The sequence below is a fragment of the Balaenoptera acutorostrata genome, chromosome 15, assembly GCF_949987535.1.
Source record: "Balaenoptera acutorostrata chromosome 15, mBalAcu1.1, whole genome shotgun sequence".
NCBI lineage: Eukaryota > Metazoa > Chordata > Mammalia > Artiodactyla > Balaenopteridae > Balaenoptera > Balaenoptera acutorostrata.
Window position 1 is genome coordinate 74,713,743 of NC_080078.1, and position 127,841 is coordinate 74,841,583.

At 48.3% G+C, this 127,841-nt stretch overlaps 7 protein-coding genes across 11 annotated transcripts; 3 read left to right on the forward strand and 4 right to left on the reverse strand.

Annotated features, from left to right (window-relative positions):
* Positions 1-4,711: 4,711 nt before the first annotated feature.
* SDC4 (syndecan 4) lies at positions 4,712-24,011 on the reverse strand. Its single transcript, XM_007193077.2, has 5 exons — positions 23,909-24,011; positions 11,282-11,420; positions 10,109-10,155; positions 9,088-9,286; positions 4,712-6,779 (listed from the first exon to the last, which is right to left on the reverse strand). The coding sequence occupies exons 1-5, from the start codon at positions 23,975-23,977 to the stop codon at positions 6,628-6,630; spliced, it is 606 nt and encodes a 201-aa protein (XP_007193139.1). The 5' UTR covers positions 23,978-24,011; the 3' UTR covers positions 4,712-6,627.
* Positions 24,012-36,473: 12,462 nt separating this feature from the next.
* Positions 36,474-71,325, forward strand: SYS1 (SYS1 golgi trafficking protein). Of its 3 annotated transcripts, none has more exons than XM_007193075.3 (4): positions 36,474-36,611; positions 36,829-37,070; positions 38,410-38,477; positions 71,187-71,325. In XM_007193075.3, exons 2-4 carry the CDS (start codon positions 36,909-36,911, stop codon positions 71,191-71,193), a joined length of 237 nt encoding a protein of 78 aa, XP_007193137.1. In that variant the 5' UTR covers positions 36,474-36,611; positions 36,829-36,908; the 3' UTR covers positions 71,194-71,325. The 3 variants fall into 3 exon arrangements, with proteins under 3 accessions (XP_007193137.1, XP_007193135.1, XP_028025113.1); XM_007193073.2 differs by lacking the exon at positions 71,187-71,325 and adding an exon at positions 39,631-40,865; XM_028169312.2 differs by lacking the exon at positions 71,187-71,325 and adding an exon at positions 39,631-40,865 and having other exon boundaries at positions 36,478-36,611; positions 36,808-37,070.
* TP53TG5 (TP53 target 5) lies at positions 45,882-49,466 on the reverse strand. Its single transcript, XM_007193355.1, has 4 exons — positions 49,392-49,466; positions 49,059-49,189; positions 46,695-47,190; positions 45,882-45,971 (listed from the first exon to the last, which is right to left on the reverse strand). Exons 1-4 carry the CDS (start codon positions 49,464-49,466, stop codon positions 45,882-45,884), a joined length of 792 nt encoding a protein of 263 aa, XP_007193417.1.
* On the forward strand, positions 71,195-73,469 carry DBNDD2 (dysbindin domain containing 2). The gene is made up of 3 exons (XM_028169311.2): positions 71,195-71,333; positions 71,525-71,662; positions 72,798-73,469. Exons 1-3 carry the CDS (start codon positions 71,195-71,197, stop codon positions 73,001-73,003), a joined length of 483 nt encoding a protein of 160 aa, XP_028025112.1. The 3' UTR covers positions 73,004-73,469.
* Positions 73,470-79,224: 5,755 nt separating this feature from the next.
* On the forward strand, positions 79,225-91,192 carry PIGT (phosphatidylinositol glycan anchor biosynthesis class T). Of its 2 annotated transcripts, none has more exons than XM_007193071.3 (12): positions 79,225-79,449; positions 80,002-80,179; positions 81,966-82,093; positions 82,394-82,494; positions 82,649-82,735; positions 83,263-83,350; positions 83,459-83,556; positions 83,659-83,824; positions 84,504-84,704; positions 89,330-89,495; positions 89,612-89,695; positions 90,371-91,192. In XM_007193071.3, exons 1-12 carry the CDS (start codon positions 79,263-79,265, stop codon positions 90,621-90,623), a joined length of 1,737 nt encoding a protein of 578 aa, XP_007193133.2. In that variant the 5' UTR covers positions 79,225-79,262; the 3' UTR covers positions 90,624-91,192. The 2 variants fall into 2 exon arrangements, with proteins under 2 accessions (XP_007193133.2, XP_007193134.2); XM_007193072.2 differs by having other exon boundaries at positions 90,389-91,192.
* Positions 91,193-94,929: 3,737 nt separating this feature from the next.
* On the reverse strand, positions 94,930-97,083 carry LOC103003268 (colostrum trypsin inhibitor-like). The gene is made up of 3 exons (XM_007193070.2): positions 96,920-97,083; positions 95,496-95,711; positions 94,930-94,993 (listed from the first exon to the last, which is right to left on the reverse strand). Exons 1-3 carry the CDS (start codon positions 96,993-96,995, stop codon positions 94,971-94,973), a joined length of 315 nt encoding a protein of 104 aa, XP_007193132.1. The 5' UTR covers positions 96,996-97,083; the 3' UTR covers positions 94,930-94,970.
* A 16,160-nt stretch (positions 97,084-113,243) lies between these two features.
* On the reverse strand, positions 113,244-118,644 carry LOC102997139 (serum basic protease inhibitor-like). Of its 2 annotated transcripts, none has more exons than XM_057529464.1 (3): positions 118,502-118,644; positions 114,138-114,330; positions 113,244-113,675 (listed from the first exon to the last, which is right to left on the reverse strand). In XM_057529464.1, exons 1-3 carry the CDS (start codon positions 118,593-118,595, stop codon positions 113,642-113,644), a joined length of 321 nt encoding a protein of 106 aa, XP_057385447.1. In that variant the 5' UTR covers positions 118,596-118,644; the 3' UTR covers positions 113,244-113,641. The 2 variants fall into 2 exon arrangements, with proteins under 2 accessions (XP_057385447.1, XP_057385446.1); XM_057529463.1 differs by having other exon boundaries at positions 114,138-114,333.
* Between the last annotated feature and the right edge of the window lie 9,197 nt (positions 118,645-127,841).

Below are 127,841 nucleotides of genomic sequence, written 5' to 3' on the forward strand. Positions count from 1 at the left end.
GGATCAAAGGGCTTTATATATGCGTCAATTGTCCCCTCTAGACTGTGACCTTCATGTGGAAAGGAGCTCATTCTGGTGTGTCTTAGGAGGTGCATTACAACGCCTTGAACACTGAGTCAGCGCTCAATAAATACCAAATTGCATGGCATTGCATTGGCAGGTATTTGGATTTTGCAAGTGCAAAGTGAAACCAGCAGATGGCACTGTTCTCCTCTCAAGAATTGAGTTTTCATTTATAGTTTGAAGAACTGTTAGGGTCCTTAAAGATAATCTTAACTCTTCCATGCTCTCAGGATTAGAACCCCACAGGGTTGAGAGTCATTGCTGTGGTCCATATTTCCTCCTCATTTTACACCTGGGGAAACTGAGGCTCTGAGAGAGAAAGTCCATGAAACTGAGATCAGCTTGATGGCAGCACCTGATTTGAATTCTATACTTTTAATGCTAAGTCTGGGGCTCTGAGATTCTTTTAGCTTTCTACTTAATACTCTTTAATACTCTTAATTCCCTGCTACGTGTAGGTAGAATGTGTGTGTTACAAGGGGTGGGGGGTGGGGGGATGGGGTAGGGCACATAGTGTACTCTCACCATGAATAAGGTCAAAATCTCCGTTCCAAAAATCTCCCAATTTACCAGCTCTCATGCTGCCTGAGACCCCACTGGGAAAAAGCTAATCTTCCGGTTTAAGCATTGACCTTTGGGTTTCTCTCTCTGTTCTGTTTCTTTTCAGTTGTTTCCTCAAGTAGAAAGTCATTATAACCAGTGTGGGTACAATTCTCAGACCCCTACTCCCTGAGGAGGATTCTGACAGCTGTGGGCACAGACCGTGAAGATGGCAAGGGAGAGAGGAATTAGCTTTAAGGGGAACAAAACCAGTAAGATGATATATACTAAGTTTTGCAACGTCAGCCCTGACCATATTCACCCAAAAAGGCCCCCCAGGCAGACCTGGCTCTGTTCCAGACTCCAAGGGACAAAGGCAGGCCGGGCAGCGGTGCTACAATAATGATTTCTGTGGTTAAGTGGTAAACACCTGTTTCGGCTGGCTGTCCGCCTCCTGGGGGGACGGGAGGGGCAGGTAAAGTTCAGGGATGGGGGCGGGGGGTAAGGCAGAGCCTTGTGACCAAGTTCTCTATGGACTCACTCTGGTTATAGGGCACTGAAGTGGGCCCCACTCTGCCAAGCTCATCCCCAAGCCCCCATCTGGTTCTAAGCACCCTCCTCCCAACCCTGGCTGGGGTCCGGAAGTACACCAAGAGCCCCTCATCCAGGGTGGGAGTATCCTGGGCTCGGCTGGTTGTGTCCTGGTATAGACGTATACAGATGGTCCCCAACTTACCATGGTTCAAATTACGATCTTTTCACTTTGCGACGGTGCAAAAGCAATACGCATTCAGTAGAAACCGTACTTTGAATTTGGATCTTTTTCCGGGCTGGCGTGATGCAGTCAGATTTTCTCTCCTGATGCTGGGCAGCGGCAATGAACCTCAGTTCCCAGTCAGCCACGTGATCGTGAGGGTGAACAGCTGATACACTGACAACCATTCTGTTTCTCACTTTCAGTACAGTATCAATAAATTACATGAGAGATTCAACACTTTATTATAAAATAGACTTCGTGTTAGATGATTTTGCCCAACTGTAGGCTAATAGAAGTGTTCTGAGTACATTTAAGTTGGGCTAGGCTAAGCTAGGATGTTTGGTAGGTTAGGTGGATTAAATGCATTTTCAACTTATGATATTTCAACTTAAAATATTTTCAACTTACGATGGGTTTATCGGGACATAGCCCCATTGTAAGTCGAGAAAGATCTGTATATACGTACACTATATGTATATATATACATTGCCTTCTCCTCACACTAGTGACTTGTATGTATTTTCAGAGAAGTCACCTTAAAATGAAGGAATGCAGAGCTAACAGTGACATTTCAGACGATAGCCAAGCTGTATGTACTAGGTGGGTGAGTTTGTCTAGTTCAAGGCACTTAACCTCTCTGTGCCTCAGCTTCTGCGTCTGTAAATGGGGAAAATAGGATTGGTTTCGTAAGATGTCATGAAGAATAAGATAATACATGGAAAGTACGTTCAACAGTGGCCCAGAGTTAACCACTTTATATGGGCTAGTTGCTGCCATTGTTACTCCAGAGGCACTTTTAGAGACGATCCAAACACTGCAATTTTCCTCCAACATACAGATGAGGAATTTGATGGTCCAGAGGAGGCAAGTGACCTTCCTGCATTCATGTTCCATGTTCCATAACTAATTACCGCAAACATAGCAGGTTGAAACAACATGGCTTACTGTCCCACAGTTTCCATGGGTCAGGAGTCCACACACAGCTTGGCTGGGTCTTCTGATGAGGGGCTCCTAAGGCTGTCATCAAGGTGTCAGCCAGGGCTGCAGTCTCTCCGAGGCACAGGGCCCTCTTCCAAGCTCACATGGTTGTTGGCAAAATCCACGTCCTTGTAGGTGCAGAACTCAACGGCAGCTTGCTTCCTCAGGGCCAACAGGAGGGCATCACTCTCATCAGGAAGGTCCCAGACCCTCTTATACATATCTTCAACTGATTAAGCCTGGCCCACCCAGGATAATCTCCCCTTTTACTAACTCAAAAACCAACTAATTCAGGACCTTAATGACATCTGCAAAATCCTTTCACCTGTGCTACCCAATGTGCCCTTACCATGGGGGTGACATCCATATTTAGAGGTCCTGCCCATACTCAAGGGGAGGGAATAGACAGGTTGTGTACTCCAGGGGGCAGAAATCTTGGGCGCCATCTTGGAATTCTGACCATCCCACTCCCCAAAACCACATAGCAAATTATTGGCAAGGGGGAATCTATTTGGCCTGTAGGCCTCCCTCTGCCCCAGGAAGGAACTGCCCCATACAGGGGTCAGTGCTTCTGCTGCTTCAGAAGATTGGCAGGCTCATGAATAAAACTGGCCCAATATTGTCCAAAACCACATTGCATCCCCTGCCCAATTCTCAGAAATAATATTATACCAAGCTCCACTCAGAGTTAGCATTCCACATAAATTAACCCCTGTCCAGAGTTGACCAGCAGTGGTGCTATAAGAACCAGCCTTTAAGATGGCTTCTGATGAGTCTCGCCTCCTGGTATTCCTGCCCTTCTGTAGTCCCCTCTCACAATGAATAGGGCTGACCCCTTTGATCAATGGGATTTAGTAGAAAAGACAGTGTGTGACTTCTGAGGTTTGGCCATAAAAGGTATAATAGCTTCCACCTGTCTCTCTTAGATCACTCTTTGGGAAGAGCCAGCTGCTGTGTCATGAGGACGCTCAAATCAGCCCCATGGGGATCCGCATGGCAAGGAACTGAGGACTCCTGCCAACAGCCAGCACCAACTTGCCATGTACATGCGCCATCTTGGAAGTGGATCCTCCAGCCCAGTCAAGCTTTCAGATGACTGCAGCTCTGGCCAACATTTTGACTACAATCCCATGAGACTCCAGAACAACCTAGCTAACTCCTGACCCATGGAAACTATGTGAGATATTTACATTGCGATAAATCCCTAAGTTTGGGGGTAATTTTACATGGCAATAAAAGATACAGGGCCTTCTGGAACTAATACCTCACCCAAAAGATGTGTTTATGATGAGAATAAAGTGCCACTTATGGAACACTTCCTATGGACCAAGTTCTGACCTACCTCCCTGGAGCCCATTGGAGCCCAAAGTAACAGCTAATGAAGCTGAAATCCAAATCCTGGGATCCTGACCTAATCTCACACCATCCAACCTAGCCCTACCACAGTCAATATGTTCTATATCTGTTCTATCCAACAGAATAGCCATCAGCCACATGTGGCTATTGAGTACTTGAAATGTGGCTAGTGCCACTAAGGAACTGAATTTTAATTTTTTGAAGTTTAATTAATTTTAATTTAAATACTCACATGTAACTAGTGGCCACTGGATTGGATAATGCAGATCGAACAGATGGGAGGGACTGGGACTTCCCTGGTGGTCCAGCGGGTAAGACTCTGCGCTCTCAATGCAGGGGACCCGGGTTCCATCCCTAGTCGGGGAACTAGATCCTGCATGTGTGCTGCAACTAAGAGTCTGCATGCCACAGCTAAGAAGTCCGCATGCTGCAACGAAGATCCCGCATGACACAACCAAGACCCAGCACAGCCAAAATAAATAAATAGATAAATTAAATTAAAATTTTTAAAAAAAGGATCTTACCCACCTCAGAGGGTTGTTATGAGGATCGAGAGGCATCAATGGTGTCTGACCAGAGCCCACCAGCTTCGATGCCCAGAGGCCAAGCAGGTGGACAGACCGTGGCAGAGAACCTGCATCTAAAGGGGCACCTGCCCATCAGCAACTCCCAGTGGTGGCCATGCAGCCTCAGAGTTGCCAAATCTTGATTTTTTTTTCCCCTGAAGAGAAGTAGGGAATCAGTCTGGATTTTTATGGGAAACATCCTCACTTCCATAGTTGGCAACTAATTCAAGGATTTCTGTGTTTGTTTTTTAAACACGGTGCCTCCTAAACAAAAGTCCGAGGTAGGCAAGACATGGCCCACAGGCCAGTGTGCACCTTCTGACTTTCCTCCCTCCTTTCCGGCGTCTTACATCTCTGCCTCTGGTGTCTGGCAGCAATTATCTCAGGCTCCACTGAGATCAAGGGAAAGGATGACGACTGATGAACTTAAAAATGATAGAGGCAGGCGATCTAGAAAGTACCAGGTTTTATTATCTTTTTATCAAAAACTCAGTAACAGACAACAGTGTGAGGTGCTCACTCCCAACATGGCCAGAGGAAAAGGACACCAGGGGAGGAAGAGGACCCAGCCAGCTGGGACCCTGGGGTTATGGTGATGAAAGGCGAGGGAAGCAAGGGTAATCCCCCCCCCCCACAACCCCAGCCAATGGGGTCAGGAGATGTGGCCTGCCCTGGCTAAGCCACTAGGCCTCTCCTCTCTGGAGAGGAAGGGTCACAGATAACAGGGCCCAGAGCCAGAGCCTGATCAGCCCTCCCCCATCCCCCTTTGCCTAGGGAGACAAAGGTCATCCCAGCAAAACTGGGGCTGTGACTTGTTAAACCAGTTTAGTTCTCAAGCTGTGCTGTCCAACAGATGCCAGTGGGCTCTGCCTACATGTTTGGTACACCAGCCACCAGCCACATGTGGCTGCTGAGCACTTGAAATGTGGTTACTATAACTGAGGAACGAACGTTTAACTTGGTGCAGTTTTAATTGATTTCTATGTGGTTAGTGGCTGCCATATTGGATAGCACTGCTCTCCAATTTTCTCTTAAATTAGGAGACAGCAAATGAAGGAGCCCTAGCTAGGCTCAAAGTAAAAGCTAGAGAGAAGGTTTCCAGCCCAATCAGGAGAAGGCACCGAGGAACAGGACCAGAGAAAGAGGCAAAAATCCACTCAGCCACACAAAAATTCACGCACTCAACCACCCAGCCAACTTCACATGGGAATATCATATCACGCTATTTCCTGAAAAAATATATTTATCTATTTTGCTAGAACCAAGGAAGAAGAATAATATATTACATGAAAAAGAGACACAAATATCCCACCATCCCCTAAGTTATGTTTTGGGATCTGCTAGAAAACTATATTTCAGCAAAAGCTTCTTAGAGGAAGCAGCTTTAGAAAGGGCCAAGGTCATGAGCAGGGAAGTATGAAGAATTAAAAAAACAAAAAACATGGGGAGGGGATTTAAAGAAAAAGAGAGGCAAGAGGAAAGAAGAGGCCCTGTCTGAAGCTATAAATAGTAAAAAAAAAAAAAAAAAAATTAATAAAAATTATATCTCCGACTCTTCTCTCATTTTCGAGTAACAAAAACAAAAAAACATTAAATACAAACTTAGCAGGTACTGTGGAAAGGTGCAAGAGGGAGGAGAATGCCTCGGCTTCTGTGTACTCTTGCCCAGGTAGAGAGGCTCTGTACAAAGGAATGAACCATTAAAAATAAAAATCCCACTAAAAATAGACTTATGAATATTCTACAAGTCCATTTCACAATGAACTTTCAGCTCTTCTCCCCACCCTCCCCAAATAAAAAAGGTTGATTTCCAAAAGTCACTTGGAAGAGCCTAGAATGGCCCAAGGTGTACCACAGACTCCCATAGTGTGGTTGCAGGTGCCCTTTGAGGGACACATCTCCAGGTGCAGATAGATGGTTCTGGTTCCTTCTCCCAGCTCCTGGCAGAGGGGTCAGGCTGTGGAAGGAAGGGAGGGAGGGAAGAAGGCCGGGGGTGGGGGCCGACCTCCAGCAGGATTCACACAATAGCTTAGAAAGGCTCTGGATGAGGCCTGTTCAGTACAGGCTCTCAGCTGGGCCTCGATTCTAAACCAGAAGATGAAGAAAGGATCCAATCCCAGACTTGGCCTTGAGAAAGGCCAAGTTTAACCCTGTTTTTCTGCTGGGACAATGGAGGCCCAGAGAATCAAGAAGAGGCAGGCAGGAACAGTAGCAGATGATGTCTCTTCTGACACTGAAACCCTAATCGGAGCTGGAGATGCTGATAGATCAGGACTGGATTGCCCTCCCCCTCCCCTAATGTCCACCCTTCAAAATCCTTCAGCGGCCCTCCCCCGTAAAGTCCAAGCAGGTGCTCGGGAGGAAGCTTCAGGCGTAGAACTCGTTGGTGGGGGCTTTTTTGTAGATAGGTTTCTTGCCCAGGTCGTAGCTGCCTTCATCCTTCTTCTTCATGCGGTACACCAGCAGCAGGACCAGGAAAATGGCAAAGAGGATGCCCACGCCACCGCCCACAATCAGAGCTGGAGAGGAGAGAGGGGAGCGGCGAGGTGAGAGCTGGCTGCCTGTCGCGACCTCGGGTACACTGGCCACTTCTGCCTGGTCGGTTCTCCTACACTAGACATCCTCGTCATCACTCCCCTGGGTGTGCTCTGCTGATGCCTTACTGAATTTGATTCTCACAACCTCATTAATGAGAAGGGGGTCACTGTAAGTCACCGAAAAAACCATAGAACCAGAGTGACAAAGGCACCATTCCAACCCACATCTGCTTGAGTCCAAAGCCAGGTTCTTTCTCAACACCAGGCCAACTCCCAGCTCAGCCGTGAGCCAGGAAGAAGAGAAACTGCAGGCTGTGGAAATCCCCCTTAAACCTACTTACCCCACGGTCCTTAGCACAGCGAGCTCTCTAGCTGACCCCGGGTGCATGCATCCCTGTGCAGACCTACATTTCTATAGACTGGTATATACATTCTGTACACACGCAGGTATATGCTACCATACACAGTTACCACCTGCGAATGTGTCCACACTCCTACGTTATAGATAATTATATATGTGGTTTGGGACTTCCCTGGCGGTCCAGTGGTTAAGACTCCATGCTTCCACTGCAGGGGGCACGGGTTTGATCCCTGGTATGGGAACTAAGATCCCACATGCCACATGGTGCGGCCAAAAAAAAAAAATTATACATGTGGTTTATGTCCCTACGTGCGAACTCAGTGCTTAAGGCCTACGTTCCATTCCCATCTCTGCCACTTAACTGGCTGCGGGATCTAAATAATAAAATTCCTTCATCTCTCTCATTGCAAAATGGACACAATAGTACCTTCCTCATAGGTTTGTCCCCAGGATTAAATAAACTAATCCACTTAGAGAGCTCAGAACAGTGCATAGCATATGCTCAATACTCATTAATGATGAACCTTCGTGGTTTATATCTGTGTCCCTAGCAACCCGAATCATTCTGGCACAACAGTAGGTGCTTAATAAATGACACAGTTTGGCTCAGAGAGGAGCATTGGCCGAGGGCACCTGGTTAGTGTCAGGCAGATGTGGGCTTTTCCGGGGAACGTTATGTTCTCTGTGTGACACCAGGCTTCCCGGAGGGCTCACTCCTGTTTGTTGAGCGGGCAGGGATAGCTCCCAGAATCCTTTCTGTAGCAGATTGAGTCCCCTAATTCAGTCTTAACCTAAGAAGATTAGTTTTCTGCCCCTGCACACACTCCAAATCCATGCACAGAATGGGGACAGAGTGGCAGAGAACCAAATCAGGCTCTTTCTTGACTAAAATGACAAAAAAGCAGCAGCAAAGTACCCCCAGGAAATACCAGAAAAAGGACGTGGACTATCGGGTATCAAACCCCTTCCTGTTTCTATCGCCTTTCCCTCTGATGACTCCTCTGTTAGACCCTTGGTCTGTGCTGGGATTCCCCACAAGGTCAAGGCTCAAGGACAGTCTCAGAAGTGCCTGTGGTCCTAGGTTCCAATGCCAGGTCTACCACCGTCTGGTCTCGTGCCTTTGGACAAGTGACTAGGCTTCAGTTTCCTTATCTGTAAGAGTATAGAAAACCATACCCGTCGGATATGGTTGTTATATGGATTATATGGATATGTTATATCCGTTATCTGGATAACCATACGTCAGATACGAGGACTCAATGAGGCAGGAGCATGAATCACATGGCACATGACAAGCACTTGATAAACTCCCAGGTGCTGTTTAAAAGCTACTGGAATGGAGGGTCCCACCTCAGCTAGCTCAACAATATAACTTTTCAAGTGAAGATCTCACACTTGTGTAATTCTCCACTGGAAGTATTAAGAGATGACCCGGTTCTCTCTTGCTATGTGACCCAAAGCCAGCGGTTTGCTTTCTCTGGGTCTGAGTCTCTCTATGTATAAGAAACAGTTGTTTGGACTAGATCAGTGGTTTTTACGTTTTTCTTTAAAAGCAGTAGAACGCTTAGTTGGTAAAAGCCAGAACCTTATGCTTATCCCACATCCACCAGCTAAAAGTGAAACTCTGTGGGTGAAGAAAGATGGGGCAGGCTTTACCTCTGAACTTCCACCTAATAGTTTGAAACTTACAAAGACTAAAAGGTCTCTAAGGGCCCCTCTAGTTTCGACAGCAGCCCTCACTCCACAGGCTGCACACAGAGTCCGAGGGGACGTGTCATCCTTCAAGGCCCCAGGGCACCCAGGGGTTGTAAGGAAGGGGTACCAAGTTGCCTAATGGGCTAGAGGCATGCTTGCCTGCAGCTCTATTCCGCCCCCACCCGAAGCCCTCCCCCAACTTCGGGGTATCTTGTGGGACGCATGGGACCTTACCTGCCAGAACCTCTGTCCTCTCAAAGATGTTGCTGCCCTGGGCTGTGCTGGACATGGACACCTTGTTGGATACATCCTCCTCCCCATCAAAGGGTGACATCCTCTTGGGGATGACCTCATTCTCCTCCAGTTCCTTGGGTTCGGTGGGGACCCAGCTCCCAAGCCCTGTCTTCTCAGGGATGTGGTTATCTAGAGGCACCTGGATAGAGGGAAGGAAAAGAGACCAACACTCAGCGTGGTTTGGGGAGGGACCCAGGGCAGGGGACAGGGACATTCAGCCAGGTGAGGAATCTGCTTCTGCATCTCGCTGGCCAAACCACGTGGTCCTAGAAATCAGCAACAACCTCTCAACAATTATGCTGTCAACTTTTCTAGTAAATCTATCCCAAAAGGGGAATGAATAATGTGACCAAGGGCACAGGGAAGCAGGTGTTCTAGAATATTCTAGAGTAATAGAATATTACTATTCTATTCTGGAGGGTGGTTTGGCAAAACTGCAGAAATAGCTTCTCCATTAAGGCAGCAATTTTGCCTCTGGGACTCTGTCCTAAGGGGCTAATCAGAGATTTGTGTAAAAGACGCTTGCTGTAGTGTTGTCATCGAAGGATATCAAAAAATCATAAACCTCTTTTCCATCAATAAAGGAAACTGGGTGAACTCTGATTATGCAGGCCATAAAAATGAAGAGGAAAAACATTTAATTACGTGGGGAAATACTCGTGATCACTTTAAGTGAAAAACGAAGTACGTAGAACTGTATGTGTAATTCGATATTAACATTGGGAAATACCTAGAAACGCACACCAAAAAAGAGGCTGGAAACACATCTAAGTGTTTATCACTTAGTGATTACCCCTGCGGAGAGGATGGCCCGCCCATGACCCACAGTTGTGCCTGTCCCAAGAGTCCAGGGCCACAGATAGCAGCCTTCTTGCAGAGTGAGGTCAGACCCCCACTTCCTCTGTCTGCTCCCCTCAAGAGGTACTAAGAGCAGGAAAAGCAAAAGTGTGTAGCTGCTTACCAAGGGATGGATCACTTCCGGGAAGATCGGGGTGTCCTCCGAGTCATCTGTAAGGACAGAAAGGCCGTGTGAGTGTGAGGTTGGTTACCCCCAGGTCAATGACCCAGGGCTGGTGGGAGTTCGAATTCACAATCGGCCCCCCCAAATGTTCAGTGTCCAGCAAGTGATCATTCCCACCCCAGCCGCGGTCATCTCATCTGTAAAATGGGGCTCCTGAGACCTGCCTCCCTGGCTCTTTCACAGGAATGTTGAGCTGGTAGCTGGGCAGATTTTGTCAGCTCCAGACTCTTGCTCCATATAGATCCCAGGACCAACAGCATCACCCGGTAGCTGGTTAGAAATGCAGAATTTCAGGGTCCACTAAATCAAAATCTGTATTTTAACAAGATCTCCAGGGGGTTCATTTGAGAAGAATCTAGATTGCAATAGTAAATATTAGAAATTGCAATATCCATGTATTTCCTGAGTGTGTGGTAAATGCCGAGGGCTTTCACTCAGTCCCAACTCCACAACGCAGACAGCAATGCACTGTCATTTCTACGCCCATCTTACAGATGAGGAAACCAAGGCTTAGAGGTCACCGAGTGGCAGTTTGAACTCGGGACTACGTGTCTCCAAAGCTCAAACTTCAAATTATTGCAGCACCTCACACATAGGAGGGATGCTTCTTGCAGTTCTGTCTAGCCCGGCAGCCAGAGCCAGGAAGTCACAGAAGACCAGGAGAGATACTGGTTCCTGGGTCCGGCCCCAAGCAGCCTGGGCCCCTTCACTACTCCCACCCTCTCTGAAGCAGGGGGTTTGTTCTCGGTTCCCACCCACACCTCTCGTCACCTTGCCCCCAGGCTTCTGAGCTGCTCCCTTTCCTTTTCAAAGGAAGAAAAACACTCAACAGTCCTCCTCCCCACGCCCACCCCACCCAACCCTGTCCGAAGGTGGACAGGTTCGGGCTGGCGCAAAGAAAACTTAGAACTAAAATTGAACTCAAAGCAACAAACAATTTGCCCAGAGAGGGTCTCAGGGATGGGTTGATCCGGCAACTTTTGTTTCCCCCCTTTTTAGGGGGAGGGGCACGATAGGAAAATCCAAGCTTCAAGGAGGGGTCACCCTTGTGGGAGGAAGAGGATGGGGTCCCTCCAGCCCTGGGCCCCGGCCTGCCCACCACACCCTCCATACCCAGATCTCCAGAGCCAGACAGCTCAAAGTCATGGGGTTCCTGCTCAGGTACCCCAACATCCTCGTCGTCCGGTAAGTCTCCGGAAAAGTGTCGGCCTTCTAGGAGGTCTCGAGGGTCGATGACCTCAGTTTCTCGGATCTAGGGGGAAAACAGGAGACACATCAGCCAGTCGCCCCCCAGTGCTCTCTAGCAGCCCCTGAACCCCGGAGAGGCAGTGAAGTGGGCGTTCAGGAAGGTGAGCTGGGGTGCTGGAAGAGGATCAGGCCAGAGCCTGGAGACCTGGGTCCTGGCCCCCTCCTGGCCCCTAACTTGCTGTGTGACCTTAGACAAATCCCATTCCCATTCTGGGCTAATAAAAATAATAAAGATGGTCATAATCAGAATATAAATATCTGAGGTGCCCTGTACTGAGCACTTGCTATATGCCAGGCTCTGTTCTTAATAACTCTAAAGGCCAGTCTTTAACTCCATTTTATAACTGAGGAAGCTGGGTATCAAAGACATTAAATCATTTTCTCTTGGTGACTGGAGTATCAGATGGAGACGTGAGGACTCCACATAAGGCTGCCTGCCTTCAGAGCCAGCGTTCCCCGTCCACACTCCAGGGCGCTATGAGGCTATCACAGCTGATTCACCCACGGCAGGGAGAGGGCCACTGGTCCAGGACAACTTTCCCAGATGAGTCGGACTGGGCTGGGACAGGCAGGGCTGGCTCACCCACACCCCCGGACAGCTTCGGGTCAGGGCTCTGCCCGGAGCTAGAGACTCAAGAGTACATGAGCACACTCATGTATTCAGCCTTCCAAACATCTCCCACAGAGTCATTCTGCGGTGTGCTAAGTAAGCCCTGCCGCTGCCCTCACGGACCATCCACTCCAGGACCCATATGTATCACTCAGCTGCCACCTATTGGGGCCCTAGCTGTTCACAGCAGAATCTTAGGTCCATCCCCACCAGGAAGCTTTCAAAAGGAAAGTATGAAAGATCCAGGAAGGCAAAGAACTTTCCCCAGATCCTACAGAATATCAGCTACCCTGCTCCCATCCCCTCAAGTTCAGCTGAGTGGAAAACAAAGCTCCTTCAAGAGAGTCTGGAAATATTTGGGATGTGCACCACCCTTCCCCCTAGCTTCTGGGCTAAGCCTTCCTCTGCCCACAGAACAGCAGCCCTGGGCAAAGTTCATTCTTCACTAATGAATTCAAATATTAAAGTGCCTACTATTTCCCAGAAGAGTCAGGGTTTCTAATACGTTCAGTACACACCCCTGCCCAAGACATTCTCCTTTCCCCAGCCCCCTAACTGCAGGAGGTGGAAGGTCTCCTCAGAACTGGGGAACACCAGCTGGAGACCAGGGAGGTCCTGTCCTCCCATTTCACAGAATTTGCAAGATGAGCCCCGACACAGCAGTGACTTGCCCAAGGTCACACAGTGAGTTAGCTACATAGCTCAGAGAGGAAAGAGGCCAGGGCTCTGTTTCTGACTGCCCCACGCTGTCCTTCACCCAGCGGAGACTTGCCAGTGACACAGGGGGGTGCCTGAGAAGGAACATCCGTTCCTAAGACAAGGTTACCATCTGTGGGAGAGGCCCAGGCTTCCGGGGAGAGGTGGGCGGAACCGGACTATCATATCAGGTCCCCTTCCACCCTGTCAAGGGCAGCTGGATTCCCGGAAGGGAGCAGGGTCAGGTCAGGAGGAAGGCAGTGGGCAGGCAACCCCCTCCCACCGCCAAGGCGAGAATCTCTGCTGAACGCTTGGTACACGTGGGGGTGGGGAGCCAGAAGGGGTTAAGCCCTGGTGAGGGATGACTTCATGACTCCGGAATCAGGAGCTGTGGGGTTGCCGGCGCTGGAATTCCAGCCCCCGCACAGCCCCATGCCTGTGGCTTCAGTTTGGCAGTACTGGAGGAAGGCTCCTCCGTGGTTGCGCAAGCTGCCTGTACCTAGGGTGGGGTCCCTGTGCTCTACCCCCAACGCCTGCTGCAAATTCCCCTGGGGCCCAGAATCAGAAACAGCAGGACCCCGGCGGCTTACCAGACTAAGCACTTAGCGTGAATGAGCTCCTCCTCATAGCCCTTATTCGCAGAAGTATTAAGAGGCAGGGGGCGGGGAGATGCTCAGAAAATTAGTCACTTGCCCAAGATCACCCAGGCAAGAAAGTGCCCACACTGGACCAGAACCCAGGCATGGGCCACCTGAGCCTTTAGCCACATACGGATAAACACGTGCATGAACACATGTGTACACAGAATGCCTACCTACCTCGGTTAGGAGGGAGCCCTGTCAAGCGGAGGTCAAACCCAGCCCAGGAGGGAAAGAAGGTACTTTGGCCACTTGCTTATCTGGCCTGGAGACCAGTCAGAGCTCAAAGTCCTCAAGATGGGGGCTGGGGTCCCAACACTGTGCTGTTTCAGGCTGAGACCTTCCCCTACCTTCTCATTCCCAGGAGCCACGACTGGTTATTTATGAATCCTGCCTTTCTTTTAGTGGGTGAAAGTGCTGAGGAGTGTTTCAAAACAACGCACGGGATCAGCACACTCATTGGTTGGTAGCGGCTCTGTTTCACATCAGGAAACGAAGACCAAGTGTGCAGCAAAACCCAGGCTGAAAACTAGATTGATTCCCAGTTCAGCCATCTTGGGGGTCACCGGGTCATCCCTAACCCTTCATTTTTATACCAGGTTCCTTGAGAGCATAAATGACTTTTCTTAAGGTCAGGAATGGCCAGAATTAGCCAGGATTAGATCCCATCAGATACCTATCTCGGCTCTAAAAGGACAGGGATTGGGAATTCCCTGGCGGTCCAGTGGTTAGGACTCCGAGCTTCCACTGCAGGGGGCACGGGTTCGATCCCTGGTCGGGGAACTAAGATCCTGCGTGCCGCGTGGTGCGCCAGAAATAAATAAATAAATAAATAAATAAATAAATAAGCGGACAGGGATCCCTAAAGGAACCTGCATGGCGTGTGGTGCACCATAAGCAAACAAACAAACAAATAAATGGGCAGGGATCCCTAAAGACTGCATTAGATGAGCCCAGGTGCCCTCCCACAGCAAGTTAAAGGGCTTAGGAGGAGCTCTGTGAGGCGTACTGATGGAGGACACAGGACATTAAATCCTCTCCAACTCCAGAAGTGGCCCCTTCTCTGCCCAAGACCCCTGACAAGAGGGAAATTCCTAAGTGGGCAGAATCCCTAAGACTAGGCCAGCAAGACTCAACCAGGCTCCCTGGGATCGTGGGCAAGTATCCCTTTGTGTGTGTGTGTGTGGATGGGGGGATGCCAACAGCCCTCCCTTCCCCCACCCTCTTTTCAGACAAGGCCCATTCAGTCTGAGGTGGCTTTGAAGAACCAGGCCACCCAGCAGCCAGGCCGAGCCCTGACCAGAGAGGGGCTCCACCCTGCTTCTGGCTCACCCCATCCCTGCCCGGGGAGCGTGTGTTCACACGTGTGTGCACGCACAGGCACCCTCTCTGGGCCCTCAGGTCTCTCTATATCTTTGTCCTACTCATAGACACACAACAGAAATCAGCAGCTGAATAAGCAGACCCTGGTGGGCACCTGGGGTTGCTGCCTGGAGGTTTAGAGATTCTGGATGCTTCCCCAGACTCTCCATAGAAAAGAAGAGGGGTAGGCGCTATTTTGTGCTGTAAAGACTAATGCCTACCTACAGAAGGTGTCTGAGGCCCAACCATCTCATTTTATTACCCAGATTAAAAGATAAGGGCCTTTGCCAAGGTCGCCCAAGCAGAACTGGACTTAGAACCTAGGTCCCTAAAAGAAAAAAAAGAACCTAGGGCAGAAATAGAGACACAGATGCAGAGAACAAACGTATGGACACCAAGGGGGGAAAGTGGCGGGGGGTGGCGGTGGTGGGATGAATTGGGAGATTGGGATTGACATATATACACTAATATGTATAAAACGGATAACTAGTAAGAACCTGCTGTATAAAAAATAAATAAAAATTCAAAAATTCAAAAAAAAAAAAAGAACCTAGGTCTCTGGGCTCCTGGGCTGGACTTGTCTTCCTTTCTCACTTCTAGGTTCTGGGCTGCCCCTAAAGGTCTCAGCAAATCCACGGGCAGCAGCTGTCACTCCAGATATAACCCACATCCGGTCCTTAGGCGATTGGCATGAAGCTAGGAAAAGTCACCAACCCTACTGCAAAGTCCTACAGCTTCAGTCACCCAGGAAAATCATGGGGCCAGGCACTAGTATCCACGACATGCTGGGCACCACGCTGGGTTCTTCTCCGTATGAGCTCTTTTTATTCGCACAACAGCCTTGTAAGGTGCTCTACCCATGTTGCCGGAAAGAGAGCTTCAGTTCAGTCATTCATGTAAAGTCACAGAGCTAGAAAGCGACAGAGCTGGGATTCAAACCTAGATCTTTCTCAAGACCATATCTTAGCCACAACCAGACTTCTCACTGCCACCCACAATTTACCTCTCCACCCCAGTGCCACAGCGCAGAGCATACAACTTCCAGGCCAGGGCTCCAGGGCACCCCTTCCCCTGGTCAGGGAGTAAACAAAGGTAAAAGTGATATTGCTTAAACAAAAGAACAGAAACTTGGCTGGGACACCGGGGAGAAGTTCAGGGTCAGAGCTTGCTTAACTGTGAACTGGTGGGAGGAAAAGAGAGGCGAGTCTTCCCCCACCTGACCCTTCCACAGGGGAGGAAGCCACCCCCAGGGGTCAGGGACACACTCGACCCTTCTTTCGGGGGTGAGACCAGAAGGTCAATTAGGCAAGCCAAATTTTGGGGGAAGCGGGGACGCTGAGTACCTGGGGACCTAACGGCTGAACCCAGCACAGTTGTCCTGGCAAGAGATCCCCAGAAGCGGCCATTGATACAGGCATGGTCCTCCCCCATCCTCCTTCTGAAGGGTCAGATACCCCCCAGAATGAGCAAAACCTGGGTACCACAATCAGGACTCTACATGTTGGCAGAAATGGAAGGATCCACCACCAGAGTGGTGACCTGTAAAGGCAGTTTCACCAGCAAACCACAGTCCTATCACTCCCTACCTATACGAGCCTGGGCATTTATTTCACATCTTAAAGCCTCAGTTTCCTCTTTTTGTAACCAGGGCTAGTAGCACCTTGCTGAAGGATGAGAATTAAGTGAAACGCATTGGGGTGTGCAAGGGACCCAGCACGTAGCCTGGTACACAGCAGGTGCTCAATGAGTAGCAGCTATTATTAATCCCCATCTGCCTTCCTTCTGGCTAAGGGGATTTTAGTGCTCAAAGGGTCAGAGAGACCTGAGAAAAGTTGTAGAAGCAGTTGCATTGCTAGAAAAGTGGTTGGTGGGTGGGGAGGTGCTTTGCAAACTGCGCAGGGACATACCCTATAACTTGTATTTATTTTGCTTCCGAGACCAGAGACTCTTCAACAACCAATCAGGCCCCCTGATAGAAGAGAGAAAGGCCCAGAGATGGGCAGAGATCTGCGCAAGGTCACACAGCTTGGAGCACATGTCCTAAGCAGATAGAGGCAGAGGAGAGACCAACTGCATTTTTCCAAAAAGAGCAAACGGCAGTGACCAGAGACACTTGAAACTCTACTTGGGGACCTGTATCCTCAGAGTATTTCCTGACCTGCCTTGGGGATGAAAAAAATATCTAGAAGGCCAGAAGAAACCCCACACCAATCCAGGACCTGGTGTGCTGGTATGGGAAGGGTTAAGCCAGGTCTGGGGATGGGGGTTCGAATGTCGGCCCTGCCCACTCCAAGGTCGGGTTACTAGGAACACAATCGCTCAGGAGAGAAGCCAGGCCTGGCATTGCCAGCAGCTTTTCACCAATTCCCCCCTGCCCATCCAGGGCAGCCCCAGGACCCAGGGGTGCCAGCGGCCGAAGCTGATGTGGCATCCTTGTCACTAACACCCCGGATGACGGTGGGAGATTCTCTCTCTGGGCCTCGGTTTCCCCACCTCTGAAAGGCGATTCTCAAAGAGACAAGCCTTCCTCTGTCTGGAGGCCTGGTAACAAAGCTGGGGACTGCTCCGATTACCGATTACCGATTACCGGTGGAGACAGCCGGGAGGGGGCTGGTTCCCTCAGGGCCGCAGAGACAGAGGTTCATTGAAGCTGGGCTGGTAATCTAGGCAGCGGATCCGAGGTCCCTGCTGGATCTGAGGGCGGGGTATAAACAAGCCTCCCGTGTTCTCTAGAGCAGAGTTGATATAGCCTTGTCTCGGCCGATTAGATCAGCCCTGGGTGCTGGCTTCCTGCCCCTTCCCAGCCTCCCCCGCCGCTCGGGGAAGCCACAGCTCCAGATCGGGTCAGTCTGTCCCACAGACGTCTCTTGGCCGGGCTTCCCCAGGGCAAGGAGTGTCCCAGCCGTTGGTCACCACTGCCCCCATGCCCCGAGGTTGGACAGTACAGCCAGTCCCCGCAGGCCTGGCCACGACCGGCCGGGCCCCACCAAGTCACTGTTTCCACACATACCAGCCTCTCCCTGCCTCCCCTTTCCATTACCCCAGGTGTCACCTGACTAGCAGCCTCTGCTACTGTGCCAGAGAAAACTGGGGCAGCCGAGCTCCAAGCCTGAAGGAGGGGGAGGGGGGATGCAGAGTAAAGCAGGGGGGAGGGGGCTGAGTAGGAGGGCCTGGGGGTGGGGTGGGAGTTAGGGAGTTACAGGGGTGGGTAGGGGGGACCACAGAAGGCTGAAGCTGGAAAGAGCTGTTAAGATCACAGTGAGCTTTTTGGGGACTCCTGGAGCCCTGTGAGAGGGATAAAAAGTTCTGAACCCCAAGAACCATAACTGCTGGTTTACGTTTCTCAGCGCGCACACAGACAGCAACCTCCCCACGCCAACCTCTGGCCAGGTTAAGAACTCTTGTCTAGCCACTAATAATAAACTAAACTTAAACCAGAACTTCACAAGTTTGCCAAACACTGATGACGACCCCGGAGTGACACAGGTGTTTTATAGAGGATACTGGGGCTCACACCGGCCAAATGACTTATGAACTAACTGCGCGTCCCTGGCTGAGCAGCAGAGCTGAGACGGGAACTCAGGTTTTTCTGACTGTGAAACGTACCCATTTTCCAGTCACCCAGCCTCCCGGGGACAGGGCCAGAGGGGACCACGCCCAGAGATCACCAGTGAGTTAATAACAAACCCGCCCAAGTCAGGTTGCTTGAACTCTTAGGGTTAAATCAGGCCCCAACTGTTGACACAAGCCTTCTCCTCTCTCCCCAGGCATCACACGATGAAAACATCTGAAAACTGGCATTCCAGAACACTGTACCTTTTCTGTTCACCATCACACTCCCTCCCCCAGAGCCCAGGGCGTTTTTTTTTTGCAATTCCCTCGGCCTCTGGACTGGAAACACCGGCCCTCCCCCTACTGCACAAGGCTCCTCCAGCATGGGAGGCCAACCCCTGAGGCCTGGGCAGTGTCCTGGCTGTCCGATTCCCCTGCCCTGTCTCTCTCCAGGCTGAAAATTGCTCAGCAGGGGGATTCCTACCAATCCCCCGCCAGAGGGGTGGGGCTGCCAGGAACTGGTTCTTGTTTAAATATCAACCCATCCGATAATTAACAAACTTCTAAGACAAACAAATAGGAGATTTGGGCTCTGTCAGCCCTACCCTAGACTCCTCCCTTCCCACCTCGCAGCTGTTGGGGGGAGGGGAGAGAGCTCTCCTGGGGCCGCTGAGGGTGGGATCCTCAAAAGGAAAGGACCACCTGGCATCAAGGCAGCCTGGGCAAAGCTGGGAACCTTCACTAAGAAGGCCTCCTGCCTACCAGGCGGGATCCTAAGAGCTTCACTTGAGGCCTTGTCATCTCCTACAAGCCTCCCCACAATCCCCATCTTCTTATAGACCAGAAAGCAGAGGCTTGGAGCGGTCCAGTGGCCTGTCCCAAGCCATGGAGCTAGTAAGAGGGGGGCTTCACATCTCTGGAGTCAGGTCTGCCTAAGTCCAAATCAATGTTCCAATCCCAAGAAGCAAGAGAGAGCGTCAGAAAAATCAGAATTCTGGGATCAAATCTGGACTGTACCAGCTTTGCTCTGTAAACTCAGACCAATTGCAGCCTCAGTTTTGCTTTAAGGGAGGTGGGGGGAAAGCGCTACCTGCACTGCAGAGGTCAATTATTTTTTTCTCTTTTGCTCTAAGTAATCTTTTTTTTAAATTGAAGTACAGTTGATTTACAATGTTGTGTTAATTTCTGCTGTACAGCAAAGTGATTCAGTTATACATATATATACAATCTTTTTTATACTCTTTTCCATTATGGTTTATCAGAGGATATTGACTATAGTTCCCTGTGCTATAGAGTAGGACCTTGTTGTTTATCCATTCTATGTGTAATAGTTTGCATCTGCTAACCCCAAACTCCCACTCCATCCCTTCCCAACCCCCTTTCCCCCTTGGCAACCACAAGTCAGTTGCAGAGGTCAGTTTTGAGGACTGGCTGAACTCTATTCCGTCAAAGGCCACACACAGGCAAGGCACTGGGAAGGTCTGGGGCCTAGTACTAGTATTTCCTGTATGTCCCTTCAAGGCCCTGGACACTAGTTGACTATCCCTAATAGGCCCCCAAAGGACAAGATAAAACTCTGGAGCCCATGCCAACATGCCCACTGCAGAGCCATCCTATTAGCCAAGAGGTTGAAAGGAAATGGGTGACTCAGGCAGGCCAGCTACCACTCTCCTCCAGTGACTCACAGAGCCCTGTCCAGCCCCTTCCCCCAATTTTAGGTCATCACTTGGAAATCACACCCACCAGTCTAGGAGGCTGAGGACAGCTAGGAGCCAATTCCTCCCAAGAGGGACCTGGGGCGGGAGAGCCAGGCCAGGCTTCCCGCCCCCTCATTCAGGCCAGCTCAGCACTCCAAGTACTTGGAAAAGCTCTGTTTCCAGGAGCTGGGGATGGCAGGATCTGAATGTCTCCACCACCCGCCTCCCCAGTGTTGCTTCTTGCGTAGGCTCTTAACCAAGGATGCCAAGAAAGCTCCTCTCCCCCCGCCAGAAAGGACCCTTTAGAGGGCTTTGGTCCAACCTTCTCATTTCAGAGTTGGGGACACTGAGACCCAGAGGGCATGTTTGCTCAAGGTCACCCAGCGATTCAGAAGGAGGACCCAAGGCATCTACTATCAAACCCAGCCAACTTCCTCATCTGGAATGTTCTCCGAGGACCTGCAAATCAGACAGACACCTTGTGTTACCTGACAGATCTGGTTCTGACCTTGGCAAGCCCTTACATTCCTCTGAGTGTCACTTTCCTGTAAAAATGGAGATAATAATACCTACCTCACAGTATCACCGGGAGGCAATCATGTTAGTAATAAATAACCTCAGTGCACCTTTTAGAATGAAGTTACATGCATACATTTATTTGTTCATTCATACAAACATTTCCTGAGTACTAACTACGGGCCAGGTATTTCACTGAAAGTGAATAGAGCAGAGTTCCGGGCCTGGGTGTGTCGGGGTGGAAGAGGGGTGGAGGAGGAAGGGCTCAGAATTTGATGGGGTATGTTAATGCCCTCATGAACCATAAGTTTCTTCAAGGGAGGGAATGCCTTAGATGTCTTTATGGTTTCCACAACCCTTTCAAAGAGTGGTTACTTAATTATTAATAGAATATCCGAGCTGGAAGGGGCTCTCTATTGAGTTCAAACTCCATTTTACAGATGGGGGATGTCAACCCAGAGAGAGAAAGGGACCCAACCTCACAGAGCCCTCCAAAGCATGGCCCAAATATTTTCCTTTGGTAGCTCTCTGGGCTTCTAAGAATTCCAAAGAGCTCTCTCTGGCCACTCAAGGGTCCTAGACCCCCTGGGCTTCCGTCCCCACCGCTACTTCTGTGCAATCAAGGAGAGAATTCTCAAGAAGACCAGAAACATCTCTTAGCTAAAGTACACGGGGTGCGTGGGGGACACTTCCCCAGAACTGACTGGGCCTGGTGCCACGTCTGTGCCCCTGGGCAGCAATACCACGGGGCGGGGGTCCAGCTCCCAAAACAAGGCTGCCTTTAATAGGCCAGGGAGGGAGTGGCAGGAAGGCAGATCAGGGGAATGCTTCCAGCTGGGCAGGAAGAACTGGTTTGGGACGGCAAGCCCCACCAAACAGAGAAGAGTCTGGCTCAGCCTGGGTTCCCTCCCCAAAACCTGTGGCACTGAGGGGGCAGAAAGGAGGGCACTACCCACGGGGAGGACAGGCCTTTGGCTTAAACCTAAAATCTGGGGAGTGGCCCCAATAGCATTATTGGAGGGGGACTACAGGACAGAGATTCTGATGGCCTGGGAGCTCTCTGCTACCCCAAGATGGTACCATTTTACCTCATCTGTAAAGTGGGCATAATATAATCCCCCCATGCTAGGGTTTTTATGAGAATAAAATGCACCAGACCTGGTATATGGAAAGCCCTCCATAAATGACAACTGTTATTACCAAAACCCTTCTCTCTGGGCCTCAATTTTCTCCACCTGCAAAAAGAAAAGGGTCAACCAGATCATCTCTGTGGTCTAATCCAACTGTGACTAGGTCTGATTTTTCCGGCCACAACCTTGGGAGGGAAAGTGCTGGGAGCAGGGTGCGGGGGAAAGGGGGGAAGCCCTGTGACCCAGTTCAAGGTGGAAGATCTCGTAACATTAGCCAGGAAGGGAGCACTGAGGTCAGGATGAGAGAGACGGACACCTCTCTCAGGAAGCAGCTGCCTAGGGCTCACTTCTCCAGCTGATGGGTCACCACCTACCCTCCCCCAAACCACATCCTTCTGACTGCCCCCAGGCACAGCTGCCTGCTCCTCCCCCGCCCCCCCAAGCACCTGCAGTCTTGGCAGCCCCTGAACCAAGACTGGCATGTTACCTCTCAACCACCGGGCTCTTTCCCCTTTTCCCCACACCACCCAGGCCGATGGGACAATGCCATGCCATTCCTTCGGATGCCTCCACAACTGTGACGCCAACACATCCTTCAGGGACCTAGTTTAGAGCACTGCACGGGGAGCAGCTGGCTTGGGTTTGAGTCCTAACTCAGCCACTCACCTTTTGGCAAGGTTGCCCTTCTTAGTTTGGGGAAGCCATCACCTCACTCTGGGCCTCGGTTTCCTTCTACTCCAGAATTCCTTGTGGCCGGCCCACCCCAAATCTTTTATGGATTCTAAAGAGTGACCCAGGGATGAGACATCACAGCAGCCCCTCAGAGTAGCATCAGACTACACGTCAAGATACATGCGAAAGAGAAAAAAAAGGGACCTGGAAGCCTGTCTGCTTCATTTGCATCTGACTCAGCCTCTTATCAGCGGTGTGACCTTGGGCAGGTTAGTCGACCTCTGTAGCCTCAGGACCAGTTTAAAACAGTAAACAGAAGGGCTGAATTAAACTAGTCGATAGAGCCATTACAATGGCTATTAGAAAGCTATTAGAACAGTACCATAAGCACTAAATGTTTGCTGTCATCACTCAGGGCTGCAGTTGTATGTGGGGGCGGGGAGGAAGCGGGGCTGGGGTCGGGGGTGGGTATAGCTCGGGGTCTCACCCATACCTCAGATGAAGCCTGCCAGGCAGAAACGAGCTCCCCTAAGTAATCCCAGAGGAATAGGAGCCCCATAAAGAATTGACATTAATGATTAAACGCCACTGGACTTACTCTCCCCAAAACCGAGGTTTAAGCGCACCAAGGAAGCACAAAGCCCAGGCTTTTTTGGCGGGCGGGGGTCAGATTGCGTCTCAGCAATTCCTGCACCCCAACTTCCCAGATGTGATTGGCTCACTCCTTCCCAGCTGGCTGCTGGGACGAATGGAGCTTCTGGTGGGCCCCAGGCTTTGTAAACTACAGCAGGGACCAGTAAGCGGTGAGACGGAGGCTCCTGGGGGCTCACTGAGACCTTCTCTTCCCCCAGCCCCCCTTCACCCCACCCCAAAGTGGGAGCTTTAGGTTTCCCCAGCGCTAAACGCTCTTCTGGCGGAGAGCAGAGGCTTGACTCCTGGCGAAGTGCTGAGCCTAAACCGTCCCCTCCAGTCCGCCCTTGAAAAATCAGAGTCCCAACTTTGTAGCGACCCTAAAGAAGCACTGGTCACCTCCTGTCCCGGTCTCCCACACGCTTTGTGCCGATGGGAAAATCGAGACTCAGAAGGGGCAGGGCCTTGCCCGGAGCTACAGGCCAGCGGCAGGACTGCGGCCAGAACTGAGGTCAGGGCTCACTCCTTGCCCCGGTGTGTGAAACAAGGCCCTGCAGAACCCTAAACCCCTCCCCATTCCTAGTACAGGCAGCCCCCTTCACTCCCAGGCCATCTCGGATTCTAGAGGGCGAGAAGGGGCGTCAGGGCTCCGAGCCTGCCCCAGGATCACCAGGGAAGGGGCGAGAGGGTGAGGGGAAACGAGGTGACACCAGCTTAGTCACGTCCGAGCCTTGAGCCCGCGGCGGGGCTGAGGCCAGAGGGAGGCGGGAAGCGCAACAGGCTGGGGGCGCACGGCGCGCGGGGGGGCCACCCACCCCCCTCTCCCCGGAGCCTCCCTGGGACCCTGGAGCCAAGTTTCCAACAAAGTGTCCCTGGCCTCTGCGTCTAGCTGGGGGCGGCGCATCCCCCTCCCCATTGCCCCCGCATCGCAGGATCCCAGGAACAAAGGAGGCACCAGTCCGCCCCCCCGGGGATCTCCCAGGACCCACCGACTCGGCGGCGACGGCAAGGGCGCCCACGAGGGGCCACAGTAGCGCGAGCAGGCGGGCGGGGGCCATCGTACCACTGTCCGGAGAGAGCGCGAAGGCTGGTGGCCAGGGCTGGCGCGCGTTCCCTCTTATAGGCGGTGATCGGTCCCGCCCCGGCCCCGCCCCGGCCCCGCCCCGGCCCGCCCCCGTCGCCGGCACCCCGCCCGGAATTCCCCAGCGAAAGCTGGGCCTCCGGGGCGCTACGCCTGCCGGCCCAGCTGGAAACCCGAGGGACCCGCCCCGTGGACCGGGCCGCGCAGTCCACCCGAATCCCTGGCCTCCAGCAACCCGGATCCCCGATCCCCTGCTAGGCAGGTGACCGGAGATCACTGTGCCTAACCCCATTTTACAGCTGGGCAGCTGGGGAAACTGAGGCCCACGGACAGGAAGGACTTGTCCAGGGTCGTGAATTTACATCAGCGCCCTTCCAACCGGGTACGCTGCCCTCTGAGGGACAGAAGACTTTCCAAATCGGCAGTGACTGCGGGTTGTTTTAAGACAGGGGTCAGCAATCATTTTCTGTAAAGAGTGAAATATTTTAGGCTTTGCGAGCCAGATGGTCTCTGTCACGATTATTCAAACTCTAGCGCTGCAGCTCAAAGGCAGCCTTAAATATTAATACTTAAAAGAAGGACAGTGGCTGTGTCCTGATAAAACACTATTATGGACTCTGAAATTTGAATTTCATATAATTTTCACGTGTCACGAGATAGCATTCTTCTTTTGATTTTTTTTTTTTCCCCAACCATTTAAAGATGTAAAACTATTCTTAGTGGGCTGAACACAAACAAGCTGCAGAGCAGACTTTTTGGTCTTAGGGTGGCCGACCTCTGTTTTAAGGGATTTGTTTTCCAGATTTTGAACTTCTTAAAAAGTTTGATCTCTTTGAGAACTGGTGGACAAGTTTATCTTAATTCTGAGATCTGCTCCCACCCTTTGTAAAAGATAGTTTCATGTTCTCCTATCCCCTGAATATCCTCCTTACAGCGTGTATGTGTGTGTGGGTGGGGGAGAGGTTTGGTAAAATTCTCTGAGGCCCCAAGTACAAGTACTGTTGGAATTATTAGGGGGGAGTATCCTATGACAATCAATCAAAGTGCCCAAAGCCCTCTTCCATCCCTTAATTATTATCAAAGGATGAAAATCTTTTGAGGCAGAGAGCCTTGACAGTAAAGCAAGCTTCCAACCCAGATCATGTTTTTCCCTACGGGTTTAAAGGTGAGCAATTATTTTCAGCTCTTCTCAATACTCTTCCTTAGGATTTGGAAATAAACTGAGAAAATAAATGAATTTCAGGTCAGAATAAGAAATCCTTTTGCAAGTCAGATGGTTTTTGCAATCCTTGATTTCCACAAAATGGAAGGCGGGTCTAATCGAGTTGTCAGTAGATAGATCATTAAAAATAATTTTTGATGATAGGTCACTATGCAATTTCAGTTATCTGTCCCCACATCCTGTAACAACACTCCTTTTGTTCCCATCAACTTCATTAACTGAAGAAGGTTTCTCAGCACTTACAGCCAGCCCTGTGCTGGTAAATGTGTAACAATAGGTTGGGGGAGGCGGGTAGTGCTAATTTGTACCATTTGCCAATTTCTGTGGTGTAAATACTCCCCCAGGGCTGATTTCAAGCTACCAATGTGATGTCACTGAATGCAGAATTGGTTAGAGATGAGCAGTATTTCTACCACACAGACACAGTAGTTGCAGATAATATCAAGAGCATAGATAACAGTAAAATGTAGGGAAATAATTAGTAAGTGATGAGTTTTGAGTACTTATTTCCGTTGTTTTAAATACAGTTCATTTAACTGTAAGTTTATATAATTTAATTTTTAGTAATCATTATGTGTTACAACTACCCACAAAATTTCCCCAAATTGAACCAGTACAAGCTGGCTTTGGCACACCACTGTTTGACAGCAAGAAAAAAAGAAAAATGGGCATAAAATTATTGCTAAAAACCTATCTCATTCTAGCACAAGCAATATTCATTCACGGATATGTGACTCATGGAGGGGGGGACCTTACTTTTTCTGCTTAATAATTATCTAAGTTTGTAGGACAGGTTTCACAAGTGTATACATATGTCAAACGGTATGCTTTAAATACATGTCGTTTATTTTATGTCAGTTATATCTCTATAAACAGTTAAAATTTTTGTAAAACGTTTTTTTGAATTTTATTTTATTTATTTTTTATACAGCAGGTTCTTATTAGTTATCCATTTTATACATATTAGTGTATACATGTCAATCCCAATCTCCCAATTCATCACACCACCACCACCACCACCCCCCGCCACTTTCCCCCCTTGGTGTCCATACGTTTGTTCTCTACATCTGTGTCTCAATTTCTGCCCTGCAAACCAGTTCATCTGTACCATTTTTCTAGGTTCCACATATATGCGTTAATATACAATATTTGTTTTTCTCTTTCTGACTTACTTCACTCTGTATGACAGTCTCTAGATCCATCCACGTCTCTACAAATGACCCAATTTCGTTCCTTTTTATGGCTGAGTAATATTCCATTGTATATACGTACCACACCTTCTTTATCCATTCGTCTGTCGATGGACATTTAGGTTGCTTCCATGACCTGGCTATTGTAAATAGTGCTGCAGTGAACATTGGGGTGCCTGTGTCTTTTTGAATTATGGTTTTCTCTGGGTATATGCCCAGTAGTGGGATTGCTGGGTTGTATGGTAGTTCTATTTTTAGTTTTTTAAGGAACCTCCATACTATTCTCCATAGTGGCTGTATCAATTTACATTCCCACCAACAGTGCAAGAGGGTTCCCTTTTCTCCACATCCTCTCCAGCATTTGTTGTTTGTACATTTTCTGATGATGCCCATTCTACATAGTTTTTCAATAATCATTAGCGAGTAACTAGCAGAAAGGATTGAGGAGTGCTAAGTTGAGACTGTTAGTGGAAGCTCTTCTATAAATCTATCCTAACCTTCTGAAATTAAGAAATTAATCTCAGCTAACCATCAAAAAAAAAAAAAAGAAGAAAGAAATTAATCTCTGCTTGTCCAAGTTCTGAGAATCTCTCTGAAGGCATCCAACATGTTTGAATGTAGTTATTTGTGAATTTGTGGGATTTTAAACTGTGCTCCTTGAATTGGGGATAAAAGTACATGGATGGTCCCTACTTCTGTTCGGTATGTGTCTCTATGTAAAGTTTTCTGGGGCATAAAATTTGAGTCTCTCTTCAGATCCACAAAGAAGTCCTGACTCCCGAAGAGTTAAAAACAACTTGATCGGACCCTGGGCCCCTTTAAAAAGTTCTAATAGGTTTTTTCTTGGCTCTCACAAAACAAAGTGCAGTAGTCCAAGGTTTGTAGAACTGAACTGAAGTCTCCAATTCCCTGCACCAGACTGAGACGCCAAGCTCAAGAAGCTACGACCAGTCCTGTCCTTAATGACCCACCTCCAAGGCCTCCTCCTCCAGGAAGCCTTTGCAAATCCCTCATTCTTTCCTTCTACCTCTCATCTCTCCTTCCCCTGAGATATCTTGTATTTCATCTATCCCTCTCCTTTGGCAGACATCCCTTTCTCACTCGTGTTAGAGTTAGAAATTAAGATCCCAGGCTTCAGGGTCAGAAAGATCTGGGCTGTAATCCTGGATGTGTGACCTGGGGCAGGATACTTTGCCTCTCTGTGTCACAGTTTCCTCATTTGTAACTTGGGAGTTGTTATACTTCCCATATCATGAGTGTTGAGAGTATGGTTCTTAGCACATACCTTGCACATAGATGTTACCCGTTGTAACAGAGGCTGTGGGATGTCCAGCCACTGCCTTGCATAACCACAGAAACTGGGAACACTGGGCTCAGAAGGATTCTCCCAGTCCATTCAATCCAACAGCACTCCCATTGTGAGACAGGCAAACCAAGGCCCACACAGTGAGTCAGCATCCACAAGGTATTTTAAAGAATTCTCAAAACAGCCCTCCCCTCTTTCAGTCACTCTTTTTTCCTTGCTTTTCTTTACTTTTTTTGTCATAACACTTCTCTTACTTGACGTCATATTTTGATCCTTTTTCTTGTTTATCATCCACTTCAACTCCAGACATAAGCTTCACAAGAGCAGGGATATTGTCTTGTCCACGGAGAGATCCCTAGCACCTTGCCCAAGATCTGGCACAAGTGGATATTCGGTGACTCTTTGTTCTTTGCTAGTGGATAAATGCCATTTGAATGTTTTTCCGTAGGGGCTCAGACATAGAAATTCATTCATTTGGTCATTTATGTAATAAACGTTTTTTTTCTTTTCTTTTTTTTTTTTGGCTGCATTGGGTCTTCGTTGCTGCGCGCAGGCTTTCTCTAGTTGTGGCGAGCAGAGGCTATTCTTTGTTGCGGTGCGTGGCCTTCTCATTGCGGTGGCTTCTCTTGTTGCAGAGCACGGGCTCTAGGCGCGCTGGCTTCAGTAGTTGTGGCACGCGGGCTTAGTTGCTCCGTGGCATGTGGGATCTTCCCGGACCAGGGCTCGAACCCGTGTCCCCTGCATTGGCAGGCAGATTCTTTACCACTGCGCTACCAGGGAAGTCCTGTAATAAACATTTGATGAACATCTATGTGAGAGGCCTTTTGAAAAACCATGGTGGATGAGACCCCATCCCTGCTCTTAAGCAGCTCCCTGATTAGTTAACAGTAGCTATCAGGGGCCAAGAACATACTATATGCCAAGCTCAGGGCTGGCAACTTTATATGCATCTTCTCTGTGTTAGTGCAATGCTTCCAAGTGCAGGGAGCAACGTCTCACTCAGGACTCCTTAAGAAAAAAGGGCTTGGGGGTTATTAGAGGGATATAGGTGGGCTAAAGACTGAAACTGAGGGCTTCCCTCAGGCCGCGATAGTGAGAGGCCCGCGCACCGCCATGAAGAGAGGCCCCCACTTGCCGCAACTAGAGAAAGCCCTCGCACAGAAACAAAGACCCAACACAGCCATAAATAAATAAATAAATAAATAAAATTAAAAAAAAAAAAAAGACAAACTGAAAGGAAGATATCAATAGCTGAGGTGATTCCGGGGGTTGGCAGACTTATCTTCAGCTCTTGAAGCCTGCCTGATCTTTATTTGAGGGTATCTCCTCTTCCTGGATGTGTGCCTCTGTCTCTTTTACTGACTTACTGGCTCTCTATTCTAGTCTGAATTTGGGGGACAGCCAGTCTGATTGGCTTGGCCAGTAGCCTTCATTGTCTCCTAGAGTGAGAGCTTTCAGGTCAGACCACTTCTTGGATTACTAGTGGGCCTAGAGGGTGAACATCATCTAGCTTCTAACATATCCTGAACAGAGGGTTTGTTTAGTTAAAAGGGAAGGTTGAATATCATCCTCACTCTGACTCTGTAAAGTAGTATTACTTCTATTTTACAGATGAGAAAACAGGCTCAGAGAGGAGAAATGACAACAAAGTTGTAACAAAGCTGCCCTTGCTGACCTACAAACCCACCATTGAGAAATACATGCTGATTGCCCCTGAGATTTGGGAGTTGTTACGCAGCAACAGCTGACTAATACAGGATTGAAATCAGGTTTCATTGATTCTGTCTCACTGTGTTGTCCCACTGAGTTTGCAGCTCTCATTCCTGCTCTCCCCGCAAAAACGTTTTTGAAGTATACTGTCCCCAAGGGAGCAGAGAGGAAGATACTAGAAAAGAGGTTGAGAGATTGGTCCCTGAGAACCTCCTGCATACTGCTTCCCCTGCAGTCCCCTACTCTGACAGCTAGAGAAAGGCACAGATATTAATAATTCCAACCATTCACAGAGTGCTATGTAGTTCTTCAAAGAGATTTCATCTAGGTTATTGCATCTATACACCCCAAACAGTCCTAGAGGGTAGCCAGGGCTGGTGTTATTATAACCATTTAAAAACGAAAGCTCGGAGAGATGAAGTGAGTTTCCCAGGTTACGAAGATTTCATCTAAACCCAGATCCCTTGGTTTCTAGCCCTGGGCTCTTTCCACAACACCCTATTGCTTCTGAGTCCTTGATAGAGAGCATCCTCTGAGCACTTAGATGTGGTTGGCTTAGTGCCATGTGATTCACACCCGGCAGCGCCAAGGCCAAGGGCTGGAGTGCAGCGCACAGAGCAGGGCACTTCCATCCTCAGCCCAACACCTCCCTTCACCAATCATTCAGCTCAGCTTTCCATTTTCTCCCATCTTTCCTTGTTCCCTTGAGGTCTTTTTCCCCAGGCTCTAGCCACATCTGGTCAAGGCAGAGATAGCACAATTATTTTCTAGATGCCACAGCAATCAGAATCTGCTCTTCGCAAACAGCAAAAGCTATTGGTGCAACAGAAGGTAACAGGGCAGGGAGGTAAAGAACCTCGGTGGAAGCCTGGCTTGGCCATTTGATTTATCACATGGGCGATTTACATCCCATGTCTCGAGTCTGTTTTCTCCTTTAATAAACGAGAATCATTGTGTGATGACATAGGGACTGGTATAAATGCGCTGACACATCCTTGTCCTGGCTAACTCCACTCATCTTTCAGGGCTACTCCTTTCATAATACTTCCTCAAACAGACCTTCCCCTGAGGCCAAATTATGTTCCTGCCCAAATTCTTTTACATGGCTTCCTTTATCACATTCACTGCAATTTATCTTTATTCAATTATTTCTTGATTTTCCTGCTTTATTGTGTATCTCCCCCGCTAGATCAGAAGATCCCTGAAAGGAGGAACTACGTCTGTTTTGGATACCCATAGGCTAACACAGTGCTTGCTACATAGTAAGCACTCAATAAATATTTGTGGGGACTTCCCTGGCAGTCCAATAGTTAGGACTTCCACTGCAGGGGGCCTGGGTTTGATCCCTGGTCAGCAAACTAAGATCCCGCAAGCTGTGTGGCATGGCCCACCCCCCAATTTTTTTGTTATTAGAAGAATAATGAATAAATAAATATTTGTGAATGAGTGAATCTGCCCTCCTCTTCCCATCCCTCCCACCTACCCCCACCCGGCCACCCCACTCACCTCCCAGGGGTGTTGTAAGTTGAAAATAAACTGTAAGCCGTCAATTCTTGGTCAAGGGTGATGGTGTAACCTCCGTTCCTCCCCCTGTTCACTCAGATCCTGCCATACTGGCCTCCTTGCTCTCCCGTGAATATGCCAATCTCATTCCTGCCTGAGGGCTTTGCACTTGAGTTCCCTCTATCTGGAATATTCTCCCCAGATATCCAGTTGGCTTCATCCTTTGCTTTAGTCAGATCTCTGCTTAAATGCCACCTCTTCTGGGAAGGCTTTGCTGACTGCCATTTCTGAAGTGACAGCTCTCACCCTCCATCCTCTACTGCCCCTGTCCCCTGACCCCCATTTCTGTTCATAGTGTTTCTCACTGCTTGATGTTCAATGTTACATTGTTGGTTGACTTGTTTATTGTCTCTCTCCTCCATGAGAAAATAAATTCTAAGAGGGCAGAGATTTTCTCTTTATTCTTTTTTGGCTGTGCCGCACGGCTTGCGAGATCTTAGTTCCCCAACCAGGGATTGAACACACACCCTCAGCAGGGAAATGGCAGAGTCCTAACTGCTGGACTGCCAGGGAATTCCCCATTTTATTCATTTCTATCTGTATACTCAGACCGGTGCTTGGCACATAGTAAATGCTGAATGAATATTTATTAAATGAATGATTGAATGACTGACTGAATGAATGAAGACGAAAAGGAAAGTGAAGAAAACATCTTTTCTTCTTAAAATAAAGCCCTGAATCCTTCAAGGTCAGAGTAAGGAGCAATTTCTAGGGAGGGGCAGATAGTATAGTACACAGTGGGGTCAGAAAACCTGAAGGGCTGGGGTAACTGTTTCAGAAAATCTCATTTCTCTCCAGAGTGTCTTTGGCCTGGGTAACCAATCCCTGGAAAAGAGTTCTTGATTCAAGAGAAACAACACCCTCTGCTCGGAGGCCCAGCCACCCACTGGAATGCTTGGCATCGTCCATCCTCCACAGAGAGGTGATTTGTAGAAACCACTGACCACTGAGCACAGAACACAGAAAACCAGTTCCTCGACCCCCTCTGGTGTAAAGAAGTGGGAGGCTGGAGTGGAAAGATTAAAGCTCCAGAGGCTTCTTAACTCTGATCATTCCAACTGACAAGACCAACCACACCTCAGCTGTGTACTGAGCTGAGTCACTTCTTTCTCTGAGCCTCAGTTTCTTCATCTGTAAAATGGGGAAAATGTATATATACCCACCTCCCCAGGGCTGTTGGGATGATAAGATCATGTAGTTGAAAGCTCTATGTAAACTGTAAACTCCAGTGCACTTTCTACTGTGCGCTGGGAAGAGGTTTGTGTGGAGTCAGGCTGACCTGGGTTGGAGTTCAAGCTCTACCACTCACTGGCAGTGTGGTCTTGGGTAAACTGTCCTTTTCCTCAGCCTCAGGCTCTTCATCTGTTAAGTAGCACCATTCATTGTACCTACAATTCACAGGCTCGTTTTGGAAATTAAATAAAGATTAAATGGGGGGGCTTCCCTGGTGGTGCAGTGGTTGAGAATCAGCCTGCCAATGCAGGGGACACGGGTTCAGGCCCTGGTCTGGGAAGATCCTACGTGCCGCGGAGCAACTAGGCCCGTGAGCCACAACTACTGAGCCTGCACGTCTGGAGCCTGTGCCCCGCAACAAGAGAGGCTGCGACAGTGAGAGGCCCGCGCACCGCGATGAAGAGTGGCCCCCGCTCGCCACAACTAGAGAAAGCCCTCGCACAGAAACAAAGACCCAACACAGCCAAAAATAAATAAATAAAAATTAAAAAAAAAAAAAAAGATTAAATGGGGACTTCCCTGGCGGTCCAGTGGTTAAGACGCCAGCTCCCAATGCAGGGGGCATGGGTTCCACCCCTGGTTGGGCTGCGCAGCGTGGCCAAAAAAAAAAAAAGAAAAGATTCAATGAGATAATATGTGTCTGGCACACAGTAGGTGCTCAACAAATATCCTTCCCTGGAAACAGAGGCACATGCAGCCCTTAAAACAGTGAAGGTAACAAAGGGTTCTCAGTCCAGAGGAAACAACAAGCAAGCAATGAATGAACTCTCTCTGGTTTCCCTTCTAAGAGAGTGATTCACTGGCCAGAGCCCAGGATGATCACCAATGCAGAGGACAGGCAGCCAAACGCTAGCCTCCCACGTGGAGTTTCCAAAAAATGTAAGCACAGAGTTGCATAACCTGAGACACGTGTCTCCCTTAAGTGTTTTCTTGCAAACCTTCCCTGAAAAAGATCACGGAGCGGAGGCTGTAGGGCAGCCTTGAGGAGGAAGAAGGGAGAAAGGTGGGGGGGGGGGTGGGGGTTGGAGAACTCAGGGGTGGGATGGGATTAGGAAGAGAAGGTACCACATTTACTGAGCTCCTATTACATGCCAGGTAATAGGAGCTCACTCTGTCTGTTATCTACTTAGATCCTTGCCATAAATCTGAGAGAACAGCTATTACCACTCCCACATTCCAAGGAAAGAAATAATAACAGTAATTAATATTGCTAATGTTTACATAACGCTGACTACATATCCGGCAGTGGGACACTGCCCGACACACATTTGATTCTCAGGAAAGCCCAGGACATGGGTAATATTCTGACCCCATTTCATAGAGGAGGAGACTCAGAGAGATAAAGTAACTTCCCTAAGATCACCCAGTAAGACAGTAGTAGAGCCAGTGTTCAAAGACAAGAAGGGTTCCAAAGTCCATAGACCTCTAAGAGGGCATTTCCCAAGGGATTTACGGGGATGGATCTAGAAAGTGACCCCAGCAGGAGTTGTCTTTAAGTGCTCACAGTGGGAGCCCAGTGTGAGAGTGACGTCAATGACCAAGTGACCAGAGGCAGTCTCTTCCTCTGCGCCCAGAGGACAGTTTGTCCCAGCTTGTGGCTTTTTGTCATTCTGCCTCTGACCCAAAGTTTAAAATTTCATTCATAAGTTTGAAAACTACAAACTTGGCAGCGTGGGAAAGGCCCTTGGAGATCAGCTATTTTAGTCCAACCCACTCATATTACAGACAGGGGAAGAAAACCCTGAGGCCCAAAGAGAGCCGTGGACATGGCAAGGTCACAGCGCAATTTTCTGTTAGCAGGAGAGTTAGTTTGAGGTCAATTACAGATCATCTTGTTCTGTAATTATCAAATGCGGATGTACCTCTGAATCACTTGGGGAGCTCTTTACAGATTTCTGTACTCTGCTTCTGGAGATTCAGACTTCGGTTTGCAGCAAGGCTTGGGAATCTGACTGTATATGTTCCTCAGGTGACTCAGATGGCTCAGGGCCATGGACTGCATTTGGAAGTTGGAGTCCAACGAACCTCTTTGATTTTATAGTTTGGGATACTAAGATCCAGCGTGGGACTTGCCCAAGGTCACATGGCAAATCGGCGGGGCCCTAGCACAGGCTTTGTGGTCTGAACCCAAAGCTCATTTTCCTTTTCCAGGCCACCTGTAGTCAAATTCTCAAAATGGGTCACGAAGACTGGCCAAGAGTATTACCGTGGTTTTCCCCAGCTTAGTTTCCTTCTCGTAGCCAAATTAAGACTTGGGACACTGCCCATTTCCGGGGCTTGGAAAGGTAGGAATTCAAGAGCTGAAATTCTACAGGGAAAAGGAAACTGCTGTCTGGCAGGCCCTTGGGGGTTTCCCAAAGGCGAGCTCCAGGTTCCAGGGATGACTCAGACACCAGCTATCCACCAGCCCCAACGCCTCAGGGCTACCTGCATTTTCCATTTCAGGAGAAAGAGGAGGGAACGCCTTCCTTATGTGGGAGGAGATGGGGTGGAGAAGGCCCAGATGTGACTTGAGGGGGCCCAACTCAGGAAGAGACACACCATCTAGCACCTGGAAGAAAGAGGAAGCTGCCTGCCGAAACTAAGTTGAACCTCTCAAGCACTTTTCTTGAGCCTCTCTTCCAACATCTCCTTAATCCCTCACCCTGAACCACTTAAGCCTAGGGATTCACTGCTCCTTTCCCCCTTCCCACTATCCCACACATATTTCACTTCTTCCTTTCTTTCTTTTTTCTTTTTTAGAATTCTGGAATGGTATCTTGGTGTTTGGAGTCAGGTGTCCTGGGTTTGAATCCCAGCTCAGCTTCCTATGAGCTCTCTGACCTAGGTAGAGTCAGGCCCCACTCTCAGAGCCTCAGTTTCCTAACCTTTAAAGTGGGGGATAATATCTGCCTTCTCTGATGATGATGATGATGATGATGATTTTGGCCATTGTGGGATCTTAGTTCCCCGACCAGGGATCGAACCCAGGCCCTCGGCAGTGAAAGTGCAGAGTCCTAACCATTGGACTGCCAGGGAGCTCCCATACCTTCTCTGATTATGAAGATGAAACAAGATCACATAGATACTTAATAAACAGAAGATGTTTTCTCAGAAGCACTAGATCATGTGAGTCATTAATACACCAGAGAGATTTGGTGAGCTGAAATGAGATGCCTAAAAGAACAGTTGAACTGGAAATCACCTCAGAAATCTTGTCTAACTCCTCATTTCATAAACAGGGAAGCTGAGGTTTAAAGAAGAAAGTGGCTTGCTAATCACACAGCTAGTAGAGCAGGCTAGAAAACCTGGACTCTTTTCCTGGAACCAGTTACTTCCCTTCTTTCCATTCCGGAGAAGGGGAACCTAGGATCAAGGAAATCGATGGGTTTTGGTCTGCTGAGGCAGGAGTGAAATGACTCATCAATTTGCTGTGGCCCTTTCTCTATTCTTGACTCATTCAGCAAATATTTACTGACTGTCCACACTATTTGGACTCAGAAGAGAAGGCAGAGAGAAACAGCTATGGTGGCAGGCAGCGTTGGGATCTGCTTCCAGGTATGACTTCAGAACCTGGGCTTTTTCCCCCCATTTTAAATACGTATAGATATATAAATATAAATGGATATCCACATGATAAAACACCCACTATTCTGCCTTCTAATACAGTTAGGTTGTGTCTGAGGGCAGGGGCTGTCTCATTCGAACGTGTGCAAATTTTCCTGGCACTCAGTAGGGCACGAAATCAGTGCTGTGGTATTGGAAACACCTGAACTCTAATTCTGACTGCCACTAATTCTATGTCTTCGAGACAGTATATTCCTTTCCTTCTCGGGCCCTTAGTTTTACCATCTGTAACCCGGAAACAGTGGCAAAATCATGTGTGGAATTGCTGGCAAGTTCATTTCAAGTTATCCCAGGATTTAACCAGGAGAAAGAAAACGTTGGGAATCTAGGCTGAAAACAGAGTCGACATTATCACCTCGTTAATTCCCAAACATCTTTCCCTCGCCCTTGACCACTCCTCTACCTTCTACCCTAGCCGTCCTCCTTTTCTTGAAGATTTCCCTCTAGAGGGCACGCAAGCTCTACCGTTCTGGTGCCCCACTTCCGTTCGCCTTCATTATTTCTTGTGCGCATGTGCACACTTCGCTTCCGTGCTTCCCTACCCTCATTTAGGTGGCTCAGCCGAAGACCGCACCCGCTACGCCTGCGCAATATCAGGCCCGCCCCTCCACCGCTGTCCCCGGAAACGCTTCCTTCCTACGCAGCCGCTACAGTCGCAGCAGCAGTTGGAGCTTTGCCTCTCTAGGCCGGTAGGGCCTCTCCTCCATGGTCCTGCCTGTCAGCACCGTTTCGGGGGCCAGTCGGTGAGGCTGGAAGCTTCGATCCTCGAGTCCGTCACCCGGTGAGTGAACCCCACAGGAGCTCGAGTACGAGCGGGGCCCGAGCAGCTGCTGGAACGGGCAGGATTTCCCCTCACTCCGGGAATGGGTCTGTCCGCCCCGGCCTCCCCCCCACTCCCGGAATGGGCTCGCCCCCTCGGTCCCAGTCCCTCCTCCCGGACGGGGCGACGTTGCCATGGTGATGGCCGTCGGGCTGAGGCCCGGCGTGTGTCCTCTCAGGTGCCGGGGCGGCCCGGGGCCCATGGCGCGGCGGTGGCGCTGACCCAGGCCCGGGCGGCGGTCGGGCCCCGCGGGCCGGCATGGCGGGCCAGTTCCGCAGCTACGTGTGGGACCCGTTGCTGATCCTGTCGCAGATCGTCCTCATGCAGACCGTGTATTACGGCTCGCTGGGCCTGTGGCTGGCGCTGGTGGACGGGCTGGTGCGCAGCAGCCCTTCGCTGGACCAGATGTTCGACGCCGAGGTATGGTCCCCGGGCCGGCGCGGGCGGCGTCTCGGCCTCACCGGGGGGTCTGACACTACTGGGCTCTAGACCTGGCTGGGCCACCTTCTCGCTTTGTGGCCCTGGGAAAGGGATATCACCTTTCTGAGTCTCGGCTGCCCTATCCATAAAATGGAATGACAGGGAGGCAGATTAGTACAAAGGAAGGGGCCTGCGTTCCAGGCAACCTGATACATCTCCTTTCTGACACTGAAAAAGTGACTTCACTTCTCTGAGCCCCAGATTCTCGGGTGCCAAATTGGGGACGGTGGGATGGATAAAAGAGCATTCACGGAGTATAATGGGAACTTCCTGGACTTTGGAGTCAGGCCTCTAAGTTCCATGTACTAGTTGTGTGACCTGGGGCGAGTGTTGTCATCTCTCTGAACCTCAGTTTTCCTGTCTGCAAAATCATGAGACCGCTGGCATAGAGGTCGTGGACTGCAGTACAAAGAGCCTGGCTTTGGATTCAGAAATGCTTAGTGTCCAATGTAGGCTGAAACATACCAGCTGTGGGATTTTGGGCAAGTTGCTTTATCTTTCTGAGCCTGTTTCCTCTTCTGGAATAGAGTAATCCTCAGCAAAATGTTATGAGGGCCAGAGGGGCCTAGGAGTAAGAAAGTGCCTTATAAAGTGTAATGGGAGGGTGGAGAGGTGTTTTGCTTCAGAGAGGCAGCTGTGGTATATGGTAATAAGCACAGTTCTTGGAGCCAGGAGATCTGGGATGGAATCTTTCCTCCTACTGCTTATTCTTTATGTAGCCCTTGGGCAAGTTATTATCCAAAAAGAGGTAATAATAAGCAAGTTATTATGCAAACAGAGGTAACAACAACAATAACAACTTTATGAGATTGTTGTGAGGATAATATGAGATAATGAATGTCAAGGTCTTTGAAAGCTGAAAGTGTGCAGATGTTTGGTATTGGATAGTACCGTATGGACAGTGGTGGAGGTCGCTCACCCACCAGGTGCCTAGTAGTACCTTCTTAGGAGCCTTGCTGAACCCCGTTCTAACTCTTTTGCTGTTTATTTACCCTGTCACTTTGGGCAAGTGACTTAACTTCTTTGAATTTTTATTCCTCCTTTGTAAAATGAAGATAATGATCCCTTCCCGGCTGCTGTGAGGGGTCAGATGAGATACAGTGGTGGATGTCTGTAAAAGCAGCTTGGTGGAAATAGGCTGCCATACAGATGAAGAGGCCTATTGGCTTCTGTGGTCCTGGAATGATGTTTGTTCCTGAGGGGGGCTGCTGGGGTCCTGGAGCCTGGGGCTCTGCCAGGTCACTTCTCTAGCATATTTCCATTTGTGATTCCCCCTCAGATCCTGGGCTTTTCCACCCCTCCAGGCCGGCTCTCCACGATGTCCTTCGTCCTCAACGCCCTCACCTGGTGAGTATCACCAGTTTTGCTATCCAGCTTTTGGGGTCTTTGCACTGGAACTAACTTACTAAATTCGGACATGAAACAGGCTGGCACTTGTTCCTGGGCAGTGGTGGATTAAAATGGGTGGCAGAGGCCAGTTCTGGGACTGGCTCCACTATGGGGTCTCTTTGATCGCTGTTTTGACTTAGCTGGAAAGCTCTTATGTCACTCTGTGCATGCTGCCTTGGGACAGCTTTCATCTCAGATCACTTCCCTGATGTGGAATCAGATGAGGAAAGGATTGGACTGGGAGTCAGTCTATTCTTGGTCCATGTGCCATTGGCCAAGTTCCTTCCCTTCTCTCTAGGCCTTGGGTCCTCATCTGTACTCTGAGGGCTTTGACTGAGAGGTGGTTTAGGGAAGTGATTAAGAGCTTAGGCTCTGGAAGCCGACTCACTTGGCTTTGACTCTCAGCTTTACCACTAGTCTAGTGGCTGTGAACAAGTTAATCTGTCTAAGCCCCAGTTTCCTCATCAGTAAAATCAGGCTAATAATATTACCCACCTCATAGTGGTAAGGGTTACATGAGTTAATTCACAGGACGTACTTAGAACGATGCCTTTCATATTACTGTTCTTGACCTTACACTGGAGGTTGAAAACTGGTGGGGTGACTTTGACCTGAATTTGGCTCCCAGATATGTTCTTTTTGGCTTACACACTTGTCAACCCATGCAGGGTGTTTAAGACTTTTTTCACTTAGTTGAAAATCAGGATATTTTACGTTAAAAATACAGATTTCTGGCTTCTCCTAAAAAATGGAATGATCGATTGATTCCAGGCCAACATTCTAGCATGATGACTTGCCTAGCTGCAGGCCCCACTTTAGATGAAACGTGTATGCTTCATGCTGCCACAATCCCCACCAATCTCTAGGATCCCTTTGAGTGGCAGCTGCATTGATCATCAAGCTCGTACTTTTTCCTTCTCCCCAGCCTGATTCACTCTCAGCATCACCTGCCAGGTTCCTCTGGGCATCTGATAATGTAACCCCTGCCTCCCACTTCTCTCGCTTGCTTCTGACCACTATGCTGTCATCCTGATTGTCCTTGCTCCCCCAAATAACCTAATCTAAGGCCAGGACAACCCAGTGACAACTCACTGCTGTCCTCTCCCCACAGTGCCCTGGGCTTGCTGTACTTCATCCGGCGAGGGAAGCAGTGTCTGGATTTCACTGTCACTGTCCATTTCTTTCACCTCCTGGGCTGCTGGTTCTACAGCTCCCGTTTCCCCTCGGCGCTGACCTGGTGGCTGGTCCAGGCCGTGTGCATTGCACTCATGGCTGTCATCGGGGAGTACCTGTGCATGCGGTCGGAGCTCAAGGAGATCCCCCTCAACTCAGCCCCGAAGTCCAGTGTCTAGAGTCGGGTCCTTTGGACACCCAGCTGGGCACTTGACACCTTGGGTTGCTCCAACTGTCCAGATGAGGTCCAGCCCAGGCCTGAGAGGAACCCGGGAAATGTGAAGTCTCTGTTGGTGTGGGAGAGAGAGTGAGGCCCCATCAAGAAGGCAGGTAGCAGGCAGGATCACAGCTGCAAGAGCGGCCTCTGTCCACTGAAGCCTTGGTATCTGGGAGGTCGGCAAGGGGGACCTCTTTCAGGGTAATAACAGAATCAGAACCATGTCACTCTTGAGCCACCATACCTGTCACCAGCCTGTTATTTTAAAAAGGAAAAAATAATAATAATCAAGGATATCTGATCACAGTGAACCACTCTTCTAGCCATCTGTCTTACCTCCCTGGGACAGCTGTTAGCTTTGCCATGCTGCTGAACTGCAGCTATTCTGTTTGGAGCAACACTTGGTTTCTGGATCCAGAGCCACAGAAAGAGACGTAGGCACAAAGTAGCAGGCTGCTGTCAGGGAGAGGACGGCAGGTGGAGGCATCAAGCAGAAAGAAAACGCACAACCTGTGTCCTGCAACACACATGTGTGTGTACACCAGTGAACCCGTGACTGACTTTCTTCCGGTTCTCTCTACTGGGTCTCCACCCTGCTGCCAGCTTTCAACATAGCAGGCCATAGGACCCAGAGAAGGATCTTAGCGTCACTCCCCATCTAACCCTCGAACTAGAGTCACTGCCTGTTCTCTAGGAATGACCGGGCATCCCAGCTCCCACTGGACCTCCGTTCTGGCAATAGTTCCCTTTTCCTGCCTTGTTTGGAATTACACAGTGGGAAGGGTACAGTGGGCGCCCAGACACAGGAAGCCCAGCCTTCCAGCTTGAGGTGCACTTGATAGTGCCGAGGGAGATAGGAATGTGCTACTAAGATTTTTCTTTGGGATGGAGTGTCCTCCGTGAGGGGCTTACAGCTGCCCTTCCTGTGTACATAAATACAGTATTTTCCACGGTTCTGCCTGTGCTTATTTTGTAATGCTGTGCTCAGGACTGGGAGAGATCAGCATAGCCAAACATTCTTTATAGCCAGGAGCTATAAAGAATGATTAGGCCACCTTCTTTTTTTCCTGAACCCGAGTATTCCTCCAACTGGTTAAAACACTTAAGTGCCGGGGGCACCTGTGTCCCACCCCCGCCTGCGGCCTTCTCCGCCACACCTTGGGTGAACTGCCATGACCCTCAGGGTACCTTTCCCATTTGCCAGGGACTTCTGAACGTGCCCAGTGGAATGCACTGGTCTAGACCCATTTCTGCCTGGAAACCATTGCTGCTCCCCTTTGGGTCCTCCAGAGCCTGCCTGAGAGGGCTGGCAGTGTTCGGCTTTCAGTGTTAGGGCTACACACTTGCGGACTTCTGCCGTCTCCCCAGGAAGCCTTTCTAGCCTCCTGGCTCCCAGCCCTGCAGAATAGGAAGTTGAGGCCGACAGGATGAAGGTTTAAGAGTGAACGTGCCTGGGCAGAGGCTGGGAAAATGCTTGGGTGAGGCACCTCAGTAACTCAGGGCACTCTAGCCAAGCTTGGAGGAAGGTTGTTAATGGGATTCTAATCCTGGCTGTGGGGTCCAGGAGGTATGACCAGCTGAAACGGCTTCCCCTGGGTGGATGGATTTCCCCCCAGACACCCCAGACTCTAAAGGCAGGTGACTAACTTTATTTTGAGGAAAGCCTCAGAGCGCTCACATCATGTGGCCGCAGCCTCCCGTGGCCAGCTCTGGCGGTGGTAGCTCCAGCTGTGTTGGCACACCTCTTTGGGAGTTTCCCACAAAGCCTGGTGCCGTCCTTCTGCACATCTTCGATGACGGATCTCTGCCCCTTGAGTGTCAGTTGGATTTATGAAAACTGCCAAAGGTCAGGGGAGCCGAGGTGGGGTTTTTTTGTTTTTTAATAATATCATGACTAAGCTGAATGACAGTTGGGGGTCAAAAATATGTGAGTTTCCTGAGATTTTTATGAATTCTAAAGTGACAAAGCAGTGTCTGGAGGCAAGTTCCAGAGAGGACTGGGCAACGGAAGTAATAAATAACATCCACCGAGTGCTTCATAAAGCGATGTCCAGCAGTAGACTAAGTGCTCTACATCTCCTTGCTCACTTAATCTTCACAACAACCCTCTGAAGTAGGAAACAGCATCATCTGTATCTTACAGATGAGGAAACTGTAAGGAACTTGCCCAAGGTTACACGTTAGGAGCTGGCAGGCAGAGCCAGGATTTGGGTTCCGGTAGTGACGTTAATAAACTCATTCTTAAGACATTAATAGTTAAAGATGTTTAAGTTCTTATTGGTTAAACAATCTGCACCTTATAATCATACTTTCTCATCCTACTGTATTGTTTTAAATACTAAGGATGTAAAAAGCTTTATAAATATTACTTGCTTTCCAAGAAAAACTGATAGGCAGTACATTAAATATGGCCACAGATTTCCAAGTGAACATAGGAATGTTGGAAATATTTTTATTTCCAAAGGATAAAGGAAAGTACCTAGATCAGAAAATTACCTCCACCCTACCACTGAGTTGGTATAGCTCTTGACTTTCTAGGGGTCTGACCTCTAGACCCCCCTGCCCCATCCCGTCCACTACCTGAACTCGGGCCATTTGGAGAGACAAGTGGAGACTAGTGCATAGCCGGTGCTCAGAATGGTTTATAACCCGCAAGATGGACGGGAAAGGAGAAAGGGATATCTAGCTCAGAGGGTGCCTCTAACCCCTAGTTCTAGGCAGGCCTGTCCACATCAGAGCCAACTGGGGGCCAGAATGGCAGCCAGCAGGCACCAGTGAGGCGGGAAGCTCCAGGTCCCCGTGAGTCTTACGTGAGGCACAGCTCAAACAGGTTAGGTTCCCCTGGAAGCAGAGCCTTAGACTCTCTTCAGCAACTCCCAGATCAGGGTAGCTTCCTTTTCGCAGTCCCTGGGGGCAGTCAGCCTGTAGCCCAGGGATTACAGCCTCAGGGGCAGGGGGAGGAGAGGCCAGTTCCGGGCACAAGAGAGGTTCTTTGTGGAGAGGGAATTAAAAGCTACTGCCTGCTTGAGGTTTTCTGTAGGAAAGCAGCAAAGGATGGTGGAACAACATTGAAACAAGGGGAGAAGAGGGAGCTGAGAGTTTTAATCCCTGACCTGCCTACCTGGCCAAGCCAGGGAGAGTTCTAGGGGCCCAATGTTAGAAGGCTTCAGAGAGCTGCAATGGAGTGCAAGGTTAAGTCCTGGAGTCCCATTACCAGCTGTGAGACCATGGATAAGCTACTTAACCTTCCCTGGGTTGAACTCCCCTGAGTTTTTGTGAGGATTCAGTGAGATGTCATAATGTAAAGCACTTAGTGCTGTGCCTGACGTATAAGAAAGTGATCCATGAATCTAAGCAGTTAGAATTATGGGAACACCGCCCCCTTCCCATTTTACAGAGGAGATATCTTTTTTCAAAGCCTCAGCTGTTAGATGGGGGACAGGCTTGCCCATGACCTAGGTACACCCACCAAGTATTGAGCTCCTATGTGCCATGCACTGTAAAGTGATTTATGTTTCTAACTTAATCCAATGAGATAGGCACCAGCGTTTTCCCCATTTTGCAGACAATGAAACTGAGGCTTAGGAGTAAACAGCTTTCCCCAGCATCAAACAGCTCATAAGAAGCTAGGCCTGTCTGCCTCAGCCACCTCATCCCCATTCATATTCCAATCATGTTTAAGTGGTACATGGCCCAGATTGGGAGAGGGACAGTCTCTGGGATCCAGATGCTATTTTGTGAATGTGAACATAAGATTGGCTTTTTAAACAAGCAGCTAGTTCCCTAAAGGTGGGCAATTAGGCAGCTGCTCTTAAGTGAGAAACAGGGCAAGTACTGGCTTTATTACAGCAAGGAGCCCTGGAAAAAAGGCCAAACGTTCAACGTCCCACAAACTGGTTTCAACTACATCAAGCCTGATTTGCCCAAAGCCCTCTGGAATGGCTATTAGTATCCCTCTTTTAATAAACAGATGGAATAGGCTCCGAGAGGTCATGTGCCTTGTTAAAATTCAAACATTAAAGATTTTCCCCCAGTTAACTGTTAGGGAGCCATTTCTCCTGCGGTCTCTCATCCCTGAGATGATGGGTTGCAGCATCCTGCCCAAATCAGGATCTGACTGAGCCCTGAAGAGGGGCCTCAGGTTGAAGTGGTTAAACACTGGGAGAATGGTAGTGGGGAGACCCTAGTTCTGGGATTATGGGAGGCAGGTTGCCTGAGTCCAAATGCCAGCAGGTTGAAGGGATAAGGCTGGAAGGAGTGCACTGCTGGGAGTCATTCACACGCATGAGGCCTGTATCCTTGCTTCCCCAGCGGCACCCCGGCCACGCTGGGTCCCAGCCTAGGCACACAGGCTTCTGTCTGCTCACTTGATGGCATTGCCCGTGGGCAGCTGGGGCCCAGCTCTGGCTCCCAATTGGGCAAAGCAGAAGTTGCCAATCTCGCCTAGGCTCAGGCCATTCGGGCCCCCATTTGGGGCTCCCCGGGGAAGGTTCCCATGAAGACTAGTGCATGCCCCCCCCCACCCCTCCCGCCACACACACACAGGGTTTGGTTTTTTGTTTGGGAGCGCGCTGCCCTAATCGCCCGCTGATAGAGCACGCTGGACAGAAGTTTACTTGAAGGTTGATGGAACGGAAGGTGCTTGGGAGGAAAGATCGAATAGAAGGTTGATGTGATTGATGATGCCCAGCAAGGGAACCGAAATGGAGACTACCCAGGAAATGGGCTGGATTGCAAGCTTAGCGGGAAGACAGCTTGAAGTGAAGGTTACGGGAGTGGAGGTTGCGCGGAGGGGCTGGGCAGGATGCTCGGGACGGGAGCGCCGCGCCTGGGTGGCCGCAGGTAGGGAGCGCGCTGCGGGGGCGTTAGGTCGCCATTCCGAGGCTGAGCAGTGCGGTGCAGAGCGGTCCAGCGCCAGGCCCCGCTCAGGCTGTTCTCGCGGCCCGGTTTCCGCTGGCGGCCGCCTGGCGGATGCTCAGTCACGGTGCTGAGCCCCAGTGGAGAGGAGGGGTGCGAGCCGGCCGGCTTCGCGGGAGCCTTTCTCATCCTTTTCTCTCCCTCCCAATCTGAGGATCTCCATCATTGCCCTGGCTCCCTGGGAGTGAGGGTGGAGGGCTCTGCGCCCCCCGACGGCTCTACTGCTCTCCCGAGGGCGCCCGCTGCACACAGCCTGTCTCCAGGGGAATACGGAGGATCAGGATCATAGTGTTTGTCCAGAGAAAGCCTGGGCCCCCTCTGTTTTCCTCTCCCCAACTGCATATTCAGGGCCCTGTGGCTCCTACCGACAGAGGGTGACCCCGACCGGGCTTAGGGTTGGAGGATGGACGTGCTTTGTCACACGGGAGCAGTAGGACGAAGTACCAATTCCCTGCCTGACTCGGTGCTTTCCGTGACCCAGGCGGGGCACATTTCACATTTCCGGCTGGCATTTATTGACACCGGAGCCGTGATAATCAGCGCGCAATGCACGTGCGTGACGGGCTGGATGCTGCGTTGCACCTTTTCCCCTTCTTCGGGAAATGGAACGGCGAGCAGCCAGGAGACCTAGATTAGAGTTCTTGCTGTGCCACTTCCCAGCGGCGTGAGCCTGCGCAAGCCCTTCCCTTCTCAGCGCCGCGGTGGTTTCCTCCTCTCCTTGGCCTGCAGGGCCATTGTGAGGCACCTGGCACCCAGGAAGCGCACAACCAACGCTCCCCTTCTATGACTTCATGGAGCGCCACCGCTCAGGAGGCCAGCTTGCAGAGGCGGGGGACGGGAGCAGCCCGCTTGCTTCTTTGTTACGGCTTCTACACTGACCCGAGGGACCTGGGGATGGGGTGGAATTAACCTGAAGTCGTGATTCACACTCTCCCCCCCTCCCCCACCTTACCTCCGCGGAGGGCCTCTTTCCTCCATCCTTTCCAGCCCCAGATAAAGAGGCAGAGCCAGCAGCAGTATTCTTCAGCGCCATATGGGAGATTTTATTTGTAGACTCAAGAATTTTCCCGCCCATCCCTCCCGTTCAGATGGTTGCGCAATCTCTGCCCTCTCCGCACACCTCTGGCTCCCATCCAAGGTCGCACCTGCGAGCAGAGACCTCAGCGTCAGTTAGGAGCTAAGACTGCCCCCAGAGGGCGCTGGCGTCCAGGGAGAGGGCTCAGGGACCAGGGCGCTGCGGTGTCTGGCAGATTGGAGATGCCCGGTTTGCTGAAGGGGCAGCTTCCCATTCAGCTGGACCCGCAGGCCCATCACCCCCTTCCTTTCTTGGGACCTCAGTGGAGGGGCTGGAGTATTTCTTCTTCTTTTTCTTTTGCTAAGGAACTTTTGTTCAGAGTAGGTCTTATTTGAGGCATGAATAAATAAAACATGGAGAGTTTATCTAAGAGGGGATGAGATGCAGAAGAGCCTTACTTGACCACGCCCCCTCCCCTTAGCCCCACATTTGGAAATCCCTAAACTCACTTACTCAGACTTCTGTGAGATTCTGAGCCATAGCAGATGGCCCCTCCTGAGGCCTCCAGGCAGTGGATGACCCACCTCAGAACCCCACTCCCAGTGCCCTCCTTCCCCAGAGCCCCTACTTGGGTCCTGAGAGGGCCCAGCCTGGCCACTGCCCTGCTGTGTGGACTTGGTCAATGGCTTCCGCCTCTCTGGGCTTCCCTCTCTGGGCATGAAGGCAGGGCCTCCCAGCACTGCCAGCCACAGCCCCCAAGACTCTGGATCCTAAGCCCTCTGACTCTGGGCCCAGCTCACGGCCTGGCTTGGGGCTTGTGTCTCACCCTAGCCTGGCAGTGGCATTGTCACACCTTGTATGGACGGACCATTGGCAGCTCAAGTGATGCGGAGCAGAGGCGGGTGCAGCGGCGCTTGACCCAGCGCAGGGCGGATGATCTGCACATCACCCGGGGCCCTGGGAGGTGGACTCGTGTGGGCAGCCCCTCAAACCAGATACACTGGTCTGCTGTTTCCAGCTGCTTCATGTCCTTCATGGGAGTTCTGTACTGGCGGGTCTTCAGGAAGACGACTCGGGGGTCCCCAGTGGGTGATTGCCCCTCCTGGGCTCCAGGGTCAGTGGGCAGGCCATGACCCTTTGATGTCACGGGGACCTCAGGGTGCATCTGCTCCTCCCTCTGTGGCACTGCTGTCTGTGCCGTGTGCCTCTCCCCCGGTGCCGCCTTGGGCCTTGACTCCTCAGACTCCCTTAGGGGCTCTGATTTCTTGGAGTCCAGTTTCTTGTTGGGACACCCAGCCTCCTGAAGATCTTTGTTATTTTGTTCTGCTTTATCCCAGACGTCGTCGTACCTGGCAGGGAGAGGAACGGCAGTCAGCAGAGCAAGACCAAGGCCCTGGTCCTCCAGCTAGCCCCGAGACGGCTGTTCTGCAGTCAGCTCAGGGAGCCTGTTAGGAAAGCTAGAGAGAGCCTCAAAAGAAGCTTCTCTACCACTCAGAGGTCTTGTTCCTGGGGGCAGGGGATGTGGTGATGAGTACCGCCAGAAGGGATGTGAGAGGTTGGAAAGGCCTGAGGCAATGGCTAGTAGTTAGGCCACCTAGAAATATATATTGCCTGCATCGGCCACTAGGTTAGGGTTCTGCCTCTTTGGATTTCAATTGATGGAGTGGACTGGCCCAGTGTTTTGTTTTCTGTTTTGTTTTGTTTTTTTCAAATTGTGTTCCAAGAAATCTTAGAAAGTATCTCAAATGACCACCCCCCCCCCACCCCTGGAGGGGCAGGGCGAGGGGCAGGATAGCTTCCCTCCAACAACACAGTTGGGGCTTGGGGACAGAAATTTGAAGAGAGGCTCTGCTGCTTTAAAAAGGGTTGGAGGGACTTCCCTGGTGGTGCAGTGGTTAAGAATCCGCCTGCCAATGCAGGCGACACGGGTTCGAGCCCTGGCCCGGGAAGATCCCACATGCCGCGGAGCAACTAAGCCTGTGAGCCACAACTACTGAGCCCGCGTGCTGCAACTAATGAAGCCCACGCACCTAGAACCCGTGCTCGGCAACAAGAGAAGCCACCGCAATGAGAAGCCCGTGCACCGCATCGAAGCGTAGCCCCCACCTGCCGCAACTAGAGAAAGCCCGTGCGCAGCAACGAAGATGCAAAGCAGCCAAAAATAAATAAATATAAATAAATTTATAAGATAAAAATACAAATAAATAAATAAATTTATAAAAAAAAAAAAAAAAAAAAAGGGTTGGAAATCTCTGGGACTAGATGATCCTGACCCTTCTGGCTCAGTGTTCCCTGAGCGCCTGCATCTAGGAGGCCAACTCAGAGGGAGGAGGCAGAGGGGTGGAGTTAACTAGAGGTCTTAGGAGACTTTCCCCAGGGGTGTCTGTCGTAGACTGAGTCCCCTGCAATGTGGCAGCCCCCGTCCTAGCTGAGTGTGTGTGGAGAGAGAGAGGCCTCAGGCTCAGGATAATGACAATACTGAGGTTAATAATGGCCACCGCTGATTGGGCGCCCACTGGGTGTCAGGCCCAGGACCCTCACAACAGTCCTGCAAAGCAGGAGGCAGGGAAGTGGCAGAGCGGCTTGGAGAGCACAGGCTTTGGAGACAAACTGGGGTTCAAATTTGCTTCTGCCTCTTACCATCTGTGTGATTTGGGGCAGGAAAGGTAACCTGTCAGAGCCTTAGTTTCCTCATGTGTAAAACTGGGATAATTCCGTCTACCTAATAGGATTTTTGTGAAGAATAAACTAAGTGGGAAAATGCTTTGCACTTAGCAGGTGCCTCATGTCAGCTTTCTTAGCATCCTGATGTGACTTGTGAGGAAACAGAGCCTCAGCGGGATGACTAGTTTGCAGGTGAATCTCTGCGCGGTGTTGACTTGGGAGAGGCAGAAGGGGTGGCCCCTCTGGCTCAGAGCACCAGGTGGTGGTTAGTCCCGTGGTTGGATGAGGATGACCAGGGTGATGACAGCAGCTCTGATATCAGCCGGGAAAGGCTTCCAATCCTAGCTCCGCCACCTCCCAGTCCAGTTAACGGGACGAGTTACAACATCTCTTAAGCCTCAGCTCGTCATCAGTAAAATAGGGCTAATAAATAACTACCTTTCTCGCAGAGCCTAGTCAAAATGCAGGTTTCGAAATTCTTTAGCACAGTGCCTGTTCCTAGCAAAGGTGGCTATCGGGCCCGTGTTAGGGGCCATGGGCGGGCCATGCTCACCCGGAGGAGACCCCGAGCATCTTCGGAACTCTGAGCAGTGAATTCCAACACCTTCTGGCCAGGTTATGCAGCTGTTGGGTCCGAGGGTTCGAGCTCTTGAGCAGCTTCAAGAGCGACAAGTTTTTTAGCACCTGTCAGGGGCGAGGAGCCAGAAAAACGGAAGCTTCAGCTTTCCTGGGATAGCAGCCCACCCCGCCCCCCGGACTTTGGCTCAGCTCAGCTCAGGGCAGGGCCAGGTGATTCCTTCCGGGTCACTCGGCCTGGCAGCCAGGAGCAGCACTGCATGGGGGCTCAGGCTCTCCTAAGCAGACACTGGAATGAGGCACCTCTCACCGCTTTAAGTCGGTTCCGCGTAATTACTTTGCTGACAGGCTGCTGTATCTTGTCCTGTGCTTCCTCATCTTGCATCTGACAGAGAGAGAGAGAGGGAGAGAGAGAGAGAGAGGGAGGGAGAGAGAGAGCGAGAGGGAATGCTAACACAGTAGGAACCCCCCGAACGCCTCCATAACGCCTCCCCATTGGGCTGGGCTTGGTGTGACCAACCCTAGACTGGGAGTTTTGTCACCTTGGTTTGGGGGTAGAAACAGGGAGCCCATTCTAACTCTCCTGGCCCCCCCTTCACCCTTCACCTCTCCCTCTTCCCCCCAGGCTGGAAGGCCCCCATCCTGGGCATGGTTGGACTCTTTGTTGAGACCCCCACTGGGTCTAGTCCCAAATCCAACCTTGGAAACCACTCTATTCTTGGGCCTCTTCTTTGCTGGTGGACTCGTGCTGGAGCTGTGAGGCCTCAGAGACAGCTGGAGCGAGACTGGTACCAGGCACTGCCTGCCCCCTGCCCCTCTCAGCTCAGCCAGCGCTCAGGCTGGGCACCAGGATGATTGTGCTGGGGCTCCCAGGGAGGGGGCTGTGACATCACTGAAACGTGTGACAGTGGCAGGGCTGAGTCTCCAAGGAGTATGTGGGTGGCAGGGGTGGAGGGTGAGGAGGAAACTCCTGTGTGTGGAGAAGCCTAGTAGGTGCCAGGCAGAGGCGTATATTGTCACCACCTCCCTGTGAGGTAGGAAGATTCCCCCGTCTTTTTTTTTTTTTTTTTTTTTTAATAAAGAAGCCAGGGTTCAAAGAAATTAAATAATTTATCCACACAGCTGGATAATGTTGGAGCTGGAAACGTAAGGTCTGACCGTCAACCCATGAAACGTGGGTTCCCAACTATGCTCATCTGTTCATTCATGTCACATATGTTGACTGTGTATCTGCTATGTGTTAGGTGTGTTCTAAGCGCTGGAATAAAAAAAAAACCAATTCCTACCATCAAGGAACTTACATTCTAGTGGAGAGTGTGTGTGCTTGTAAAGGTTTAACAATGGGCTCTCTGAAACAAAGTGTGTATATGTGTGTGTGAATGTGTGTTTATCATAAATTTTACTGAAAGAAATCTAATAAAATTCTACAATACTCTTTATTGTGAATTCGGTATAGCCAGTTTATTCTTACAGTATACTTTTCTTGAATTTTGCCTAACTCTTGCATCCATAGTCAACCTATGGTTGTAACTGATGAACAAGTGTAGTTCCAACATGAATGTTGATGTAAGAAAGTGAAAAAGTGAAAGAACAAAGATGTTGGAATTCAACTCATTTCTCAATGACCTGATCGACTTATTTGCTGTACTAGATCACAGTTTTCAAATACCGGGAGTATATTTGCTCAGCTTTTTTTGCATGTGTGTGACTATTTACAATGTACAGGCATACCTCAGAGATATGGTAGGTTCGGTTCCAGACCACTGCAATACAGTGAGTTACCTGAATCTTTTGGTTTCCCAGTGCATATGAAAGTTATGTTTACACTATACTGTAGTCTATTAAGTGTGCAATAATAGCATTATGTCTAAAAAAATGTACATACCTTAATTTAAAAATACTTAATTGCTAAAAAACACTAATCATCATCTGAGCCTTCAGGAAGTCGTAGTAGCAACATCAAAGGTCACAGATCACCATAACAAGTATAATAGTGAAAAAGTTTGAAATATTGTGAAAATTACCAAAATGTGACACAGTGACATGAAGCAAGCAAATGCTGTTGAAAAAATGGCGCCTATGGACTTGTTCAACTAGGGTTTCCACAAACCTTCAATTTGTAAATACCGCACTATCTGTGAAGCGCAGTAAAGCGAAATAAAACGAGATCTGCCTCTAGCGGCTATAGACAGGACACATTTACATTTAATCTACGTTATTAACATTTCCTCCATTACTTTCTTAAGGCTAGACCGGGGGTCGGCAAATTTCTTCTGTAAGGAGCAAGATAGTAAATATGTTAGACTTTGCAGGCCATGTAGTTGCAACTACTCAACTGCTCTTGGGATGTGAAAGCAGCCACAGATATGGAAATGAGTGGGCCTGGCTGTGTCGCAATAAAGTTTATTTACAGAAATAGGTGGTGGGCTGGATTTGGCCCATGGCCAACTGCTGGTCTAGACAATCAACAGAACAATAAATCAAAACCTGATTTATCATACTTACCTATTTCTGTGGTGTAAATACTCCTACCAGGGCTGATTTCAAGCTACCAGTGTGATGTCACTGAATGCAGAGTTGAACAGAAATGCACAGTAGCATGCCATTATATATTATATATTTCTACCGTATTTCTACAGCTGTAAAGATTCTCAAGATCATAGATAATAGCAAAAGGTAGTAAAAATTAGAAAGTGATGAGTTTGAGCATTTTTCACCTTTGCTTTTATCTTTTATTTTTTAAAAATTTATTTTTTATTTATTTATTTTTGGCTGTGTTGGGTCTTCGTTGCTGCATGCGGGCTTTCTCTAGTTGCGGTGAGCGGGGGCTACTCTTTGTTGCAGTGCGTGGGCTTCTCATTGTGGTGGCTTCTCTTGTTGTGGAGCACGGGCTCTAGGTGCTTGGGCTTCGGTAGTTGTGGCACGTGGGCTCAGTAGTTGCGGTGCACGGGCTTAGTTGCTCTGTGGTATGTGGGATCTTCCCGGACCAGGGCTCGAACCCGTGTCCCCTGCATTGGCAGGTGGGTTCTTAACCACTTCGCCACCAGGGAAGCCCCTCACCTTTGTTTTTAATATCATTAACTTAATGAAGCTGGTATACTTTAATTTTTAATGATGGCATTGCTTAACAACCAGCCAACCAAGTTTCTAAAAATGTCATAGGCTTTTGTAAGCCCTCAGAGTCGGTTCCAGCATGCTTCTGTTAACGTTGGATGGGAGTAAGTGTGTGGAGAAAAGTAAACAGTGTGGGCCGGAAAGGGAGAACAAAGGTAGAAGCTTTGCTGTATTAAAAAGGATGGAATGGGACCATTTCACCGACAAGATGAGATTTGAGGAGAGACCTGGAGGAGGTGAGGGAAGGGGGGGAAGGAGTGGCGTCAGGAGATGAGGGCGGAGGCGGAGTCGTGGTGAAGGGCTGGGGACAGATCATGGGAGGTTTTAACAGCTCAGGCTGCTCTGAGTAATCTGCCCAGCTGGCTGCATCTGAATAATCAGAAGAGCTTGTGAGATACAGCTTCTCGGGCACTACCTCACTCAGTCAGCCAGTCTGGTACCTAACCCAGTGTGGGAACCAAATCCACACCATACCCGGGCGGAGGGGTGTGTGTGCATCTGGGGTGCTTAGCTCTGCCTTTTAGGGGTGATGGACCAAGACCAGACTACTGAACAGCTTCTTACATGTACATGCCCTTTATTATTAGGGCAAAGATAAGCAGGTGGTAAAACACGCTGTGGACCAGGGAAGAAACCGAGGCGGTGACTTGGGAAGGAAGGCACGGAGCACACCCCCGCCCCCTCCCTCTGCCTGCCTCAGCACTCTCCGTGTCTCCTCTGCTTCCCTCTCGCTGCGCGATTTCAGCTCTTCCTGGACCCTGCTGGACTCCGGTGGGCTGCATCAGGGTCATCTACCCCTGCCACTCAGCACCTGGGCACCAAGGGCTGGGGCCCCGCTGGGCGCTCCCCACTGAGGATGGCACACAGGCCCAGGGGAGAGGTCCTTCTAGAATATGGGTTCCTCAAGGGCAGGGACTTTTGGCTGTTCTCTTCATTGCTAACCCCTCAGAGCCTAGAATAGTGCCTGACTGACAATAGGTACCCACTAAGTATTTCGTGAAAAAGTGAAATAAATGGCATTACCTATGATAAGGGTTGGGGGGCGGGCGCTGCTGGAACACAGAGGAGCAGTGTGGGGAGGCCAGGGAAGTCTTCGCAGAGATGGTGACGAGGAACAAAGTAGAAGTATGGTCTCCAGGCAGAGGGCTGTGGGGTGGGCAGGGCACTCTCAAAAGAGGGGATTTTAAAAGTACAGGTGTGGGAGGGAATTATGAGCTGGTGTATGTGCTGGAGTGGAAAGTAGGAGCCCGGAGTGGCGGTGACCAAACCCGGAGGAGTGAGCAAGGCACAGACTGCTAAGGGCTTGATCACACGCTGAGGGGCTTGGAGTTTGTCCTGAGGGTCAGAGCATCCTGGGAGCGTTCCAGCAACCGAGGCAACGGGGCTTGATTGAGCTCCAGGGGCTGGCCCGGCGCCTCCGCCGCCATTCTGTTCTAGTCTGTTCTTTTCATCGTCACTCACTTCCCTCCCTTTGGAAGCTTAGGGAGTTCATCCCCAAGGGGGCAGGGCATTCTCCCTGACCAGTCATTGTACCCCAGCAATGGCTCCTAAAGCAAATTCCCATATTCTGTCTTGTTTGTCTCTTCTGTTTACACAGGAAAAACCATTTATGGGAATAGCGTCACCCAAGGACACACAGCTGGTCAGCCTTTTGGACCAAATCCAAGGCACTTGAGTGAGAAACCACCACTCTGTTTTTCTCAGTTGTGGTAAATACACGTAACAAAATTTACCATCTTAAACATTTTAAGTGGGCAGTTCAGTAGTGTTCAGTACATTCACGCTGTTGCGTAACCATCACCACCATCCATCTCCAGAACTCTTTTCATCTTGCAAAACTGAAACTCAATACTAAATAGCAACTCCCCATTCCCTACTCCCCCTCAGCCCTGGCAACCACCCTTCTACCTTCTGTCTCTATGAATTTGACTGCTCTAGGGACCTCATGTGAATGGAATCATACAATATTTGTCTTGCTGTGATGGCTTATTTCACTTAGCATAATGTCCTCAAGGTTCATCATGTTATAGCAGAATTCCCTTCCTTTAAGGCTGAATAATATTCTGTTGTACGTATAGACCATATTTTGCTTATCTACTCATCCACTGGTGGGCACTTGGGTTGCTTCCGCCTTTTTGGCTACTGTGAATAATGCTGCTATGAACATGGATGTACAAATATTTCTCTTTTTAAATTTTTTTTAAAAAATTTATTTATTTTATTTATTTATTTTTGGTTGTGTTGAGTCTTTGTTGCTACGCGCGGGCTTTCTCTAGTTGCGGCGAGCGGGGGCTACTCTTCGTTGCAGTGCACGGGCTTCACATGCGGTGGCTTCTCTTGTTGCGGAGCACGGGCTCTAGGCATGCAGGCTTAAGTAGTTGTGGCACATGGGCTCAGTAGTTGTGGCTCGCGACTCTAGAGCGCAGGCTCAGTAGTTGTGGCACACGGGCTTAGTTGCTCTGCGGCACGTGGGATCTTCCCAGGCCAGGGCTCGAACCCATGTCCCCTGCTTTGGCAGGCGGATTCTTAACAACTGTTCCACCAGGGAAGCCCCAATATCTCTCTTTAAGACCCTACTTTAAATTCTTTTGAGTGTATACTCACAAGTGGAATTTCTGGGCCGTATGGTAATTCTATTTTTAATTTCTTTTAATATTTATTTATTTATTTATTTAGGCTGCGCTGGGTCTTAGTTGCAGCATGTGGACTTCTTAGTTGTGGCATGCAGACTCTTAGTTGAGACATGAGGGATCTAATTCCCTGACCAGGGATCAAACCTGGGCCCCCTGCATTGGGAGCTCGGAGTCTTACCCACTGGACCACCAAGGACGTCCCTTTATTTTTAATGTTTTGAGGAACCACCATTCTGTTTTCTATAGTGGCTGCACTATTTTACATTCCCACCAGCAGTGCACAGGGTTTCAGCTTTGCCACATCCTCACCAACACTTGTTATTTTTCCTCCCTCCCTCCTTTCTTTCTTCCTTTCTTCCTTTCTTTCTTTCTTTCTTTCTTTCTTTCTTTCTTTCTTTCTTTCTTTCTTTCTATAGTAGCTATCCTGATGGCTGTGAGGGTCTACTCTTTTTTTGTCATTGTTTTATTTTGTTTCATCTCATAGTTTGTACTTTACTTTCTTTAAAGTTAGGTTTATTGGGGTATATTTCAAAGCGGGATACATACTTAATTTTTTTCTTTTAATTTTCTTTTTTAAAAAATTAATATATTTATTTATTTATTTTTGGCTGCGCTGGGTCTTTGTGGCTGCACGTGGGCTTTCTCTAGTTGCAGTGAGCAGGGGGCTACTCTTCGTTGGGTTGTGCGGGCATCTCATTGCCCCGTGGCTTCTCTTGTTGCGGCACGGGCTCTAGGCACGCGGGGTTCAGTAGTTGTGGCTCGCGGGCTCTAGAGCGCAGGCTCAGTAGCTGTGTTGCACGGGTTTAGTTGCTCCGCAGCATGTGGAATCTTCCCGGGCCAGGGCTTGAACCCGTGTCCCCTGCATTGGCAGGCGGATTCTTAACCACTGAGCCACCAGGGAAGTCCCCCATCTCCATTTCTATATTTTTATTATTTCAGGAATGTTATATATATGAAATCATACAGTATGTAACATTGCAAGCTTGGCTTTTTTTTGTACTCAGAATAATGCCCTTGATATCCATCCAGTTGTTGTGTGTATCAATAATTTGTTGCTTTTTTGCCGAGTATTATTGCACAGTATGGATGTACCACAATTTGTTTAACCATTCACCCACTGAAGAACATTTGGGTTGTTTCTCATTTAGGGCTATTACAAATAAAGCTGACATGAACACTCATGTACAGGTTTTACATGGACATAGTTTTAATTTCTCTGTAATCAATGCCAAGGAGTATGATTGCTAGATTATATGGTAAGTATATGTTTAGTTTTCTAAGAAACCGCCGAACTATTTTCCAGAGTGACTATATCATTTTACATTCCACCAGCAATGTTTGAATGATATAGCTTCTTTGCATCCTGACCTGCTTTTAGTATGGTCACTAATTTTTAATTAACTGGTATAAAATAGATGTGTAGTGATATCTCATCATGCTTTTAATTTGCATTTCCCTACTGGCTATTGATGTTGAGCATATTTTAATGTGTTTATTTGCCATCTCTATATCCTCTTTGGTGAAATATTTGTTCAGATCTTTTGCTCATTTTCTAATTGGATTGTTTGTTTTTTTACTGTTGAGTTTTGAGAGTTCTTTATATATTCTAGATGTGAGTCCTTTGTGAGATGTGTGACTTGCAAATATTTTCTTCCCACATCTGTATACCTTTAATTTCCTTTTCTTATTTTATTGTTCTGGCTATGACTTCCAGTACTATTTTGAATAAAAGTGGTGAGAGCAGACATCCTTGCCTTGTTCTTGATCCTAAGGGGAAAGCATCTTATCTTTCACCATTAAGTATGATGTTAGCTGTAGGTTTTCTGTAGGTGGTCTTTATCAAGTTCAAAGTTACCCTCTATTCTTAGTTTGTTGAGTTTTTATCATGAATAGCCATTGAATTTTATGATTTTTCTGCATCAGTTGATATGATCATGTGATTTTTTTCTTTTGTTAATTACTATGGTTGATTACATTAACTGACTTGAATATTGAACTAGGCTTGCATCTCTGAATAAACCTCACTTGGTTTTGGTGTTTAATTCTTTTTATGTTTGCTAGACTCAATTTGCTCATATTTTGTTGAAGATTTTTATGTCTATTTTTATGATGGATATAGGTCCTTTTATATGGTACCTGTACTACCCTTGAGCTGGTATAGTTTGAGAGTGGACTTAAATTAGTTGTAAACATATGCTACAGACTAGGGAAACAGCTAAAAATTTTTAAAAAGAAGTACAATTTATAAGCTAAGGAAGGAGAGGAAAATAGAATTTTATAAAATGCTTAATTAAAACAAAAGAAGCAGAAAAAGAGGGAAAGAAAGAAAAAGAAGAACAAGTACAACAAATAGAAAAGTTATAAACATGGTAGATGTTTATACTAATTATATCAGTAATCACTTTGTGACTGGCCTAAATATTAAATATTGAAGGACTGAGGCTGTCAGAGTAGATTAAAAAAATAAGACCCAACTATATACTGTCTTTAAAAAAATCCCACTTTAAATAAAAAGGCACAGATAGTTTAAAAGCAAAGGGATGGAGAAAGAGGTGCCATGCTAACACCAATAAAAAAAAAAAGAAAAGCTGGAGTAGCTATCTTAATTTCAGAGAAAGCAGACTTCAGAACAAGGAACATTATCGGGGCTGAAGGGCATTAAATAATAATAAAGGAGTCCATTCTCCATGAAGACAAACAATCTTTAATGTGTGTGTCCCTAACAACAGAGTGGCAAAATATGTGAGGTAAAAACTGGTGAAACTCCGGGGACTTCCCTGGTGGTCCAGTGGCTAAGACTCCGTGCTCCCAATGCAGGGAGCCCAGGTTCGATCCCTGGTCAGGGAACTAGATCGCACATGCCACAACCAAGATTTCGCATGCTGCAACTAAAAGATCCCGCATGCTGCAACGAAGATCCTGCACGTGGCAACGAAGATCCCGCGAGCTGCAACTAAGACCCGGTGCAGATAAATAAATAAATAAATAAATAAATATTTTTAAAAAATCACCCCAAAAAACTGGTGGAATGCCATAGAGAAATAGATAAATCCACTATTATAATTGGAGACTTCAACACCACTCTTTCAATACTTGGTAAATCAAGCAGGCAGAAAATCAGTGAGGATATAGTTGAACACCACCATCAGTCAACTTGATCTAATTGGCTTTTATACTATAAAATTCTATAAAATTTATAGAATACTTCATCCAAGAACAGCAGAATACCCATTCTTTTCAAGCTCATATGGAACGTTCAAGATAAACCACATTCTGGGCCATAAAGCCTACCTGATCAGATTTTTAAAAGTAGGAATCATACAAAGTGTATTCTCAAGCCAAAATGGAAACAAACTAGAGACCAATAACAGATAGCTGGAAATTCCAAGATATTTGGAGATTAAACAACACACTACTAAGTAACACATGGATCAAAGAAGAAATCTTAAAAGAAATTTAAAAATATTTTGAACAATATGAACATACAGCTTATCAAAATTTGTGGGATGCAGTGAAAACAGTGCTTAGAGGGAAATTTATAGCACTAAATGTGTATATTAGAAAAGAAGAAAGATCAGAAATCAATCTAAGCTTTCACCTTATAAAACTAGAGAAAGAAGAGCAATTTAAGCCTAAAGCAAGCAAAATAAAAGAAGTGATAAAAATTAGAGGAGAAGTCAATGAAATTAAAAATAGGAAAACAATAGAGAAAATCAATGAAACCAAAAACGGATCCTTTAGAAAAATAAATAAAATTGACAGACCTCTGGCCAGACTAACCAAGAAAAAAAAGAAGACACAAATTACCAATATTAGAAATTTAAGGGAGTTCCCTGGTGCCCCAGTGGTTAAGAATCCACCTTCCAATGCAGGGGACCCAGGTTCGATCTCTGGTCGGGGAACTAAGATCCCACGTGCCACGGGGCAACTAAGCCAGTGCGCTCTAGAGCCAGCGCACATGGCAGCGAAGATCCCAAGTGCTGCAACTAAGACCCGACGCAGTCAAATAAATAAATATTAAAAAAAAATTTAAGAGGGGCCGTCACTACTGATCTCAGGGACATCTAAAGGATAATAAAGGAACATCGTGAATAACTCTATGCCCTCAAATCTGTTAACTTAGATGAAATGTGTCTATTGTGTTTTGTTTTATTTCAGTACTGTCTTTGTCTGGTTTTGGTATCAAGGTAATACTAGCTTTATAAAATAAGTGGAGAAGTGTTCCCTCCTTTTTCTGAAAAAGATTGTATAAAATTGGTATTAATTCTTCTAAAAATGTGGTGTAGATTTCTCCAGTGAAACCATCTGGGCCTGGGGATTTCTTTTTCAAGAATTTTGTGTGTTTTTGGTGTTTTGTTTTTAATTAACTACAAATTCAATTTCTGTAATAGTTATAGAGTTATTTAAATTATTTCATGTTGGATGAATTTTGGCAGTTTGTACTTTTTGAGGACTTGGTCCTTTTCATCTAAGTTGTCGAATTTATGTGTGTAGAATTGTTTCTATTGGTCCCTTATTATCTTTACAACATCTGCAGAGTCTGTAGGGATATCTTCTGTTGCACTCATGATATTGAGAGTTTAGGTCACTCTCTCTCTTCTTTTTTCTTTGTCAGTATTGTCAGAGGTTTGTCAATTTTATTGATCTTTTCAAAAGGGAGAATTCAAAAATAGGGAGGGGGTGTAGGTCTTTGTTAAATTTGGGGAAATTTCAGCCATTATTTCTTTGAATGCTTTTTCAGTTCCACTTCTTTTCCCTCCACTTGAGACTCCAGTGACATAAATGTTAAATCTTTTGTTATTGTCTCACAGGTTGCTGAGGCTCTGTCCTTCCTTTCTCCCTTCCTCCCTCCCTCCCTTCTTTCCTTCCTTCCTTCTTCTTTAAAATCTAATTTTCCTTGTTTTTCAGATTGGGTAATTTCTACTGTTCTATCTTCAAATTCACCAATCCTTTCATATGTTATTTTCATTCTTCTATTGAGCCTATCCAGTGAGGGTTTTTTGTTTTAATTTTAAATTAAAAATTAAAAAATTTAAACTAATTTGTGTTAGTTTCATAGGGTTGCTGTAACAAATTACCAGAAACTTGATGGCCTAAAACAACAGAAGTTTATTTTCACACAGTACTGGCAGCCAAAAGTCCAAAAATCAAGGTGTTGGTTCCTTCTGGAATCTCCAAGGGAGAATCTGTTCCATGCCTCTTTCCTAGTGTTTGGTGATTGCCAGCGATCCTTGGCATTCCTTGGCTTGAGATCTATCATTCTCATATCTGCCACCATCTTCACATGGTGTTTTCCCCTGTGTGTCTTTTTATGTTTTCACATAGTCTTCTTATAAAGATACCAGTTATTGGACTTAGTGCCCACCCTAATCCAGTACAACCTCACCTTAACTAATTACATCTGCAAAGACCCTATTTCCAAATAAGGTCACAATCTGTGGTATTAGGTAGTCATGAATTTTTGGAGGACACTATTCGACCCAGTACAGTTACTTTTTCTTCAGTTCTAATATTTCTATGTGGTTCTTCTTTGTATCTTCTATTTGCTTCCCTGAGATTTTTATTTTTTCATTTATTGGGTTGGCCAAAAAGTTCATTTGTGTTTTTCCATAACATCTTTTTGGCCAATCCAGTATTTCAAAAAGTTTGCAATTGCTTGTTTTTTTTTTGTTTTAAATAAATAAATTTATTATTTATTTATTTTTGGCTGCGTTGGGTCTTTGTTGCCGTGCGCGGGCTTTCTCTAGTTGCGGGGAGCGGGGGCTACTCTTCGTTGCAGTGCGCAGGCTTCTCATTGCGGTGGCTTCTCTTGTTGCGGAGCACGGGCTCTAGGCTCACGGGCTTCAGTAGTTGTGGCTCGCGGGCTCTAGAGCGCAGGCTCAGTAGTTGTGGTGCAAGGGCTAAGCTGCTCTGCAGCATGTGGGATCTTCCCGGACCAGGGCTTGAACCCGTGTCCCCTGAATTGGCAGGTGGACTCTTAACCAGTGTGCCACCAGGGAAGTCCTGCAATTGCTTGATGAAGCATTTTTATAATGACTGTTTTTAAATCCCTGTCAGGTAATTCCAACAGCACTGTGATCCACTAGCATCTGTTGATTGTCTTTACTTGTCCAAGTTCAGATTTTCCTGGTTCTTGGTATGGTGAATTATTTTCATTTATGACCTGGATATTTCAGAAATTATGTGGTGAGACTCTGGATCTCATTTAACTCTTCTGTATTGGTAGGCCTCTACTGTCCTGGGCCAGTGAGATAGGGGCACCAACTCTTTACCACCAGGTGGGCGTGCAGAAAGTCCAGGCTGCCCACATGGCCCCCACTGACACCACCCTGTAGGGGGAGGGGAGGGTTGGAAGGTTGGTTGCCTCATTACTGCTGGGCGGAGTTGGGCATCCAGGCTCCACTCTTGGCCACCTTTACATTGAGGGGAGGGAGCGGTGCCTCCTTACTGTTGGATGGGGAGGGCAGCCTGCCTCCCCACATGGCCTCCACTGACATCATGGAAACTGTGGGGAGGGGTACTTGTTACTGCTGGGCAGTGATGAAGCCCAGGCTCCCCATTCCGCCTCCTCTCACATAACACCATCTGGAGGTGAGAGGGAGAGGTGCCTTGTTACCACGAGACAAAGACTGGGAGTGAGGTTTTTCCTCTAGTATTTTGCTGGAGGGGACACTTCATGTCAAAAGATTTCTGTCTTGCTAGGGTGCCTCTTTCCCAGTCCTTTGACAAGAGAGAACAGGCTTTTCATGGGGGGGATTTTTGTCTGTGCCTGCTTGGCTTCTCCAGAGCCCTAGCAAAAAGAAAACCCAGGGACTCACTGCTGTGTCATTTGTGTTCTCGGGTTCCTAGCTGGTCTGCCAACTATGTTTACGTTTGTTTTATATATATATATAATGCCCAGCATGTTAAGCTGCACTTAGTGGGAGGGAAAGAGAGGAAGGCATCTACTCCATCTTGTTCAGAACTAAAAATCCTTTTTTCATGTTATACACTCTTTATCCCTCTAAGTCCAAGTGGAGATGTTTCTGGATATAGAATCCTTTTAAGAACTTGTGGGTCACTCTGAATCTTATTCAGATCCACACTATTAGACAAAAGCCATGCCCCAAATTTCTCTGAGATAAGCCCTTTTCTCTATTAGGCTTCTGCTGAATTGGCTAAGGGGCAACACCCTTAAGCTTTCTAGAATCCTTCTTGCTTGATTCAAAGGATCTGTGAGGCACACCCATCATCTCTTTAGGGGTCTTTTATCTGACTGAAGACTACTCTGATGCATTGTCTTGCATCTTCCTGAGATGCAAACAGAAGATTTGATAGTCACATTCTCGGACCATGTTCTTCTGGTAATGCTCTGGGTTTGAGCTTTGCTAGGAAACCTTTTTTTTTTTTTAATTAATTTTTATTGGAGTAGAGTTGCTTTACAATGTTGTGTTAGTCTCTACTGTACAGCAAAACGAATCAGCTCTACATATACATATATCCCCTCTTTTTTCAATTTAGGAAACCGTTTTTTAACTTTACTATCATTTGCCATTTAGAGAGAGTGAGAATTTTCTACCATGAAGTCCTGGCTCCTTCATAGTTAACAGTCCTTCCTCTTAGTTCAGGATTTCTCAACCTCAGCACTACTGACATTTCAGGCAGGATAATTCTTTTTCGTGGAGGGAGGAGGTGGTGGGTGGTAAGAGGGTTTTGTCTTGTGCATTATAAAATGTTTAGCAGCATCCCTGGCCTCTACTAATTAGATGCCAGTAGCAACCTCTCCAGATTTTTTTTTTTTTGGCCTTGCCATGCAGCATGTGGAATCTTAGTTCCCTGACCAGGGATCTAACCCTGAATTGGAACCATGGAGTCTTAACCACTGGACCAGCCAGGGAAGTCCCCTCTCCAGTTTTGACAACCAGAAATGTCTCCAGACATTGCCAAATGTCCCTACACACACACACACACACCCGCGCTCCCCCCCCACCGCCTCCCCGCCCCAGGCGCCATCACTCTCATTTGAGAACTACTGCTTTAGTTTCTCTCTCCCCTCTTGCGTTTTACTATAAGGAGCAAGAAGACACCAGGTGGCCCCTTCAACACTTGATTTGGAAATATCCTTAGCCAGATCCCAACTCATTGGGCAAGTTTTCTGCTTTCCACTTTACCACTGGCAACAGGGTTGCTAAACTGTGCCACAGCATAACAGGAATTCCTCTTTCCCCAGTTCCCAATAGTGTTTACCTGACTTCCCTGTATACCCTGGCTGCAATCTTATCAAAGGCACGAGGCTTCTATTAAGAGCTTTTTCAAGGCATTTTGGGCTTTGAGTACACTCTTCCCAAGTCTATGGCCAGTCCACTGCCAGTCCCATATTTCAGAGTGCTGTGATAGTGGCACCCTGTTCAATACCAAAATCCCTATGTGTTATCTATTGCTGTGTAGCAAATCATCCCCAAATTTAGCAGTTTAAAAAAAAGAAGTATTATCAACTCAAAGGTTTTGAGCATCAGGAATCCAGGACTGCTGTAGCTGGATGGTTCTGCCGCAGTCTCTCCCGAGGTTGCAGTCAAGCTGCTGGCCTGGGCTGCAGTCATTCCAAAGGCTCTACTGGGGCCAGTGAATCTGTTTCCATGATCACTCATGGGGTTGCTGGCTGGCCTCTGATCTTCACTGGCTGTTGGCTGGAACTTTCAGTTCCTTGGTACATGGGCCTCTCTGTAGGGCTGCAGACAACATAATAGCCTGCTTCCCCCAGAGTGAGTGATCCAAGCAATAGAGAGAACACACACCCAAGATGGAAGCTCTGGGTTTTCCAATTTTTTTAATCCTAATTTTGGACGTGATGTACCATCATCTGCCATGACTTATTGACCACATAAAGTAACCTTGATACAGTGCAGAAGAGGACGACGCAAAAGTATGAATAAACAGAAGGCAAGGAACATTGGGAGCTTTTTTGGTGGCTGGTTGCTACATTTCAATTTTATTCAATCAAGATATTTCTCTAATTTCCTTTTGGACTTCATCTTTGACTCATGGGTTATTTGGAAGTGTTGTGTTTTATTTCCAAGTATTGGGGTGTTTTCCAGATCTCTTTCTGTTTTTATTTATATTTTCATTCTTTTATAGTCATAAAACATATTTTGTATGATTTAAATTCTTTTAAATTTGTTGAGGTTTGTTTCACGGCCCAGAAGATGTATCTTGGTGAATGTTTTATGTGCAGTTGAAAAGAATGTTTATTCTGCTGGTAAAGTGCTATAAAAATGTCAATCAGAACAAGCTAGTTGGTAGTGTTCAGGTTTTCTGTATCCTTAGTTTTATTTTCTACTTGTTTTATTGATTACTGAGAGAGAAGTGCTGAATCCTCTAACTGTATTATGGATTTTTCTCTTTCTTATTTTAGGTCTATTTTTATCTTGTGTTTTTGAAGCTCTGTTAATAGATGTACGCATACACATTTATGATTGTTAAGTCTTCTTGGTGAAATGAACAACCTTTTATCATTATGTAATGTCCCTCTTCATCCCTGGTAATAGTCCTTCTTTCGAAGTCTACTTTTTCTGATATTAATATCGCTACTCCAATTTACTTTGATTAGTGTTTGCATGGTATATCTTATTCCATCCATTTACTTTTGACTCATCTATTTCCTTATAGTTAAACTGGGTTTCTTGTAGACAGCATATTATTGCCTCTTGCTTTTTTTCCCCCAGTCTACTAACCTGTCTTTTAATTGGTTGCTATTCATTCACACAATTGGATGAAAATCTTCCATTGCACTATTTGTTTTCTATTTTTTCATCTGTGCTTTTTTTTTGTTTTTCCTCTTTTTTCCCCCTTACTTTGGATTAATTGATTATGTTTTGTCAGAGAAAAACCTCATGGGTACCAAAAAGAGACAATAAGACTTACTGCATCCAATCAAGACAGTTTATTACTCATAGAACATCAAACAACATGAACATCAGCATAGTTTTGTGTTGATTCCTTCAGCCCGAGGTTCAAAAAGTGATATAGTGGTCCCAGATGCACGGTACACACACAGTGGCTTTGCATCATGGCTGAGGAACCCAGGCCCAGCACTTTTATAGCAAGCAGTCAGCAAGCCTGCCTTTGTCTGAGAAAGACCTGGTTTTATTTCTCAGAGCTGCCAGCTGTATTAATCCTGAGCAAGGGCCCAGGTGAAAAAGAAGTCAGATCCTTGCACTCTTGATATGTTGAACACAAAGAGGCCCAGGGAGGATGCTTCCCAATACTTTTATGACTCTATTTTGTCTCCACTATTGGCTTGTTATTTATACCTCTTTAAACATTTTTTTAATGGTTTCCCTTGCATTTACAATATATATCTTCAATTAGTCATAGTCAATCTTCAAATAATATTATACCACTTCTTATATAGCAGAAGGACTCTTTCACAGTGTGTTTCTAATTCCCATCATTTTTACTACCGTGATTGTCATACATTTTACTTTAATATATGCTCTACACCCACCATGTATTGCTACTCTTTTGCTTTAGACAATTATCTTTTTTTTAAATAAATTTATTTATTTTTAAAATTTATTTTATTTTTGTCTGCGTTGGGTCTTTGTTGCTGCGTGCGGGCTTTCTGTAGTTGCGGAGAGTGGGGGCCACTCTTTGTTGTGGTGCGCAGGCTTCTCATTGCGGTGGCTTCTCTTGTTGTGGAGCACAGGCTCCAGACGTGCAGGCTCAGTAGTTGTGGCTCACGGGCCTAGTTGCTCCGTGGCATGTGGGATCTTCCCAGACCAGGGCTCGAACCCGTGTCCCCTGCATTGGCAGGCAGATTCTCAACCACTGCGCCACCAGGGAAGCCCGCTGTAATTCTTATCTTTGTTCCTCTGTAGGTACTGTGTCGTTTTCCTCTTGATGCCTTCAAGATTTTCTCTTTATCTTGGGTTTTCAACAGTTTGAATATGATAGATCATATTTTGTGTGTGTGTGTGTGTGTGTGTGTGTGTGTGTTTGTTGGTATTTAATGTTGTTTTTTTTTTTGATTCTGTGATTTTCTTGGCTCTGTGGTTCTTTCATTATTTTTGGAAAATTGTTGACCATTATTTCTACAAATGTGTGTGTGTGTGTGTTTCTATCTCTATCTCTTCTCTTTCTGGGATTCAAATTATGCACATGTTAGCTTTGGATCTTCTGGGGTTTTTGTTCTGTTTTGTTTCACTCTTTTTTTTCTCTTTCTGTTTCAGTTTGGGTAGTCTCTGTTGACCTGTCTTCAAGTTCACTGATTCTTTCCTCAGCTGTGTTGAGTTTACTGATGAGGCTGTCAAAGGCATTCTTCATCTCTGTTACAGGTTTTTAAAATTTCTAGCATTTTCCATATGACTCCTTTTTATAGTCCCCATCTCTCTGCTAAAACTCCCCTTCTGTTTATGCATGTTGTCCATATTTTCCAACAGAGCCTTTCACATATTGTTATAGTTGTTTTAAATTTTCTGGCAGATAACTCGAGAGAGTTTATCTGGTTCTGTTGATTGCTTTGTCTCTTGACAATAGGGTTTTTTGTTTTTCTTAAACTGCTTTTGATGTGCGTGTTGTAATTTTTGATTCCTGGACATAATGTGTAGAACAGTAGAGGCTGAGGTCAATATGATTTTTGCCTGGAAATTGTCATATCTCTTCTTTTCTTAGGCCATTAGTGTTGAGAATTGAGCCAATCTTGTCAGGAGTTGAAAAGAGTTTGGTTTTGTTGTTTCTATGATTACTTTTAGTGTCTGTGACTCCCAAGGATTCTATACTCTCATGCTAGCCACACCTGGCCTTTAGCAATAAAATGTGTAGCTGAACTCTTCTTACCTGTTTGCATGGAAACCTTGCCTTCCTCCTACTTCAGAGGTGTGCCGGTGCCTACATCCTATTCCTTCTTGGAGGTGCCTGTCCTTCTTTGGAATTCAGGTTAATTGGTTGCTCTGCAGCCTTAGCTCGCTGATGGGTTTGACAAAAGTAATACTTTTATAATTACCTAACAGTTTAAAAAAATTGTTATTAGGGTGGTAATGATGATCTTCCCAGCTTTTGGCATCCTAGATGGAACGCAGAAGTCTAAGCCATCTACTTTTTCACTGATCCTTTCAACTCCTTTTGCCATCCACCCTTGGGTCTGCTGCCTGGGCCTTTCTCTTGGCTGATACCCTTCCAGCTTAGCCCTGTGAATTATTTCTAACTTGGATGCTTTTTCCCCTTCCACCCTTGTATGTGGCAAATATCTGGCAAAGGGACAGAGAGGTTCCTGATCTGTCACCATCTTGGGGACGGCTCAAAATAATCCATGCAGTACTGTTCCCAGGGATATGCCTGAAAAGGGGGGAGGTGACTTTGGGAGCTGAGCTCTCATCCACTGTACTTTTGACTTGGCCTCATTCCTCTGCGCTAGAAAACGGGACCAAGTATCTACTCCATCCATTAATGAGGAATAAGAATCAGACTGACCAAAACATTTCTCGGAAGATGAAAACTGCAACGGGATAAAAGCGGAGCAGGCTGGGAGCCATGGTTATAAGCACAGTCTCTGGAAGCAGCCTACTTGGGTTTGAATTTCCGCTCCATCACTTAGTTGCTGTAAGGCCTTGGACAAGTTCCTTCACCTCTCTATATCTCAGTTTCTGTATCTGTAAAATGGAAGTAAAAATAGTATTTACCTCACAGGATTATTAAGAGGATTAAAAGAGTAATAACATGCAAAGCACTTAGAACAGTGACAGGCACATAATAAGCTCTGTAGAAGGTTAGAGCCTACTTTCTATAATTTCAGAAATTCGTGGAAGAAAGCAGTTTCCTCCCTTTCTCAGAACCAATTACAGTCAAAACAACTAGTGTCTATTGTTTATTGAGCATCTCCAGAGTGCCCAAGTCCTGTACTAAGCATTTTATATGAATTATCTCATAGGAGGAGGGGATTAATTATTCCTACCTAATAAGCAAAGAAATCAAGGATCAGAGAAATTGTTTACACAGCTGGCTAGACACCAGAGCTAGGTTTACCACCCAAGAGGGCCTGACTCCCAGGTCTGTGCTCCTAACCACTGCACTTTTTGCTTCCCACAAACTGGTTTCCTTGCTTGTAAAATAATGGGAAAGCTGCTTGCTGTTCTTATCTCACAGGATTGTTTAGGGATCTCAGTAACAATAGAAGAGGCAGAGCTTTAGGTATTTGTACTGAGTGCTGGTCCCCTGACAGGGAAGCCTGAATATGTCCGGACTTTTCACACCTCTGTCCCTCTGTACATGCCCTTCCCCCTCTTCTCTGCTTGCTGAACTCATTTCTTTAAGACTCAGCTCAGATATCAGCACCCGGATTTCATTCTAACAAAGGAGGGATTTAAGCAGGGGGTGGCACATCGGACCTGCGGTTTTGAAATGACTGATGTGGGGTTCCGTGGTTAGCACTCTCGATTCTACAGTGACGACTAACTGCTGTGGGGATGGAGCGCAGCAGGACCAGAGTACAAGAAAACCAGAGAGAAGGTTTCCGTAGGAGCCAAGGGAGAGATGGTGGTGGAAACGGAGAGGAACGGTGGATTGGAAAGATATTTAGGAAAGAGAATCGACAGTTAATGGAGATGTGTTTTAATGTGGGCAGCGAAGGACAGGGAGATGCCAAGGATGACTCCTAGTTTCCGGCTTGCTCGCGGATGTTTGTTGAATGAACGATCGAGTGACCCCACGGCAGAAGCATCTCCGACAGACGCCCCCCCACCCCCCCACCCCGCGGTTTCTGGAGCTACGTACGGGCACAGGGTGGAAGGGAGGAGGAGGAGAATGAGCACAGAGCCTCGGTCCAGGAGACTTCTGGCCCTGGTCTGAGCCAGGAGTCACTGCGAGAGGGGCAAGCGTTTCCCCTCTGGGTCCACAGTTTCCGCTTCGCTCCTCCACCCCCGCCAGCCGGGACGCGCAGCGCCCCTCTTGGCACCCCGGAGGAGTTGGCTCCCCGCCGGCGTCCACCCCCCAACCCTCCCCGTCCCCGCGCCCACCCCGCCCAGTGCGCTGGAAGGCTGGACGGCGGCCCTGTCCATCCCGGAGCCGGGAACCGGGGGCTGCGGGGTGAGTCCCAGGGTCAGGGGGCCTCCGCCGCAGTGCACCTGCCCTGATGGGCGGCAGCGAGTCCCCAGCCCCTCTGACCCTGCATACGCCTTTTCGAGAGGTGCGCGCCTAAGCGTGCCGAGCGTGGCCGAGGGTGCTGGGGAGTGCGGGTGCCGGCGCGTGGAGCTTGCGTCGGGGCTGCCCGGGAGTCGGGGAGCAGCCGGGCGCAGGGGCCGAGAGCCCGCGTATCCCCGCTGCGGGTCCGCGCGGGCGGGCGGGGCGCAGCAAGTGTATGGGAGCGCGCGGAGCCGGGCGGAGCGCCGAGGGGCCCGACGGGTCGCGGGGAGGAGGGATGCGAGCCGGGAACTTTTTGCCCGCCCTGGAACTACGAATGATCGCGCCCGCAGGGGCTCCTTGCGGCCGCCGGGCGACCGGCAGAAGCGTGTGTGCCCGCCGCCGCCCCTCCCCCACTTCCGCCTCCCGCCTCTTCCTCGTTCCCGGCTCCCAGGGCCCGTTGGTCCCGGGGGAGACTCGGAGGCGCAGCCCCACCCCGGCCGGCGCGGCCCGCTACCACGCCCCCGCCGCCGTCGCGCCGGAGCGGACAGCCTGAGTCAGCGGGGGCTCTGGGCGCGGCAGGTAGGGGCTCCGCCGGGCGGGCGCAGGTGCAGCGGGAGGCCGGGGGGACCGGAGCGCGAGCGGAACGGCCGGGGGACCCCTCAGCCTTCCCCCCCTTCCCCCGCGGTCGCGGCGTGTCCCCTTTTAGGGAATTCTTTCGCTCTCGCTGACTCCAGTGCGGGTGGGGCAGGACGAAGAGGGAGCGCTCCATTCCCCTGGCCGGGCCCCTGGCCTCCTCCAGCCCCCCAAATCTCTTCAGCTCTCTCCACCCCTCTCCCATGCACCTTCAGTTATGTAAACAACCCCCTTCCTCTCCCCGGCGCTTAGCTCCGCACCTCCCCAGGGGGCAGCCCCTCCAGTTTCCTGAGGTTGATGGGGTGAGGGGGAAAGAGAGGGGGCGTCCCGGAGCCCGTGGTCCCCTCCAGCTCCCCGACCCCGACCCTCTTTGTCGCCCTTCCCCACCCGCAGACAGCCCCAGAGGCCCTGGGTATTTTTAGTATTGTGACCTGGGCGGCAGCGCTAAGAGCCTTTCCCAGGAATCGGCGTCAGCGCCTCCCTCCTCCGCTGCCAGCCCCGGCCACATGGTCTCCCCACACTTCCTTGGCCCTGCCTGGCCCACTTGGGTTTGGGTCTCTCGCGGCCCACCCCAGCGCCGGTGCAGCTGGCCAGGGTCTCGGATATGCCGAGTCCAGATGAGGGGGGGAAGGCAGTAGGCGGAGGATGACGATGTGGTCCTCAAGCTTGATACTCCCTTGCCTCCGGTGATGGGCTCAGGAAGGGAATGGAGCGAATCCAAGTGAATGGTGTTCTGGAAAGCTCTCAGCACTGGGGGCCAGAAGGCCTGGTCTGAATTGCACCCTTCTGATTGCTACTCGATGCCTAGTGGGGAGATCAGACAGTGAGAAGTGTCAGAGGAGAGGAGCTCAAATAAAGAGCTGTGGGGGGCAGAGAAGAGATGATGTCCTCTAAATAGCACGGGGACCAGAGCTTTCCGTTTTCCAGAGCACCTTCACCGGCTGTGTCTTGTGCTGGAGGCAGGTAGGAGGATGATGCCATTTTCAGATGCGGAGACTGAGGCTGGAAAGATGACTTCCTTAGGGACAGAGCCAAGTCTAGAAGTCAAGTCTGTGACTAAAGAGCAGGGTTTGGAGAGGATGCTGGTGGTGGTGGTGGTGGTGGGGTGTGTGTGTGTGTGTGTGCGTGTGTGTGTGTGTGTGTGTGTGTGTGTGTAGAGAGGGAGAGTAGGGGAGGGGGTACTTTAACTTTCATCTGGGTTTTGAAGAATGGCCAGGAACCAGAGCTGCAGCCTGGAGGAAGGGACCTTCCTCTCTGTCCTCTTCCCCAGCCTTCTGAGGAGAGGCTGGGTCCATTAAGTGGAAAAAGTGCCTCCCCCATTTGAGCTGAACCAGCCCTTCCAACCCCTCTCTGAAGGGCATGATACTGAGACTTGGCCATTGACTGTGTTCCCTGAATACAGAGGAGCCTCTTTTGCTGTGCCTGGAACTGGCATCCCCTTTGTGGAGCTAGGGTCAGCCCCGCCTCTGCGTGAGGCTTGAAGTTTGTGGTAATGGACTTTGTTTTAGGAAAGGGGAGGAGGTAGTCAAGTCCAGAGGCCCCAGTGCTGGGATGCTGGCTGCAGGGGGGTCCCCAAGCCCAGGCCCCCACTGAATCCCCTCTCAACTTCATAGCTGTACTCGCTCTTCCAGGAACTGACATGGACCCAAATCCGCGGGCAGCCCTGGAGCGCCAGCAGCTCCGCCTTCGGGAGCGGCAGAAATTCTTTGAGGACATTTTACAGCCTGAGACAGAGTTTGTCTTCCCCCTGTCCCACCTGCATCTCGAGTCGCACAGACGTAAGTTCTGAGTCCTGGGGAGAGGGACTAGGGTGGGGCAGGGAGGAAGTCCTATAGGTCCTGAATCTTGGTACCTCCCCGCTGGTTTTCTTGGCCCTCTAAACGTCTATCTCCAGACCTGACATATGTCTCTGACCATCCTATCAGCTCTGGCCTGGCTCCTCCTGACTTGCCCCCTTCTTGATCTGCAGCCCCCATAGGTAGTATCTCATCCATGGAGGTGAATGTGGACACACTTGAGCAAGTGGAATTTATCGACCTTGGGGATCAGGACGGAGCTGACGTGTTCTTGCCTTGCGAAGATCCTCCACCGACCCCCCAGACGTCTGGTATGCCCCTCTACCTCGGGCACTTGGGCACCGGTTAGCCAGAGCCGGATGTCAGGGCTCTGAAGTGAGGTTGCAAGGCTGGACTGGGGAAGTATGCATGTAGGGGCTGGGAGTGGGTGTTTCCACCCATGAAATAGCTGTCTGTTCTGATTTTAGGGAAGTTGACCTTGAGGGAAGCTGGGTTACAGATTCCTAATCCAAAACTCTAGGAAGGCCCAACCCCCTTAGCCTTTGTCAATTTTATATTTGTGAAATTAATGTAGTTAATTAACATAATTAAAATAACATAAAAGTATAATTTTTATATTAGACAACTTAAGCAGTTTTAGTCATCTTAATATTAATCTTTATTTAGCACTTTATTAGGTTTCTAATACTGTGCTAAGGTATTTTACATATATTATCTCAGTCCTTACAATGTCCTATTAGGGCAGGTGGGATTATTCCCATCTTATAAAGAAGGACATTAGAGGGACTTCCCTGGTGGTCCAGTGGTCAAGACTCCAAGCTTCCAATGCAAGGGGCTTGCGTTCGATCCCTGGTCAGGAAACTAAGTTCCCACATGGCATGCAGCCAAAAAAAAAAAAAAATATATATATATATATATATATATATATATATATATAAAAGAGGGACATTAGACTCAGAGAAATTGTTGCCACATAGCCAGAAAGTGGAAAAGCTGGATTCGAACCAGAGCTATCTGACTCCAAAGCCCACATTCTTAACCTATAAGATAGATATTCTCTTACTTAAAACTGCTATTTATTGGTGGTCTATGTGCCAGACAGTTTATGAGCATTCACAGATTTCATCCTCAAAACCCTCTGGAATGTCGGGGTCCCTTTTTTACAGAGGAGGGGCAGAGTCCTTGAGAGGGAAAGTGACTTGCCCAAAGCTACTCAGTAGCAAGGAAGTGACGTAGGTAGAATTTGAACTCTTGACTTGATTGACCTGACTCTAGAGCCCAGATGTGGTGCGGTGAAGTGGAAGGAACTGGGAGTCAGGAGCCTGGCCGGGTGACTGGTCAAGTCCCTGCTCCCCTCTGGGCCTCAGTGTCTCCTGGCCAGAGCACCTCTAAGAGTCCTCTGAAGCCCTGTTCGTGGCGCTGACGGGCTCTTCTCTCTGGGCACAGGGGTGGACGACCGTCCCGAGGAGCCGAACCTGCCAATGCCCACGGCAGACAGGACCACATCCCGCACTTTCTCCTCGTCCTCTGACTCCTCCACCAATCCGCACAGCCCGGATGTCAGTGACGGCGGAGCAGACACGCCCTTGGCACAGTCTGACGAGGAGGAGGATGGGGGAGATGGCGGGGCAGAGCCTGGAGCCTGCAGCTAGCAGTGGGCCCCCACCTACAGACTGATTGAGCTGCCTATTCTCCACTTGAGACCCCAGGCCCAGCCAGAGCGCTTCGGAGAAGACCAGACTCTTTACCTGCAGTAGGCACCAGAGGGAGGAAAGGATGGTGGGTGGTGTACCTTTCTGGGAATTAACCCGCTCCTGCTTTACTGCTAACCTTTCCCTGCTGCAACCTCCCTGGCAGGTTTTGGCTTACTCCTGAGGTAGGGCCTGCAAGTGAGGAGGTGGAAGATGAGATAGGACAAGATGCCACTGCTTTTCTTAGCACTCTTCCCTCCTCCAAACTATCCTGCAGTCTCCTGATAGAGTCTCCTAAACCAGTGTCTCTAAATGGACGTGAACTCCTTAACACTCCCAGTGAGATGGTACTCCAGCCATCCTGCTTCCTTACATCCTTTTTGGAACAGGGCACGGTATGAATAATAAACAGATAATAATATGCCAACCATTCCACTTCATCTTTTCACATTGTACAGATATCAAACCCAATACATTTCTTTAGCTCTCTAACCAATACCATATTCCCATGACTCATTTACTCCATTTATTCAAGAAGTAGTTATTTGGAATTAGCTGCAGATTTGGAATACAGTTTTGAACAAGACAGGCTGCCTGCCTTCATGGAGGAGAAAGTCAAGTAAACACCACAGTTCACAGCATAATAAGTAGCATGCTGAGGAACTGTTCTGTTACCAGAAAATGGGCATCTTAACCTAGCTTTTATGGTCGTTGAAGAGCTGGTTTTTAAGCTGGGATGCAGAGGATGAGTAGGAGTTAGCCAGGTGGGGCTGTAACCCAGGCAGAAAGAGCAGCTTGGGAAGACTTTAAATGGAAAGAAAAGTCCTGAGGAACTGAAAAACATTCAGCTTGACTGAATTGTTGAATTTGAGCAGATGAAGGGAGAGGTAAGATTGACAAAGGTCAGGTCATGAAATGCTTTGAAGCCTGTATCAAGTTTCAGTTTGCTAGTAAAATATCAGTGACTTAAGATATAAATTTGGTTTCCTCATATAAAAGAAGTCCAAAGTGCAGGGCTATATGGTCGTTCCACAGTTATTGGACACCAAGGTCCTTCTTGGCTCTTTTTGCTTAGCCATCTAAGGCCCATGGCTGGAATTCTCATTGATACCTCATGGCTAAAATGGCTGTTGAAGCCCCAGCCATCATGTCTCTGAAGCTGGTAGAAAGCAGGAGAAGAAATTAAGGATGGGCAAAAAAAGGCACGGCCTGCTGCCTAGTCCCACTTCGACAAGCATTTTTGGAAGTTCTAACCAATAGCGTCCACTTACATCTCATTGGCCAGAACTTGGTAACCTGAGGGATGTTTCATTTACAGATGTTTTATAGACATAGGGACACAACATTATCTAGAAGAAAGGAAATTCTGGCGTTTGGAAAGACAATAACCTTTCAAGTTTCAATTACCAATGCGTCTGATTCCTATACTTCCTGTCAAACCTCTCAGAAGCACCCTGGCTACTGCAGAGGCTGGGGTAGTCCTTTGGTAGGGCACCCTGCTGTCTTGATAAAATCAGGGTTATGTTACTGACAAACAAGAGGACAGCAGTCATTGGGTAGATAACTAGCAGTTTACACGTTACGACTTTGAACTTTATTGGGAGTAATGAAGGATTACAAGTGGTTGATGTTGCTTGTTAAAAAGATAATTTTTTATCTTTTTAACAATTCTGGCTGCAGTGTAGTGTAATTCTGACTGCAGTGTAGAGAACATACTGGAAGAGGACAGGCTCCAGACAGACATAACACAGTAATCCAGGCAAGAGACAACGGTGGCCTAGAAGATAGTGGTGATGATTAGCTTAACTGGGTTGAGGCAGGGTATGAACAAATAAATGACATTCATTCAATAAATATTAAATGTCAGTGTTTAACATGTGTAAGACACTGATCTTGGCCTTGGGAATGTGGTAGTGGCACAAAAAAAAAAGACCCCGTCCTGCTCTTACGGAGTTCAGGGTCTACTGGGGGCCCAAATGTAAAACTGCAACTAGGACTAGTGCTGGGAAGGAGTTAATAGCCTATTAAGAGAGGTCACGAGGTGTTTGCCTGGAGGAAGTGGTTTTGAGCTGAGATCTGAAGGTGGAGTAGGAGTAGTTTAGGGGGAGAATGGCTGCAAGGACTCCTGGTAGAGATGTACTGATTGGAGGGGACCAGAGTGGATGCCTGGAAACCAGGAGATGATTGCAGCCATCTAGATAAAAATGGAACAGGGTGGAGGTGGGGGGGGGGTGTTGTAGAAAAGTGGAAGGAATGGATAGATATTGGGGAGGCAAATTTCAAAATATTTTCGTAGGTGGATGTGAGAGAGGAAGGGCTCAAGGTTGCCATCCTTGCTTCTGCCTTGTGCGGCAGGATGATTTGGAGGGTTCTTCATCCAGATGGGGAGTTTAGGAGAGCACCAGGTTTGGGGAAGAGGCCATAAATTGGGTTTTGGACATGTTGAGTTCGAGTTGCTTTTGTGACCAAGAGGACATTTTGAGTAGGCACTTGGACCCATGAGAATGGAATTTAGATCAGAGGATTGGGCTGGAAAATCAATGGGTGAGTTATCAGTGCATAGGAGGTAAGTGTAGGTATGGGTGCAATTGAGCTTGCCCAGGGAGAGACTGGAATAGAAGGAGGGTTATAGGACCTAGCCTTAAGGAACATCAAGTCATTTTTCATATTAGAAAAAATAAATCATTCCACCTCCCTTCATACCTCAAACCATCCATGGAATCATTGACCTTCAGCCTAAATCCCAAAGCTCTTTGTACCAACCAGGCTGAGTGACAGGGGTGCAGTCTTCCCAATAGCCCCATTTTGCTTCCACCCCTGTAGGAGGCCATTGTAAGTGACAGTTCTTAAGTGCTTTTCCTAGCACTACTGAAAAACTTGTGGGAGTTCTGTGTTCCTTTTGTCTAAAAGTGTCTGTGTCCAAGTTGAGATCATCCACTAAGCTGGGCCAGGGCCCAGCCTCATGTTAAATTTTGTGGTTTTTCTGGGTTGCCGATGACTTTGCTGCACACAGAAGACATGGTCTCTGTCCTCTTGTTCTTTGTCCCTTCCTTTGGAGTGGCGAGGCTCAGCATCCTGTCTGACTGCGGCTGAGCCTTCTCCTGGGGTGCACCCCATAATATCCACAGCTCAGCTCTGAGGGCTTCTCAGCTCCTGGGATCTCCCCATTCTCCTCCAAGGCGAATGATGGGAAGCTAGCCTAGCTTGGTTGCTGTCAGCATGTCACCAACCCCAGGCACACAATGCTAAGATCTGTGGGGTCTGGGGCAGGGAGCCTGTCCGGGGAGAGGGATCTGCAGCCCTCTGGAGAGGTGGAATTGTTTGTGAGCCTATGGGGAGCCTCCAGTTCAGCTGCTATGAGCCCCAGCCCTGCCTGGGAAAATCTAGGGTCAGCTGAGCCCCAGGACCACTTCCTGTTTGGACAATGACCTCTTCTTCTGCCAAACCACAGGGGCTTGGCTGGCCTTCAGAGCCAGAGCCAGCATCTCCAGCTGACTGTTTTATTTGAGGCCACACAGGGCCCTTGGAGATGGGGGATGATTTGGCTCCAACTCCGAGGCAAGCAGCCCAGCTTTCAGTCTCCAAGCCACAGTGTGGTGTCTTCTGTCCATTGCATAGACTTGTCATAGACTCTGGAGAGGAGGGAAGAAGACAAACTCCTCCTGTGGAATCCTGTGCTGTGGAGGAAATAGGAGGGACCACATCTCAGGGGAAGATTCCCAAGACGGCTCACACTGTAGCAGTCCCCAGGAGTGCACTGAACTTGATACCGTGAATAGTATGGCGGTGTGGGGACAACATGGAATGGTGTTATGATGTTTTCTTGTTTGTTCATTCAAACATTACTGAGCCCCCACTATGTGCTAGCCTCCTTGCTTATGCAACAGAAACTCTAAGGTGGCCAAGAGCTTTTCCACGAAGAGACCTGGACACAGATAATGGAACTATAACGTGGGCTGTAGCACACTAGAGAGGAAGAAGGCAAGTCTTCTCTGGGGGTGGCTGGGTTTTGAGTGATAGGGACAGGCAATTTCAAAAGGAAACAAAGCATAGAAGTACAAGGTAATCATAATCATAATAGCAACTCCCTTAAAAAATTTGTTTTTGAAGTTGATAGTGTGGACTTGAGTTCTGGCTCCATCACTCACTGTGATCTTAGGCAATTATCTCAGTTTCTGTACTCAGTTTACTCATCTGTAAGATGGAGATAATAGTGCCTGCCTCACAGAGCTCTTTGAGTAAAGGTTAGTAGAGATTATTAAGCACTAACTACATTCCAGATTCTACATGTACCTAATTTCTGAGCCTTACAACAACCCTGAAGGCAGGTTTAACCGTTTTACAGAGCGGGAAGACTGGCACTCAGGTTGCTAATGCCCATATGGATTAAAGGCTGGTGTGGGGATTTGAACCCATGTCTGTCTGACATCTAAGCTCATGGCCTTCCTTCTATTCCATGTCTAGTGGGGCAGGAACACTGGATGTAAGTAGAATGAGGGCATAATGAGACAAAGACATCTTTTTGACACTTCCTCTCCAGTTGGTCAGGGCTATATCTAGGCAGACCTGGCAGACACCAAATTTCTGGTTCTTCAGAGCCAGATGGTTGTCAGTTTTACCAAAAGACTGTGTACGAAATCCTTCATGAATGTGTACCCCATTGGGCAGGTGGAAAAACCAAAGCAGGAATTGCTTGGAACTCCTACAACTCAAGTCAGCACAAAAGGGGAGAGGTGGAAAAAGATTTTAACAGATCGTTCACAAAAGAAAATATATGAATGGCCAAGAAGCACATGAAAAGCTGTTCCACATCACTAGGTACCAAGGAAATGCAAATTAAAACCACAGTGAGATACTACTACAAACACACCCACGTGGCAAAAATGAAAAAGCCCCCCAAATTAAATGTTCACCAGGACGTGGAGCAATGGGGACTCTCATACATTGTTGGTACAAGTATGAAATGACACATTTTGGAGAAAGATCTAGCAGTTTCTTGTAAAATTAAACATATACCTACTCTTTGACCACTCCTAAATATTTACCTAAAAGAAATGTAAGCATATGCCTACAAAGAAACTTGTATAGCAGCCTAGCTCATAAGAACTAAAAACTTGAAAGAGCTCAGGTGTACATGGACAGGAGAGCAGATAAACTATGGTATATTCAGACAATGTATGAATACTACACAGAAATGAAAAGACACAAACTGCTGATACATGCAAGAACATGAATGATTCTCCAAAACATTCTTCCCATGAAAGAAGCCTTTTACAAAAAAGTATACATACTATATGATGATTTCATTTATACGTAGCTCTAGAACAGATTAATCCATTTTCTGGAGAAAAATCAGAACAGTGGTTGCATCTGGAAGGCAGGGGTCACAGACATTGACTGGCAAGGGGCATTAGCCAACTTTCAGGGATTTTCCAAACATATCTTGACAAGAGTTACACAGGTGTATCCATTTGTTGAACTCAATGAATGTGCACTTCAGAGTTGAGCATTTCATTGTTTGTAAATTTTACACCAAAAGAAAAATGTAAACAACCATTGAACTCTAGTTAATGATATGCATGCTGAACTATTTAAGGGGAAGTGTCCTTATGTCTGAAATTTCTTTGAAATGCATCAGAACATAAGATGAATTGGGGGAGATAGAGGCTGATATGTGATAAAAACCAGTGCAGTAACATGTTAATAGTGGAATCTAGGTGATGGGGATACAGATGCTCATTGTAACAGGTATTCATTCTTTCAACTTTGTTGTATGTTTGAAATTTTTCATAATAAAAGGGTGAGTTATTTGAGGGTTTTGCAGGAAAGTTCTTGGCTAGGCTTAGGACAGGGGAAAGAGACACGAAGCTCAGGGAGACAGGAGCCCAGCAGTGTGACCTTGCAAAGGTAATAACATTTTTCAGTCTGTTTCTTCAACTATCACGGAGGCACATTGGCGGTAGGTATCATTAAGAACTTTGTCGTGGGGAAGGGGGTCCTCAATCCAGGTCCCAGCCACGCCACGTGCCCACTGCCCTTTGTGCCCTATCAGCACCCCTTTACACCCAGCAGCCCTTCAAAGGCCTATCCTGGCAGTCGCTGTGGTAGCCGCACCCCGGCTTCCGGGACGGCACCGGAAGTCGCTTCTCAGACGCTCTTCCTATTGGAGGCCGGCCTTCCGCGGAGGCGGGGCCATTGGGAGGCGGAAACAGCCGCAGGTATGGCGGCGGCAGCGCCGCTTTGTCTGCTGGTGCTGCTGCTTCTCGGGCCGGGCGTCTGGGGCCAGACAGAGCCCCCACGCGACAGCCTGCGGGAGGAGCTCGTCATCACCCCGCTGCCTTCTGGGGACGTAGCCGCCACATTCCAGTTTCGCACGCGCTGGGATTCGGAGCTGCAGCGGGAAGAAGGTGAGAAGAGGACACTGACGGGAGAAAGATATCTGTGGCACCTGCTGGGAGTGGGGTGGAGGCTAGTCTTGGGGGCGAGGACTGATCCCTGGGTGAGGTTCTGGTCCCTGGGCTTGGGGCCTGACAAAGATGGTCCTTGCAGAAGGATGGGATAGTTTTTGAAGAATCTCATTATACCAGTGAAGAAACTGAGCCCCAGAGAGGGGCAGTGACTCTTCCAGACTTCTAGACCAGTGCTCTCTCCGCAGCTCCAGGCTGCCACTCTAAACCTTTAGTTAAAACCCTCTGTTGACAACACTGATGATGATGCTGTTGATGGTTACGGTTTATCCTGGGTGCTGGGCACGGTGATAAGTTTTGTGAACGGTTTCAAGGAAGAAATTGGAGGTATAGAGAGGTAAGGCACCTGTCCAAGATCACATCGCTTGTAAGTGACTGAGTCTGGTCAGGAATTTAGATTCCTCTGACCCCAGAACTGGGGTGTATTGTTTCTTTGGGGTGGCTGAGAACCCTCCCTCCAGGATTATCACTCACCTGCTCCTCCTTCTCCAGTATCTCATTATAGGCTCTTCCCCAAAGCACTGGGGCAGTTGATCTCCAAGTATTCTCTACGGGAGCTGCACCTGTCGTTAACCCAAGGCTTCTGGAGGACTCGATACTGGGGGACACCCTTCTTGCAGGCCCCATCAGGTGCAGAGCTGTGGGCCTGGTTCCAAGACACCGTCACTGAGTGAGTGCCCACCTTGAGGCCTGTGGCAGGCCGTGGTGGGAACGTGGCAGGGCAGGTGTTGTCCTCCTGCTACTGCCCTTGGGGGCAGCAGTTCCATGGGGGTAAATATGGCGTTGGAAGTAAGAAATATTATGACTTAGTGGCATTCTTTACTTTGCTGAATATACTTCCTTCCCCTAATACTTCCAGACCTGAGGTAGCGTATGCGTATATCTACAGAGGCAGATAACAAATATCTGAAGCTTACTTGGATGTAAGGCAGTAGGAAGCTGTGGCAAACTGGTTAGCCTTTTAAAAGACATTCATTCACATAATAATAATAATAACAACAAAATGCCACAAGGGCCAGACAAAATATATGTGGGCTAGAGTTGGCCTACAAGACACCAGATCGCTGTATGAGAAGAATTGCTTTTATTTAGGGAGGAGTGGGTTAGGTACTGCGGTTGGACCACAGTATCCTCTTAATCCGACTATGGGAAATCAGTAGCACGTGTATGATTAAAAAAATAAAAAATTGGAGTCAGAATAGGGAGTGATGGGGACTGTGGCAGAGCTTGGGAGGACAGCTGCCACTCAGCTCCTATGGATTGTTGCCACGTGGGAATAGGAGCCTACTGTCGTCAGATACTCTCATTTTTGAAGAGTTACCAGCAATCTGGATTTTAATGTGAAAATTGGCAAGGTTAAATATCAGCAAGTAATTAAAAAATTTAAGAAATGCCACATGGGTTAATGTTGTGCACGTCGAATGAAACATGGCTATGGTTTGGGTAGAGCTTTCAGGCTTCCAGTTTGCAATCTTTATTTGAGGCCTAAGGATTGGAGCAATTGGAAAGCTCTGAACAGAGGACTATTGAAAACCCCCCAGGACGGCTCTAAGGTGATGTCAAATGAGGAGCAAACCCTACAGTAGCCAAGGCTTCCTCTCTTGTCTGAACCCTGGCTTCTTTGCCTTTTATCCCAACTGCTCTGCTGTCACTGTCTCCCCTCATAATTGCCTATCATATGGAGGTGATGTTCACAATTCTAGTTTTATTCTGTTATTAGTAGAAAGAGCAAATCTGCTTTGGTATTTCTCTAAGAAAAAAATCTAATTTAATTTGATGTTTCTGTGGGGTCCTAGAATGCTTGTTTTCCCTTGCTCAGTGAGCCTTTGTAGATGTAAGACTTCCCACCCTGAGGGTAGAACCAGGACTCACCCAGGGTATTGACAGGGAAGTTTGTCGTTTTGCCCAGCTGAGCACACCTCAGGGTGGATCAGTGAGCTGATCTCAGCCTCTGGTGTGTGGGGCATTTTGCAAAGCATTGTGGGAGGTACATGGGTGACCCAGACTTGCTCCCTGTCCTCAGGTTGCTCACAGCCTAGTTGAGGAGAAAAGATGCTTAAGACGAGGTGCTGTTGCCACCCAGCCATTTCCCAGGAGGACCCTGGTGAGAGGCTCGGATGGTCAGAACTGCAGCAGCCCAGAAGGAGGCTGTGGTTGAGGAGGGCAGGAAGGCTTCCTGGAGGAGGGAGCCTCTTCGAAGGGGAGCAGAGAGGAGTGAGGAGGGCATTACCAGGCGGGAGGAGGAACCACCCAAGCAGAGGCCTCTGGGGATGCAGGGGTGTCCAGAGGGGAGTGAGGAAGAAGGGGCTGATTGGGGAGACCCAGGAAGCAGGCCGAGCGGGGCAGTTCCGGCTCCAGCAGCTGGCTGGCCTCGTGGCTTGGCAGCCAGCTGCAGGCTCTGAGGGAGGAAGCAGACGCAGCCCCGGGACAGTGAACGGGTCTGTGTCTCCGCTTAGCGTGGATGAGTCCTGGAAGGAGCTCAGTAACGTCCTCTCGGGGATCTTCTGCGCCTCGCTCAACTTCATCGACTCCACCAACACAGTCACGCCCAGCGCCTCCTTCAAACCCCTGGGGCTGGCCAATGGTGAGACAGCCTCCGCGGCCCCTTCCTTCTTCCTGTTCCTCCTACCCAAGCCTTTGCCTCCTTTCCCCTCTGCTTCCTTCTTCCTCAGCGGGGCCAGGTCATAAATCCCTGGGTGTGCAGGCCCCAGAGGAAGGTTTCCCGAGACTCTGCTGTCTCCGCACTGTCTTCTCCCAAGGGAAGAGGGTGTCATCCCCGCTTCCCCCCGATCTGACACTGTTAGGGCGGTGGTGCTAGAGAGTATGTGTGGGTCCTGAGGAGGGGCGCCCCAAGAGCCTCTGCAGACAGGCTTCCGTCTCTCAGGCACGGATCACTCCTTCCTGCGCTACGCGGTGCTGCCTCGGGAGGTCGTCTGTACTGAGAACCTCACCCCATGGAAGAAGCTCTTGCCCTGCAGTTCCAAGGTGAGGCCAGAGGGGCCTAAATGTAGGTGGGAGCCCCAGAGAGTGGATGGAGTCGGCAGATGCCCCCTCACTGCCTGACAGATAACCTCGGCCCCATGCCCGGCTGCCCTGCCGTGTGGGGCACTGACCTCTCCTCTCTTGCCACCTCCTCCAGGCAGGCCTCTCCGTGCTGCTGAAGGCCGATCGCCTGTTCCACACGAGCTACCACTCCCAGGCAGTGCATATCCGCCCTGTTTGCAGAGTAAGTCACGGGGAACAGGTGATGGGGGCCATCCAGGGGCTCTGAGAGAAGGTGCAGGTAAAGCACATAGCCCAGTGTCTACCGAGGGCTGAGCCAGTAGTCAGTGGGAGATGTGATGATGATGATTCAGGGCACTGGCCACGCACCAAGGAAACCGAGTGGTTGCCTGGCAAGCATTCACTCAGTCTTTGTCGTGGTTAAGAGTGATAGCCGTGTGGGTGCAGCTGCTGGCTCAGCCACTCACCCGCTCACTTGACCTTGAGTGAGTTATTTTATTTCCCTGGTTTTCTCATCTGTCAAATGAGAATAACAGTACTATCAGTTCCTCTGGTTGTCAGCAATGGTTCATCCCAGTGATGCGCATAAAGCTGCTGGCACAGGGGCAAGTGCTCGGTAGTGGATGGTAGCAAATTGATGGATGGGGAGGTACAGAATAGACAAGGGATTGAGTCCGGGTAGTAGTCCCTGGGGCTGTGTGGCTGGGGGAGTGGCAGGTCCTCACTGCTGCCTTCTGGCCCTCGTGGTAGGATGCACGCTGTGCCAGCATCTCCTGGGAGCTGAGGCAGACCCTTTCCGTTGTATTTGATGCCTTCGTCACGGGGCAGGGGAAGCAAGGTAAGCTACCTTGGCAGCCCATCTCTGCCCACCCACTGCCAGCCCCACCCCATCTACGCGGAGCAGGCCTAGTCCTGCCCCTGCTCAACCCCTCTCTCTGCTCCTCAGACTGGTCCCTCTTCCGGATGTTCTCCCGAACCCTCACAGAGCCCTGCCCCCTGGCTTTGGAGAGCCGAGTCTATGTGGACGTCACCAACTATAGCCAGGTACTAAGACTAAGGCCTCCAGCCACACACATCGCCCCCCTCCAGCCCCCAAGGCCGGCCTGCCCCTCCGCTTGCTTCTCAGCCCTGCCATTGTGTCCCCAGGACAATGAGACATTGGAGGTGTACCCGCCCCCGCTCACCACGTACCAGGATGTCGTCCTGGGCACCCGGAAGACCTATGCCGTCTATGACCTGCTGGACACGGCCGTGATCAACAACTCACGCAGCCTCAACCTGCAGCTCAAGTGGAAGAGACCCCCAGGGAATGGTGGGTGGGAGGTGGGCGGCTGCAGCCCCCATAAGCTACAGAGGGTTCAGCTTGTGGGGGAGACTCACAGTCCTGCCTCTTCACCGCGAGGTAACAGGCTTGTGTTTAGACCCAGAACTCTTGAGTCAGACGTCCTGGTTCTAACTCCACCTCTTCTAAGCTCTCTGCCCTTGGCAGGTTCCTAACCTTACTGCCTCGTCTTGAAAGCGGGGACAGTAATACCTAGCAGATCAGATGAGGTAATTAATGGAAAACATGGAGGTCATTCATTCACTCAACAAAATTTTTTTTGAAGACAGAAGTGCTCTGCTTTCGAGCAACATTAACATCTGATAGTTGAAGCAGGCATCAAACAATTGCGATTATGTTCAGTGTTACCAAGGAAAAGTGTGGAATGTCGTGAGGAGCACTTGGTTTGGGTTGGAAGGGGCACAGAGCTCGGCCTGTATAAGTACTTAGTAAATATTAGTAATTCTGTTCTCATTGCTCTGGGTTGGGGGAGACAGGGATGGTTCCAGAATGCAGGTTTCCCAGTTCTGATGGCAAAGTATTACCCCCTCCCCTCCCGGGTTTTGAGACTCTGAACCTGGCCCAGGGAGTGAAGGTGGGGAGTGACGCTTTTTTTTTTTTTTTTTTTTTAAAGGAGTGGTTAATTAACTGTTGACTTTTCTCTGAGCAGAGGCCCCACCCACGCCCTTCCTGTACGCCCAGCGGTACGTGAGCGGCTACGGGCTGCACAACGGGGAGCTGAGCACGCTGCTGTATAACACCCACCCGTACCGGGCCTTCCCCGTGCTGTTGCTGGACACCGTGCCCTGGTACCTGCGGCTGTACGTGCACACCCTCACCATCACCTCCAAGGGCAAGGAGAACAAACCAAGTGAGTGCCGAGTCCCGAACCAGCCCCCCACCTCCCCTCCAGGTCCCCCAAAGCCTCAGTTCTCAGCGTCATTCCGGAAGTGCCTCGGCAGTCTACAGAGGCATCACGAGTTAGGAATAGTTTGAGAAATGGAAAGGGTAACCTCACCAATGCCAGATCTGGAAGTATTTATAAAGCCAAAAGAGTTAAACCACATAGTTCTGGTGACTCTTAATAGGACTTGATAAGGGCAGGAGTTTCCATATCTTTTTCATTTGCTTCCTCCTGCTTCGTGGTGCTCTGGGCACATGTTTTTGTTTTCTGATGATTCATAGGCTCTTTCAGGTGGAGAAAGCGTTAGCAAGAAAAGCAGAGTACTGGAAACAAAGAAGATAACAGCTGGAGTAGATGGTTTTGCTTCCTCGGGTGGGGTAAAGAGGTGTGATTTTTAAAATTTGTTTTTATTTTCTATTATTTTTCTAAGGAGGAGTTAATATTTACTGAGTGCTTTCTAAGAGATGCCAGCCATAGCACAAAAGCACTTGTTTTCCTTTGGAGTGGAGGGAGACTAGTAATACCGAAGAAGACTTCCTAGGAAGAGGTTACAGCACATCCCAAACAGCTAGACTTACAATCTTCTCTAAACTCCTCTGTTGTTTCCCATATTTTCAAGCCTGTGGTTAATAGTTACACTTATTTTCAGCCCCACTGTCTGTACCACCTTCCAGATCTCTACTTCGAACATCCTACCTATGTATTTCGTAGGTTTTTCTTTCTTTTTTTTTTTTTTTTTTTAACCTTTCACTCTGGAAAATTTCAAACACATACCCAAATACAATAGTGTAATGAACCCCCATGTACCCATTATCCAGCCTCAGCAGTCTCCAGATTCATATCCTGTTTTTTGTTTGTTGTTGTTGTTGATGTCTTTCTTCCAGTTTTATTGAGATATAATTGACATATAACACATTATAAGTTCAAGGTGTTCAGCATACTCATTTGACTTACATCCATCACGAAATGATGACCACAGTAAGTTTAGTGAACATCCACTGTCTTGTACAGATACAAAATTAAAGAAATAGAAAAAAAAGTGTTTTTTCCTTGTGTTGAGAACTCTTAGGATTTACTCATAACAGCTTTCATACATAATGTACAACAGTGCCTATTATATTTATCATGTGGTACATGACATCCCTAATTCTTATCTTAGAACTGGAAGATTGTGCCTTTTGACTGCCTTCGTCCAATTCCCCTTCCCCCTACCCCTCACCTCTAGTAACCACAAATCTGATCTTTTTCTATGAGTTCGTTTCTTTCTTTCTTTCTTTCTGTATTTGGCTGCAGCGGGTCTTAGTTGCGGCACGCGGGATCTTTGTTGCCGTGTGCGAGATCTTCGTTGCGGCATGCAGGATCTTTAGTTGCGGCATGCGAACTCTTAGTTGCGGCATGTGGGATCTAGTTCCCTGACCAGGGATGGAGCCCGGGCCCCCTGCATTGGGAGCACAGAGCCTTAGCCACTGGACCACCAGGGAAGTCCCCTTTTTTGTTTATTTTTGAAGTATAATTGACCTATAACACTATGTTAGTTCCTGGTGCATAACATAGTGATTCAGTGTTTCTGTACATTTCAAAATGACCGTCATGATGAGTCTAGTTACCATCTGTCTCCATACAAATATTATACGTAGTTTGACTATATTCCCCACCCTGTGCATTTCATACCTGTGATTCATTTATTTTGCTACTGAAAATTTGTACCTCTTACTCTCCCTCACCTATTTCTCTCCTCCCCCCCACCCCCCCCAGCCTCTGGCAACCACCTGTTTGTTCTCTGTATCTCTGACTGTTTCTGTTTGGTTATGTTCGTTCATTTGTTTTTATCTTTTAGAGTCCACATATAAGTGACATCATACAGTATTTGTCTTTGTCTGATTTATCTCACTTAGCATAAGATCCTCTAGGTCCTTCCATGTTGTTGCAAATGTCAAGATTTCCTTCTTTTTTATGGCTAATATTCCATTGCTTATATGTACCACATCTTCTTTATCCATTCGTCTATCAATGGGCACGTATGTTGTTTCCATATCTTGGCTATTGTGAATAATGCTTCAGTAAATGTTGGGGTGTATATATCTTTTTGAATTAATGTTTTCATTTTCTTCAGATAAATACCCAGGAGTGGAATTGCTGGATTGTGTGGTAGTTCTATTTTTAATTTTTTGAGGACTCTCCCTGCTGTTTTCCATAGTGGCTACACCAATTTACGTTCCCAGCACAGTGCACCGGGGTTCCCTTTTCTCCACATACTCACCAACACTTGTCATTTGTTGTCGTTTTTTTTTTTTTTTTTTTTTTTGTCTGTGTTGGGTCTTTGTTGCTGCGTGCGGGCTTTTCTCTAGTTGTGTAAGGGGGGGCTACTCTTCGTTGCGGTGCACGGGCTTCTCATTGCAGTGGCTTCTCTTGTTGCGGAGCACATGGGCTCTAGGCACATGGGCTTCAATAGCTGTGGCTCACGGGCTCAGTAGTTGTGGCACCTGGGCTCAATAGTTGTGGCTCGTGGGCTCTAGAGCACAGGCTCAGTAGTTGTGGTGCACGGGCTTAGTCGTTCCACAGCACGTGGGATCTTCCCAGACCAGGGCTCGAACCCGTGTCCCCTGCATTGGCAGGTGGATTCTTAGCCACTGTGCCACCAGGGAAGTCCCTATTTGTTGTCTTTTTGATGATAGCCATTCTGACCGGTATGAGGTGATAATCTCATTGTGGTTTTGATTTGCATTTCCCTGATGATCAGTGATGTTGAACATTTTTTTGTGTGCCTGTTGGCCATCTGTATGTCTTCTTTGGAAAAATGCCTATTCAGGTCCTCTGCCCAGTTTGTAATTTTTGTTTTTCTTTGACGTTGAGTTGTATGTGTTCTTTGTATAGTTTGCATGTTAACCCCGTGTCGGATACATCGTTTGCAAATACCTTTCCCATTCAGTAGGCTGTCTTTCATTTTATTGATAGTTTCCTTTGCTGTGCAAAAGCTTTTTAGTTTAATGTAACCCCATTTGTTTATTTTTGCTTTTGTTTTCCTTGCCCGAGGAGACATACCCCCCAGAATATTGCTAGGTCAAAGAGCATACTGCCTATGTTTTCTTCTAGAAGTTTTATCATTTCAGGTTTTACATGTAAGTCTTTAATCCGTTTTGAGTTTATTTTTGTATATGGTGTGAGAAAGTAGTCCAGTTTGATTCTTTTGCGTTTAGCTATCTGGTTTTACCAATACCATTTATTGAAGGGGCTGTCTTTTCCTCATTGTATATCCTTGCCTCCTTTGTCATAGATTAATTGCCCATATAAGTGTGGGTTCATTTCTGAGCTCTCTTTTCTGTTCCACAGCTTCCCGTCATTTTTGTTTCATCTCTCCCTTTATTTATTTATTTTTTGGTTTGGTTATGTTTCTGCTGAAGTATCTTAAATTCTAGACATTGTATCAATTCACCTTTAAATACTAAAGTACACAAATATATAATCTATCATTGTCACTCCTGTTTCCCCAGTGTTCTTGAAAATAATTTTATAGTTGGCTTGTTTGAATTGGACCAAAATAACCTCGTCACATTACATTTGCTTGATATGCTCTTAAGTTTCTCTCCCTCTCTTTTTTAAAGTAATAGACTTTATTTTTTTAGAGCAGTTTTAGGTTTATAGAGAAGTTGAACAGGAAGTACAGGGCTCCCGTATACACTCCCCCTCACCCCCATTTCCCTTGTTATTCACGTCTTGATTGGTATGGTACTCTTAAATCTCCTTTAACCTATAAAACAGTTCCCAGGCTTTTTTTTTTTTTTACCTATTTGTTGGCAAAACTGGGTCATTTGTTGTATAGGATGTTCTACATTCTGGATTTGCCCGTGTTTAACATGTTCCTCTGTCCCTTGTGTATTCTTGAGTATCAGTGGTTAGATTTAGAAATTTGATTAGATTCAGGTCTTATATTTTTGGCAAGAAAACTTCCCAGGTGGTTCTGTGGACTCCCTGTCACATTACGTGAGGCACCTGATGTCTGGTGGCCCAGTTTTCATGATGTGAAGATGGATTAGGTTGAACACGTCCTGGGATGGCTGCCCTGGAAACACCTTTTCCCTTTTCTGCGATCCTCCTCCCTCCTGTGAGCCTGCCTGGCTTCTGTGATCCAAAGCCCTCCTTCTAGGCACCCCGATCCAGGCCCCAGGGCCTTGAGAGGTAGGGATGAGAGGTGCAGGTAGTCTGAGCCCAGGAAAGAGCTATGGGTGGGATTTTCCTGGTGGCGCAGTGGTTAAGAATCCGCCTGCCAATGCAGGGGACACGGGTTCGAGCCCTGGTCCGGGAAGATCCCACATGCCGCAGAGCAACTAAGCCCGTGCACCACAACTACTGAGCCTGCGCTCTAGAGCCCACGAGCCACAACTACTGAAGCCCACGCGCCTAGAGCCCGTGCTCCGCAACAAGAGAAACCACCACAATGAGAAGGCTACGCACCGCAACGAAGAGTAGCCCCCGCTCGCCCCAACTAGAGAAAGCCCGCGTGCAGCAACAAAGACCCAACGCAGCCATAAATAAATAAATAAATAAAATTAAAAACAAAAAAAGAGCTATGGGTGACCCCTACCTGTCCCCAGGTTACATCCACTACCAGCCTGCCCAGGACCGGATGCAGCCCCACCTCCTAGAGATGCTGATTCAGCTACCGGCCAGCTCGGTCACCAAGGTCTCCATCCAGTTTGAGCGGGCGCTGCTTAAGTGGACTGAGTACACCCCAGACCCCAACCACGGCTTCTATGTCAGGTGGGCTCCCCCGACCTGCTGCCCCCACCCTCCTGACCCACCCTCTCTGCCACTTACCCTTGACGGAGGAGCCGTGAGGAACACGGCTCACAGAATATCTGTCTGCTTCTCTGCAGCCCATCTGTCCTCAGTGCCCTCGTGCCCAGCGAAGTGGCCGCCCAACCTGTGGACTGGGAAGAGAGTCCCCTCTTCAACACCCTGTAAGTGTGACCTCAGCCGCTGGGCGTCTGGGTGACACCAGCATAGAGGGTCAGGTTCCTGCGGGGTGGGCTGGGGCTAGATGCTGCCTCTTCCAAAGTAATGAGTAGGTTCACTGAGTCCTAATTAAAATCCTAGTGGTCGCTAATATTTGTACAGTCTTTATGGAATGATCCTAAAGAGCTTCTAGGAGAATCAACAGGTGAGAAGCGCACTATGTATAGCCCAAGTTTACTCATTATTTCTCTTAACAAATATTTAATTGAGCGCTTATCAGATGCCAGGTACTTCAGAGAGCACCATGTGTACCACAGTAAACAAAACAGACTTGCCCCTGCCCTTCTCGTGCTCAGTCTAGAGGGGAGCTGCTGGGGTCACTGGGGAGTAATCTGGCGGGTAATTCAGGAAGGCTGCTTTGAGGAGGTGGCCTCTGGCTGAGACCAGAAGGCTAAGGAAGAGGCAGCCAAACAAAGGCAGGGTCCCTTCCCTCTCCCTCAGCACACCGGAGCTGCTCTCCCGTGATCAGATTTCTGTGTTGAGCTTTACAAGGCTTTGAGGCTAAGAAGGCTTTGAAAACCCTTACTGCCGAGACTGGCCCGGTGCGGCCCGAGGAGGGGGTGGCGAGACGGCGCGGGGCAGCAGCGGGTCCAGCCTCACCTCTCCCTCCCAACCCCCAGCTTCCCCGTCTCCGACAGCTCCAGCTACTTCGTGCGGCTCTACACGGAGCCGCTGCTGGTGAACCTGCCCACGCCGGACTTCAGCATGCCCTACAACGTCATCTGCCTCACGTGCACGGTGGTGGCCGTGTGCTACGGCTCCTTCTACAACCTCCTCACCCGAACCTTCCAGATTGAGGAGCCCAGCAAGGGCGGCCTGGCCAAGCGGCTGGCCAACCTCATCCGGCGCGCTCGAGGCGTCCCCCCGCTCTGAGGCGCGCCCTCCTCACAGCCGGGCTGCTCTTTCTCTCCGAGGTGGGCGGTGACTGACCCCCCAAGGCTCTCTCTGCCGCTTGCCCTCCCCCGAGGCAGTTCTTGAGCCAAGCTGACCCCTGGATTGGGCCAGGGCCTAGAGTGGCGCTGTCAGGACAGTAGCCACGAGCCAGATGTGTGTTTGAATTGAAATTAATTTAAATTGAAAGTGTACTTCCTCAGCCGTACGAGCCCCATTTCAAGGGCTCGGTAACCGGAAGTGATCAGCAGCTGCAGTCCTGGGCAGCGTGGGCAGGTGTCACCATCACTGCGGAAAGTTCTGTTGCACGGTGGCCTGGGCAACAGGGTGTGCTGAGGAGTTCGTATCGCCCTGCGGTAGGTGGAGTTTACTGGGTGTGGAATAAAAAGTGCCTAATTCCTTGGTTCTTTGCCTCCTGCCCCTGAGGCCTGGGAAGAGCTGGGGACTAGGCCGTGTTTGCTGGGTGCCTGAGCAGGACCTCCTACCCCATCCCCTACTCCCCACCAAAGAAACAACCAACCCACCAAATAAAATTCCCTTACCTCCTCCCACCCCTGCCAGAAATTCCTTCTCATCTCCTGCTTCCCTCCTCGCCCACCATCGTCTGACTGTAATTCCCAGAACTCCCTGGGTTTGGCTGGGAGTGTTTTATGTCAACATTTCCATGACCATGAAAATGAATCATCCTGCGCCTTTTAGGAGCCCTGAGAACCCGTCCCCTATCACCAGGGGTAGGGCTGGAGAGACGGAAGAGCTCTGCGTGGTGGTTTTCCAACCAGACTGCATATTAGAATCATCTGGGGCTCTTGTGAAATAATGCAGATTCCTGGGGTCCAGACCCTATGAATTCAGTCGTTCTGGGTGTAGTCTAGCCTTCGAGTTTTTATGTTTTTATCAGGCTCTTCTGGAGCTTCTGTTGCAGGTGGTCCTTAGACCACCCACAGGCTTTGAAGCCCACCCCTGCCTACCTCTCCTGGTTGTATAACCCTGGATTCCTGTAAAACAAGTCCTTAGGCAGATGTCTGCCCTGCCCCCATCATCTGTCTCTTCTTCTGACACACTTGGCATCAACTGTATAAGCTACTTGTGGTCTGCCCCTCCCTCCCCCGGTTCTCCCATCATAGTGGTTTGGTGGATTGCCCATCAAACAGAATGCCCTGCTCCACCAACCACACGCCCCCCTCAACTGCTAGGTTCACTCTGACTGACAAAACCAGGTAAGATGTTGCTTCCTCCAGGAAGTCTTCCCTGATACACCGAGCTGCTCTGTGCCCCTCCCCTCCTTGGAGTTAACTTTCATGTTCCTTATCGCCCTGGCTGTTACTGTCCTTTAACTTCCATTAGACTAGGAGCTTCCTGGAGGCACAGGGGCTGTCCTCCATCTGGATCTGACTGCACTCAGGACAAGTTGTAAGTGCTCAGTCAACGGACGTAAATGTATGAGTGGGTGTGGGCTATTCTGGCTTGGGGTCTGGGGTCTAGAGGTGGGGATGAGTAGGGTGAGGGGCTTTCTAGAAACCCCACAAGTATGAGTGCAGAGTCTTTAACACAGTAGGATTGGTCATGTCTGTACAGCTAACATAGATGGGGCCGTTCAGGTTACCTCTGAAGGTTTTCCAAGAGCCTCTAGAACATACAAACGACGTGTGTGTGTGTGTGTGTGTGTCTAGGAAGGGAGGTGATGTGAGTGAGCTAGTCCAGACCGTGGGCAAAAGCAACTGGGTCAAGATGCTTTTACTCAAGTTTACTTCCAAGCAGTGAATACGCAGGGTGTAAGTGAGATAAGAATGCAGGTGGGTAGTTAAGGGAAGTGGTCTTGGCTGCCTGCATGGAGCAGGTTGTCTGCCAAGTCAGAAGAGCACAAAGTTGTGGCCTGGCTATCTTTTATACCCCCAGCCAAGTCAGCACCTAGAAATGCCCTCCACTACCATGTCTTATGTAATCCGTGTACAGACAGCACCCCATATCGTTAGTCTAGACCTCCTCCCTGAATTCCAGATTCATTTACCCAGCTGCCTACTTGCCATCTCCACTTGGATGTCTAAAGGCATCTCAAATTCAATATCCCCAAAACCAAACTTCTGATAATCTCCACCCCGACCCCAAACTTGCTCACCCACCGTCAGCTCACCTCTGCTAATGGCAGCTCTCAGCATTCCAGTTGTCCAGACCAGAAACCTTGACTCATCCTTGATCCTTCTTTTCATTCCCCATTGTGCTCTGCCAACAAATCTGTTTGCTCTCCCTTCAAAATAAATGCAGAATCCAACTCCTCTCCAGCACCTCCACCATCAAGTTATCGATGAGGTCTTCCTGGCCACCCCGATTTTAAATTGCTGCTCCAGCTACCAGCTCACCACTTGCCTGTCTTGTTTTCCTCTGTAGCCCTCACCACCATCTAACGTGCTGTGTGTCTTACTTATCTTGTTTATTAACAATTACTCTCTATAAGGGCCAGGATTTGTCTTTTGTAGCTGCAGTGTCTGGAACAATGCCTGGCATGTTGTTAAGGCTACCCTCACTCTTATCTTCCAGAGCTCAGTCTCTGGTAACAGTTCAGAACACGAAAGAGAGTGGGGAAATAAAGAGAAAAGCATGCCCTTTGTCTCAAATATATATGAACTCATGTCTATTTAATTTAAGTATTTCAGGCCTTGGATAAAGCCCAAGGGTCCAATCAACTTTTTTTTTTTTTTTAAGATTTTTTTTGATGTGGACCTTTTTTTTTTTTTTTTTTTGTCTTTATTGAATTTGTTACAGTACTGCTTCTGTTTTATGTTTTGGTTTTTTGGCCGTGAGACATGTGGGATATTAGCTCCCCGACCAGGGATCAAACCCGCACCCCCTGCATTGGAAGGCGAAGTCTTAACCACTGGACCGCCAGGGAAATCCCGGTCCATTCAACTTTGGATTCCCACTTTGAGCCTAGGGCAAGGCTGGCTTCTCAGCATGTCCTTCCTGACGTGATTTCACATGATCTAGACTGGCTCCTGGGCAATAGGACATCTGAAAGGGATGGAGGTGGGAAGGGCACACCAAGGGTACCAGTGACATCACCAGGACAGGGATCTAGTCTAGGGATTCCAGGTTCTGGCTTCTAGTATTGCTCTTTGACTTTGGGCAGCAGTTTCCCTTTCAGCAAGAGGAAGTGGTTAGATTAGACGCAGGACAAGAGGAGACGGTTACAGGGGGTGGTGGGCATGGTGGTCAGGCAGACCCGTCTGGTTTTCAAAAATGTATGTAAGAGTGGAATATTATTTAGTCTTTAAAAGGAAGGAACTTTTGGGAATTCCCTGGCGGTCCAGTGGTTAGGACTCCACGCTTCCACTGCAGGGGGCACAGGTTCAATCCCTGGTTGGGGAACTAAGATCCCTCATGCTGTGCGGAGCAGCCAAAACAAAACAAAAACAAACAAAGAACAAAAACCAAAAAAGGAAGGAAATTTTGATACAGGCTACAACATGGATGAACCTTGAGGACATGATGCTAAGTGAAACAAGCCAGTCACGAAAGGACAAATACTGTGTGATTCCACTTAGGTGAGGTTCCTAGAGGAAACTCACAGAGACGGAAATTAGAGCGGTGTGTCCAGGGATTGCGGGGAGGGCAAAAGAGGAGTTAATTTTTAATGGGTACAAGTTTCAGTTTGGGAAGATGAAAAAGGTCTGGAGGTGGGTGGTGGTCATGTTAGCACAACAGCGTGAGTATACATAATGCCACTAAGTTGTACACTTAGAAATGGTTAAAATGGTACAATTCATGTTGTATGTATTTTACCACAATTTAAAAAATATGTAAAAGTTTCGTTTTTCCAGTGTCATCCCTTTGGGTGGAGAGGGGAGTGCTAGCTGGCCAAGATTCCCTGAATTTCCACTCCTCTCCACACTCCTCCAGGCCATGGTTCCTGCCGGACAGGAAGAACCTTCTGGCTCATCCTGCAGCCCCAGGCAGGAAAGAGCAGCATGCCAGGATCTGGGGACAGACACTCAAGGTCCCCAAATTTCCATTCCGTCTGGCTTGCATGAGGACCCCTGGCGATAGGGGAACTTGTGTCCTCTGTCCTCATCTTCATTCTGGGGACACAGGGCAGTGCGGGTCTGAAGGAGGTTAGGGGTGGGGGTGATGCAGGTTTGATGCCCCTGTGGCTGTGAGCAGTTTTGGAGGACAGGCCCAGGGCCCTTGTAGGAAGGCTTCAGGTCACATCAACTTTGAACACTTTATTGACTCAGTCCCGGAGGGTTACAGGATGGGCTCCGAACAGGGCCTCTGCGTAGGAATGGCAGCCGAGCCAGCTTTCGGTCAAGGCCTGGGAACATGCAGATATCACCTTCAGCTGCTCTTGACCTTGCTCTCTGTAATGGAGATGACAGCCAGCTCCCTATTTGGCTGGCCTGTTGGTGGCCTAGAGCCAGAGTCATCAAGCTAGACTCCTTACCCAACCCCTTCAACACCCACCAACCTGGGGGCCTCCTCACTTCTGTCACCTCCCACCGTGATCAGTGCTACAATCATGTTCATCACCTCTGTCAACAGGATCACCCCTGTGAAGGTTACATTGCTGTTTTCACCTTTACCAGCCCCACCATGTATTTTAAAAGGGCTTACTGCAGTAACCAAGCTTCCTTTCATCTTTACTATCCATGCCACCATCCACCGCAGCCTTGCTGTCTACACCTCATTACCACCATCAGCAGCCCACGGTGACCCATCTTATTCCCATTATTCTCATCATCACCAACTTCCATATTTACATGATCATCTGAATCACTGCCAGCATCCTCACCAACACCACCTCCCTTCACATGCCCAGCATGCTGTCACCTCCATTACTCCTGTTTCCATCAGAGGACTCACCAGGGGGGTTGCAGACCCTCAAACAGATCTCTGTGGTCTCAAAATTGTTGGCATTGCCCTGACAACCACCATAGGTAAAGGGCTCACACTCAATGGATGTAGAGTTGTAGAAGTATCGGTGCAAAGAGGCTTTGCAAGGACCCCTCACTGGGGGGAGCTGGCAGAGGGCAGGGGGAGTTTGGAACAACTCCTGGGAAGCCTCTTGCTGAAGATTGGCTGCAAGGTAAAGGAAGAACAGGATTGTCACTTATGTGTCCTTTTAAAGAACTGATAAGTATTTTTTCCCCAGCATTTATTCTACACCAAGCACCCTCCTAGGTGTTTGCTATACTTGCCATTATTTAAATAACCTAATGGAGAGGGTATTATGGTCCCCACTTCACAAATGAAGAAACTGAGGCTTGGAGAGGTTTGGTAATTTCCCCAAAATCATAAGACCTGTAAATTGAGAGAGGCTTGGGATTTAAACCCAGATCCAATTTCAAATCCCAAGTGCTGTGTCCTACAGCCTCTCATAACTTGACATCAAGATGTTTGTTGTAGCTTTGTTTATAATGTGCAAAGAGTTATAATTTGGAACAAATGTAAATGTTCACCAACAGGGGATCCATGGGCCATTATGCAGTCACTAAAAAGCATAGTGTTGGGACTTCCTTGGCGGTCCAGTGGTTAAGACTCCGGCTTCCACTGCAGGGGCACTGGGGAAGTAAGATCCCGCATGCTGCACAGTGTGGCCAAAAAACAAAAGCATAGTGTTGATCTATACGCATCAGCATGGAGAGAGGTCCATAACTTTTGTTGAATAAAAAAAACAAATTACAAAACAGGAGATCTACTATGATCTGCAGATGTAAAATATATGTATAAACCAGTAGAATGATGACATGAAAGTTGTTCACCAATATATTTAGAGTAGTTATCTCTGGGTGGTAGAATTTGAAGGGATTTTTATTTTCTAAAAAAAAATTTTTGTTTTGGCTGTGCCGTGTGGCTTGCGGATCTTACTTCCCTGATCAGGGATGGAACCCGGGCCCATGGCAGTGAAAGTGCCAAGTCCTAACCACTGGACTGCCAGGGAATTCCCTAAAAATTCTTTTTAGTATCATTTGAATGCCAGTGAACAAGTATCATTTTTTTATAACTAGGAAAAAGATATTTACATTAAATAATCTTAAATATCCATGAGTAATCAGCAAATAAGGAAACTGGCCTCTATTACTGAATCACTTCAGTCACATAGACACCGGGGAGGTCTGGTCCCACATTTTCCTGAGACCAGATGGTGACCCCATGGGAGCCCCTTCCCATACCTAGGCCCTGGTTTCCTCCTGAGGGGGAAGTGACCAGGTGGCCTCTTGGATCCAGCATCCTCCCACCCCATAGGCTATGATCTCAGGGACCCTTTTCCCAACCCCTCAGCTCACCTGAGGTCTTTCTTGAGCTGGCCAAGCCCACCAGGCAGAGGGCGAGGCAAAGGGCAAGGAGGCGGCTGAGCTTCATGGTGTGAGTAGCTGCTTGCTCTGGGCTGAGGCTGGGAGGCGGGAACTTATATCTGCAGCTGAAGGAGAAGGGGTCCTCTTCCCCAGGGCTGAGGGAAGTACTCGCTTTTCATTACTTGGAATAGGAAGCACCCTGGGCAAGGGGTGTGGGCTGGAAGAACTGGACTTCTTACCTGGAGGCTGTGCACTGGCCTTGGATGGGCTCTTCATAGCTATTGAGCAAGTCCCCTAAGACGGTGCTTCTGTAGCATCCGGAATGCAGTCCCCAGCCTCATCTACTGCAGACTCGAGTCTCCGTGACCTTGGACTGAAAAGGGATCTTTAGGGGCCTCGGTTTCCCCATCCGTAAAACAGGTGGGCTAGACCACATGGTCCCTAAGGGCTCAGCACATCTATCCTCCATTCTGTTATTATTGGTTCCTATCCAGAGCCTCCCAGCTAGTGTCTCAACATCCCAGGGGAGAGAACATAGCTCTTTGTTCATTGGCTTATTTATTTAATTTTGGGATAATGAGTTTATTGTTTCATATAAATCATCATATTTATTTTTAAAAGATCAAGCTATACTGAATAGCATAAACAAAAGGCAAAATCACTCCCCACAGATTCTACCATAGTGCTGTGCAGCAGAAATATAATGCAAGCCACAAAGAGAATTTTAAATTTTCTAGTAGCAGCATTTTTTTTCCACACTGCATAGCTTGTGGGATCTTTTTTGTTGTTGTTGTTATAAATTTCATTTATTCATTTATTTTTGGCTGCGATGGGTCTTCATTGTTGTGCATGGGCTTTCTCTAGTTGTGGTGAGCGGGGGCTACTCTTCGTTACCGTGCACGGGCTTCTCATTGTGATAGCTTCTCTTGTTGCGGAGCACGGGCTCTAGGCACACAGGCTTCAGTAGTTGTCACACGCGGGCTCAGTAGTTGTGGTTCGCGGGCTCTAGAGCACAGGCTCAGTAGTTGTGCCTTACGGGTTTAGTTGCTCCGCAGCATGTGGGATCCTCCTGGACCAGGGCTCGAACCCATGTCCCCTGCATTGGCAGGAGGATTCTTAACCACTGCGCCACCAGGGAAGTCCCAGCTTGTGGGTTCTTAATTCCCCAACCAGGGATTGAACCCGGGTCCACGGCAGTGAAAGCGCTGAATCTTAACCACTGGACCGCCAAGGAATTAGCAGCTTTTTTTTTTTAGCAGCAACATTTTAAAGATTAAAAAGAAAGAGGTAAAACTAGTTTTTTTTTTAAATTTTTATTTATTTATTTGTTTATGGCTGTGTTGGGTCTTCGTTTCTGTGTGAAGGCTTTCTCTAGTTGCGGCAAGTGGGGGCCACTCTTCATCGCGATGTGCAGGCCTCTCATTATCGCGGCCTCTCTTGTTGCGGAGCACAGGCTCCAGACACGCAGGCTCAGTAATTGTGGCTCACGGGCCTAGTTGCTCCGCGGCATGTGGGATCTTCCCAGACCAGGGCTCGAACCCGTGTCCCCTGCATTGGCAGGCAGATTCTCAACCACTGCGCCACCAGGGAAGCCCCTAGACCAAGCTTTGATGACCATTCTCATAACTGACCCAGAGTCCCTCCCATCTTTGCAGACCCACCGCCTGCCTTCTGCCTGGAGCCTCCCTACACTGGTCACTGCATGGCCATCTTTATCAGGTACTTCTACAATGCCAACTCCGGGCTCTGCGAGACCTTCAATTATGGCGGGTGTGGCAGCAGGCCGAACAGCTTCCTGACAGCAGAGGACTGCATGAGGACCTGCGGTGGTGCCATCAGGCCCTGGAGTAAGAAAGGGGGCGGGGCGGGTGGGAGGGGAAGGGCTGGGCAAAGAGAAGGGGCTCAGGGGGCCCCACACCATTCACACCTGCACAGTGTCTTTCCTCCTCGCTGCCTCCCAGGAGAAGTGGCTGCGGTGTCCTGTGAAACCACACACTGAGCACATCCTCCCCGGGCCAGCTTGGCAGAAGGTCACCCCTAGAAGCCCCGTCATGAGAATCTGAGCCTCCTCACATGCTCCCCTTTCTCAGATGGGAACACTGAGTCAGCCGCCCTACAGAGCAGGTCTGCAGAGCTCCTGAGCTCCCCACCTAGGCTTGGAAACTCACTTCCTTCTTGTTGGTCACTCTGGTCCTGGGAGGACTGTGGTTGCTCATTTCTGGGATGGTCTAGGACCCAACAGAATGTACCGTGTCCAAGTCTGGGGCTTCAGAGATGTCATTCAGCCAGTCCCTTTCTTTTTGCAGAGGACCAGTGAACCGTGCTCTCCCGACATGCTGAAGTCCGAGGAGGGGCCACGCAGGGCTGGGCTGCGGCTGCTTCTGAAACAGTTCAACCTCCCCGGCTTCCTTCTCAACCCCACCCTCCTCAGCAGAACCCTGCCTCTTTCCTTCCCCCCATGGGTCTACATGCCTTAGTTCTGTCTCATCCAGTGGATTTTAAGCACCATGAGAGCAAGTCTTCCGTTTATCCCTAGCGCTTAGCACAGGTCCTGGCACAAAGAAGACCGTCCATAAATATTTGAGGAAAGAAAGAATGAATGCAGGAGCACATTCCTCATGACTGGAGTGACTACGGGGCCTGGGATTTGAAGCAAGTGTTCTAGTCCTAACCCTCATCCTCGCTGCATCCTCACCTTCATCCCCCTCCCCACCATCACTATTCTCCTTGTGGGTATCGTTGGTATAATTTCTGGAATCTAGTTCTGAGAATCAGTGATGGCAGAGGTCTTTTCATTAAAGAAGCCCCTTTCCCCCACCGCAATGTTGAACATTTTCCTGTCATTTAAAATTCTACATCCTTATAATCAATAAATTAATCTCCTAATTAAGCTAACTTGCGTGGAATCTGATTTTTGCACCTAAGAACCTTATCCAACACTGTCCATGGAGATGGTGGTCCTTCTCATTATTCTGCAGAGCAGTGGACACCTCCCCTTTTCCTGCCCTCAGACTGGGCCCTACCAAGTATTGGAAGAAAACCCATTACAATACCATCTACCTCTTAATGGACACCCCAAGCTACAAAAATATCTGGGAGACACCTCAACATGAAAGCTTTCTTTCTTTACTTCTTGGGTCAGGTCAAATTTTGGGGCAAGTTGTTCTCCTGGACTCTTAGAAGGAGAAAAGAAGAAGCATGAGGCTCAGTTGTCCAGTTTTCCAAGGAACACCCTTCTGCGAGGTCATTTGTATGGAGAGGGGGCTTCTTACTTCTGTTAAAGAAGGGCAACTACCCTCTTTTGTGAGACTGGCCATGTGCCAGGCTCTGTGCTTGTCATTTTCCCCAAATTATTTGTTTGTATTTTCCTAATGATACTGCGAGGGAGGAAATGGGAGCACGGAAATGTCAGTTAGCTGGAGGATTAGTTTCCCGGGGCTACTGTGGGAGCCGAGGTGGAGGCCCTGGCTGTCACCTGAAGAGGTCAAGGCCAGCCTCCCTGAGGAGGTCAAGGCCAGCCTCCCTGAAGAGGTCAAGGCTAGCCTCCCAGAAGAGGCAATGTCTGAGCTGAGTTTGGAAGGGTGAGTTGTATTCTGTCAGGTAGAGAGAAGAGGGCAAACAGGAGCTTTGGGGCAAAACAAAGAGGTGGAGATGAGAACAGAGATTCTACATCCATCCATTTCCCAAGTCGGAGTCTGTATTTGTTTCCAAGTAGCCTTTGAGCATCACGAGGAGACCTCAACTTGTTCCTCAAAGTCCACCCAACCCTGAATACAATGAACCTGGGAGTCCCCCTGTACAGAGTAGGGCAACAGAAGTTACCTAGGAGGGGTGGGGGAACCACCGTATTTGCATGAGAGCCCTGGTTGAGTTTTCTGCTCCCTTCTGCTAGTCCCAGCTCCTGAGGGGGGTGAGGCAGCTGCTTTTGTCATCTCTAAGAAACAGACCCATTAGAGCTGAGCCATGTGGGTGTGTAGAGGTACCAGTGGAAGAGAAATTAGGTTTTGGAAAAACATTGGAGAAGGCTTCCGAATAATTAAATGTTAAAATTTCATAGAAGGTAGCTAGTCAACCAGCCTCGGTGTTTTTTACCTCCTGCTAGGGGGAGCTCACTTTCTCTTGGGCAGCAGGTGCCAGCTGGTAGCATTCATGAATAGAACACTCTTCTGTCCTATTGAACCAATAAGAGTCCCCCTCCTCTCTGGCCCTGTGTTTCCACATTGGTCCTGACTCTGCTCCTAAGAACACTACAGACAAATTCTGCTGTCTGTGTTAGTTCTACAGACATTGGGAGATGGCCGTCAGGGAAGTACCCCTCCACCACCACCCAAGTCTCTTTTCGGTTCTTAACATTTGCTAAGTCCCTTTCACCATCTTTCAGATTCTCAGGACTCAGAGTTAAGGGAATGACTCTTTAGAGCTCCCTACAGTTTATGCTGCTAGGATGGTTGGCACCTTCCTGAGGTGCCCCCTCACTGGGCTGGAGGTGAGGTTAGTGTAAGAATAAGAGGATGGTCAGTAGGATCACAGCTCCCAGGTCACCCGCCAGTCTTTTTTTTTTTTTTTTTTCGTAATTTAATTAATTTATTTTTGTCTGCGTTGGGTCTTCGTTGCTGTGCACGGGCTTTCTCTAGTTGTGGTGAGTGGGGGCTACTCTTCGTTGCAGTGCATGGGCTCTAGGCGAGCGGGCTCAGTAGTTGTGGCGCACGGGCTTAGTTGCTCCGCGGCATGTGGGATCTTCCCAGACCAGGGCTCAAACCCGTGTCCCCTGCATTGGCAGGCAGGTTCTTAACCACTGTGCCACCAGGGAAGCCCCACCCTCCAGTCTTGCTTTCCCCAGTAGGCCAAGAGCTGTGGCAATCAGATACTGTGGAAATATGAACACCTAAGTGAGGGTGGATGAGAGGAGCGGGTAGGATGTGGGGGGGGGGGCAGGAATCCAAGGCTTATGGAGGTATTTCCCAGGAGGCACCACACTTCAAGTTCATTATTAGACCTTCCCAGCTGCAAGGCATTGTGGGAATGACTTGTTTAGAATCCACTGGGTTCTCAGCCAAAAGGAGGTCCCAGCTCTCCCAAGCCAAGCCACTTTGACAATGTTTTCATGCCCCTGCCTCTAGGAAGACGTGAGCTACAGAAACCTTTGGAGAACAGTGTCTAACTGCATCACTACAGATAAGGAAACTGATGCATAGAGACTCACATAGCAGGGTCTTTAAATATGAGAAAATAGAAAGAGCTGCTTCTGTCACTTACTACCTTATAATCTTGGGAATATCTCTCCAAATCAATGAGTTTCTCTTTCCTTTTTTTACAAAATAAGGCTAATGATTCTACCTGTCAATGTCTCTAGCCACACACCTCCAGAAACACTCCTGTTCCTAGTTGAACCATTTGGGTTTATTACTCACTGCAGCAAGGAGAACACACACCTTGGGGAATCACCTAGCATCTCATTAAGAGGATGTTAGAAAAGACCTAAAGAAATGTGCTATGGTTAGGTGATTTGGGGAAAGTTTCAGGAAGCTGGCTTTGCTCTGGATGGATGCTGTCAGGAAGTGGGGCAGTTCTCTGACTGTGTATCTTACTCTTAACTCTAAGAAGAGAGGACAAGATAGAGTTTAGAACTGTATTTGGTCAAGCAGCATCAGTCACTCATATGAGGCAGAACAGGGATATGCTTGGTCATTTTGGTGGCTTGTTAACTTAGCTTGTTTTGTCTGTGTTCAACCATGATTACAGGGTGTCCATTTATTTATTTATTTATTTATTTATTTATTTATTTATTTTTGGCTGTGTTGGGTCTTCACTGCTGCACGCGGGCTTTCTCTAGTTGAGGTGAGCAGGGGCTACTCTTCATTGTGGAGCATGGGCTTCTCATTGCGGTGGCTTCTCTTGTTGCGGAGCATGGGCTCTAGGCATACGGGCTTCAGTAGTTGTGGCACATGGGCTCAGTAGTTGTAGCTCGCGGGGTTTAGAGTGCAGGCTCAGTAGTCATGGCGCATGAGCTTAGTGGCTCTGTGGCATGTGCGATCTTCCCGGACCAGGGTTCAAACCCGTGTCCCCTGAATTGGCAGGCGGATTCTTAATCACTGCGTCACCAGGGAAGCCCCATGGGTTTGTATATTTTTGAGGACCATGTTGGTTATGGTGCTAAAGTGCTTTGAATACCACAGACCAAAGCACTTGCCTAAAAGCACATAGACTTTTAGTTTTCTTGATTCCTGACTCCTTTTTAAATGTGCCGTGTACTGCATTAAAGAAAGGAATAAATAGCCTTTTGTTTGTAGTGTCACCCACCTTTCATAAGCCCCCTCAGGGAGTTCCCCAGTGCCCAAGGAGCGTCACTGTCTGTTTCCTGAAATGGTCCCTTTCTTCCTCAGAGGTAACCTAAGGCCCTCTTGCTTCAGTGATAGGTCTCATCCAGGTCCAGTGCCTTGCCCACCCCATCTTGCCCTTTATTTGACCCTCTGGTCCCTCAAAAATGTAGGTGGGGTTGGGGACTTCTGGTTCTCTTTGGGATCAAGTCACCAGTACCTCAACCATTAGGAACCATATTTTAAGGAAGGCCCTTCTTGCCCCCTGGTGGCAGCAGTGGGGCCTGGTGGGATTCTCTGAAGGCTGTAGGGAGGCACCCAGGGCCAGAGACGGAGATTTCCTGGGAGATTGAGATTTGTGGTCCTAGGACAGGAGGTGGGCATCCTCTGAGACTAGGACTCTGGTCCCTCACTGCCCATCCGCCTCCCAGGCACAGGAGCAGAGAAATCAGGCATGTGCCCCGCGCTGGAGGTAGACCTGAACTGCACACAGGCGTGCCTCTCAGATGGGGAACGAGTGGCCAACCTCAAGTGCTGCCGGGCCGGCTGTGCCACCGTCTGCCAGATGCCCAGTGGTAACCCCGGGGGCCTCCACCAGGCAGGACAGGAGAGGGTACTGGTAAGAGGTGGGAGCGTCTGGTTCGGGGAAGGGGAGTGCTCCCAACTCTGGGGCGTCTGGCTGGGTGGAAGGAGATGGAAGCAGTTCAGCCGAGGCCCTCCCTCCAGGGACCTTGGGGAGACAGGGCATCTGAAGCGCAGCCAGGGGAAGGAAGGCCCATGCACCTGGCTGGATTCCGTGCTCTAGTGCATGTCTTGGCTTCTGGGACACGATGTGGGGACTTTGTTGCCTGAGGCCTGGGGACCTGGTCTGGAGATTCCTCTCTGTGGGCCAGAGTCACAGGGCAGCCAGAGGCTGCTGAGGGGACTGGCTCCCAAAGCCTAGGACACTCGTCCCACTCTGAGTCCCCCTCCCGGCCCTCCCCAACTCCCAGCCCTGGGAAAGTACTTGGGGCACCTGGCCTGGCACCCCGAACTCCTCCATTCAGGCAGAAAGAGACTTTACAGATTTCAGAGAGCGCCCAGGCCATTTTAAGGATGTGGAGTGAGCATCTGAGAGAGGCAGGTTCTTGCCCAAGGTCACACCGCTATCCCTGGCTGGGCAGCAGTCACAGCAAGAGGGTTCAGCTTTTGCCTGAGTGGTTTGAAGAAATCAGGACCCCTCCCTTGAGCACCCCTCCCCTTTCCTCCTCTTTAACACCCTCTCTTCCACTCTAAGGATTGAGTGAGAGAAAGCATGTGAAGCTGGCCTGTCATAAAAAGCACTTGCTGGAGTTCAAGACTGGCCAGCAGGCCACGGGAGCTCCCATCAGCGAAGGAAGCGGCCTTAGACAGCGTGGAATCTGAGCTTTTCATTTTTCAGAGGCAAAAACTGAGGACTAGAAGCAAGGATGTGACCTGGGTCCCAAAGTGCTGGGGTCACTGGTCTTTACCCAGAATCCAGCCCCTGTGATGCTCCCAGCTTGTTATTTGTCTGAAGATGCCCCCAGGGGCTGGGAAGGTTTGTAATTAGAGACTCAGTCACTTGAGCAGGGCAGTGGGAGGTGGAGGGAGGACAGGCCCCTCGGGGGCTCCTGGGTCTGGGGGCCTCTAACCTGGACCAGAGGGACGAGGACCAGGAGAGGAGGACATTGGGAGAGAAAGACACACAGACGAGAGGGGAGGGGGGAGAAAAGAGGAGTCTCTGCCGTTAGGGGGGGTCTCTGCTGCTCCCTGGTCTCAGATGGACAGACTGAGGCAGGAAGAGGGGCAGGACCAGAGGGCCTCCTGGGCTAGAATCCCAGTTGTGCCATCTGCTGGTTGTGGGTCCTGAGCAAGTCGCTTCACCTCTCTGAGCCTCTGCTTTCTCGCTGGCAACATGGGATGAGAATCCCAGATGTTGTAGGGTCGACATGAGGCTAAATGAAATCATACATGTGAAATGTCTCAGGAGAGAGTAGACCCTCCACACACAGCGGCTCGTTTTGTGAGTACCCCGCTCCCTCTGAGGGATTCTCCATCTCTGGCCCTGGCGCCCCCTACGGGCCTTCAGAGAGCCCCACCTCCAGGCATGGGGTCCCTGCACCCCACACAGGAGTGACCTAGCCCTTGGCCTCAGAGCCCTCAATCCTTAGGTGACCCTGCACAGCTGAGCATCTAGGAGCTTCTGATGTTTAAGCAGGAGGTCCCCTCTCTGGCCACTGAGTCTCAACGCTTAGCACAGAGCTTCCCCTCAAATGTCAGCCTTCAGTGGTCTCCCCACCTCCAGCACATTGTACCCCACACCCGAAGCTCCAAGGGTCATCACTTTTAAGCACCAGAGACCCCCAATCTTTATTCACCACGGGTCTCCCCACTCTGGCCCTGGGGATGCTCGGTTCTCTGTTCCCAGAACTAAGCCTTTGTCATACTGTGCCAGGCCTCTCCCCTGGGACCTGGGGGGGGAAGGCTCAGCAGCAGGCCAAGGAGGAGGCCAGCAGCGAGGGGACCGGGGCTGCACATAGGCATAGTGCTTGCTTGCGGCAGGCGCAGCAGTGAGGGGCTGCCCACGTGGAGGTTTTAACGGTGTGCCTCGGGGGTAGGGGGCGGGGGAGTAGCCTGGGGGGGTGGGTCTGAGTCAGCTGGAGTACAGGGCTCAGTGGACAAGGCAGGCGGGCTGGCTGCCACCTTTGCCATTTCCCAGTCCCCGGGGATCAGGTGTCACCCTGGCCCCAGTGGGAACCAGGAACCTAAGCTGCTTCCAGGCCGGTGCAGCTCGACCAGCTGCAGCTGGACCCTTGTCCACTCCTCCTTCCCCACCTCCCTCCTGGGGCCCGTGGGCAGGGCAGCAGGAGGCCAAAGGCTAGATCCAGGACTCCGGGGTTCCCATGCCAAGACTGAGAGGTCCCGTGGGAAGGTCCTACCCAAGTCCCATTTGAAGCTGTAGAGAAAAGGTTTGATCCCAGGTCTCTATCCCACCAAGCCCTTGTTTTTTCCCTTCCATCATATATATTGCCCAGGTGTCTTCTTCGTGACACATGTAGGGTGCACAGTTGGTGTAGAGAAAGTAACGAAAGGAGCCCTCGACACTGGCCTTGGAGGGAAGGGTCTGGGTTTGTCTCCCACCTCCACCACCTCCCAGCTGAGGGACCTTGAATGAATCACTTCCTTGTTCTGAGCTGCCACGTTGTCACCTCCAAAGATGGGTGAGTGGTGCATTTCCCTGGGTGGCGCAGCGGTTAAGACTCTGAGCTCCCAATGCAGGGGGCCTGGGTTCAATCCTTGGTCAGGGAACTGGATCCCACACTCATGCCACAACTAAGAATTCATATGCCATAACTAAGGAGCTGGCGAGCCACAACTAAGGATCCCGCCTGCTGCAAGTAAGACCTGGCTCAACCAAATAAATAAATAAATAAATAAAATTTTTTTTTAAAAAAAGAAAAATGATGTGTGAGTGGTCCAAAAATGGTGTCTCCTGTTAGAAGGGAGACTGCTGAGTATACACCAAACTTTAACGTGCAGGCTGGTAAATGCCCAAACACAGTTACCCAGCAAGAAGTGCCTTCAAACTTCCTTTCTGACCCAAAAATCTGAGGTCTGGGGACTTCCCTGGTGGTCCAGTGGGTAAGACTCCGCGCTCCCAGTGCAGGGGGCCCGGGTTTGATCCCTGGTCGGGGCACTAAATCCCACATGCCGCAACTAAGAGTTTGAATGCTGCAACTAAGACCCGGCTCAGCCAAAATAAATAAATAAATAAAGATTACAAACAAACAGACAAAAACCAAAATCTAAAGTCTGTAAGCCTCAGTAGGTCTTTGCTGCTGGAGGGCAGAAGGGGTCGGGGGCAGTGACCACTGGGATGACAGGTGAGTAGGAACTGGTGACAGACGTACATCCAGCCACTGTCCCCACAGATGGGTCCCAGGGGAAAGAGGCTGAGAATGCCTCCCCACTTCCCATGTTCAGCCTGGGGGCTGGAGACAGGTCCTGGTTGGGAGGGGCCAGGGCTGTTTACTCTGGGCACAGGGAACAGTCAACAGCCATGACGCAGGAGCCGGGTAGGGGCGCAGCCCAGGGCGGCTCCTGGAACTCAGTCTAGGGCAGCAGAGGACACTTTGATGAGCAAATGGTCTTAGCCTGTGGACCCAGCTGCCTACTGGAACTTCAGCTTTGGACACTGCTGCCCACGGATTTCTTCTGGCACCTAGCCAGCTCCCCAAGTCAGGAAACTGCCCGGCCTCACCCGTCCCCAGCACTCTGGGGCTCCCCTGCTGACTTGATCTCTTTTACCAGAATGTGGATTTTCTGAAGCCAAGGGGATGGGGCGGGGCACACGGATGGAGGAGAAAGTTTTTGCCTAAGTGTTTTACAGGCGCCATGGACTCAACATTGACCAAACTGAACTCTTTGCCCTTCCCGCAAGGACTTGCTTCGCCTCCCTTCTCCCAGGAAGCTGCCTGCTGTCCGTGCTTCTTCCCTTTCCTCACCCCCAGGAACAATCTCGTAGCAAAGCCTGTTGGTTGTTCCTCCTCACTGTCTCCTCTGCAGCCTCTGCTCTCTGCTGAGTCCAGGCCCCTCCCGTGTGCCCTCTGGACACTTGTCACGAACCCACTGCCTCGGCCCCGCCCCTCCTCTCCATCCTCCACCAGAGTCTCCTAAGATGTCCAGGTCCTTCTTCTGGCTTCGGATAAAGCCCCAAACTCTTAGCTCGTCTCACAAGGCTCCTCAGGTCTGGTCCCCATGTTTATACCCAGTACCATCTCGTCCCATCCTCCCACTCATTCTCACACACCTTCTCCTCCTCCTCATCCATCTCTTGCTTTTCCATTTGCTGAGAACACTTTCCCCACCTTCCTCTCAGGGCCTCTTGCTCTTCCCTCAGGCCTCAGCTGAAAGTTCACTTCCTCAGGGCGTCCCTCCATCCAACTCCCACCATCTCCACACTTGTCCAGTCCTCTGCTAACCCTCTCTTCACACCCTGTGCTTCCTTCTCAATAAAGTGATCACATTTCTTTCTTTTTTTAAAATTAATGAATTTATTTATTTTTGGCTGGGTTGGGTCTTCTTTGCTGCACACGGGCTTTCTCTAGTTGCGGCAAGCGGGGGCTACTCTTCGTTGCGGTGTGCGGGCTTCTCATTGCGGTGGCTTCTCTTGTCGTGGAGCACGAGCTCTAGACGCGTGGGCTCAGTAGTTGTGGCACACGGGCTTGGTTGCTCCATGGCATGTGGGATCTTAGTTCCCAGACCAGGGCTCAAACCCGTGTCCCCTGCATTGGCAGGCGGATTCTTTTTTTTTTTTTTAATTTTTGAATTATATTTTATTTATTTTTTATACAGCAGGTTCTTATTAGTTATCCATTTTATACATATTAGTGTATATATGTCAATCCCAATCTCCCAGTTCATCCCATCACCGCCCCCTCCCCGCCACTTCCCCCCTTGGTGTCCATACGTTTGTTCTCTACATCTGTGTCTCTATTTCTGCCCTGCAAACCGGTTCATCTGTGCCATTTTTCTAGTGGCAGGAGGATGCTTAACCACTGCGCCACCAGGGAAGTCCCGTGACCACATTTCTTGTTTGTACATTATCTCAGAATTTCTTGCTGGAAAATGGACTACAGGAGAGAAGAGACTGAGTCAGCTTTGTGTACTTCAGTAGCTGAATAAATATTATAAGTTAATTATTCATGTTAACCTATGATTTATAAACCCACATCGTGTACACACAACAACAGCAGCTTTTAAAGGCAGCTACCAAAAGACTTCAATATTCCTGCCTCACAGGGAAGGGGGTGTGCGCAGCTTCAGGTAGAGATCGCACTTCCTCATGCTGCCTCCAGGGGGCAGGCAGGGCCTTCCTTAAAGCGTGGTTCCTAATGGCTGAAGAACAAGTGACCTGATCCCAAAGAGAATCAGCAGAAGCCCCCAATCCCACCTACATTTCTGAGACACCAGAGCGTCAAATAAAGGGTGGGATGAGGTGGGCAAGGAACTGGAACTGGGTGAGACCTATCACTGAAGCAAAAGGGCTTTAGGTGACCTCTGAGGAAGAAAGGGACCATTTCAGGAAACAGTGACACTCCTTGGGCACTGAGGAATTTCCTGAGGGGGCTTATGAAAGGTGACATCCCCCCAAATTCTATTTGTTCTTTTTTTTAATGCAGTGGACAGCACACTTTAAAAGCAGCCAGGGGGGCTTCCCTGGTGGTCCAGTGGTTAAGACTTTGCCTTTCAATGCAGGGGGTGCGGGTTTGATCCCTGGTTGGAAAGCTAACATCCCACATGCCTCGGGGCCGAAAAACCAAAACAAAAAACAGAAGCAATACTGTAACAAATTCAATAAAGACTTTAAAAATGGTCTGCATCCAAAAAAAAAAATCTAAAAGCAGCCGGGAACGAAGGAAACTAATACTCCATGTACTTTTAAAAATGGGTTGGTCACAAAGCACTGAGCTGATCTCCCTGTGCTTTGCAGCTGCTTCCCACTACCTACCTATTTTACATTTGGTAGTGTATATATGTCCATGCCACTCTCTCACTTCGTCCCAGAGGGGTGGGATAGAGAGGGTGGGAGGGAGACGCAAGAGGGAGGGGATATGGGGATATATGTATACATATAGCTGATTCACTTTGTTATACAGCAGAAACGAACACAGCATTGTAAAGCAATTATACTCCAATGAAGATGTTTAAAAAAAAAGTGGGTTGGTCTGCATGCACAAAAATAAACTCAAAATGGCTTAAAGAGTTAAACATAAGACATGATACCACAAAACTCCTAGAAGAGAGCATAAGCAAAACATTCTCTGACATAAATCGTACAAACGTTTTCTTAGGTCAGTCTCCCAAGGCAATAGAAATAAAAACAAAAATAAACAAATGGGACCTGATCAAACTTACAAGTTTTTGCACAGCAAAGGAAACCATAAAAAAAAAAAAAAAAAACTGAAAAGACAACCTACAGAGTGGGAGAAAATATTTGCAAATGATGCCACAAACAAAGGCTTGCACCTTTGTAAATACAAATCAAAACTACAATGAGGTGTCAGTTCCGAATGGCCTTCATTAAAAAGTCTACAAATAACAAATGCTGGAGAGGGTGTGGAGAAAAGGGAACCCCCCCACACTGTTGGTGGGAATGTAAGTTGGTGCAGCCACTACGGAAAAAAGTATGGAGGTTCCTTAAAAAACTAAAAATAGAATTACCATACGACCCAGCGATCCCACTCCTGGGAATATACCCAGATAAAACTGTAATTCAAAAAGATACATGCAGGGACTTTCCTGGTGGCGCAGCGGTTAAGAATCCGCCTGCCAATGCAGGGGACACGGGTTCGATCCCTGGTCCGGGAAGATCCCACATGCCATGGAGCAACTAAGCCCGTGAGCCACAACTACTGAGCCTGCACTCTAGAGCCCGCGAGCCACAACTACTGAAGCCCATGCGCCTAGAGCCCGTGCTCCGCAATAAGAGAAGCCACCGCAATGAGAAGCCTGCATGTCACAACGAAGAGTAGCCCCTGCTCCCTGCAACTAGAGAAAGCCCGCGTGCAGCAACGAAGACCCAACACAGCCAAAAATAAATAAATTTATCAAAAAAAAGACTATAGCCAAAAAGACTTAAAAAAAAATACATGCGCACCTATGTTCATAGCAGCACTGTTCACAATAGCCAAAACATGGAAACAACCTAAATGTCCATTGACAGATGAATGGATAAAGAAGATGTGGTACATATATACAATGGAATATTACTCAGCCATAAAAAGAATGAAATAATGGCATTTGCAACAACATGGATGGACCTAGAGATTATCATACTAAGTGAAGTAAGTCAGAAAGAGAAAGACAAATACCCTATGATATCACTTATATGTGGAATCTAAAATATGACACAAATGAACCTATCTACAAAACAGAAACAGACTCATAGAGAGAACAGACTTGTAGTTGCCAAGGGGTTGGCGGGGAAGGAGAGGGATAGACTGGGAGTTTGGGGTTGGTAGATGCAAACTATTACATTTAGAATGGATAAACAACAAGGTCCTACTGTATAGCACAGGGAACTATATTATATCCTGTGATAAACCATAATGGAAAAGAATATAAAAAAAGAATGTCTATGTGTATATAACTGAGTCACTTTGCTGCACAGCAGAGACTGGCACAACATTGTAAATCAATTATACTTAAATTAAAAAAAAAAAAGTGGGTTGGTCAGAAGTGTTCAAAGAACTTCAGCACCATAATCAATGTAGTTCCCCAAATACCCGTGTTTTTCTTAAGGCAGATACCAGCATCCTATTTTGCAAAGAAAGAAACTGTGGCTCAGAGAGGTGAAGGGACTTTCCCAAGATCACACAGCAATATCCACACCTACTGAAGTCAAATTCCTCTAATTAGTAATAAGTCCTTTTCCATTACACTGTTATAAAATAATAATTATTAATATATTAAATAAATTATTTGTTACAATTTGCAACTTATTTACTACTATTATTGTTATCAGAACAGTCATTCATTGAGGCCTTAGTCTCAACACTTGTGCAGAGCATTTTACAAATATCACATCCTCTTAATTCTCATCATAGTTCTCTGAGATTGATAGAGAAGGAGAAAAGCAAACTCGGATTCGGGGGCTGACCTGGCACCATCACTGGCCTTAAGTTCTCCTGATGAATGTAAACATTTCACAAGACATCAACATCAAACAAGGCCATTCTGGGACCATGATATATCATGACAAAAATAGGACACTCTGTAATCATGTTTAAACACAGACAAAACCAGCTAAATTATACAAGCCACCCAAATGACCAAGCATCCCCCTATTCTGCCTCATATGAGTAACTGATGCTGCTTTACCAAATACAGCTCTAACTTCTATCTAGTCTTCCCTTCTTAGAGTTAAGATAAAGATACCCATTCGGAGAACTGCCCCACTTCCTGACAGCATTCATCCAGAGGAAAGCCAGCTTCCTGAAACCCTCCCCAAAATCACCCAACACAAGCCCACGTCCTGTAAGTTCTTTCTAACATTCTCTTAATAAGATACCATATTGTTTTCCAAGGTGATTGCTCTTCCTTGCTGCAGTGAGTAATAAACCCAGCTAGTTCAACTAGGAACGGGAGTGATTTTAGTGGTCTCTGGCTAGAGACATTAGCAAGTACAAGCATTATCCTTATTTCAAAATTAAAGAATGTAAAGCTCAGAGATGTTGAGAAATTTGCCCAAGACTACAAAGAAGTGAGTAACAGAACCAGCACTAATCTGTATCTTTGTTTATTTAAATACTACACTTGTGGTCCCCGTGACTCAATTTGCTCATCTGTAGTGAACCAGATACTCTCTGTTCTCCAAAGGTGCCTCCATCCCACATCTTCCCAGAGGCAGGAGCATGAAAACACTGTCAAAGTCACTCTACCTGGGAGAGCTTGGACCTCCTGTGTTAGGAAACTCATACAGCAGTTAAGTGACATTGCTATGTCGCCGTTTCCTCCCTTGAAGGATTCTTAGGATGATTAGTCGAAGAATGCAGGCAAAATGCTAACACAGAGCCTGGCGCACTAAAAGGGTAGTTGCCCTTCTTTAACTGAAGTAAGAAGCCCCCTCCCACACGTGACCTCAGGCAAGGGGATTCCTCAGAAAAATGGATGATTAAGCCACATGTTTCTTCTTTTCTCCTTCTGAAAGTCCAGGAGAACAACGTGTACCCAAATTTGACCTGGCCCAAGAAGTAAGGAACGAAAGTTTTCATGTTGAGGTGTCTGTCCCACGGGTTTTTGTGTAGCTTGGGGTGGCCATTCAGAGGTAGATGGTGCTGTAATGGGTGTGCTTCCTATACCTGGCAGGGCCCAGTCTGAGGACAGGAAAAGGGGAGGTGCCCACTGCTCTGCAGAATAGTGAGAAGGACCAGCATCTCCATGGACCCTATTGGTTCAGGTTCTTAGTTGCAAACCACAGAGTCCACTCCACTTAGTTTAATTTGAATATGAATTTATTGGAATATAAGACAGACAGTTTGAAGCCATAGAAAGGAAAATGTGCAACATCACTGTGAGGGAAAGGGGCTTCTTTATTGAAAAGATCTCTCCCACTGTGAGGAATGTGCATCTGCATTCATTCTTTCCTTCCTCAAGTAATTATGGACTGTCTCCTTCGTGCCAGGACCTGTGCTAAGTGCTAGGGATAAAGGGAAGACTTGTTCTCCTGGTGCTTAGAGCCGACTGGACGAGACAGAACTAAAGCAAGTAGACCCATGGGGGGAAGGAAAGAGGCAGGGTTCTGCTGAGGAGGGTGGGGTAGAGAAGGACTCAGAGGACATCAAACTGTTTCAGAAGCAGCCGCAGCCCAGCCCTGTGTGCGTCCTCTTTGAGTTCAGAGTTTCGGGGGAGCACAGCTCGCAGATCCTCTGCAAAAAGAAAGGAACTTGCTGATTGACATCTCTGAAGCCCCAGACCTGGACACCGCTCATCTTGACAGATCCTAGACTTTCCCAGAAATATGCAGCCAAAGTCCGCTCCAGAACCGGAATGACCAACAAGAAGGAAGTGAGTTTCCAAGCCTAGGTGGGGAGCTCAGGAGCTCTGCAGACCTGCTCTGTAGGGCGGCTGACTCAGTGTTCCCATCTGAGAAAAGGGGAGCCTGTGAGGAGGCTCAGATTCTCATGACGGGGCTTCTAGGGGTGACCTTCTGCCAAGCTGGCCCGTGGAGGATGTTCTCAGTGTGTGGTTTCCCAGGACACCGCAGCCACTTCTCCTGGGAGGCAGCGAGGAGGAAAGACACTGTGCAGGTGTGAATGGTGTGGGGCCCCCTGAGCTCCACCTCTTTCCCCAGCCCTTCCCCTCCTACCCTGCCCTGCCCCCTTTCTTACCCCCAGGTCCCCGCATGACCACCGCAGGTCTTCATGCAATCCTCTGCTGTCAGGAAGCTGTTCTTCTTCCCTCGGCAGCCGCCATATATAAAGATCTCGCACTGCCCGGACTTGGCGTTGTAGAAGTACCTGATCTTCCGGGCCCTGCAGGGACCCGTGTAATGAGGCTCCAGGCAGAAGGCAGGCTGAGAACCTGCTGGGATGGGAGGGGCTATGGGTCAGTTATGAGGGCCATCATCACAGCTCGGTCTACAAGGTCAACAACTGAAACCACCAGTTTGTCTGCGATAGAGAATGTTAGGGTTCTGGGGGCTGGTCAAATTGAAAAGGCCATTTGACAACCTGCTTTCTGGGACATTATTATTAATGTTGCTAGGCATGACCATGATATGGTAATCATGTAAAAGTTTATATCTCCTTCATGAAGTATTTAAGATTAATTGGTATGATGCCTTTGATTAGCTTCAAAAAACTACCCATGTTGGGGCTTCCCTGGTGGCGCAGTGGTTAAGAGTCCACCTGCCAATGCAGGGGACACGGGTTCGAGCCCTGGTCTGGGAAGATCCCACATGCGGCGGAGCAGCTAAGCCCGTGCGCCACAACTACTGAGCCTGAGATCTAGAGCCCGCCAGCCACAGCTACTGCAGCCTGTGTGCCTAGAGCCCGTGCTCCTCAACAAGAGAAGCCACCGCAATGAGAAGCCCACGCGCCGCAATGAAGAGTAGCCCCTGCTCGCTGCAACTAGAGAAAGCCCACGTGCAGCAACGAAGACCCAAACCAGCCAAAAACAAACAAACAAAAAAACTCTACCCATGTCAATTATATCTCAATAAAGTTGGAAAAAAAAAAAAACCTCTACCAAAAAAAAAGGAGGATACAGGTAAAAAAATATTCACCATATATCAATAATTACTGGAGCTGGTACCTGGGTTTTATAATACTATTCTCTGCACTTATGTATATGGTAAAAGGTTTCCACCATTAATAAAAATGTGAAGACATCAGGCTGTAATGGAGAAAGGCATGAAGAAAACATACCAGTGTGTTCACTTTTGTTACCTCATGGGGACTGTATAAATTGAATATTGACACTATATTGATATTGTGATTTATAATAAGAAATATATACATTTGTTCTTTGTCATTTTCCTGGCACGGAGTTCCTAAGAACCTTGGTATTTCTTTTTCTTTTTAAAGAATTTTTGGTTTGTTTGTTTTGTTTTATATTTCTTTAGTTATTTTGGCTGCACCGGGTCTTAGTTGCAGCATGCAAGATCTTTTAGTTGCAGCACACAGACTTCTTAGCTGTGGTATGCGAACTTTAAGTTGTGGCATGCATGCGGGATCTAGTTCCCCAACCAGGGATCGAACCTGGGCCCCCTTCATTGGGAGCACGGCGTCTTATGCACTGGACCACCAGGGAAGTTCCTAAAAACCTTAGTATTTCTTAAATGCTGAGAGCAATAACGGTGTCTTTTGTTATGTGATGTAGGTGACTTTTGGGAAGACCCTGGTAACCCCAGAATGGGCTCAGGTTGCCAGGGGAAACCACTGCCTGACAGGAAGGTTGCAACTTTCATTCCTACTCTCCTCCAAGGCCTTCCATCCACCGTCCCCCAACCCCAAACCTCAGGGATTGGAGAAGAGCTGGAGGTTGAACAGTCACCAATGGCTAATGATTTAATGCATCATGACTAGGTAATGAAGCCTCCATAGAAACCTAAACACAGCAAGACATTCATGTTATTCAAAAGAACTGGCATCGACCCAGGGTACAACATAGGTACACGTTCCATCATTGCTCACCTGGACGACTGCAGCAGCCTGCTCCCTGGGCCTCTCTGTCTCTGCCCTTCGCCCCCTAGAGGCCATTCTGCACACTGCAGCTGCAGGGATCCTGTTACAACTTGAGTCCTACCCCATTGTTCCCACGACAAATCTCTCAGTGACTCCCCATCTCTCTGAGTCAAATTCTGATTCTTATAAAGTCCTACTTGCCCCCATGGCCTCTCTGCCTCATCTCCTTCCACGTCCCCCCCACCCCCACCCACTCAGCTCCAGCCACCCTGGTAATTGCTGCTGCTGGTTCACACCAGGCATGTTCTTGCTGCAGCCTCTGCTCCAGTGCCTCCTCATCACAGAGGGGTTCGCTGATCAGTCTACAGAAAGAGCACAGCCTCCTTTATCCCCATCACTCTCTACCTTCAAAACACTCATAGCCTAGCTTAGTATTCCCCCCTTTTGCTATTGTCTGTCTCCCTCCTAGAAGGCAAGGTATTTTGCCATATTTTGTCTACAGTTCTTTCCCCACACCAAGAACCATGCTTTGTGGGGACTTAATAAATATATGGCAAGGGAATAAATCTCCCATTTCATGCTCACGCCAAGTGCACAATCACTGAATAGAATGGATATAATGGAATTCCTGTTAGTGCAAAGTCTACTTGATGATGGGGCAGGTCTACATAATTATCAATCTACCTTTAACATTCTGTATCTTGAAAGGATAATAAAATAATTGTGAAAAGGGGACAAAGGAGGGACTTCCTTGGTGGTCCAGTGGTTAAGAGTCTGTGATCCCAATGCAGGGGTCTGGGTTCAATCCCTGGTCAGGGAACTAGATCCCACATGCTGCAACTAAGAGTTCGAATGCCACAACTAAAGATTCTGCATGCCCGCATGCTGCAACCAAAAGATCCTGCATGCCGCAACTAAGACCTGGTACAGCCAAATAAATAAATATTTTTTTAAAAGGTTGGCAGGGCAAGGGAAAGGGCCTTGAGCCTTCACTAAGACTGTATCAGCCTTGGTCCCAGGAGCCAACTCACACAAGCGTTGTGTTTCTTGCTTTCCCTGCAGTTGCTCTGCTCAGTGGTCCCATGTCTTTCTGATTAATTTTAATACTAGAGGAATAATCATTATTTGACACCTAAATATTTTTTCTTGCCCAAAGGAGGTGGGTAGAGAAAGTTTTTCAGATTAATTTTTCCACCTTGGTGGAAAACGGACAAAATTGGCCATGAAATGTGATTAAACTCTTTAAATGCATGACTGGTAAGCTGTTCAAAGAACCCATGTAACATGGTTCCCCAGTTCAGTGAGGAAACTGCAGATGACTTGCCCCGGGACACACGGCATGTGGGTCGTAGGGTCAGGACAAGATAGTATCATATCACAATCCATTTGATAAACTACCTGATTCTGCCAGGAATTCTGAAAATACAGAAAACTGGTAAGAGTTTCTGGGTGCAGTGTCCCATGTTCATTATTCCCCTATCTCTGAGACTCACCTGAGCCCCCGAATCACAGGGAAGAGTGAGTCTGGGTTTTTCCCTGACACAAAATATGTGGTGTCTCTACCAACATTAACCAATTCCCCAAACATCCACTGGGCATCCCACAAGTCAATTCACTTCTGACACTAAATCCGTGGAGTTAGTGCAGATCCCACAGGTTGAGGGCTCAAGACTGTCCTTGCTTCAAACGCCAGCCACGTGATCCCGAGTTACACTTGTAACCCACTGGCTAAAAAATCATAGGTTCCATGACCCCACCTCCATGTTCAATAACCAATAGAAGTGGTGACCGAAATCAGGAAAACACTTTACTTACCGTTCTCATGTTATTATAAAGGATAAAGCTCAGGGACAGCGAAATGGAGGAGATGCGTAGGGCAAAGGGGGAGGAGAGGTGTGCGGAGGCTCAGTGCCCTAGGGGAGCACACCACCCTCACAGCACCTCCATCTGTTCACCACCCCGAAAGCTCTCTGAACCCCAATATTTATGGAGTTTTTTTGAAGTGTCAATAAATAGACATATTGATTGAATCATTGGCCATTGGTGACTGATCTCCATCTCAATACCCTCCCCTCACCCCAGAGGTGCTGGGATGTGGGGTGATGAAAGTTCTAGCCTCTAAACACATGATTGGGTTTTTCTGGAGACCAGCCCCACTCTGAAGGTCTCTCGGGTCCCATTCCTTTACTCACCTCATTACCATAAAAAAGACAGTAAATTCCAGGAGTTTCAGGAGGTCTGTTCCAGGAACCAGGACAAGGATCAAATATTGATCTTTTTATTACACTACAGTGAAGTTCAGGGACACGGCACTGACCAGGAATAGAGAGTGTCAGAGATGGGATTCCTGATCTGGTAGAGGTCAACGGGATATATATTTAAAAATTTTGACTTTTAATTTTTTTCCTATTGACAGTCATGAAATATCCCTGGAGTTAAAACTGCCCAACTTCCCAGGAGAAATCCAGAGAGGGCTGTCAGCACCCACCCCGCCCCTGCTCCCCAGCCCCTCCATGGACTCGCCTCATCCCCCCCAGCCTGCAGAGGTGAGGTGAGCCGGGACTTACCTCTGGCATGGCTCTTGTGTTTACCCCCCGGGGCGCAGGCCACCAGGGTGCCCAGGAGGACGAGAAGGGCGACGGAGAGGCAGAGCCGTCTCATGTTCGTGGCCTCGCAGGAGGGCTTCTGAGGAAACCTGGGGGCTGACAGAGCTTTTCATAACCCAGCTGAGGGGTGGGATCAGGCAATGAGGAGGGGAGTGAGGAAGGGGAGGAGCTGGGGTCAGTCCTGTTTATTGCGTAATCTCCCCACCTAACCAGGCTTTCTGCTTCTGCCTGCTGGGGCGAAATGCCCAGTAACAGCACTTCTCAGACTTGACTCTGCCTGTGGGTCTCGTGGAAACACAGACTGTGATTCCACAGGTGGAATTTTGTCCAATATGTTGACTCAGGGATCATCCCAGCACCTAGAGCAGTGCACGGCAGGTGATGGACAGTCAGTGGGGGAACGAGAGCAAATTAAATGACAGCTAAGTGATCAGAAGTGTGTTAGCTCAGGTCCTTCTTTTCAGCTCCTGCAGGTGTCATCCCATCTCAGCATCAATACCTGTCACCCGCACCCCTACCCCTACCTAACTCAGAAGACAGGTGTGACGCAGGACACCTTCCTGCAACCGCTGCCACGGCTTCTCAACTCGATGGACACTCGCTGTTTACCTGGCACTGCGGTTGAGGCTGAAGCTGAACTGGAGGAAGGCATGTCCTCTGGGGAAGCAACCGTGTTTTCTGGGTAGAAAAAGGAGTAAGGGGTGTGGGCAGAGGGGAAGCAGGGAGCTGAACATGTCACCACAGCACGACCTCCCACCGCCCCTCCCCTGGTTTCAGAAACAGGAGAGCTGCCTGCCTGAGTGGACCTCAGGGGAGCTTGGAAGATCACCTGCAAGAGCCCCCTTCCTCCTGCTCTCTCCCCCTGTGGTTTTGGCATCTTTAGACCTCAGTTTGGGTACCAGCTCTGTCTTTTCCTAACTTTCTGCCTGAGGACTTAAACCTCCCAGAGCCCCATTGTCATCAGGTGTCACCTGATATCTGTGCTGCCCACATCACAGGGTTGCTATGGGAGCAGTGGAGACAACAGACATAAATTCCTTCTCCCTGCAAAGTCAAAGTCCTTGTAATAAGAATAATAATGAGTAATGACAGCAGAAAAAACTTAGCTTCTTCTATGTGTCAGGCATTATCCTAAACACTTGACACATATTAACTCATCAAATCCTCAAATATCCTAAAAGAGGGGAGAGAAACTGTTGGTACTTCCTCATGACACAGGGGAGGAACCTGAGGTAACAAGAAATAATTTGCCTAAAGTCATACCTTGTAGAGAGAGGATTTGAACCCAGGGATCTGGCTTCAGAGTCTGTGCACATGCACTCTGCTGCATTGTAAGCTGTAAACTATAGTGCACGTGTGAGGGCTTACACACTCCCACTCTCTTCACTCACTCCCATACATGCACTCCCATACATTCACTCCCAGTTACAACCGTGTAGCACCAAGCCCCACCCCCCTCACTCATCCACACACAGACATGCATTCTTCCACTAACACACACACACACACACACACACACACACACACACACACCCTGTGCTCCACTTCCAGGGTCAAGGAGAAGGGAGCTGGCTCAATGCCCAGAAGCCCCAGGAGCAAGCCCAGCCACATGTCAAACGGGCACAGAGCTGGGTGATGAGCTGCAGGGGACGGGAGGGGCTGCCTTCCTGGCACAAAGTCACCCTTTCCCTTGAGAAGGGCAGGGACTCCTAATACCGAGCTGCCTCTGGACAGAAGGGCATCGGGAGCGGGGTACTCACAAAACGACCCGCTGTGTGTGGAGGGTCTACTCTCTCCTGAGACATTTCACATGTATGATTTCATTTAGCCTGATGTTGACCCTACAGTATCTGGGATTCTCATCCCATTTAGCCAGCGAGAAAGCAGAGGCTCAGAGAGGTGAAGCGACTTGCTCAGGACCCACAACCAGCAGATGGCACAACTGGGATTCTAGCTCAGGAGGCCCTCTGGTCCTGCCCCTCTTCCTGCCTCAGTCTGTCCATCTGAGACCAGGGAGCAGCAGAGACCCCCCCTAACGGCAGAGACTCCTCTTTTCTCCCCCCTCCCCTCTCGTCTGTCTGTCTTTCTCTCCCAATGTCCTCCTCTCCTGGTCCTCCTCCCTGTGGTCCAGGTTAGAGGCCCCCAGACCCAGGAGATCCGAGGAGCCTGTCCTCCCTCCACCTCCCACCTCCCTGCTCATGAGTGACTGAGTCTCTAGTTTCAAACCTTCCCAGCCCCTGGGGGCATCTTCAGAGAAATCACAAGGTGGGAACATCACAGGGGTTGTATTCTGGATAAAGACATATGATCCCAACACTGTGGGACCCTAGGTCATATCTCTGCTTCTAGTCCTCAGTTTTTCCCTCTGAAAAATGAGAAGCTTGGATTCCATGCTATCTAAGGCCCCTTCGTGAAATGGATGGAATGCACCCGGGGCAGGAGGAAGATGTTTATCTTTTTGTGACGCTGTGCCCTGTGAGAGGTACGTTCATATCCAAGACTTGGGTGTCCACTTTCTGGCTACGTGATATCACAGCACCTCACTTTTTGGACCTACATAGTCTTCCTCCTTAAAACTGGTGTCATGGGGCTTCCCTGGTGGCGCAGTGGTTGAGAATCTGCCTGCCAATGCAGGGGACACGGGTTCAAGCCCTGGTCTGGGAAGATCCCACATGCCGTGGAGCAACTAAGCCCGTGTGCCACAACTACTGAGCCTGTGCGTCTGGAGCCTGTGCTCCACAACAGGAGAGGCCGCGACAGTGAGAGGCCTGCGCACCGCAATGAAGAGTGGCCCCCGCTCACCGCAACTGGAGAAAGCCCTCGCACAGAAATGAAGACCCAACACAGTCAAAAATAAAATTAAATAAATAAATAAATAAATAAAAAGTTGAACCTTCTAAAAAAAAAAAAAAACTGGTGTCATGAATACTGTTTTTTAAAGGATTATTTTAAGGATTGAAAGGAAAAGCATAAAGCACAGGTTCAAATCTGGCTAGAATATAAGTATTTGTAGCCCACACAACATTTTACAATTTTGAAACATTTGCCAGGATTTAACAGTGGGGAATTTCATATAAAAGTATATTTATAGTATTGTTGGAAAAAGTGAATGATCTGGCAACACAGTCCTACAATTTAACAAAAGCAGTGGGTCTCAAACTTGAGTGAGCATCAGAATCACTTAGCCAGTCGTTCAAACACACACTTGAGATCCCACCCCCAGAGTTTTGATCACTAGGACAGGGGTGGGACCTAAGTATCTGCATCTAACCAGCTTCCGGGGCTGCTGACGGGGCTGCTCAAGGGACCATACTTTGAAAACCATGAGCTAACATAAGTAGAGCTGCTCTCTTCCCATGAGGGGAGCGTTCTCTCCAGTTTCCATAATCCCCACCATGCCTTATTGTCCCCCCAGCCCCACTCCCACTCCAAATATTTCCATCCACATCAATCACCTGGCCTGGAAGGAATTCAAAATTGTGACCCCTGGGCTGGGCTCACAGTAAGTGTTCAGTAAAAGGTAGTTTGCTCTTATTTAACCATCTTATGAAGTAAGTATTATTATTCCTATTTTACAGATGAAGCAACTGAAAGTCAGCTAAGGGAAAGTGACTTGCTGGAGGAAAAACAGCAGAAAATCAGAAAGAAGACACTTGCCAAAAACTGTAAGTCGTGGCCCCGGTTATTTCAATATTACAAATACACAAACACACAAACAACACACAGGAAAATGTATCTGATATTAACATAGATGAGGCATCAAAGATTGTGGACGTGACTTCATGAGAATAAAATCATATTTATCAAAAAAGGAAGAAAAGAAATAGAAAGGGAAAAAAGAAAGGTTAAAATAGGAGGAGACATGAGTCAGCTGTAGACATGCCCACTTTAAGGTGATTGTAAACAAGAGAACATTGAAGATCTGAGAAATTCCCAGGAACAAACAGGGTACTTTTCACCATACAATGGAGCTTTCTCCTCTTGGAATGTTGAACCCATTCAAACTCCCTTCTCTCCAAGGAAACTTCTCTCTCTGAGTATATGGGCTATTTTGTTGCTTTGTCACCTAGCGTCTCTTTGTCCTTTTGCTGATACAGTGGCCTGATTTTGCTTGAGGAATGACTTTTCCTCCACCCAGGACTGGTGGGATTGGGCCGCCTGTCAATCAAAGTGCCTGCCCTACCCCCAGACCAAGAGTGGCCAATCAGATGCTCTCCCTGGAATTTAATCTTGATCAATGAATCCCAAAAGACCTAAAAATGGAGGTCATTCAGAGGCGACCTGGGAAGACCTTAGTTCTTCCTTGCTTACCATCCTTTCCAAGCTGGGATCTTTCAGCACTCCCTTCAGTCTGTAAGCTGAGCTAAATCATTAAGTGCTATGGCTGCCAACAGAAGAGTCTGAAAGGATCTCACTTAAGGGTACAATCAGGAAGGGAGGATGGATGCCCACTACATCCCCACACCGTTGTCACAAATTCCTTCCCTGCTTCCAATAGCCAGAGTCAGTTTCTGTTGCTCATAACCAGCGAGATCTGCTGCCTTTACCAGGGTCACCACCAAGTTCTGCATTTTTCTATCCAGTGGCCTTTTCTCAGCCATCATCCTCCTCTAACTCACAGGTAAGGCTCTCAAGGCATAAATGTGAACAAAATTCATTACCAAAATTTGTTTCCACTTGGTCTCAGCCTAAAGAAATTATGAAAAGCAGAGCTTCCTATTTGAAGAACTTTGAGTCTCCTCTGGTGAATCGTCGGGGCTTTTGAAGGCACAGCTTTTAAACCTCTTTCAAGGAAAATCATAGGAGACAGAGAGTGTTGACTTTGAATCCCAGCACCTGCCAATATTGGTTATGTGACCTTGGAGAAGGGATGAAACCTCTGAGCTTCAGATTGAATTACTTTAAAATGGAAGAAAAGCCTATTAAGGTTGTTGTGATGTTTAGAGATGAAGATGTATGTGCAGAGCTTGGTACATAGTAGGTTGTCAACAGTGGTGATGGGTGTTTTACATTATTAATTCTACCTCTCTCAGAGTTACTTAGACATTCTCATCGACTCAGTGACTTTTACCAGCACATCAGGACAGGGAATTCACGTTGCTACATTCACCCTCTGAGGTACCAGCAATACCCACCTTCTCAGAACCTCAGGTTCCTCCTATGTAAATGGAAGGATGACTCCATCTCTGTGGATACCGTTCAAAATTTATCTGCACTCACAGATGTAAAGCACTAGCAAATTGATTAGGCCACACACCTAGTAAATTGGCAGAGCCAGAGTTTGAAGCCATGGAGTCTGATCAAAGGTTTCAGTCATCACATATTTTATCCCTAATAAACGTTTCATGAACAAGTGGATGAATGAATCAACATCTACTCAACATCTTTGCCTATGTGTTCTGCAAGCACCATGGACTCAACGTTGACCTAACTGAATTTATTGTCCTTCCTTCTAAAGACTTGCTTCCCCTACCTTCCCCCAGAAGGCTGAGTATTGTCCTTCATTCTACCTATTCCTCACTCCCTGTGAGCAATCTCATAGCAAAGTCTGTTGGTTGTACCTCCTCAGTTCTCAGATGAAAGTTCACTTCAGAATAAGATGAAGACACCTGATCATAGAACTGCCCCACTTCCTGACAGCATCATCCTGAGCAAAGCCAGCTTCCTGAAACTCTCCCGCAAATAACCTTACAGAAGCCCACATCCGGTAAGTCCTTCAAACATCCACTTAATGAGATGCCATATCATTCATTGTCCACTGCTGCAGTGAGTAATAAACCCAACTCATTCAGTTTGTAAGTGGACTGTTTCTAGTGGTCTGTGGTTGGAAACATTGACAGTTATAAGCCTTTTTCCTTATTGTGTAATTAAGGAATGCAAAAGTCAGAGACATTGAGATATTTGCCAAGACTACAAGGCATTGGACAACAGAACCAGCTCTACCTGTGTTCTGGTTTATTACACTACCTCTGTTTTTTGAGTTTTCTCTGCCTCAATTTCCTCATCTGTATTGAGACAGTTAGGCTCTGCTCTCCTAAGGTTCCTCCAGCTCACTTCTTCCTGGAGCCAGGAGCATGAAAATAGCGTTAAAGTTGCTCTAATAAGGAAGTTGTGACATCCCTTTGACTCGGGACCACTAGATTATGCACAAGTCATTCCCACAATGCCTTGCAGCTGGGAAGGTCTAATAATGACCTGTGGTACATCTTGGGAAATACCTCGATGAGTCTTGGATTCCTGCCCACCACCTACCTCCTACCCCCTCCTCTCAGCCACCCTCATTCAGTTGTTTAAATTTCCACACTACCTGATTGCCACAGCTCTTTCCCAACTGGGGGAAGCAAGTTGGGAGGGTGACCTGGGAGCCCTGATCCTACTGACCATCCTCCTCTTTTTATGCTAAATTCTTTCCTCCAACAAGATAAGAGGGCACCTTGTGAGGGTGCCAACAATTCCAGCAGCCTCAGCATAAAATGTAGTGAGCTGCAAATAAGGGCTTCCCCCAACATTCAGTTTTGAGTATCTGAAGCTGGTGGTGGAAACTTAGCAAATGTTTTCCAAGAACCTAAAAGACACCTGGTGGGAGAGAGGGGTCCTTCCTTGATTCCCATCTCCCAGTGTCTGTAGGACTGTTTTAGGACAAAGACAGCAGAATTGGCCAACAGGTTTCTTGGGAGCAGAGTCTAGACCAGTTTTGAATGGCAGAGCCAGAGGGGAGAGGGGATCCTTCTGGTTCAATGGAACAAACCAGTGTTGTATTGATGAATGCTGCTATCTGTCACCTGATGCCCAAGAGAAAGTGAGATCTCCATAGGAGGTGGTATGAAAACTGAGGCTAGAAGAATCTATAGGAAGGGGAAAATCACAATAAAAATGACAAATATATCTAAGAATTAAAGATCATTTAGATAAACCTGTACATAGATTAAAAAACAAAAAATTGTAAAAGCAATGATAAGAAATAAACAGTGAAAGGATTGGCATGAAAATGTAAAGTAGGGCATCAAAATCACAAAATGTGGAGAATGAGAGTATAAAAATGTAGATCTTTTACAATGTGTTTGAACTTGAATGACTTTCAGTTTAAAGTAAGGAAGTATTGTTATGGTTCAACGCACTTGAGCTCGATGGTTACCACAAATCAAACACATACAATAGAGTCACAAAAACTAAAAACAAAGGAACTCAAGCATACTGAAAGAAAATCATCAAACCACAAACAGAAAAACCAAAAGAAGAAATGAACAGGGAAGAACTACAAAAACAACTGGAAAACAAGGATTAAAAGGACAAATCCTATCAAAATACTCAAGACAGTTTTCACAGATCTAGCACAAATAATCCTAAAATTTATATAGAATCATAAAAGACCCAGAATTGCCAAACTATTCCTGAGGGAAAAAAACAAAGCTTGAGTCATCACCCATGCAGACCATAGAGTATACTACAAAGTTATAGTAAGCAAAACAGTGTGTTATTGCCAGAAAACAGATATATAGACCAATGGGACAGAATAGAGAGCCCTGACATAAACACATGCACCTATGGTCAATTTATGTACAACAAAGGAGGCAAGAATATACAGTGGAGAAAAGACAGTGTCTTCAGGAAATGGTGTTGGGAAAGCTAAACAGCTACATGTAAATCAATGAAATTAGAACACTCCCTCACACCAAATACAAAAATAAACTCAAAATGGATTAAAGACCTAAATATAAGACATGACACCATAAAACTCCTAGAAAAGAACAAGGGCAAAACATTTTTGTACATAAATCACAGCAATATTTTTATGGATCAGTCTCCCATGCCAAAAGAAATAAAAGCAAATATAAATAAATGGAACCTCATCAAACTTAAAAGCTCTTGCACAGCAAAGGAAACCATCAACAGAACAGCAAGACAACCTACTGAATGAGAGAAAATATTCGCAAAACATGCAAGGAACAAGGGCTTAATATCAAAGTATACAAACAATTCATGCAACTCAATATTGAAAAAACAGAAAATCCAATCAAAAAATGGGCAGAAGACCTAAATAGACATTTCTCCAAAAAAGACCTACAGATGGCCAGAGACACAAAAAGAGATGTCAACATTGTTAGATATTAGAGTACAGCAATGAAAATCAAAACCACAATGAGGTATCATATCACACCAGTCAAAATGGCTATCATTGAGAAGTCTACAAATAATAAATGCTGGAGAGAGTGTGGAGAAAAGGAAACCTTTGTACACTGATGGTGTGAATGTAAATTGGTGCACTCTCCATGGAAAACAGTATGGAGGTTGCTTACAAAACTAAAAACAGAACTACAACATGATCCAGCAAGCCCACTCGTGGGTATATATCTGGAGAAAAGATAACTTTAGTTTGAAAAGATACCTCCACCTCAATGTTCACAGAAGCCCTGTTTACAATAGCCAAGACGTGTGCATTGTAAGTGCCCATTAACAGACGACTGGCTTAAGAAATGTGGTACGAAAATAGAAATGGACTCACAGTCATAGAAAACAAACTTGTGGTTATCAAAGAAGAAAGGACGGGGGGAGGATTTGGGAAAATGACAAGCACAGAGCCTGACAAATGGCATGTGCTCATTAAAGGTGAGCTTGATCCTCATTAGCTGGATTAGGAAGCCACCTTCCCACACAAGGTAGGGATGACAGAGAAGGGGTTTCCTTAGACAAGTGGACATTTGAGCCTCATGCTCCTTCCTTTCTCTTCTGAGAATCCAGGAAAATAACCTGCCCCAAAGTCTGATGTGGCCCAAGAAGTAAAGGGTAAAAGCAATCTTGTTGAGGTGTCTGTAACCATTTTTTGGTGTATATTGGGGTGGCCATTAAGAGACAGATGCCACTATAAGGGGCTGGCTTCTTATTCCTGTTATGTCTGAGGGCAGAAAACGGGGAGGCGCCGGCTGCTCTGCAGAAGAATGAGAAGGACCACCATTTCCATGGAACCTATGGGTTAAGGTTCTTAGTTGCAACAACAGAACCCACTCCAGTTAGTTGAATTAGAATATGAATTTTTTAAAATATAAGGCCAGACTGTTTGAAGCCACAGATGTTCAACATCAATGTGGCAGAGGGGCTTCCTTAGAGGAAAGACCTCTCCCATCACCAATGCTGAGAACAGGATGCCACAAATTTTACTTTTGCCAGCACAGGAGAGCAGAGATGGTGGGGTGGAGGATGAAGGTGAGGATGCAGTGCGGAAGAAGGTTAGGACAAGAATCGTGGATTCAAATCCCAGGCTCTAGAGTCACTCCAGTCATGAGGAGCTTTGCTCCTGCATTCA

Bases quoted from the DNA above. Each gene is read 5' to 3' on its own strand.
- LOC103003268 (XM_007193070.2), bottom strand. From the start codon at position 96,995: ATGAAGCTCAGCCGCCTCCTTGCCCTTTGCCTCGCCCTCTGCCTGGTG. The intron at 95,712-96,919 runs GTGAGCTGAGGG...TTTACCTTGCAG, and splicing joins CAGCTCAAGAAAGACCTCAG to CCAATCTTCAGCAAGAGGCT. The intron at 94,994-95,495 runs GTGAGTCCTCTG...TCTCCATTACAG, and splicing joins GAGGGTCTGCAACCCCCCTG to AGAGCAAGGTCAAGAGCAGC.
- SDC4 (XM_007193077.2), bottom strand. From the start codon at position 23,977: ATGGCCCCCGCCCGCCTGCTCGCGCTACTGTGGCCCCTCGTGGGCGCC. The intron at 11,421-23,908 runs GTGGGTCCTGGG...TTTTCCCCCTAG, and splicing joins TTGCCGTCGCCGCCGAGTCG to ATCCGAGAAACTGAGGTCAT. The intron at 10,156-11,281 runs GTATGGAGGGTG...CTGTCCTTACAG, and splicing joins GTCTGGCTCTGGAGATCTGG to ATGACTCGGAGGACACCCCG.
- LOC102997139 (XM_057529463.1), bottom strand. From the start codon at position 118,595: ATGAGACGGCTCTGCCTCTCCGTCGCCCTTCTCGTCCTCCTGGGCACC. The intron at 114,334-118,501 runs GTAAGTCCCGGC...CTCCCATCCCAG, and splicing joins ACACAAGAGCCATGCCAGAG to CAGGTTCTCAGCCTGCCTTC. The intron at 113,676-114,137 runs GTAAGAAAGGGG...TTCTTTTTGCAG, and splicing joins GGTCATGCGGGGACCTGGGG to AGGATCTGCGAGCTGTGCTC.
- SYS1 (XM_007193073.2), top strand. From the start codon at position 36,909: ATGGCGGGCCAGTTCCGCAGCTACGTGTGGGACCCGTTGCTGATCCTG. The intron at 37,071-38,409 runs GTATGGTCCCCG...ATTCCCCCTCAG, and splicing joins ACCAGATGTTCGACGCCGAG to ATCCTGGGCTTTTCCACCCC. The intron at 38,478-39,630 runs GTGAGTATCACC...CTCTCCCCACAG, and splicing joins GTCCTCAACGCCCTCACCTG to TGCCCTGGGCTTGCTGTACT.
- DBNDD2 (XM_028169311.2), top strand. From the start codon at position 71,195: ATGGACCCAAATCCGCGGGCAGCCCTGGAGCGCCAGCAGCTCCGCCTT. The intron at 71,334-71,524 runs GTAAGTTCTGAG...CTTGATCTGCAG, and splicing joins GCATCTCGAGTCGCACAGAC to CCCCCATAGGTAGTATCTCA. The intron at 71,663-72,797 runs GTATGCCCCTCT...CTCTGGGCACAG, and splicing joins ACCGACCCCCCAGACGTCTG to GGGTGGACGACCGTCCCGAG.
- TP53TG5 (XM_007193355.1), bottom strand. From the start codon at position 49,466: ATGCAAGATGAGGAAGCACAGGACAAGATACAGCAGCCTGTCAGCAAA. The intron at 49,190-49,391 runs GTGAGAGGTGCC...CGCCCCTGACAG, and splicing joins CGCGGAACCGACTTAAAGCG to GTGCTAAAAAACTTGTCGCT. The intron at 47,191-49,058 runs GTGAGCATGGCC...TCTCCCTGCCAG, and splicing joins ATGCTCGGGGTCTCCTCCGG to GTACGACGACGTCTGGGATA.
- PIGT (XM_007193071.3), top strand. From the start codon at position 79,263: ATGGCGGCGGCAGCGCCGCTTTGTCTGCTGGTGCTGCTGCTTCTCGGG. The intron at 82,736-83,262 runs GTAAGTCACGGG...CCCTCGTGGTAG, and splicing joins ATATCCGCCCTGTTTGCAGA to GATGCACGCTGTGCCAGCAT. The intron at 84,705-89,329 runs GTGAGTGCCGAG...ACCTGTCCCCAG, and splicing joins GGGCAAGGAGAACAAACCAA to GTTACATCCACTACCAGCCT.